This window comes from Bacillus rossius, chromosome 17, assembly GCF_032445375.1.
Source record: "Bacillus rossius redtenbacheri isolate Brsri chromosome 17, Brsri_v3, whole genome shotgun sequence".
Classification (NCBI taxonomy): Eukaryota; Metazoa; Arthropoda; class Insecta; order Phasmatodea; family Bacillidae; genus Bacillus; species Bacillus rossius.
The window spans coordinates 6,482,432-6,626,610 of record NC_086344.1 but is presented as its reverse complement, the minus strand read 5'-3'; the positions used below and the strand labels follow the sequence as shown (position 1 = coordinate 6,626,610).

Genomic DNA, 144,179 nt, shown 5'->3' with positions numbered 1-144,179 from the left:
ATGTGCAACACCAAACATGGACGTGTTGCAACCTGTTGCGACCTGTGATGCTTCTACGCAGACGTCCAAACAGTGTGGCTCGTCGTCGCAGTTCAGGCAGTGAATCTGTCCCAACTAGCACTGAGCCAAAGCCCAGGCGTAGACGTGGTTACAGACGTCATCGACCATGTCTTGTCGGAGTTGTCGACGTCGCAGAAGATGACCAGCTGGAAACATGTGTTCCTGATCCCGTGGCCTGCGAACCAGTTGGATGATACAGTGCGTGCGGCATTAAAGACATTGCTTGTGAAAATGCTTGATTCCTTAACCTAATATGTATTTGTGTAATTTTTATAAATAAATGTGTAAAACTTGAACTCGTGTGTTTTTTATTTCTAAAATTTTTAGGTACCTAATAAAAATTTTTTTAAATACAGACAATATTTTGACTCATGTAGTATACCAGTAGACTGTGGGTAGGCCTATATAAGCGAGGTTCTGACGACTGGACCCTCAGTCCACCTCTGGCCGCGGTGCAGTACGGACCGACTCTCTTCAGTAAGTTTCGTGAGATTTAGTTACTGCTCCAATGTCGAACAGGATAGCGGGGACCTCGATGGTGACACCGCTGATGGAGTCGGAGATCCCGATACCAGCTGCAGAGAGACAATGATACGTGCTGTTCCATCATCTGCATTCCAGACTTCAATTAATGAAGGACGTTCATTGCGTCAGTGCAAATATTGTGGTGCATCATTTACTACCACTTCAAATGCTCGCAGACATGAAAGAAGCAGTTGTTCTAATAATGTTCAAAAAATACAATTTCAGTGGAACAAGTGTAATAATAAATTTGTACGACATGGTAACTTTAAAAGACACCTTATAAACTACAGTATGTATTCGACAATCTCTCGAAAGACATATAAGTGCGACAAATGCGATAGGGTAGGGTGGGGCTATTTGAGTACCCTAACACTAAATTAAAAAAATTTCATCTTAAATCGATTTTAAAAATTTATTTTTGTTAAACATTGTAATTTCACTTATTGAATTACATGTATCTCAGTTATAGAAGTCGTATCTATCAAAATGCATACTACAGAAATAAAAGTCAATCCCATTGTAAAATATGTCAATAATAGAATATGTGGGGCTATTTGGGTTTCGCAAGGGGCTATTTGAGTCGTTAAAATTATATTTAATTCTGGAGTAAATGAGCTGTTAAATAACATAAATTGTGCTTCGAAGTTATCTGTAAGTCCCTTTAGGCAATCTTTCGCGTAGGCTACAAATGTTTCCTACTAAATGTCTAATGTTTAAAAAGGAAACAGAAACATGAGTTTCCATAGGCATTAAATTCATTTCCCACAAACAAACATTTTCTGACCGACAGCTCCAACACAAACTTCATGATACCAGCGAGCACATTGCTGACAAGCTATCCACTCACCTTTCTTCAGCGATTCCAAGGAGTTATAACGTAGGCAGTGGCGTAGCGTGGGTGGGGCGGAGGGGGCGGCCCGCCCCGGGCGGCAGCCCGCGGGGGCGGGTCGCCGGTGAAGCGGGTTGAGATCTGATCTATGATTCATTCATTACATGTGTCAGACACACTATAATGTTCCATTTTTATCTAACATTTTGCGCACCAACTATTTTTTAATATTTATTTAAAAGAAAAACTGCGAAATCACTGACAGAGCTCTTTATAACGTTTGTTTGTTTACATACGAACGGCAACATCGCATCACGCCGCGCCGCCCGGCGCGCGCGAGCCGAGTTGAGCGGCACTCCTTATTATGTTAATTACTCATACAAAATCTTTTGTTTCACGCGTCGGCCCGTGTCGATGCCTCTCTTTCGCACTCATTGAATTTAGTACTACGCATTGTACTGTAAAGTTTGACCTTAACCCAGGGCAAACCAAACAACTTCCGCGAACCGGGACACAGTAAAACTCCTATATTGCCCCGTACCGCGAGCGCAGGTAAACCCAAAAAAATATTAAAACCCAAACTAATAGCAGGCTTAAAAAATACTAATAAGGTTGCGAACAGTGAGAGGAGGCAGCAAGTTAAAAAGACGCAAAATTTATATGACAACATTTAATAAATATATATATATCATAAAATCGTTTCATCACAAATCGGCGCATCCATCATAAAATACCTACCCTATTACTACTTATAAAAAATAGCTATATAATAATACTAAAAAAATACTTTAACAATTCCCCGAAAAAATTATAATTTGATCATATACTTCGGAGCTCCAAAAATTAAATATAATTACCAAAAAGGCATTAAAAATATATAAGAACATATTAATACAAATACAAATACAAATATAGATACGCACCGGGCGTATCACCGCTGTAAATACTCATTAACATAGGCGAAATCTAGCAAAAAATTGACACACCTTAACATGCAAATAAATATACCAAAAATTTAGCAAATTACAAATTATGGGTTTACAAGCCCTTCTCAGTTAAATCATTTTCTAACGGTCGACGCCTTTTTTCTTCTAGGTCTGGCAGGGATTGGGTGAAACACGCTGAACGTAAAATCCCAGTTTCAGTTTTATTAGTCCGTTAATTTAAATCCCAAAAATCCACAAATTATAGTTTCGCACCAGGGGTCTAAAGGGTCAACGGGGCAGTGGCACAATTACCTCAGATCTACTATGAGCTCCGCTAGACTATAAACTTGGCTATATTGTCGATTGAACAAGAATTGGCTGCTAATATTGATTTTGACAAAGTTATTTCTGACTTCGCTGCTCATAAGGCCCGTAGAATCCGCTTGTAAAACCACTCATCCTATTTTAACTTCAATAAAAGGTACCTCATTGCATGTGAAATTTAATTTTAACTAAACACCTATAGAATGGGGGCGGCAAAATGGGTCTCCCGCCCCAGGCGCCGAGATGGCACGCTACGCCACTGAACGTAGGCTACAAAAACTACACGGTGTGTTATCAGTTCCTTCGCAGTGCATTGATACTTCGTTTGGATCATCCTCAGAAGATGAATTTGTAGATATTTCACGTAAATCTTCAGCTGGACAGTGAACACTTCTTGCACTGGAATTTTTCTTTAGTTTCTTGTATGGTTGTCCTTTCAATAGTTTTATTTGCCTCTTTGCTCTACAGTCAGAAATATTATCTTTTGATGTCAAAAGTTGAGATTTTTGTTTTCTGCTTCCTTTTTTTTTGTTACTATTTGTTTTAACTGGCGTTGAGAGAATCTGTGAAAAATCTGGAGACTTTGAAGACAACTGCTTCGTGGTTAAAGTTACAGTAGATATCTCGGAGGAATCACGATCTTTTTGTGTAGAAGCAGATTCTCCAGAAAGTGGAGTCGATGGAATAGAACTCTCTAGCCCAGGTGGTTCTTGCTGTGTGTAGAATAGTGTCGATGGTAAAAATTTCTCTTCAGGGACTATTTCAGGATTGTATGGATGTATTCCTGTACATTGAAAACCTTTTTCTGCAAGAGCTGGCGTTGCAGTTTTGAGCCAGGCCTTTTTGAACAGTTCCCCAAAATTGAACTTGCTGATTTTTCCACCTGGTTGGCTATGGATATACTTCATGGCTTCAGCATGATAGTATGTTTTGAGAGTCTTAAACACAGTTCTGTTCATGGGTTGAAGCACATGAGTTGTGTGTGGGGGCAGACAAAGAAGTTCAATGTCATTTTGTTCACAAAACTCTTAGCATTCGAGGGAGCAGTGAGAAGAATGTCCATCCAACACGAGAAGACATTTTCCGGGAACCCTAAAAACATTAAAATGTTTTAACCAAAAGAGAAATATTTCCTCGTTTATGTACCCAGACTCCGACATTTTAACTACCGTTCCTGATGGCATGTGCTCGTTATACTCTTGTCGGAAACGAACACCCTTAAATATCACCACTGGTGGAATATACTGACCACTTGCACTGCATGCTGCAACTATTGTAACATTTTCCCCACGTTCTAAACTGGTGATAGATGTTACTTCTCTTTTCCCTTTTGGAGCTACAACTTTGACTGGTCTATTGTTCATAGGTAAGCCACTTTCATCAACATTATAAATGTTCTGACGTTTACAGTTGACTCCAATTTTAAGAGTTGCAGTTTGAAGCAAAGAATAAAAGTCATTAACCGCACCTTTATTCGCCCCTGCAGCACGAGCCTTTGAAAGTCCTTCGGGTTTTCTCAACGATAATTCAGGATGTCTTTTCAAAAATGAAAGGAACCAATCTTTCCCTGCGATTCCAGATTCTCCCCATGGATGTTTTATACTATTTGACACAACATACTTGTAAACAGCACGACGCACTCCTTTAGAATCACATCCTAATCCTCGGTTGGATAAGTTTATTAGCCTCAAAACAAGTTCCGTCTCTTGTTCGTCACTTAACACTGTTGGGTGGCCAATTTTTTTCTTTCTTGAAAGATATTCATGGAGGTGATGCTCACTGTACGATTGTCGAAGTCTTTCTGTATACACACTTCTCCTCAAAGTTTCATATGGTATGCTGAAATGAACTGCTGCCGCTCTCACGCTTAAACGGCACTCCAAGACAGCTTTGGATGCTAAATTAAGCTGCTCAATTGTCCACTTAAAATATGCACCAGTCCTTTTGTAAGTGCGAACCATCTGAAAAAAAGTGAGATAAATTACATAATATGGTGTGCAGCAAAACTTTCATATAAATGTAATGTAATATAACAAATATTAGCAAAAACCATCTTTAAATTTAATAAATATATCCTTGGTATCACAACAATCACTTTTGTGTTAACCCAAATAGCCCCATTGTTGACCCAAATAGCCCCAGAAAAACTACTCAAATAGCCCCAATTACTTTAAATAACAAAATTAGCAAAATATTCAATTCATTAAAAATAATTCTTGCTATGAATATACTAAGAGACTCACAAATGCTTCTTCTTTCGTTTGACATATAACACTTACGATAAAGTTTCATGTTGCACTTGGATATCACTATTTCCCCGGGTATTAAATTTAGAGTTTAATATTTCAAGACAGTGATATGATTACCTTGCGCCGTTCACCGCCCGTCCGTACACAAAATATCACATAACATCAGCACACATGTCCGTCTGCTCAGCACAACCTTCTTCTCGCTTCTGAAGTCCAGTCCGTGCCGATGATGCGCGGAGTTATTGCGCAGTAGCCGAAAGTCTTATTTCGACTCAAATAGCCCCACGACCCAAATAGCCCCATCCTACCCTAAGGTTTTTTCGCATTGTAACAGTCTGGATAGTCACAAGATTATGTGCATAGGAAAAGAAACAAGTGCTAGTTTGCTTCCATACCATCAGACATCCTCATTTATTGCTTTACCTGAGGCAATAGTCAACAAAAGAGCAGTAGTCAATTGCCAAATCTTGAAGGATCAGTTTTGTTTTAAATGGAGTATTTTGGCAAGATTTGTCGAGGGAAGTCATCAAAACCGTGTTGATAAGAGGTATTATGCTTTGGAGAATAAGTACAACTTTGATGGTCTGTACTACCCGCCACCATTAAATCAGATAAAAATTTTTGAGAAAAATAACCGTGACATTTCAGTTAATGTGTATGTGCTAAATGAGGATAATAAGGTGTGTCCGATTCAGGTAACCAAACAAGAAAGAAAAAATCATTTCGATTTGTTGCTTCTGACAAAAGAAAACGGTGCTGCACACTACTGCTACATCAAAAACTTCTCCCGACTTTTGAGACCCCAGGTTACAAAACATCAACATAAGGTTTATGTTTGTAGGATGTGCTTTAAGTATTTCGCTAATCGACCTCGAAAATCAGGACTTACAGCTATACAGTGTCTGAACAGCACAAGATTAAATGCGGAAATAAATATTAACCAAGACTTTAGTAATTTGTCTGTGTTTTTTTGTACTTGTAGTAGTGTAGAATTTATGTAATAAATTTTTTAAAAGAACTTGCAATGTTTTTATTTTCTCAAACCTTTCACTTTAGTGGTACTTTTTTTAAAATTAAAGTTGTTTTGTATCGGCCAGGGATCGAACCAAGGACCTTAGTCGATCTAATCAATCAGTATATAGATTACAAATTTATTTAATGAATTTTGAACTTTTTCCCGAATTTCTAGATAAATAATTACGGATTTTCAAGATGGCACCCAAATGACAAGATGTCGGGTGTCACAGCAATAATAATAAATGATTACTGCACTCTAGCAGGTACGAATTAAACTAACATGGTGTCAGCGCACTCTTATCAGACGATACAATGATGATGGCTTCCAGCAGACGAGGACAAGATGGCGGACATTACGTAATGTTACTGGACGATATATATGCTATTAACAAAGTGGTGGGGGTCAGTCTGCCAGCAGCCACTTTGAGGAAAGGACCTGTCGCCATTTTTATTTGTTTGCCCTCACCAGGTTCGAACCGAGGACTCCGAGCTCCATGCCGTAAATGTATGTTATTTAAATATTTTTATTAAAATGTTATTATTTAATTTTTTTATAATTTTAAAAAAAATCATTAATATCGGATAATAAATAAAAAAGTTAAAGATGGTGACCGAAACAAAAATTGCAACTGTGATGTCATAATTCAAAATGGCGGAAAACAAAATGCCAGAATGTTCGAGAAAACAAAATGACGTCATCCAAAATGGCGGATCCAAGATGGCGGTTCCAAAATGGCCGCCGGGGTCAAGGTCAAGGTCACAACTTGTCCTGTTATGCTGTGACCCATTAAGGTGGGTTTACGATTGAAAATTAAGAATTAAGACTTAAGACTTAGTCGTGTACTTACCATATGACTCTATATAACAGGGGCGTAGCCAGGGGGGGGGTTTTAGGGGTTCTAACCCCCCCCTTAGCACCAAATCTTTAATTAATTTCTTACTCATCACTCAAACAAATTTCATATTAAAATTAATAAAATTTTTACCATTACAATATTTAAATTTAAGCACCGAAAACTGCTAAAATAGCACTATTTTACACCTTAAAATCCAAATTTTTCCGGGGGAGGACCCCCGGACCCCCCGCTTTAATACGGGGGGAGGGGGGCCATGCTTCTTAACACCCCCCATACGCAAATCCTGGCTACGCCACTGCTATATAAACTAGTGGAATGGTTTATGATTATCGTGTGTGAATATTGACGGGTCGTGTGCGAACCATATGATGACTTAAGACTTAACAGAAATGGTTATATTTTATATTTTTCGTTAAGACTTAAGGAAGCGACCAATCACAACAAACCGGAACCTTTCAACCAGAAGTTTATGTCTTATTATTCGACCGAGCGAGGCAGTATTTTGGGTTAGAATTCGTATATTTGTCATTTGTAATCATCATCCATTTCGAAAAATAGATATCCCATTTGTCAATAACCTATTTCAAACCTGCTTCTCCGTTTCGAACAATGGCCGACCATGTGTTTCGTGCTGTGATTGGTTAGAATTAACGACTTCTATGTCAATCATAAACTGGAAAATGTAGTTTTGACTTAATCGTGTGCTCGATGTTAAGTTATAATTCTTAAGGAAATCAATCATAAACCCAGCTTTACGCTGATGGCCGCCGTGACGTCACAATCCAATATGGCTGCCGTGACGTCACAATGTAAACAATCCCCGCAATCCACACCCTGAAGCCTGATCTCGGAGGAACTATTATATACTACTTGTAGTGTAGCGGTATTTGCGGGAAAAAAATGTTAAAAATCCGAAAATACTTTTATTATATGCTCTTTCACTTCCTCTTTTCATTAAACCCGGCGGAGATAAGAAATTCGAAATAATTTAGGAGATATCGCCGTTTTTATTTTGCAATACAAGACCTGTGCTATCATTCGACCATTGCCATTTTTTTTTATTTTGCCGTGTGTTCGTGAATGCCTAATGAATAAAATGGTCGATTAGGTCAGGTCAGTCACATTATAAATATGTACTTTCAAACTAAGCGGACATTAAAAATAATGTGAATTAATTATAATGGTTGTTTAGTTTTAAAGTATTTGTAATGTAACTGACCTAACCAAACAAACCGTGACAGAGGATGAACAGTAGGAACTAATGTAATTTTTTTTTTTTTTTTACTTATTACTTGCGCAACAATATACAAAATAACAAATAAAACATTAAAATTGAAACGTTAAAAACTCACCTAAGTTAGAGGCGGGCACAATTCCTTTGCCATTAGTAGAAAATTATGTAGTCGTTCACATATGTCGCGAAAAAAAAATCATACTCGTAAACAAGAAACAATGGTGAACCTGCATGAATTCACAGGTATTGTGATGAAAATTAAAAAATTCAATATCACCTAAAGTATTTGCAATTTCTTATCTCTGCCGTGTTTAAAAGAAAAGAGGAAGTTAAAAAGCATAAAATCAAAGTATTTTCGGAATTTTTAATTTTTTTTTAACAAATATCGCCCAATATTGAAAATTAAAAAATTCTATATCTCCTAAAGTATTTGGAATTTCTTATCTCCACCAGGTTTAATGAAAAGAGGAAGTTAAGGAGCATATAATAAAAGTATTTTCGGATTTTTAACATTTTTTTTTCGCAAATACTGCTACACTACATATTTACCAAATATATTTTAAATTTGTATTGTAGTTTTATCTTGAACCATAGTTAACATAGAATATTATGTACAACACGGTAATGTGTTAATATCTAAAGTGCGCGTGAAGGTATTTCCCGGCGGGCCATCGAACTTCACTCGCCTGCGCGGCGGATTGTCAGCCTGGATCAGCCGCAGTCATGGCCCTGGTCGGGTGGAGTAGAACTGGCAACACTGCGGCTGTGAGCCCTGTACTGCGCATGCGCGGCCCTGTACTGCGCATGCGCGGGTAGAACACACACATTCCTCGGGGAGGGGGGCGGCCGACTGTCTTTGTGTGTCTAAAGCCGGTCAGGAGAGAGGAGAAACACACCCTCCCCGTCTGAAGAGCCTGACTCGAATGAACGCCGCCGATCCATCATACTGCCATCCGGGGCATTTAGTGTGGGTGAGACCAGAAACAGAAGTTTCTATAACTCTCGTGGTGCATTGTAATTCAGGTGCACCCCACACTATTGTTAGAATCACTTGGATCAACGGGTGGTGGTGCGTGTCTTGTGGGATAGGTCTGGCACACGGGCATGTGTGTGCGCTGGCTTGTAGTGTAATGCTACATAAGTTAGTGTACCTGTCGTCGGCGGGGGAGAGAAGCTCCCCACCAGTTGGATCGGCTAACTGGCGTGATGTGGTGTTGTGATGGTAAGCTTTAGAGGCTTGTAGGTGTGCTGAAATGTCAAATGACCTGGCGTGTAGTGTAGAGCTGTTAGAGCCGCTCCAACGAGACCCCTGGAACACAGGACATGCGTGGGTAGTTAGCCCATATGTGCATGGCACAGGTGACTCAGGCCAACACTCGCTCAGGCGTATCATCGTGTGGTCGTGTTGGTGAACGGTAAATAAGTTAACATGGGTTAGTACACTGCTGGCTGCCTTATGGAGCGAACCGTTGCATTCCAAAACAGTTTCGGTCAAAGGAAGGCTAAGCCAGTTGCTGCATAGAGAGCCCAGAGGCTGTTGTCACCTTATTCCTAGAACAAAAGTAGCCATATTATTAGTTATACTTGTACAGGTCGTAAATTGTAATTCAGGCAAAAAGCCTTTGTACATTTATTTATTTATTTTTGTTTTTATTTTAATATTTTTTATTTATATATATTTTTCTATTATTATTTATTTCCTTAACCTAACTGTACAAACCCCCAGGTATGCATGCCTCTCGGCCTGGATCCCCTGTGGGGGTTTAGGGCAGAGCCCCCTACCAGTTTTCCTGCATGGCCCTGCCCTGACAGGGTGCGAAACGTGTGTGTTTGGGAAATGAGGTTGTAAACTCCGCACGCATGTTAGCGCGTCTTTTTTTAGACTACAGCCCCTCCACGCTGAAGTCAGTCTCACACAACCGAAGTGTTTGTGAGCCCTGCTAACCAAACGGGAATGATTGGACTAAAGGCCGGTCCACACGCAACGTTTTCAGCAACGATTTACTTGTGCAGGTCACATCGTTGTAAACAAGACGTAGCGTGTAGACAGGGAAACTGCGCAGTTTTGTGAACTGCGCTGAGGCGGAACACGAAGAAGAAAAACTGTGGCCAAGATCATTTATGTCCGTGCAGTTTAGTCGACCTGCACAGTCTTGTCGTAGTGTGTGGACATTTCCTCCATCTTCTTCGTACACGGGGCTCAGTTCTTCCTCGGTATTTGTGCCGTAACAGTGTAATCTGTTCAACGATAACCGATTTGCGACAGTGTTCACGTGAATTTCTAACAGAGTTCATTGGTCTATACAAGTCCTTTCCGTGTTTGTGGCAGGTCAAATCAAAAGAATATAGCGATAGCGACAAAAAAGTCAAGAGTATGAAGCACTTGTGCAAAAATACAAAGACGTTGACATCGCGGCTAACAGATCTAAATTAACCAAAAAAAAATTACATTAATTCTTTGAGGTCGGTATACCGGAAATAATTGGCCAAGTAAGGAATTCTCGCAACTGATAGGATAAAACTTGGCTGCAAACTGTGTTGTGTGGACACGGCTAAACTGCAAACTTTTGTTTGCACAGTTTTACCTGCGAAGTCAAAACTGTTTACAAAACGTTACGTGTGGACCGGCCTTAGGGGAAGTGATGCGTGCCAGGTGGGAACTAACTAAACATTTAATTTGATAAAATGTATAACTACCATTTGCTCTCTTCACCCTCCTGTGTGGGAGGGGGAAGCAGCTGGCGACGTGTGTCTGGCGCGGTCAAGCCTGCAGGGTGCGTACTTAAAACCACGGCAGCCTCTGGGGTAGGCAACAGTAATCCAGCGAGCACACTGGAGGAAACATGTTGCCTGTGAGTGAAAGACTAATGCGACCGAGGACCCGAAGGGGAAAGAAGCGTATGAGGGCTAGAGGAAACTGTAGCTGTTCCAGTTGGGATTTATGGAACAGATAAGTTGAGCACGCAATACGACGCATGAGCTCGGCAGGCACGAGCGATAATGACGATTGTAGGCCTCGGTTGTCATGAGGGCGGTAGGAACTCCTGGCGCGACCTGCAACTAAAAATAAAACACATATTTACACAGATCTATGACTAAATTTAGTGGCCATTAGCCCGGGTGAGCTAATGCTGGGGCCCATGTACTCAGGCACTGTGGCCGGCATCTCTGAGCCATAGGATGAGGGGTGGAATTGAATTTACGTTGCGAAAAATATTTAATATATGCATATATACATGTATATGCATATGGGTGGTTTAAAAGCACTGGGAGGAGAAAATTATGATGTGAAAACAGTTTTATGACACTAAAAGAATTTGGGTGGTGCATGGCAGTAGCTCTCTGGAACATGTCGCCTTCTCCCGCGCCGACAGGCACTGTGGTCGGCGTCTCTGTGGCGTCCCCCGGGGAGGGGCGGGGAATGTGGAGCACTGCTGCCGAAAAGTAGATGACGGGGTAAGTGGGGGAAAAATTATGTTGCAAAGTATCAATAATTTTGGAAGAAAACTAAAAATGAATGTGGGAGATGTTGCACTGTAGAAGGAGAATCGGCGATTCACGTTGGTTTCTTAAAAAAGTGTGTTGATTTTTAATGTGACTGGATACAGTTTCTTGATGGTTAGTGTTTTAGTGATGTTTTGATATTTCGTGTCTTTATGGGGGGTTTTCGCACAGTACATGTTTCGGCCTTTTGTATTTTCTGGCATCTTCAGGGTTGTAGCATCCCAGGTTGTGTATGAGAGGATTAGTGTGCAATTCGACTGTTTTATAAAAGGATTTGGCTTTTTTGATGTATTGAGAGTGCATGGTAGCTATACGAAGTTCCTTATGGACTAGACTCATGGGGTGATAAAGTGTAACTTGCACTATTCTCCTCAGGGCTTTATTTTGCACAGTTTGTATCTTCTTTAAGTGTGTGGGTGCTGCATAGCTCCATGCTAGGGCTGCATAAGTCATGATTGGTTTTATGCAGGCTGTGTACAGTCTCTTGCCATTTTGTGTGTTTAGGCTGCTCTTGTGGTTTAAGAGGGGGTACAGTGTGGATAGTCTTGCGTTGGCTTGCGCTTGCTTGTTTGTGATGTGGTTCTTCCAGGTGAGGCCCCTGTCCATGAGTACACCCAAGTATTTGACTGAAGTTTTGTATGTGATGTTGTTGTTAAATAGTTGAAGCTGTGGCAGGCTTTCTGGGACTTGTCTGTGTGTAAAAATTATGGCTTCGCATTTGCCTACGTTGATTGACGTCCTCCAGTCCGTGAACTATGCTTCGATCGTGTGGAGGGACTCTTGCAGTCTTCTGACAGCCAAGTGGGGTCTGATGGAGCTGGCATAGAGCATGGTATCATCGGCATAGCAAGCAATGTTGGCTCTGGGGAGGTGTGGGATGTCAGATACATAGATATTAAATAGCATGGGTCCTAGTATACTGCCTTGTGGCACTCCTGTTAGTATTTGTGGCACCAGGGATTTGTGCACGAAAGGAGCGGTGCAGCAAATATGTATCTAATGTTTTGATGTTGGTGTCGGGGATATTTATTACCTGTAGTTTATGTAGCAGACCGTCGCGCCAGACTCGATCAAATGCTTTTTCAATGTCTAGGAAGACTGCTGCAGTGAAGTGACGCCAATAGAATGCTTGTGTGATGTGTTCTGTTATTCTGACTATTTGTTGTGTGGTGGAGTGATAAGCTCTGAAGCCAAACTGGTAGTCCAGGATTACATGGTGGTCTTTTAGATGTTGTTGGATGTGGCGGGCTAGCACTTTCTCCGCGACTTTCGAGAGCGTGTTGAAGAGACTAATGGGCCTGTAGCTGGATGGCAGTTGGGGGATTTTGCCAGGTTTAGGGAGTATGATTATTTTTGCTTATTTCCAGGTGTTCGGCCAGGAGTTTGTTTGTAGGATGCTGTTGATGCAGGATGTTATTGCCTGAAGGACTGGGAGTTGGAGTTGCTTGAGGACTAGGGAAGGGATTTTGTCTGCTCCTGGCGCTTTGTTATTCTTGAGTGATTTTATGATTTTTTTGTACTTCTGTTTCTGTAGTGAGTAGAGGTTCTGTGGAGGATTCGGCTAGTCTCATGTTGGCGATTCGCTCTGTCACTCGGAGTGTGTGATGCGGATTGTTGGGGAGGATGTTGGGTTGGAAAACTAGTTCTTGACTGTCTGCTAGCACCTTCACTTTTTCCTGGGGTGTGTAAGCAAATGTTCTAGAGGGCTGTTGTATGGGAGGAATGATAGTGGGCTTGGTAGTTAAGGTTTTGGTGACTTTCCAGAGAGTTTTGTCGGCTGTGGCTAGTTGTACTATTTTGGAATCCCACTGGACGGCTCGGTGGAGGGCTATATGATTGAGGAATTCGGTGTGTAGATCGTTGTATTCTTTCTTGAGTCCTGGAGTCCTGTTGCGTTGCCATCTACGGTGAGCTTGGTTTTTGGCAGTGAGTAGCATTTGCAGGGGAAGGGGAAGGGCGGCTGAGTCTTTTTTTCTGTTTAGTTGTCGGAACATAGTTTTTAATGGCTTCCGTGAGTGTCCTTGTTAGGTCAACAAAGTACGCATGCATATCAGCAGCTGTTATGGTAGGGACAGGAGTGAGTTGGTGTTCTCAATATGAATTTAATTTTGGTCAGTTAGCTTTTCGGAAGTTAAGGATGGTTTTAGGTTTTGTTGATGGTGCGTGGACATATTCTAGTATTGCTACAAATGGCAGGTGGTCAGAGTGGAGTTCATGGATAACTTCTAATTCATATATAAATTTGGGGTTAAAGTAGAGAGTGAAATAGAGGATGTCAGGATTTTGACGGGGATTTTCAGGATATCTGGTAGGATGGTAGGGAGCGCAGACCATATATCTGTGGAGCTGCTGATGTGCAAACAGTACTCTGCCATTGGTGGTCGTCTGGAAGCAGTTCCACGAAGGATGTTTAGCATTGAGATCGCCTAGGAGAAGGAAGGAGGAGGTATATGTGGCTAGGAATTGCAGGTTTCCTGTTTTAACTGTGCGGCCCGGCGGGGCAGAGGCGTATATAATTGTGCATTACGTGCCTTTGGTTGTGAGGACTACTGCAACTGCTTCTATGAGCCCTAGGTCTGGCAGGTAAACTTCATGGCGGAGTAGGTTTGTGCACACTGCCAAAGAAACTCCCCCCTTGGTTAACCCTGTCAGTTCTGTGTACTACATACCACGGGAGGTGTAGGCTGTCTGTAGATGCTAGGTGTGTTTCTGTGAGGGCTATTATTTGTATTTCGTGTTCCCTGAGAAATTCTTGTAGCTATGTTAGTTTGTGTTTGATGCTTCGTGCGTTCCAGGTGGCAAATTTTGTGAGGGGGACTTATGTGGGGTGTGTTGTCATGAGAAGGGGAGGAAGCTGAGGATATGGCCGTGATGAGATCAACGGCGATATGAATTCAGTGTTCTTGAGTTCCAGAGGTGTCCAACCAGGCTGCGAGTAGATTGCTAAGCTTTTGTGCCACATCCATTAGGATGGGCTGTGCTTCAGCCACTTTCGTAAGAGTGCCATACAGCACCAGGCAATCTCTGTGATTGGCCGCCATTCTGTCCGGCGTTATATCAGTTGGAGGTGTTGGAAGAGGCATGCTCCTTGTTACTATTGTGGCTGGAATGTATGTGGTGCTAGTTGGTAGAAATGTGGGCTCAGCTGGAGCACTGGGTGCACTTTTTGCTGCGTGAAGCTGTGGCGCTGCCTGCATTGGTGCTGCGGGTGCATGCTGTATCAATGTGGTACATTCATGTGCTGCCAGGGAACTCGCAGGGCGTTCCGAGTATTGGAGCAGCCTTCCTGCTTGGGTGAACACCTGGTCAGTAACCCAGGTTTGTCTTGGCTGACAAGGCTGTCTTGGTTGTCCTCTGCGCTGCTGACGAGGCGGACCCGTAGCGTAGCTGTTCTTATTGGTGTGCTGGCATGTCTCCCTTTCGTTGAGGGCGCCAAAGTTCGGGTACTCCTCTCCCAAGGTCGCATACCTATTGTTAGTAGGTGGCGCCCAGGAGTCCCTTTCATTTGGAACAGGGCCTGCCTGAGGTCTCTGGTAGAATGCATTTTTGGTTGGCCTGTTTCGACGGTTTACAGTCTGCCAGCCATCCTCCGCTACAGCATGGCTGTACTGTCTGTGCTGAGGGGGTGGTTGGGAAGCTGCGACCCAGGTGCGTGCCTGGTGTGCATCATACTGTGGCCGCCTGTGTGCCTGCTGTTGGTGTTGTTGTTGGCCATGGGGCGCCACTGCACCTGCTCCCTCTGATATACAGGACAGCCTCTTTTAGCATTGTGCTCCTGCAGACATAGAGCACATTTTGGTGGACGAGGACAGCCTTCTTGTAGTTTGTGCAGCCCTGCACACTGGGGACAGACCGGCCTTGAGTGGCACTGTTTCGATATGTGTCCCATTTGACAGCACATACTGCATTGTAGTGGTGCCTTTGAGTGATGGAAGTCAGCTATTCTTACACGTAGTCCAATGACATGTCGGAGCGAGCTAATGTGTTCCTCACTCCCATGTGGTACATCGAGTTGGAACATGTTCATAGCTAGTCTGGAATTATCGTACATTTGGTGTACCACTAAGACTGGTACACCCTGGGCCAGCAAATCTTGGGTGATTCCGGCCATGCTCGTACCCCCTGGTATGTCCTTCAGAACATACTTCACTGGTTTGTCCTCCGGGGCACTAGTGACAAAGTATTCTGCCTTAAGACCATCGAATGCCTTCAGGGCTTCGCGGTAGTGTGGTACAGATGAAAAGTAATACAGAGTACCCCTATTAGTGTTTTTGGCTGAGAAGCTCAAACCTAGCCTGTTGAACAGGTCATAGACTCACTCGTACGGTATGTCAGCCGTGTGTTGCACAGTTATGGGTGCAGTGCGGAATGCACTCGCATCCTGTTGTGTGACTGCAGCATCAGGCTGTGTCAACTGTGCAGGTGTCGCGCCTCGCGGGGACTGGCTGCGCAGGGCCGCAGGTTTGGTCTGACTGCTCGGGGCAGTGTCAGTCTGTGAGGCTAGCATGTCGCTTGTCGTGCCCGTGACGTGGTTCACCGATTGGATCTCCGTGATTCGGATGTGGTTGTCTCTACTCTTTCGCTTCAAGACCCCCTGGTCGAGCGAAGAGGTTTTGCGGAACTGAACATCTGAGGTACTCGCCATTTTGACAAAATTGACAACAGATTGTCCTACGGGATCTATTACGATTGCCTAACAAACAGAAGGGAGTGGAGCACCCACTGACCTAAGCCCTGAGACTGAGTTAGCCAGGGCCACGGATAGGCAGCGAGATGCTGCGTCTCTGGGTGTCACACACTCATTTCTATTCCTATCTGTAGCATGATGCGGTAGTTCAAAACTGGGAGTGATATGGTACTATGCAACTTCTTGGCGAGGAGCAGTTACCTACATCCTTACCGACCAAGAGCACGATCGAAACTAGAATGGAATGATGTTAGCGCGTCCGGAGCTGTCGGGTGACTGAGCTGGCGCGGGACTGCCAACCAGTTTTGTTTGGAAGTGGTCGCGCTGTGATTGGCCGGCAAGCTACTCGGCCAATCGCGTATCAGTACAGTGTTTGCTCGTTGTGGACAGTTCATGTCAAGCACTCAGGCTAGCAGGTCGGTTTTTACACGAGCTCAGCACTCGAAGGATCAGCCAGGTACCCAAGGAAGGGTATAGGAGGCCAGCCTTCTACCCTTCCCCCGCCGCAGTAAGCAGAGCGTGGACATCAGGGGTGAGCCAGTAGTGCACAGCGGGCCCGCGGGGTGCAACCCCATGGCGCGACACCCCCCCTCCTGGCGGGACTCCTGTGTAACAGCCCGAGCTCGGGCTGCAGCGAGCCTGCCTCGAGACTCGAGTGGATCCAGTGATGAGGCCACAGACGAGGAGTCCCTGAGTAGCTCGGAGTCCGAGAAATCGCATCTGCTTAATGTCACCACCTGGTCCCAGAGTGAGGACGAACAGTCAATACTAAGTGTGGCTCTTGCCGCACCTCTACCAAGCACCAGCCCCGAGTCTGCCACCACCGCCCCTCCCATGGACTTGGCGGTCTCAGCAAATGCAAAAAAGGCTCCCCCCTCTCACCCCAACTCACCCCATCTGTAATCCTTGTGGGAGGTGCAGTTAAGCTCCCCTCAGAGCCAGGGCCTTCAACCCTTAGCCCATCGAATGGACCTGAGAGATCAGTTTAATTCCCACCTGCCAATGCAGCACAATCATTCCCCCTCGGCTCGCTGGGGGAAAGATTATCAGTGACCGGCACCACCAGATCTCCTGGGGGGGTCGGGTAGGGAGCAAGTCCCCCCAGTCGGCCCAGATCTGCCAGGAAATGCCTCTGATGACGATGGAGAGTATATCCTTGTCAAAAGAGGCAAAAACAGAGGGAAAATGACTGTGGGAGAGACAACTAACACACCTCCAGCCCCAAACAAGGTAACCCAGAATACCACCCGGACAAAGCCCAGCATGCGACGTCGCCGGTGGTACGAGATGGTAGTACAGGACTCCTCACTGTACCTGAAACTTGCACAAGTATGCAAGGAGAAGTGTAGAGCAGACTACACTATCGGATACCCCCGGGGCCGAATGCTGCGGTTAAAATTTACGACTGTCCAGGACTTCGAAGAAATAAGAGACTTGGTGCGCAGATAGGACTATGCGGCGCACTGGTACAGCACCGACAGAGAGAAGTCGGTGTGTGTCTGCATCTGCGAGGTCCCACCCTGTGTGAAAGCAAATGAGCTCCTTCAGGCCTTTGTAGACGAAACAATACCAGCCATTAGGTGCGAGCAGATTGCACAGGCGCGCACAGAGGGTGCCTCTAACCTACGGCACATTCTGCCTACTCCAGTCTACATACTGCACCTGGCTCCAGGCACCGATGTGCAGCCTCTGTTCGCCATTCACTGGGTTGGCCATCTGCGGTGCAAAATCGTACCCTACAGTCCGAGGACCCCGCAGATATCCCAGTGCCATAGATGCCAGCACTATGAGCACACCAAAACAATTGCAACTGGCCTGCACGCTGTGTAAAGTGTGCGGGGGCACATGCCACGGTGGCCTGCACCAAAGACCCAATGACACCGCCAAATTGCTGCCTGTGCGATGGTCCTCACACAGCAAATTACAAACAGTGCCCTCGACACCTCGAGCTCCAGAGAGGCACCTCGAGCAGGGTTCAGGCCCGGACCTCGCCGACTCGCGGACAGGGAGCAAGCCAGCAAACTGCAGAGCCCGCGGAACCTGAAGGGGCTGGGGTGAAGGGGCACGGGGAGCGGCAGATGCCGGCCCCCAGGACTCATGGCCCCCCTCAAGGCCACTCAGTGACGGCCAGGCCGAAGCAACATGCCAAGAGGTCCGTTCCTGCACAGACAGGGAAACAAACAATGGTGCTGGCAGGGGCCAGGGGAAGCACAGGGCGCGGGGTACAGAGCGACCACCGCCGAGCTGACAAGCAACTGCCTGCACACCAGCAGAAAGCATCCCCTCCCCCTCCTCCACCCACAACCATAACGGGACCGGTGGAGAATGCCTGTCCCAGGCTGTTGAAACCGCGGCATGCAGCGGCAGCGGGACACAGCGCAGAGCAAAGAGTAGGTAGCCCAAAGCTGCCAACATCACCCTCCCCCACCCCCGCAGCACCCAGCAAGTACTGCTAGGCCTGCTCTGTCTGCTGCTCCGGCACACCAAGACAGTTCCCAAAAGCACGCTGAACACCCACAGCCACCTCACAACCCGGCCACGGCATCCCTGGGAGAGCTGCTTGCATTTCTGCGAGAGATGGACCTCTTGAGGATGCTGCATATCTTTCACCCACACCTGATTGCCATGCGCTCGGTTACAGACCCGATGCAGCGCAAGATGGTGTTCCTGCAGGCCATGTACGAGTACTTGATCTAACTCCATGACAGACATGACTGCCGGGACTGACGAGACATTCAACATACTATACTGGAACTCAAATGGACTGCGACCACAAATGCATGAGTTCAAACAAGTGCTAATAACATATGGAATTTCAATTGCACTTATTAACAAACTGTTCTATCATCCACACAGCGGCTGAGCATTCCTGACTACATAATTTACAGAGATGACTCAGGCCGAGGTACAGCTGTGCTCATAAAGCGTGGACTACAACATTATCCCGTCACATTTACAAACTTACAAACACTAGAAAGCCTCGCGGTTGTGTAACAGGCAGGGGATTTTTTAGTGGCCGCGGCATACAGGTCCCCCAATAAACGATTCTACGAAGATGGCCTTGACATGGTCGCAAGTCACTGCCCTCACTTTTTTATGGCAGGCTATTTAAAATGCAAAATTCATTGATTGGCACTCGCGCATTATCTCTCCAGTCGGCAGGCGACTGGCGACCTATGCAGCTGGAAATACTACTTGGTTCGGGCCCCGGAACTCCCGACGCACTTCCCGTATTCGGGGGGGGGGGGGGGGAGGACGTACTGGGGATGTGGTTCTGACGAATGACACTAGACACCACTTTACTCTGATGTCACTAGACGAACTAGACTCGGACCACAACCCTGTGCTGTGCGAGATGTGGCATAGAGCTGATGTGCAGCCAAGGGCCGAAATAAAATACTCAATGACAAACTGGACAGAAAACACTTACACACTAGAGGACATACTGTTCCCGGACATCAGCCTCGAGACCCCAGACGATGTAGATGTGGCTGTGGAGTGCTTCACACACTCTCCACACAGCCGCACGCGACACGACGACGTGCCTCACCAGGCGCGAGGTCCAGCGAACTCAGTACCCCGACCTGGACTACCGCATTGCGGTGAAGAATGCAGCACGGCGGGAGTACCAGCGCACTCACGCGCTCGCAGCCAAGACGGCCTACAACACAGCTGAGGCGCATAACACAGCGACTCAAAATCAGCCAGTGGGAGCACCATATTCAGGAGGTGGAGCAGACTGACGCCTGATTAAGGAAGCTGGCAAGCACACTGTGTGGCGCTAAGGCACAGCGTGCCATCCCTGCAATCCATGGCTTGCACGGAATGGCATACACGGCCGAAGCGAAGGCAGAAGCTATTGCTGAATCACTCGAGCGGCAGTTCGAGCCTAATGCTGACCCCCAGGATGACGACTTCACGGATGAGGTGGAGCACACTGTGCGCCAATATCTCAGCACAACAGTCGCGCCTGATCTCGAACCCCAAGATCATGTCACAGCTGCCAAAGTTAGGCGTGTAATGCGGGATCTTCCAGCGCAGAGAGCCCCGGGGGGGGGGGGGGGGGAGGGGGCCGAGTTTCCAACCTGATACTAAAGAAACTGCCGTCCTGTGTGGTGGAGTTCTTAATTCGGGTTTTGAACGCGGTACTGCGCACTGGGGTATTCCTGAGTGCCTGGAAGGATGCCCACGTCATTACACTGCCTAAACCAGGCAAGAACCCAATCTTCCCACAAAATCACCACCCCATCAGCTTTCTGAGCTCGCTCAGCAAGCTGGCCGAAAATGTAATTTTGAGTCGCTTGTTAGTGCATGCCACCGCCCTCGGGGTGCTCCCAGACTTTCAATATGGCTTCCAGGAGGCCCATTCCACGACACACCCTCTGGCATGGATCGTCGAGTCGGCCACAGGTGCCTTCAATGCCCGGGAGCATATGATGGCAGTGTTCCTGGATGTTGAAAAGGCATTTGACAGTCTGGTATGAGGGGCTCATATACAAGCTCATTTCACTTCAATTTCTGCCCCATTACACTCTCCTCATGTCCAGCTTTCTGGCTGGCAGGACTTTCCGAGTCAAGGTGGAAGGCAAGTTGTCCAGGCCACAGCCAATCTCCAGTGGAGTGCCGCGAGGGGCGCGGCTAAGCCCCTTCATTTACAGTTTGTACATCGCCGACATACCCACAGTGCTGGACGTGCGAGTCCAGCTCTTCGCTGACGACACAGCGCTGTGGGCCACTGGCCCGGACATCGACCAGGTCCAACAGCACCTGCAGGACTACCTAGGGCTCTTCGAATGGTAGCTTGAGATATGGCGAATTAAGGCCAACGCCGAGAAATCTCAAACCATCATCTTCACTCGTCGCAGGCTGGAACCGCCACTACCTCTGGAGCTATTTGACACACCCAGTCCCCTAGCCCCCACGGCTAAATACCTGGGCCTTAACCTAGATTCCCGCATGACCTGGCAGCACCATGCGGCCAGCAGTGGCAGAGTGCAAGAAGAGAGTGGGAGTACTCTACCCACTACTGAAGGGCCGAGTGCTGCCAGACAGGCTTAAAGTACGGATCTACAAAGCAGTTGTCCTGCCCGCAATGCTTTATGCCGCCGAGGTGTGGGGTTATGCAGCCAGTCACACCATCCAACGACTCCAGGTCGTACAAAACCAAGCCCTACGTCTTATCACTGGCATGGATCGTTTAACACGCATTCGCACTCTTCACAGACTCACAAACATGCATCTCATCTCACAGCTGATCCTCACCAGGAACATCAAATTCTACAACACTGCCAAAGCGCACAGAAATTCTCTAATTTGCGAACTGGGGAGCTACGACCCGGAGGTCGTTAGCTACAAACGCCCACGTCTCACAGAACCCTGAGCGCTCCAATGGGGCTGGCAGGAATCGTGCGCTGGCTGCCCGCAGCTGCCAGCCTCGGGGACATCGCGCGGGAGTGGAACCACGCACCACAGATTCCGGGATCGATCCCGCACTCACACCTGAAAGAGAGAGAAGGGGAGATGCAACACCACCAACCCACAGCTCACTCCACAGCCACTCCACTCCGGGGTTCTTCGCGCTGCGCTGGGTTCTCCGCGCTGCAGGTCAACAGTGTGCGGCCACAGGAGGTCGACCAAAGGCAAACCTAAGAGGACGCAGTCGTTAAAGGGCCTCCAAATGTGTGTGGGGCAGGCAGGCGCAGCGCTCAACATGCTGCGGCTGTACTGGCGCCCGCGCGCGCTCGTAGTGCGACAGCTGCGAGTTTTCTCGGGGGCTCAAAGTTGGTAGTTCAAGGCGAGACAGAAACAGCTGGGGTCACCGGTGCGCGAACCCACGACTCTGGCATTGACTGCAACGAGTGCAGGGTGAGACGGGACAGTGGTGCCGGCTCTCTCTCGTATCGGGAAACCCGACCGCGTGGCTGTGCTAACACATGGCTAGCAGTCTCCTGGAGCGAGCGGAGGGCTCGAGTGACGGCCTCTTGCAGGGAGAGCTCCCAGGGGCCATATTTAGCGGGGCTGTCGCCCTGCGCAGTGTGTCATCTCACTCATGTCCATAAGAAATCGCCCACATCGGTTGCAGATAGCTCAAGGAAAAGAAGTGACTTCTATCTTTATTCATCGCAATGCCCACAGCAGCATATGGGTTCGAGTCTCTACCGCGATCCCGCTAGAGAAACAAATTTTTACACTGCCTTATAAGTAACTCAGTATCATCCTTTTCACAGACATCCACACATAAACTCTATTTCACAACAAGAGGTAGTGGGCGGCACTCCGCAGCCTGGAACACTTCGCGGGCCCTTGGTTCGATGCTGGGTTCTGGCATCCGGACTACGAGGCCCGCAATAGCTATGATGACAATACAGTTTGCGGCACACTGCGTCGCAGTGTTGTCTGACTAAGCAAACAGTCTGAGCAGCAAACAAAACTATTTATCTGTATGTCCCGTAAATTAAAGTATCTAAAAATATAAAAATTAGGAAATTTAGTCACAGAAGTCTCAATTCAACCTAGACAGATGTGGCGTCTTACATGCACCTTATGAAACAAAAATATATGGTCTGGGTGATTTGACATGGAATGACCCCATGTATTTTATCAGTGGCGAGGCGTGAGAGCTTTACATCAGGGGAAGCAACAACTCCGTTCACCCCAAAACATGGCCGGGGGGGGGGGGGGGGTGTCCGGGGGCCCTCCCCCGGGAAAATATGGATTTAAAAGTACAAAAGGGTGCTATTTAAGTAGTTTTCTTAACTGAACATTGACAATTCCACAGGTAGAAAAATTAACATTTTTTTAAATTATAAATTATTTTTTTAAAAATGTTTGACTTACATTATTCTGATAATAAAATACCTACTCTACATTATTTATATACTAATTGGGAGTGTAGTAACATCGATATCTGATACAAAATATATAAACAGACAACACATAGCAAAGTAAGTACTTAAAATAAAAAGAACCTCATAAAAATGTACTTCTTACCTTAAATTTTATATTTCATCTCAATTCTGCGGTTTTTAGTTGCGAAGATATGGATCACATCATCATTGAAAGATGGTCCACGACATAGTGTCTGCAGGTTTTTTTTTTTTCAATGCTGAGTAGTGCAAGGGCAGACAATCTTTCCTGACGCTGGCTGTTCCGCAAGTAGGTGTAGTCTTTAATTCGCTTCAAAGCTGAGAATGATCTCTCAGCTGAAGCACTTGTAGCTGGCATTGTCAAGATAAGCTCAGTGGCGTAGCGTGGGTGGGGCGAAGGGGGCGGCCCGCCCCGGGCGGCAACCCGCGGGGGCGGGTCGCCGGTGAAGCGGGTTGAGATCTGATCTATGATTCATCCATTACATGTGTCAGACACACTATAACGTTCCATTTTTATCTAAAATTTTGCGCACCAACTATTTTTTAATATTTATTTAAAAGAAAAACTGCGAAATCACTGACAGAGCTCTTTATAACGTTTGTTTGTTTACATACGAACGGCAACATCGCATCACGCCGCGCCGCCCGGCGCGCGCGAGCCGAGTTGAGCGGCACTCCTTATTATGTTAATTACTCATACAAAATCTTTTGTTTCACGCGTCGGCCCGTGTCGATGGCTCTCTTTCGCACTCATTGAATTTAGTACTACGCATTGTACTGTAAAGTTTGACCTTAACCCAGAGCAAACCAAACAACTTCCGCAAACTGGGACACAGTAAAACTCCTATATTATTATTATTATTATTATTTATTTATTGTTTACAAAAGTTACAATATTTCTTACATTAGTCTCGCAAAACCTATTCACCTAGGTTTGTCTGCGAGTACGGAGTCACACTCGTACATTAAATCTTATTTTATAATACACTTAAAATTGCTCTAATAGCTGTTTGAACATTGATTATTGTTTAAAAAGTATGGAGTATATTAACATAAATTACATTGAGTTAAGGTACATCTTTTTAAGTTTACGACTGAATTTTGTCCTGCTACTTGAATTTAAAACTTCAATAGGGGATGTTTTGTAAATCTAGTAGTAGTCTAGGAATATTTTTTTGTTTTTTTGTTTTTGGATATCTTGATTATTTATGGTACCTGTCATACAAAAAAAACATAATTTTTCATTTAGCTCAAAAATGGCGCCAAAGATTTTTCTCAAATTTCTCGTCATTTTATCTTTTAATAACATCTATAACATGGCTTACTCAGTCAGTTTTTACCGGGAAACTCTAAAAAAGGTAGCTGCCATACAAAATCAATTTTGTTTGTAAATTTTCCTATAAGCCCGGCAAACCGCGCCGTCACCAAAACCACTTTTGTTTTGTGATAGATAAAATACTTATTTGAAATTCGAACGTGTCCTCCGGCCAATATTCATGGGAATACATAACTTATTTTACAGGTACAAGAAGAAGACGTACCTGCCGTCGCAGTTGGAAGTAGTTCTGGTCCCACCACTGAGCAGGGTCAAGACGAAGTCGACTCATTAAAAGTACCTCAAGCATCTAGTCATAAGCCTGCAGAAAAAGTGAATGTTGCCAAAGAAGACATAATTGAAATCGTGCCTTCTGCTCCTGCCGAAATCAAAGATGTGAATCTCGACGATGTAGGTTGCTGGCCTTCTCCTATGACCGACGAAGTAAGAACGCTTCTAGTATGTCGCGGATCTGACTCAGTACAGCACATCGATTCCAAATTTGCCGATGTTGTTCGCTCAGGGACTTCAACGAAAGGCGGTACCCGAAAACTAACCAAAGAGTGGTTCTACAAACCATTATCTAACGGCGAAAAGGTTCTCCGAACATGGATGGTGTACTCGCCTTTGAAGCAATCCTTGTATTGTTTTTCTTGCAAGCTGTTTGGCAATTCCGGCTCTAACTTCGCATCTGAAGAAGGATTCAACAAATGGTGGAAGCTAAATCCAGAATAGGAGACCATGAAAATAGCCTGGGCCATGGACAGAGCTTCTTGAAATGGAAGGAGTTGGAAGTTCGCCTGAACTGTAAAGCAACCATCAATCAGAAACAACAAGAAGTTTTCGAAAGTGAGGAGAAGAAGTGGAGGGATGTACTGTACAGGTTGCTGAATATTATCCAGTTCTTAGCCAAACAGAATCTGGCCTTCAGAGGACATCAAGAAGACATTCGAGGAGATGATAGTGGCAATCGCGGGAACTTTCTGGAGTTAGTGCACCTCCTAGCTAAATACGACCCTCTTCTAATGGGACACCTGACAAAGATAAAGCTGGGAGCAAGAGTCTCAGTTTCGTATCTATCTCCAGAAACCCAGAATGAATTTATAAACTTACTGGGACAGCAAGTTCGATCCACCATCATCCGTCGTATTCAAGAAGCTAAATATTATTGCGTAATCTTCGACAGCACACCAGTCATCTCCCACAATGACCAAATGAGCCAAGTTCTGCGATACGTACATATCGAAGGAGAAAAAGTCGCCGTGGTAGAATCTTTCATTGACTTCTTCGAACCAAAAGGAAAAAATGCAGAAGATCTCAGCAACGATAAAATCGCGAGGATAACATTCGACGGACTGGACATACAGAATCTGAGAGGACAGGCTTATGACAATGCTGCCACAATGTCAGGGATCCACAATGGAATTTAAGCCCGGATTAAAGCACCGAATCCGAAAGCTATATTCGTTGCATGCACAAACCACTCACTAAACTTGGCTGGGGTACACGCTGCTTCTGAATCAGTGGAGACCGTGACATTTTTTGGAACTCTGGAGAAGCTGTTTGCCTTCTTTTCCGCATCAACTGTTCGATGGAACGCTTTGGTTGCCGTCACAGGTCAAGCATTAAAACGAGTCACTGAAACGCGCTGGAGCGCTAGACATGTAGCTGTCAAGATGCTTAAAAATAAGTTTGAGGTAGTTCTTGAGGTACTGGAACAATTAACAGATTCATCTCAAACTTCCGAAACAAGATCGGGAGCCAGTCTTCTCCTGACAGCCATGCAGTCCTTTAACTTCCTAACTTTTCTTGGCTTTTGGGCTGCAGTGCTACCTGAAGTAGATGACGCACAGATTTACCTGCAGCAACGAGGACTAAGTGTGGATAAGTGTGCTCAGAAACTCTGCGCTTTGAAAACCCTCTTAGTGGAAAGTAGAGACCGTTTCGTGCAAGAAGCAATCGACTTTGCTAAGACTCTCTGCGAAAAACTCGGAATCGAACTGAAAACGAGAAGAATTCGCAGGAAAAAACGCATGCATGGCGATGAATCTTCTGAAGATGCAGCTTTGTCTCACGAACAGGAAATCCGTCGAGAGATTACCGCATCATTCGACAAGATCATTCAAGAAATGACGACTCGATTCCAGCAAATTCAAGAAATATCGGACAAGTTCGGATTTTTTATGCCAGCGAAACTTTTGGACAGCAAGTTCGAGTGTGATCTTTCCCATGTATTAGAAGACATCGACAAGGACGAGTTTCAGATGGAGCGGAAGCGTCTTTATCAGTTTGTTGTTGTTGCCTGTTCTGAATCAGAGGAACATATAAGTGGTAATGGACCACTGGAGCTCCTCCAGTTCATTCAAAAACTGAATCTCGGAATTTCGGTTCCAAATATAGTCATCTTGATTCGTATATATTTGACTTTGACGATTAGTGTTGCAAGTTGTGAGAGAAGTTTTTCGAAGTTGAAGCTAATAAAAAATTACCTCAGATCTACTATGAGCTCCGCTAGACTATCAAACTTGGCTATATTGTCGATTGAACAAGAATTGGCTGCTAATATTGATTTTGACAAAGTTATTTCTGACTTCGCTGCTCATAAGGCCCGTAGAATCCGCTTGTAAAACCGCTCATCCTATTTTAACTTCAATAAAAGGTACCTCATTGCATGTGAAATTTAATTTTAAGTAAGCACCTATAGAATGGGGGCGGCAAAATGGGTCTCCCGCCCCAGGCGCCGAGATGGCACGCTACGCCACTGGGCTGAATATGACAATGAGCCTAAAGCTCACCTTGAGAACTCAACAGTTTTCACAGGTTTATCGAATGACATCCAGAATGATATTCTGTTTTCTCTGTCTGACTTACTGATACGTGAAATACAAAAAGAAATATCGGAGTCACCTTTTGTGGCACTTAGTCCTCGTTGCTGCAGGTAAATCTGTGCGTCATCTACTTCAGGTAGCACTGCAGCCCAAAAACCAAGAAAAGTTAGGAAGTTAAATGACTGCATGGCTGTCAGGAGAAGACTGGCTCCCGATCTTGTTTCGGAAGTTTGAGATGAATCTGTTAATTGTTCCAGTACCTCAAGAACTACCTCAAACTTATTTTTAAGCATCTTGACAGCTACATGTCTAGCGCTCCAGCGCGTTTCAGTGACTCGTTTTACTGCTTGACCTGTGAGGGCAACCAAAGCGTTCCATCGAACAGTTGATGCGGAAAAGAAGGCAAACATCTTCTCCAGAGTTCCAAAAACCGTCACGGAATCCACTGATTCAGAAGCAGCGTGTACCCCAGCCAAGTTTAGTGAGTGGTTTGTGCATGCAACGAATATAGCTTTCGGATTCAGTGCTTTAATCCGGGCTTGAACTCCATTGTGGATCCCTGACATTGTGGCAGCATTGTCATAAGCCTGTCCTCTCAGATTCTGTATGTCCAGTCCATCTGATGTTATCTTCGTGATTATATCGTTGCTGAGATCTTCTGCATTTTTTCCTTTTGGTTCGAAGAAGTCAATGAAAGATTCTACCACTGCGACCTTTTCTCCTTCGATATGTATGTATCGCAGAACTTGGCTCATTTGGTCATTGTGGGAGATGTCTGGTGTACTGTCGAAGATTACGCAATAATATTTAGCTTCTTGAATACGACAGATGATGGTGGATCGAACTTGCTGTCCCAGTAAGTATATAAATTCATTCTGGGTTTCTGGAGATATATACGAAACTGAGACTCTTGCTCCCAGCTTTATCTTTGTCAGGTGTTCCATTAGAAGAGGGTCGTATTTAGCTAGGAGGTGCACTAACTCAAGAAAGTTCCCCGATTGCCACTATCATCTCCTCGAATGTCTTCTCGATGTCCTCTGAAGGCCAGATTCTGTTTGTCTAAGAACTGGATAATATTCAGCAACCTTTACAGTACATCCCTCCACTTCTTCTCCTCACTTTCGAAAACTTCTTGTTGTTTCTGATCGATGGTTGCTTTACAGTTCAGGCGAACTTCCAACTCCTTCCATTTCAAGAAGCTCTGTTCATGGCCCAGGCTATTTTCATGGTCTCCTATTCTTGGATTTAGCTTCCACCATTTGTTGAATCCTTCTTCAGATGCGAAGTAAGAGACGGAATTGCCAAACAGCTTGCAAGAAAAACAATACAAGGATTGCTTCAAAGGCTAGTACACCATCCATGTTCGGAGAACCTTTTCGCAGTTAGATAATGGTTTGTAGAACCACTCTTTGGTTAGTTTTCGGGTACCGCCTTTCGTTGAAGTCCCTGAGCGAACAACATCGGCAAATTTGGAATCGATGTGCTGTACTGAGTCAGATCCGCGACGTACTAGAAGCGTTCTTACTTCGTCGGTCATAGGAGAAGGCCAGCAACCTACATCGTCGAGATTCACATATTTGATTTCGGCAGGAGCAGAAGGCACGATTTCAATTATGTCTTCTTTGGCAACATTCACTTTTTCTGCAGGCTTATGACTAGATGCTTAAGGTACTTTTGATAAGTCGACTTCGTCTTGACCCTGCTCTGTGGTGGGACCAGAACTACTTCCAAATGCGACGGCAGGTACGTCTTCTTCTTGTACCTGTAAAATAAGTTATGTATTCCCATTAATATTGGCCGGAGGACACGTTCGAATTTCAAATAAGTATTTTATCTATCACAAATCAAAAGTGGTTTTGGTGACGGCGCGGTTTGCCGGGCTAATAGGAAAATTTACAAACAAAATTGATTTTGTATGGCAGCTACATTTTTTAGAGTTTCCCGGTAAAAACTGACTGAGTAAGCCATGTTATAGATGTTATTAAAAGATAAAATGACGAGAAATTTGAGAAAAATCTTTGGCGCCATTTTTGAGCTAAATGAAAAATTATGTTTTTTTTTGTATGACAGGTACCATAAATAATCAAGTTATCCAAAAACAAACAAAAAAAATATTTCTAGACTACTACTAGATTTACAAAACATCCCCTATTGAAGTTTTAAATTCAAGTAGCAGGACAAAATTTAGTCGTAAACTTAAAAAGATGTACCTTAACTCAATGTAATTTATGTTAATATACTCCATACTTTTTAAACAATAATCAATGTTCAAACAGCTATTAGAGCAATTTTAAGTGTATTAAAAAAAAAGATTTAATGAACGAGTGTGACTCCGTACTCGCAGACAAAACTAGGTGAATAGGTTTTGCGAGTCTAATGTAAGAAATATTGTAACTTTTGTAAACAATAAATAAATAATAATAATAATAAATAACTGGAGTAATCTAGGCCATGCATGATTCTAGATGGAGGAATCATATACCTACTTACACTGGAATCACTTCCGCTGCTGCAGGATGCCACCGAAGACGTTAACGTGGCTTTAGAACCAGAACTGGAACTAAAATATTTCAGTAATGCACCTTGAGACTTCTTCGCATCTGCTTCTTTCTTAGCCTTTTTTTTTTTTGCGGAATTCCGCACCGCTTTCTTTGACTCTTTTCATTTTCAAAAACTAGTTCAAAGATTGGGTAAAGTTCTAAATGTTTATTTTTAGAAGATTCAACAGTATTTAAAAGATCGAAACACAATCAAAATGACTTTCGTTCCGTATTCGAAACTCTCGCGAAACAAACATACGAGTAAAGCGTGATTGCGTAACGGTACTTCACGATGCACTAAAACAAACAAAGATCAGTACTGTAGCATGTGTGCTACAGCTGGTACCTTTGATAATCTTTATGTTGGCAGAAATGGTTAACGTATTTTACTAATCTTTCGGATGCCCTGGTAATACGAGTTATTTTGGATTTAAGTTTCTTATATGTTGTTTTAAAAAAGAAATTTGTAATTCTTGTTTAGTCTTATTATTTTTAAGTTTAAGGTTTTAAGTTATTAAATTGGTCTGGAAAGTTCGAGGACACTACCGAATATGTTGGTAATCGCTGCGCTAGACGGCGCGCGAGCAGAACAGCTGATTGTGTGACGTCAGGTGAGACGGGCGAGCGGAGTCGCCTGGTAGGCCCAGGCGGGCGCGCACGTGAAGTAAAACGCGGGTTGGCCATGGTGATGGTTCCACATCGAAGTAACTGTATACGAGTGTTCCTTTTTTAATATGAACGGGGTTCATTTATATAATTTAGAACGCTTTGGTACGATGAACGCGAGTGGTTGGTGAGGCGTGTGTGAATATCGCGAGGATTTTCCAAGGATGAATTATGTGCGCCAAAATAAACTCCAAGACAGTATGGCGAAGGATTCGTCATATCCGTACAATTACCTGCAGCTACGGTAACGTATAATGGCAAGGGTTTGCCATTAAAAACACTCGTGAGCAAACGAGTGTATTTGGTGACCGGACATCACGACGTCAAAAAGCAAGTATGTGCCAGCCGTGCCACTGCCCAGTTGACCCCTGGTGCGAAACTATAATTTGTGGATTTTTGGGATTTCAATTAACGGACTAATAAAACTGAAACTGGAATTTTACGTTCAGCGTGTTTCACCCAATCCCTGCCAGACCTAGAAGAAAAAAGGCGTTGACCGTTAGAAAATGACTTAACTGAGAAGGGCTTGTAAACCCATAATTTTTAATTTGCTAAATTTTTGGTATATTTATTTGCATGTTAAGGTGTGTCAATGTTTTGCTAGATTTCGCCTATGTTAATTGGTATTTACAGCTGTGATACGCCCGGTGCGTATCTATATTTGTATTTGTATTTGTATTAATATGTTCTTATATATTTTTAATGCCTTTTTGGTAATTTTATTTAATTTTCGGAGCTCCGAAGTATATGATCAAATTATAATTTTTTGGGGGAATTGTTAAAGTATTTTTTTAGTATTATTATATAGCTATTTTTTTATAAGTAGTAATAGGGTATGTATTTTATTATGGATGCGCCGATTTGTGATGAAATGATTTTATGATATATATATTTATTTAATAAATGTTGTCATATAAATTTTGCGTCATTTTAACTTGCTGCCTCCTCTCACTGTTCGCAACCTTATTAGTATTTTTTAAGCCTGCTATTAGTTTGGGTTTTAATATTTTTTTTGGGTTTACCTGCGCTCGCGGTACGGGGCAATATAGGAGTTTTACTGTGTCCCGGTTTGCGGAAGTTGTTTGGTTTGCCCTGGGTTAAGGTCAAACTTTACAGTACAATGCGTAGTACTAAATTCAATGAGTGCGAAAGAGAGGCATCGACACGGGCCGACGCGTGAAACAAAATATTTTTTATGAGTAATTAACATAATAAGGAGTGCCGCTCAACTCGGCTCGCGCGCGGCGTGATGCGATGTTGTCGTTCCTATGTAAACAAACAAACGTTATAAAGAGCTCTGTCAGTGATTTCGCAGTTTTTCTTTTATATAAATATTAAAAAATAGTTGGTGCGCAAAATTGTAGATAGAATGGAACATTATAGTGTGTCTGACACATGTAATGAATGAATGAATCATAGATCAGATCTCAACCCGCTTCACCGGCGACCCGCCCCCGCGGGTAGCCGCCCGGGGCGGGCCGCCCCCTCCGCCCCACCCACGCTACGCCACTGATTCAGCCAATTCATTAAGAAATTCTATATAATTACCCTTGTTAAGTGACAAAGTAGACTCATCGTGACCACGAAAAGCCAGTTCTTGTTTAGCCAAAAAACAAGTTGCTCTTATCAGATGGCTCACGATCCGTCTTTTTTTCCGCACTTTCTCATTATGCATCTCAATGCCTAGCCGATACTGACTGCTTACCGCGAATTCAATACGTGTTTTACCGAACTGTTTGAGTTCTTTCAAACATATAATGTGGCTGTGGGATAATTTGTGCCGTTTTTCTGCTTTCTGAAGATTATTTAAATCGCAAAAACCGGAAGTACTCCACGCTGAATTTTCTTTTGAAAAGAGTAAGCAAGGCCAACAAAAACGTTTCTCAGTTTCTTGCAGCCACATAACCAGGTTATGTGTTCGTAAGTGCGTGGATGAAAATCAAGGTTAGTAGAGAGAGGTTGTCTCGATCCCATAAGAACAATGTAGACAGCCCGACACTCCGCTCTGACGTCATCTGCAGCCCCGCCGTTCCCAGCCGCAATACTACACCTGCTGACTGACGGCTTTCTCTTATCAGCTCGGCTCGTTTAACATGTCTGATACGCAATACTTATAGTATTTCATTTATGGTTTGTAGATTACTGTTAGTTAAAATCGCTTTGATATACTTTTAAAATGACAACATGCTGTGACTGAAAACAAGGATGAATTATTACTTCAACATATTTTTTTCAGTGACAGTAAAAATTTTCAAAATATCAATGATGAATCCATGAATTTTTAAAAATTAATATAATTAATATGTAACTAGTAAACAAAATGGTTTATTTGTATTCATTTCTCAGCAAGATTATAATATTTAAAATAATTGCATATCAATTTCTTAGTGTTTAATAAAAGTAGCCATAGCTCATTAAAACGTTTTGGGAATGTTTGCAATAGAAATAAACTGAAGTTAGATTTAAAAATAAATTTCTAACATGAATAGACCAGTATTTCGTGCAATCGTTTCATCCTCTTTTGCATCATACTCGAGCGTTTTCTTCACTTTTACTTCGTCAAAGAACAACAATGCATTCGAAGTCTATTAACGAAGAACGTGCTACATTCAAAAATTCAAACATGTTTTACTAGGATACCTTTTCTCATGTCAAATGAAGATGCCCATCGTTGAAGAGTTGAATGTCCAGGCAATGGGAAGTTAAGTTTCTGTTTTAAAAATAAATAACATCGCTTACTGAAATAACGCAAAGTGAAAGCGAGAACTATTTCATAATTGGTCCAGTTTACACTTTTTTTCAACGAAAGTAATAAGTCAATTTGATTTTTTGAAAAAAACACTATGAAAGAATATTCCGCATACGGAACTCTAATGAAGAATGTTTTTTTGTTTGTTTTTTAAGATTTACGTTTTATTTTTTTTATTTTTTCATGACTTCCAAATTTAAAACTGACTTTCTTTCGGCAAGAAACAAATTTTCTTTAAGAATTTGGATTTCCTTCCTAAGCATTTCAACCGAGTCATTGTTAGAACAAGACTTTGAATGCTTTAACTGACTACAAGAACATGTTTCTTCCTCACTTACATTTTCATTTGAATCTACGATTAATTTACATAACATTTTTTTTTTGTTTTGTTTTCCCTGCATTTAACTCAGTCTTCTCGGCGCACACGACTTTCCAATGTTTCTACAGATGTTGTAATTCCAAGTTTTAATGAAGGTACAGCATTTGGTTTAAGACGTCTTTTAGCGCATGTATTTAACAAGTAACAACTCAGCTTTCAAGTCGGGCTCGTAATCATCATCTGTAAAGTGCTCTGAACAAATGTAAGTGCTTTTTGGATTCCACTCACCATCACGTCGGCATTTCTGAACCCACACTTTCAACAGATGATAATCACGTGGGAATCTATGATATTTTATATGATTTGTTTCAGGTAAAGATTGTTTTTACCAAGCTATTTGTACACTCAGCCACTGTACACCGCGTACCTGGCATTGTAATGTTAAATACAACTTTTAACAGCGTTTAGTCTAACAAAACAAATTCACTTTAAATAATTCGTGTTCTTAACATTTTGCCTGCTAGTTATAATTAACGAAGCACCTGTGCACTTATGATATAAGCAACACTAACATTTTATAACACACGCACTCTCAATTAAACTCCTCACAACAATAACTCTCCCTGCATTACGCTGTAGTTTGACACGTTATTACGAGCAGATGTGCTTGTAAACTAAGTAACTGATAGGAGCGGACGGGCTGGCAAGCCGAGCCGGGGCTGCAAGTGACGCGATGCGCAGAACGATGCGCAAGCGATCGAGGCAACCTCTCTCTAATAACCTTGGATGAAAATGCCTAGTAAATGCTTTTACTTTTGTCTCCAGAGCTAACGGAGGTATAGGTCTGCCACTGAGGATTATTTCATTTTTTTGTTCAAAAGTTAAAGCACTAAATTGACTGTTTATTAGTTTCTCTATAATACATTTACAATTATTGATGCACGATTCCTCTGAGTCCAACAAAAAAGCATTACCTGAAAATCCAGGTTGAGAAACCTTACTACTCGCCATTATTCTGACGTGGAAGCTTTCTTCACAGCAGCTTCCAGCCCGTGGTATAGCCCGCCACACTACGCATGCATATTGCAGCTCGTGTATTGAAAGAAAAGTTTACGGTTTATTTATAGACCACCACTATTCACTTTAACAAAACAAAATGTTTAAGCATATTTTAAGATACTCGATACTCATTAATTAACGTTAAAACATACGTATAATGTTTTATCCTTTATATTTCACACGTGGTTCTTATACTGTTTTTGCACAATTGGAAGCTGCAGGCGAGGCCGCTTCCAGGCCAACGGCAACTCCCGCAAGCCCAGTTCGTAGTTCCTTTTATCGCTCCTAAATAGAAGCACCAGTCCAGCTGCGCGCGCAGATACTGGCAAAGGCCAGACAGGCAGCAGCTTCCATTGTTTTAGGTTTAGTATGTACAAAGTGGTCGTTGTTAGTATGGGCGGACTGCTCGTACGGTTAGATTGTGACATGCATCTACACTGCCCATGATTTTTTTTGTTACTTATTACATTTTCTAGATAATATTTTTTGTTGCTTATTACATTTTCTAGATAATATAAAAATTAAATATTTTTATTGTTGTTTACTGGTTAATGGAAGGGAAGCGCCGCTTCCACAGCTTCCAGCATTAGAAATATAATAGTTTATATAAAGACCTTAAAACAACTATATCCAAAGTATTACAAATATCAAAACACTACATCGTTTCATATGCTAGCATCAAAGACACATTTAAATTGCTCGCAGTAAGCGACATTTTATAACTGTTTTCTTACTCTTCACAAATTACCATAGTCTAATACTGTCACAAAATTATGTATATGATATGTGCGGATTTATACAGTTAACTCAAACATGTTAAATGCTGTGTCTCGCGCAAGTTCATTAAATTAGGGGCCTACATAAATTTTCAGGTATGTTGTATACTCGAGTGTTCCACCAAACTAAAGATATTATTGTCAGCTGCTGAAATAATATCCACTAGGTGTTGGTAAAATAATATATTGCAAATACTTAACACCTGTTTAAAATTACACATTACACTCGTGTCCAAGCTAATTTGTCGTGAAGGGGCTAGCTCAAAATAGGCATGGCAAAAGTGCAACAAATTGCCAAACACTTTCTTGTGTTGGTTTCACTGTTTCACAGAAACTCAAAATGTTGATTTGCAACATTCTTTTGTACTAGTTTATGATTTTTTTTTTCCACACAGGCTGTTCAACAAGGAGGAAAACAAAGCTTGCTATCTTCTTTCTTTGGGCCACCTCAGAAGAAGTCACGCGTGGAAGTGAATTCTGAGGATACCTCAGAATCAGTTGAGCAGCCCACTGATTTGGATTGTGGTAAAACACACAATGATATGGTTTTGGAAAGTTATTTTACATCGATTATCAATAATAATGAGAAAGTTGCATCATCTTCAAGCTCTTCTGACCAATATCATATCCAAAAGCCTTATCCAGATGAGGTTAACAATGGCATATTACATTCAGCATTACTTAGCTCTTCGTCTTCTGTTGGAAGTGTTTCCAGTGACATTGGCCACTTTTTTGGAGGAAATATTGATGACTACACTAAGTCCGTTCTGCTAGAAAATCCTTGGCAACCACCAGAATCTTATGTCTTTCCACATTCCACCCGTATTGTCACTGGAAAGCCTGTGCGGAATTTTGTGAGGCGGAGTCATCTGCAAACCTACCAAGAATGGCTGGTTCTATCAGATGTTAAAAAAGGTCTGTTTTGTAAATATTGTCCATGGTTTACAATTAGGAATGAAGGTGGGTACTGCAGAAATGTTCCCCTCAAAACTTTAGTTACAGAACCTCTTACAAATTTTAAAGATTTGATTGGAGCTAAAGGTTACTTGGAACAACATGCAAGCCATCAATACCATATGACTGCAGTTGCCATGGGGAAGAACTTCCTTAACACATATCATAATCCTTGCTCCGTGGTAGTAAGTCTTGTCAACGAACAACATTTGGAAGAGGCTGAGGAAAATCGGAAAAAAACTACTACCGATCGTGAAAACAGTTATACTACTTGGAAGGTAAAATATTCCTTTCCGTGGTCATCGGGATGATGGTCCACTTACTACCGATGCTCCATCTCATAATGAAGGAAATTTTCGGGCAATGCTTCGTTTTCGGGTGGATGCTGGAGATAAACTACTTGAAAATCACATTAAAACTGCTCATTTTAATGCTACATATATCAGCAAAACTGTGCAAAACGAGCTTATCGACTGCTGTGGACTAGACATATTAGATACAATTCTCAAGAGAATAAGATTATATGGGTTTTATGCTATTATATTTGACGAAACCAGTGACATGTCAAATAAATCCCAAGTGAGTCTTGTTCTTCACTATGTACATTTTGGTCAGAACACGGTTGTAAGGGAAGATTTTGTTTCATTTATAGATGCATTTGGTGAGATGTCTGAAACCACAGCTCTCCAAACAAACAACAAATTTTCATTAATTGAGAATGGTACAGAAGATAATTCAACAAACAAACCAGTCACAACGTCCTCTGAAGAACTGTCTCTTACAGTAAAGTCACTAGGCCAAATTATTATCAGGAAAATAAAATCATTGCAGCTTCTTCCCCTCCAGTGTGTAGCAATTGGTACTGATGGCTGCTCTGTCATGTTATCAGAAGACAGAGGTGCAGTAAAGTAAGTGCAGAGTTTGACAACCAATGCTGTGGAAATGCCATGTTACAATCACAAACTTAACAATTCTCTATCTCAGTCTTCAAAGATACATGTGGTCCAAAATGCAGTGGGTATCATGAAAGAAACTATCTCTTTTCTTTTTCAAAACGCAGTAAAACTCTTCTTCAGTTTCTTGGGAAAAAACTAGCTCATTTATCAGATACAATAATAGAAGCTCTCGAGAAGATTTCTAGCTGGAAAGACAAATCTGTAGCTGGAAAAGCAGCATCACTTATAGCTGCTCTATGTGAAAGTAAATTTTTGGTTGTTGTCTTCTGCCTCAGTAATGTTCTGGCCCTTACACTTCCTTTGAGCAAACTTCTTCAAAAAGAAACACTTGACCTTGTACGTGCTTCTAAGAGTATTACAAATGTTATTTTGGTCTTAGAGACTCGTCGTGCGGATTGTGACAATTACTTCAAAGAAATTTATGCCGAGACAGAGAAAATGGCAGAGGAACTTAATGTTGAGCTTCGGAAACCCAAGACTGTTGGGCGACAGGTTCATCGCAGTAGAGTCGCAATCTGTAAAGGATTATTATAGAATTTCAGTATTCATACCACTTCTAGATGGCATATTACAAGATATCAAGACAAGATTTTCTTCTAAAGTCCTTGATATATTTAGACTCCCAGTTCTACTTCTACAGTTGATAGTGAACACAACCTTAGCTGAAATAAACGATTCAATTTGGTTCCTGGTAAACAAGTTTTCTCAATTACTAGAGGGCACCAAAGAAATTCAGCTAATAAAGTTAAAAGGTGAAATTTTTCACGGGCAGCAGACATGGAAAATTGAAAAAGCTCGTGGTGCCGAACTTCCCAAAACAGCTATTGATGCACTAGCTGCTTGTGACAAGGACATATACAACATTATTTATACACTGCTTCAAGTTCTTTGCACGTTTCTAGTCAGCAATGCCAGCGCAGAGAGAACTTTCTCAACGTTACGTCGCACTAAAACGTGGCTCCGAACTACAATGATTGAGAGACGACTTGAGGGTCTCGCTCTTCTCCATATTCATTATGACATACCAGTGGACCCTTTTCACGTGATTGAGCGTTTCTCAAAATCTGGCAAACGCTGTATCTTTCTCTAATTATATATTTTTACTTCAAGATGATTCTTAAATTGTAATATGATGCAAAATAATTTATTTCATATGCTTTTATTCAGCAAATATTTCATGTTGTTCTATGTCATGTCATATTTATACAACAAATATTATTACATTAATATAAAATAATACACAATAAACAGTGTATATTACAATAATTGAAGTGTTTTTATTCAAAACCAGCTCAATCTATTTTTAAAGATTTACGGGAATTACCAAATATATTTTACAGCCAAAAAACATGGTTTAAATTTTATTTTATTTTATTTTATTGGAAACGAGAAAGGTCTCTAAGAATTTAAAATTGCAGTACTTTCAGATTAGCTAGATTATGTAATTAGCCAGTTTTGAAGTAATCCAGTTCAGTGGCGGATCCAGAGGGGGGGCCATGGCGGCATGGCCCCCCCCTGAACCCTGAATAATTTTCTGATTTTTCTCTTAATTCCTAATCATAGTTTTCCAAACTTACAAAAGTTTTACTGCATGCTCTAAATAATATTACATTTATGAATCAGAAATAACGCACAACAAATGTGTTAGTAACAATTTAATTGTAATTAGTTAGTTAGCCAAAGTGTCAGTGTTGTAAGTGTATTGCAAAATGAACACGCTGTAAAGCCCGTCGAAGAAAATATGGTACTATAGCCATCTAGCGGCGGACGAAAGCACCACCTTACAAAAACAGCAATGCCAGCGTTCCTCTGGCATATGATAGTACTACCTACTATGGCTATCGTGTTTACATTTTGAGAGCGCTGTGGGCTGTTGATAATTCGTAAAATGAAAGTAAACCAATGGATTTCTCGTAGTTATTGTTTGCAGATGTGCATTGTTAGTGAATTCTTATAAAGGGCGAACAATGGTGAGTACAGAATATATAAAAATGTATATAATATGCAAATGTGTTCGTGTTTCAAATGCCTACTTTATATTTTTTTTTGTTAGGGATAAAGATAGTGATTTTATTGGCTATGGTTTGCGATTGAAGCACACTTTTTAGTGGATTGGTTCAATAAAAATCAGCTAACATTATAAAGAACGTCCGTAATTCACCTAAAAATAATTACAGTATCATCCTATGCCATGTTCAAATTTTTATTTTCGAAAAATACGCACGAGAAGGGGCAATACTTGGGAACTATTTTGATGCACCTCTAGAGACGTGGTACCTATATACACATATTAATTTCAGTGCTGTTTATTACCAACACACTAAATTGTAGTTAATTACAACAAAAATAATTTTCTTTGTTATGCGAATTCGTCAGTTTTGGTAAAATTTGTTACGTACCTAGATCATATAATACATTAAAATATATACTCATATTTTTATGCGAAATAGAATCTTATGACTGCTGGGAAAATTAAATGTAAGAATTTAAACACAGCCTGACCGCCCTGACCACGATAATTGTGTTCAAACTAAAAACTGTATAATTTACTTTTTTAAACTGTTGTTCCCGTGCATAGTTCTAGAATGAATCAGGAAATGACACTTTATAATTTAGCTTCTTAATAGAATATTCTACATTAAAATTATATATTTGTATCAAAACTTGGAATTATTACACCAGTTTCTAAAATTGTGATGAATATAATTTCTTGCGATCAAGATAGTACAATTATGCAACAAAAAAAGAGATAAGGATTATACGATATTAAACCCAACTCAGATCTCAGACTTCTATATAATTTTGGTAATACTGGCAACAAATAAGGGGAAGTAAGATTCTGAACTTGTATTTTGGAGTACCCGGGTTCAGTACCCCGTTAGGGGCATCTTAATACTTTTTATGTTTTGCCTAAATCACTCCAGGCAAATGCTAAAAACTTTTATTGCTACAGGTCATGGCTGAGTCCATCCACAATTTCCTTGAACTGTGTTGAATTAATTCATCTCTAATAACACTAATGCTCATACAAATAAAAAAAAAGTTTGCTTATTTACAGCTGAAGTTTAATATTATTTTACACTGTAATATTATGAAATAACGTTTTTAATAATCTCTGATAGCATATTAAGCTTGCAGCAGCCTGGCTATACTTGACTCAGGCTTGCACATCTCCGCGCATACCGATTGCTGCAAGCTTGCTATTACTGTGACAAGCTTAAATCAAGGTTGCTACAAAAACTGATTGCCCAGTCTCATTAAGCTTATAGCATTATTGTGGATAAAGCCTTTGTCGTAATGATAAAAGTTAATATTAAATTAATTTGGATGTGACTAGCTTACACAAGTCTAACTAATACTAAGGAACCATTTCATTTCACCCAATTTAAGACTTTATTTTACTTCTTTGCTTGGTTTTACAGGCATTCGAGGAAAGACAAGGATCGGCGAAGAAACGGAGGAAAACAATTAATTCATTTTTCTTGCCAACACTTCCTAAGTCTTCTGTTGCGGATTCATTAGTGCAAACTTCTTTGGCGGCACCACCTCTTAAGCCATCATCATATTCTGAAGTGTATTTATCAGTGCCATTAGGAGTGAATTGTTTAAAGGATGACCCTACTTCTTCTAGCATTATTTCAAACAATCTTCCACTACTTTCGATGGAACTGACACCATTAGTGACGGGCGATTTCACAGATACCTGTAAACTTTCAATAGCAGACCCTACCTTAGTGAATTCTGAAAGTTCTTCAGTACAAGATCTTGGATCTTCAACCTCTAATGAAAATACCAAAGCTGATACATTTTTATCAGAAACAGCTGTCAATGACATTGGAATTTTCATTAGGCAGACTATAGATGACATTCAAAAGAGGGAGTTATTAGCCAATCCTTGGCAAGCTCCTCCAAATTACAAATTTCCACATTCGACACACAACAAGAATGGGAAAGAAGTGAGAATATTTCTGGGCCACAACCACCTCAGTAAATATAACTGGCTAGTTTTCTCCCCATCTAAACAGGGACTTTATTGCAAGTACTGTCCATGGTTTACTGTAGGGAATGTTGCAGGAGGCCAAAAAACAGTAAAACTGCAAAAACTTGTTACGAAACCTCTAACAACATTTTCTAAGTTGCTAGGGCAAAAAGGTGATTTAGAGGAACACAATAATACTAGATACCACAAGGAAGCTGTGCAAGCAGGTAAATATTTTCTCAAAAACTACCATTCGCCTGAAGACAATATTCTCAATAAAGTGAACAAGCAGCACCTACAAGAAATTCAGGATAACAGGCTGAGACTGAAGCCCATTGTGGAGTCCACTATTTTTTTGGGACGACAAAATATTCCATTTCGTGGACATCGAGATGATGGTCAGCTCATGATGTCAGAGTCAGAGACAAATGAAAGCATTTGCAATGAAGGTAATTTCAGGGAGCTCTTGCATTTTCGAGTAGCTGCAGGAGATACAATGCTTGAACATCATTTCAAACATACTTCCTCCAGAGCTACATAAATTAGCAAAACCACTCAAAACAATCTAATTGACTGTTGTGGTAAAGAGATTTCAAGCCAAATTTTGAAAAATGTATTGCAGGCAGGAATTTATTCTATTATATTTGACGAAACTACAGACTTATCACACAAATCTCAGCTTAGTCTGGTTTTGCGGTATGTACACAAGGGTGAGTTAAGAGAAGACTTTATTGGTTTTGTAGATGCTTTCCAAGATCTTGAAAGAGTTCAAGTTAAAGATAGTGGAGACTTATGCAGCGAAAGCAAAACAGTGGAGGATAAATCACATCAAATCACACAAATAAAAACACATATGACTGGCAATAAAGAGCTTTCACTCACAGGAAAAGATTTGGGAGGTATAGTTGTGCGGCTGTTGAAAGGTATGGGTCTTCCTCTACAACAGTGTGTTGGTATTGGCACAGATGGATGCTCAGTAATGCTATCAAAAACAAGAGGGGCAGTCGCTGAAATACAGAAAGAAGCTAAAAATGCTTTAAGAACCCCATGCTTTAATCATGCTCTCAACAACTCTATTTCAAAATGTAGTGAGGTGCCTGCCATAAGAAATTCGATTGGAACTATGAAAGAAACAATTTCGTTTTTTTCTTCTTCTGGGAAAAGAAACATTGTCATTCTACGGAAGTTAGGGGGTCAGTTATCCGGTCTTTGTGAAACAAGATGGGTGGAACGTCATGACGGGGTAGTGCAGTTCTCTGTTGATCTGCCTAAAATAATATCTGCGTTGGACACCATTTGCGAATGGCGTGACCCTTCTACTGCTGGAAAAGCATATGCACTTTCAACAGCACTTTGTGACAGCCAGTTCATAGTATCTATGTCTTCTGTGAGCGACATATTATCCATTACACTTCCACTCAGCAGGCTGCTGCAAAAACCGTCATTCGATCTGGTTGGTGCGTCAGAAGCAATTTCAAACACAATTAGTATTTTGTCATCTCGTAGAGAAGAAGCAGAGCATCATTTCCATCAAGTGTGGTCTAGAATTGAGGCCCTTGTAAATGATCTCGGCACCGAAATAGTTCTTCCCCGTTTTTGTGGTCGCCAGAAAAATCGTTCAAATTACCAGACAGGAGATACAAGCAAAGAAAGTTATTTCAGGCTTGCTATATATGTGCCATTATTGGACTATATTCTAAATGATCTTCAAGGAAGGTTTCCACCTGCCACCCTTGATGTTTTTCATTTATCTTTCCTGACACCAAGTGCAATTAACAGTCAAGTAAAGACCGAATTCCACGACGGAAATATTAATGCCATTACTAAGCTTTTTCTACCTTTTATGGAGGTAGATAAGGACGCTGCACCTATCCTTCTTAAGGGCAAATTTTTTCTGTGGAAAAGGAAATGGAGTGTGGTTTCTGAATCAACTGAGGTTCCACAGAGTGTGATGAAAGCTTTGAATGCCTGTGACAAGGATGTATATCCCTTGATTCATAAGCTGCTTCATATCCTTGCTACTCTTCCAATCAGCAACGCCAGTTCTGAGAGGAGTTTTTCAGCCCTTCGAAGACTGAAAACTTGGCTGCGGTCACGAATGTCAGAAGATCGGCTCACAGGCTTTGCTCTTTTACATGTGCATCGAGACATTCCAGTGAATGTAGACAGTGTTATTGACAGATTTGCGAAAACAGGAAACCGAAGAATTCCTTTTTTGATATAGTTTACATGCAAGTAGCATGAGTATAACTATTAAAGAAAACATGTTTTTGAAGTTAAAGTTACTTTTTTTTAGCATAAAACTCTATCATTGAGTAAGAAATTAACCATTAAATGTTACCTTATTACTGAGATTGTAAATAAAATTATGTCTTTTTGCTATAAAATCTAAGTGGAAAAATTGTACATTTCAAGTGAAATATTTAAATTATGCATTTAACTTTGACTACTTGTCATCAAAATGTAAATAACTGTTAAAAATTCTTCTTTGTTTGTAAAAATTGTAGTGTATATATATATATGTACCTACCTAATTGTTTCATGGTGTAAAAGAACTACAAAAAGAAAGTGAAATAAGAACTACAAAATAATGATTTATATTCCACTGTCAAATACAACAATTAGCTAATTAAGACCATATTAAACTAACTGGTCTGTATTTAAATTATAAATGTACTAAAAATGTCATAGAAAAAATTACTTGGCCCCCCCCTGAACACTACTCTGAATCCGCCCTTGATCCAGTTAGATAACCAATTTTTTTTCATGAATAAGTTGCAATTACTCCCACTTCATTTCCCCATGACTTTGTAAATGCCCCAAGTATTACTTTCTACTTGAGATAAATTGTTCCAGTAATAAAAAATTTTGCTTCCTAATTTTAAGTAATATTTAATTTTTCAAAATTAATTTTTGATTTTTTTTCTTCTGGTTGGTATTATTATATGCCTATGTTATAATCTATAACAATTATTTTATGCCCAGGATTCCATAAGAACAATGTTGTCAATACCGTTCAATGTTCTTCGGGCACCAGTTCCCCCCCCCCCCCCCCAAAAACTGATCACTTGATCCGCCCCTGCCCTGCACACACTTTTTTAATAATGATGCTGCTGTCAGCCAGACATTGTTTGAATTCCAATTTTTTAAGAGAAGGATACAAGTGAAAGTGTGGTTTCATTGTTGGCTATACATTTCTTGGCATTGAATACGAAAATAGGATAATAAATATGCTATGTATTAATAAGTAACTTAAAATCAGTTAAAACAACATAAATAATTTATTATTTAACTACAATGTTATCTCTGAATAAGAATTACCAATATGAGAATACACCAGAATACAGATTACAAAAGAGTACATGACAAAAATAGGCCACCATATAGCTAGAGCACATACAGCCAGATATAACTGTCGAGGAAAATTTGCCTTTTTCTGTCAGAAATACAACTTGTTACTGTTTATGAGCTTAAAATATTTACAAATAAATTTTGTTTTGTGAGTCCAGTGAGACAACGTTCAGCTAAGACTAAGCATAGTAAGAAAACTCAAGACATTGGTACTCAATATGAAGAACCGATTTGTACCTACACTAATGATGTAACACCTACACCCAGAGCAAAAAATTATGTACCGTCTTGCCAGCCAAAGGATAGTGATGTGAATGTATGTAGAGTTAAGTATTGTTATTATACAATGTACATAGATACTATAATTATTAAATTTCAAATCATATTATTCTAATTGGAAACACTTTTGGCATTTTTTTAGAAGCATACTTCTCTTCATTGATTAAGAAGTTGTTTTACATTTTGCCCAATAATGAAGTGAAGTTTTTGTTCAATAATGTAACGTTAATGTGCAGGACAAAACAGGTTATATTTTTAGCTATAAACAGAGCAATTTTTGGTCTGTTGTTTCAAGAAAACAATCAAATCAATTTCAGGATCCATGTAAACATTTAATCAATTTCAAAGATTGTGTTTGTATTCAATCAATTATAGGGTTTTTATTTGGCATGTGTAATTTAAATGAAATTTTTTTATAATTTTAAACTGTAATGATCTTTTACTACTTTATATTAGTTTCAATATTATTGACTTTTCATTTTATTTACTGTGGATTTTGAGTGCCAGCGCATAAGGCCGGGGACCTCAACTGGTTGACACTATACATTTATTTAAACTATTTTTACATTAAAGCTGACAAACACGCACTTAAAAGTACTAAATAACCCATACATTTATACTCGGTAGCAAAAATACAAACAATTTTTTTTTTTAATTTGTGGTATAAATTAGATTCTTTATAAGTTATTTTAACCAAGGTTATCATAAACAAATAATTATTTTTATAATACTGTACAAATAAATACAAAGGTTTAAAAATAAGATACCAACACTTATGTTAAACTGATAGTTCTCCTTGTTCGTCAGGTTTCCTAACAAGTGATGGCCAACTAATATTGGGTATTACTTCTCTTACACGTTGGCAAAACATTGGCTAACATAATACGATCACGAGATACAACACCATTCACTTTGAGAGATTGTTTTTCATAAAAGGCATCTTTCAATTTTTTGACATTACTCCAAAAATTTTAGGATTATTCTTTATGTTTATCGTTTGGGTCTAGTGAATTTTTTCACACTTATTGAGAATTTTAACTTGTTTCTGGTAATGTGAAAAAAGTAAAAAAATACAAGTTGCTTTTTTTTTTTTTTTTTTTTTTTTTTAAGATTTCAAGGCATGGATTAATTCTATTGAAAACCAATGAGAATATTTGAATTTTAGGGATGAATGAGTAAAATATTTTACATAAAACGTTGTTAATTGCTTAAAAAGGTCATTTACATCGAAGGATTTATAAATATTTGACCTACCATGATTTTTATAGAATTGAATAAACCAATATAATAACAATTTTTATAGTTTCTAAAAAAAGATAGTTTGTCATTGGAGGTATAAATAACCATAATGATTATGATATTTAGGGCAGCCTTTGACAAACTTTTCAACTGCTTTACTTACTATACATTGAGTTAAATTGATAAAACATGGATCTAAAAGATTGTTAGATGAAGGAGTGTTATTTCACTGTATTAGTCCCAGGGTTTCGTGAGGGTCGCTGCGGTGCTGATCGGTAACGGACGCCACCACGTGGAAGGCCACTAGGACCCGGCTGAGATCCGTCACAGTGAGGCAAGACTGGACCCTCGGTTACCTCCCGTAGAGCGCGCAGACCTGGCACGCTCATGTCATACCAAGTAGCAGTGGGCTCTCCAGGCGTCCCACACGCCTGCTCACGAGGTACAGGTCGCCACGTGGTTGGTGGAAAAGAAAAAAGAAAACAGCTATAAGTAAGATGTTTAATGCGTGCGCGTACTCCCATACACAGCTTCACGAGGATATGTTTCCAAGACCCAAGGCACTTAGTCGGATCGCAGGAATAAGACCCAAGCACATGGCCGCACAAGCGATTACTTAAGAACGTTAAAAGTCTCGTCAAGAGTTAAAAAAATTATTTACATAAACCGTTCCCCGACCGAGGCAAGCCCCGGGGATAACGTGAAAGTGATTTGAAGTAATTGAGGAAAAACGGAATGAATGGTCAGCGAACGAAGAGTGAAGTCCCCGGGTGCGGAAGGCAGCGTCTTACCTCGGTCGTTGGCGGCGGAGAACTGGCCGCGCGAAGGGCTCCATCGGAACAACATGGCGCCTTCCCGCCTTGCCAGATTACCGTTACGCCCTTCCGATTAAGTGCCTTGCAATCGTACATAAATAAATACAAAAACACTTCTAAAATTAAGACACGCTCTCCCACGGCTCTATTAATATTTAACATACAGTTATTAATTACTTGAATTTAAATACATGCCGACTTCGTTCACGTTCGGGTCCGCTCGGGTCCGCCCGGCAACGTCTTTATCTTACACGCTAAAACTCCAAAATGCGAATAGGTCTTGACTTAATTCACCTGTAACTTTATACACCGACAGTTCCTCTATATTTAACTAGTAGTATAGTAGTAGATATTAGAGATTTGTAAATTAGTAATAAGTCCTAGATACTAAGTAATAGTCATAAAAAATATATATTCCTAAAATAATAATTAAAATACTAAAAATTAAAATAATAAAAATAATATTTATAGTTATTATTTTAGTTTTATCTTAAGCACTGCACGTCCATCCCTGAGTTGGGTGTTTGCATATTTTGTAACGAAATGCCTAGTTTGTAAGTCATTTATCTGTTTTCTGTCTTAGTTTCTTAGTTTTTTGGGTGCTGACTGGCGGCGGAGTGAGTGGTCAGTGCAACCACTCACCACCAGGGGCGCTTGCGTCCCTGGTCACTAAATCCAGTACTGGACAATTAGCAAAGCGGACCACGAGTCCAAGTGCCCAACCCCCGCATGGTAGACTCTTTTCTACTCTGTCCAACACTTCATCCAGACCATCCTCTGTCTCCTGTAAATTCCTACACATAATGCAGCCAATTTGCATCCCGCATGAATGTGCCCAGGGTTTTCCCTGTGTCTATGCAGGTTTTACCTGGGCCCAACCTATCTCTTGTTATAGTCTAGATTTAAGAGTGAGGGGAGTTAGTCATGGCGCCAATCGCTGCCATGGCTGGCCAATCCCCTCCTAGCACATGATGCATGCGACCCTCTCCCTGCATGGCTAATCCCAGCATGACTAGGCGTATAGGCTTCGGCCTGAGACGCACCTAGGTCCCTCCCTAACCCGGACCCCTCCAAAATACACTTAGTTTTAGTTAGGTTAAAGAAAAAAATCACGCTAAAACTTACATGCTAAACAAACAACAGCCCTCCCGCCCGTCAGTGGCCACACAAATAAATGGGGGGGGGGGGGGAATTGGTGCGTGTACTTAGGTGAGAAGTTATACTTCTTTGGCATCATTAAAAAATAGTTTTTAATTGCATGCAAAAATAGTGCGTGGAGTCCCTCCACGCGGAAGAAGTGGAACTTCGTAATGTGGAAATGAAAATAGGAAGGGGTAGAAATTGATTTTTAGTGAAATCATATTGTATCAAATCAAACTAAAAAAATAAAGGAAATAAATTTGTAACGATTCATAGATTGATTTTCAGAAAGAGAGAGACACCTATTGAATGTCTATAAAACTAACTTTTTTATGAGAGCAGATTTTCATGAAATAAATCATGAAATCATTCAACGATAAAAGCTGTTTATTTAATCAAGCGGACGGGTTCGCCCCAAGGAGAAAATTGACGCGGCGAGACCTCGTGGACATAGAGAAATGACACGCACTAATTATTTATGTGTCTATGAAACATTATTTTTTTTCTGCAATTTAAATAATTGTAATATACAAAAAGGGTATTGAAAATTGAAACAAATATGTCGACACTACAAACTGTCAGGATCTTTATTTTTTTCTTGCTCTCTACTTAGTTCCTTACAATAGGAAAACTTAATGTCTTCTTATAATGATTATATTGTATGTCATAAAATTAAGATATCTTTTCTTTCCTTGAGCCGATTTTGATGAAATAAAGCTTATATTTCTTTCTTTGCTACGCTCAAGTTAACTTGAAAACCCCATTAAAATTCGTATAGTAGTTTTGTAGAACACCGCGTACAAACAGACAGTGCTTTCATATCCCCTCCATGGTAGCGTTAAACGTTTAACGCAACCTTGTTGGAAGTCGCATTAGAAGTATAACTTCAATAAAAAGCTTTACAATATAATTATTACAAATTTAGGGGAACGTCGCACTGCCGCTGACGAGGCTTCTGGGGCGCAGGCCTGGTTGACGTGTGTGTGTGTGTGTGTATATATATATATATATACATACACACATAGTGTAAACTCTATATAACGACACTTAACGGACTGAGCATTTTTCGGCGTTACAGAGAGTGGTCGTTAAATGGAGAGAAATAAAAGATATCATTTTACTATTCTATAATAATACGTATTTACTACTATAGTACACATTTTACACACGAACATTAATATTCATACAAATAACAACATTTATTGCGTATAGTCTCTTATCTTCGTCTGATGTTTTTTGCTGCTCTAATATTTTAATTGTATTTTCTTGTTTCTCTTATTTTAATTGTATTTTCTTTGTTTTTCCATGTTGTAGACAAGGTGGAGCGGCTAAATCCAAAGCGTCTTCCAACATCACTGATCCTTTTCTCCCGCCTCTATTAAGCATATTAATAAAACTGTTTCGTCAATACACAAAGATTTTCGTTTACTCGCAATGATTACAGTTCGAAAGTCTGTAAGCAACTGCGATAATGATAACGTGTAACAACATGACAAAAGTCTAGTGACAGAGGTAAACATGTGCAAGTTCATCATATAAAAACAAAAGACAAAATTTCTTAGAATCTCCGGTACGTCAGTCGAAGTAAACACGTGCTAGATAATACAACAACAAAACAGCAAACAAAATAACGTACACAGCTGCAGTTCTTATCAACTTCGGCAACTTAGAAAGTACCGCTTAATGATTTATAATGCCGTATTGTTGTCGTTAAATAGAGTAAGTGTGACTCTATATAGAGTATATTATGGTACATATAGAAAACAAGATAAATCAACCAAAGTCAAGCAATTTCGACGTTTTAAGGAGTTTGTCGTTAAATTGAGTGACGTTATAAAGAGTTTATTCTGTGTGTATATATATATATGTGTGTGTGTGTGTGTATAATAGTAACATTAAAGAGTTTCGATTTTCTATCTATGATTTTTTTTAATATTAGAATAGACTACCAATTTGTTATTTTGCATTACTTTACTAATAGTATTCCATTTTAAAATATTATTTCCAATGTATTTTTAACTTTAAAGGTTATAATTATTTAATTAATTATTACTTAAATTCCCTTATAAAGTAGCACTGTTAGTTTCAGATTATGTGCGACAATATTGAATAACCTAAAATTCAGTTTACGTTAAACTGAAAGTTATGGATACAAGAACATGAGTAGGTATTTTCATTAACCAATATGTAATTATTGAAGGAAAAACTAACAAAAAATTTTATATCACAACAGAATTGAAAAATTAATAATTGCACACTTACCGCAAAACTAATACTTAAATAATTAGTCAACAGAGCTACTAACATTGCAGCCACAGACCAAGCAATGACATTAATCTGCACTATACTGGCTCTTACTTGATTTTTTAATGGTGTTGCAGATTTACTGCACATATATAAGATGGGGATTAGGCTGTTAATATAATTCCGCGTGACGTCAGCAGGCATGGTTTTCCATAGAGGAGTTGGAGAAAGGTGTGCAGGAATATACCTGATTTTTTTTAGTATCATGGCTGTAAATTATATGTTGTGATATGTACCAGCTGTGAGGAGATATTTTGCTAACATAATGTTTAACAATTAAAGGTACTTACAAGAGCAACCATATTAATTTCAGCAGCAGTTCTGAAAGTGGGTTGACTTATACAGATGACAGTTATATTTCAGAGAGCTATACAAATAATGATCTAGAAGACAGTGATCAAGACAATGGAGGCAGATAGTGATGAGGATAAGGATAGAGAAAAGTAAGAGTGCAAGGACACAGAAGAGGAGCGGGATGAGGCCGTAAAAGAGGATTATGAAGATGGAGGAAACCGTAAATTTTGAGATCGAGATATCAAGGATGTGAAGGAAGATTACTTTTATTAGAAAAAGAATTTTGAGAATAGGTAGGGTTAAAATAACAGGGAAGAGGGTTATGACTGGGAAGAGGATTACAATAACAATAAAATGATTTTACATATTTTGACAAAAGTTATGATGCTTGGGAGAATGAAACAAAGATGAGGAACGGTAGTACGAAGATGGGCAGATTAAGGACAAGAATAGAGAAGTAGTAGGAAAATACCGGTTCTGGGACAGGCGCAGGATCCAGGATCCGGCGGCCATCTTGGATGACGTCATCTAATCCGTATGCTAAACCATGCTAATCCGTATGCTAATCTATGCTAATCTATGCTAATCCTTGCCAATCTATGCTAATCCATGCCAATCTATGCCAATCCGTATGCCAATCTATGCTAATCCGTATGCCAATCTATGCCAATTCGTATGCCAATCTATGCTAATCCATATGCCAATCTATGCTAATCCATATGTTAATCCATGCTAATCCATGCTAATCCATCCGCCATTTTGTATTTCTAGAAATTTCCACCAACTTCGAATCGTGACGTCACCGTTGCACTTTTCGTCACGGCCGCCATCTTGGATTCGATTTTTTTTTTTTTTCGAACTTCAACTTTTCGAAATTCGATGTAATCATCAGCCGCCATCTTGTTTCGTCTGCTGGTGGCCGCCATCTTGTTTTCGTCTGCTGGAGGCAGCCATCTTGTGACGTCATATAGTTCTGTTGGTCGCCACCAGATAGCAGCAGGGATTATTTTATTTTTTTCTTTAACTAAAATATTTTCAGTGCCGAGGCTGGGATTCGATCCATGGGACGTGAAAACGTCCAGGATGTCGTGGTTACGAGGCGGACGCCTTGACCACTAGACCACGAGACCAATTGGGAAATGGTGGAATAAATAATCTATATATGCTACGTACTGACAGCAAGTTTATGATAAATGGGGGGAGGGTGTTTTTGCCTTCCTTAATGCATACCTAAGGCGCCACATTTGAAATAAAAATTATTATACAGCCGCCATCTTTAATTCCAGCACAGACTACCAGATGGCGCTAAATTCAAAAAATTAGTTGCCAGAGGCGCCGCCATCTTGGTTCTCAAGTTGGCTGGTAGATGTCGCTAGTATCGCGCGCCAAATTCAAAAATTAGTTGCCAGAGGCGCCGCCATCTTGGTTCTCAAGTTGGCTGGTAGATGTCGCTAGTATCGCGCGCCAAATTCAAAAATTAGTTGCCAGAGGCGCCGCCATCTTGGTTCTCAAGTTGGCTGGTAGATGTCGCTAGTATCGCGCGCCAAATTCAAAAATTAGTTGCCAGAGATGCCGCCATCTTGGTTCTCAAGTTGGCTGGTAGATGTCGCTAGTATCGCGCGCCAAATTCAAAAATTAGTTGCCAGAGGCACCGCCATCTTGGTTCTCAAGTTGACTGGTAGATGGCGCCACCGTCGCCATATTTTAGTTCATACAATCGATACCAGATGACGCCACCATCGCCATCTTTAGTTCCTAGTGTTGCTACCAGAGTGTGCCACCATCGCCATCTTTAATTCTTAAAGTTACCGCCGGAGCGCGCCACCGTCGCCATCTTTAATTCTTAAAGTTACTGCCGGATGGCGCCAAGTGTTATGTAGTCAGTCTAGACAAGTCGGGATAAGTTTGGAACCTGTAGCCATATTATTATTAATTAATAATGTATGTTTATTAAATATGATAGAGTATTTATAAAATATTGGTGTTGTGTAGAGACTCTCTCTTCTTCTCGTAGTGGCGGAAGACATCTCGAAGGTAGTGTTAGAATTTATGTATTAAAGCAATCACTCTAGCTGAGGAGACTAATAACTTATAGTTACAATTCAATAATAGCGGCAATTAAATGTTTTGAAATTAAAGCAAACAACGTAAATGTTAAACACATATTTATTTAAATCTTATTACAAACAGCAAGGGGTAAGAACAATTGATGATTTAAAAGAAGTAAATAACGAGTAATAAAATCACATAATATTCACACACTACACATCATAGTGACAAAGGCAACATTAACTCGAGACCCAATACCTAAATATTAAGCATAACTACAAGTTACATAGAGTATAATAAACTCTGAAATACATATTAAAGAGAAAATTGATATAAATAACATTATACTTTGCTCAATAGTTCCAGAAGTAATGAACGTACAGCTACACGGGCAATCTCAACAGTTCTTTCATCACTAGTGTTTTCTGTGGGACATACTTGAGTGGTGTCTTCACTGATCGGACCTAGATGACTGAGATCTCGGGTTCGACTCTTGCGAGATGTAGGAAGGCGAAGCTGACGCCGGCGTTTAGGCTGGACTGCTACTGATGTAGTAGGTGCTGGCGATGTAGCACCCATCTGGGTACAGGCAGTTGATGTCTGTACTGGCGAAGTCTGGCCACATGCAGATGCTGGTGGTGACCGAATAGCTGGTAGGTTGAATGCATGTGCGAAAACCTCTTCAGGTGTTGCAGGGAGAACTGTATCGTCTCTCATCATATTCACACTACAATGTCCATAGCCCAGGCAGTTGATAACTTCTAGAGGTGTATCTTGAGGTCCTGGGTTTAAAACCTGTTTCACGTGAAACACAGCGTCACAACTCTCCGAAAAATGTTTTAAAACACCGTCGATCCACTCACTATAATCAACAGTGCCTAGCCCAGGCGTTACACTGGAGTATATCCTGTTCGGTTGAAAGTTAGACATCTTGGTTAACTACTTCTGCTGTAGGTCCTTACACCACCACAGTTTCAGCTCGACTGCCATCGCACGAGGCGAGGGTCGTATCACTTGGATACAACATTCCAACACGGTGATCAACCATCCAAGCCCTAAGCATGCTCGCATTGTGTCTTGAGATCGAACCTGGACATGTATTATTGCACGTGTACAATTTATTTAATTCTTTCAATGATGGACAGTCATATTCTGCTTGTACATCTAATATTAGCACATGATGCTTACAATAGTTAGTTAGCCACCGTTTCTGCTCTATTCCTACAACCAATACAGGGCCGGTGAAATGACTTGCCAATATGTTGGGTATTGAAGCATAAGGAAAGAGTCCGTGTTCCCAATGTAAACCATGAAAATTTCTAGTGAGCCAAGCATTTGTTTTTTGATGCTTCCTGGTGAGATATCGCCATTCAAATGGAGGTTGAAAGTTACGTGTTATTACATTTCCTTCTTCATCTGCAATGCTAAGTTCCTTGATAATAAACCCATACTGACTAGAGAAGCCTTGGAGGTTTACACATTTCGTCATGGAGGTCGAGACGAGACTAAGCCGGTAATGTACTGTCAGGTCTTAGATAATGGACGACACAATCTACCTTGTTGCAGGATGTCTCGATTATGTCCGGAGCCTCCTCGTCACAATCACTGGCCCAGTGATGACCGAAGTTGCAGACCTCTAGTTGAAGTAACCATCCTCGGTGACGTAGTGCACACGGCAGAATCCTGGAGTTACTTCCGCGTACTTTGCAGTTGGATCGAACAGCATTTGCTTGAATTTGTAGCAGCAGCTCTATACCCACACGACTATGTGTTGACTGCTGTGTCTAGGGTGTTGACCTCAATTTATACCGCTAGGACCCCCCTCCAGTCCAGTCACGTGTACCGTTGCTTCCGTTGTTGTCCCCCCGCCTTGCTGGCGGCCTCCAACATTCGAACGAGGTGATCAACCATCCAAGCCCTAAGCATGCTCGCATTGTGTCTTGAGATCGGGCCTGGACATCCAAGTTACATAGAGTATAATATACTCTGAAATACATAATAAAGAGAAAATTGATATAAATAACATTATACTTTGCTTAATAGTTCCAGAAGTAATGAACGCACTGCTTGATCAGTGACAGGTGTAACTAAATATTAAATATATTTAATATGTTATTTTCCATTACCTTTCGTGGAATTTATTAATCATTCACTCTACGAAAAACAACTCAAGACAATATACCTGACCAACGAATTAAATACAGTACCGCTATGCCTTACATGAAAGTCTAATTATTCGATAATCTGAATAACCTATAAATCGTTCATGTACAAAGCCACACATACAGGCCAATTGTCTATGGACCATGAGACCGAGTCATGACAATATCAGACGTATAGGCTAGTCATTTCAGAACCGCAGGACCTTCTTCGTCTTTAGATAATTACAGTCATTTAGACCATCATGAAATTTTTATACATACTAAAGGACCAAGCGACCTTGAAAAATATTTTAGTAACACCAAGAGGTATTGAACTAGTAAATATTCAGTCACTACATATTTTACTACGCGCAATCAACAAAACGGAAGCACCATCAACGAAAAGGCAGCACATTTGGAAGCACAGACTACGAAAAGGCAGCACATTTGGAAGCACCGACTACGAAAATGCAGCACATTTGGCAGCACCGACAACGAAAAGGCAGCACATTTGTAAACACCATCAACAAAAAGGAAGCACAATCGGAAGCACATTCATAGAAAAGGAAGCACAATCGGAAGCACAATCACAAAAAGGAAGCACATTTGGAAGCACAATCACAAAAAGGAAGCACATTTGGAAGCACAATCCACAAAAAGGAAGCACATTTGGAAGCACAATCACAAAAAGGAAGCACATTTGGAAGCATAATCCACAAAAAGGAAGCACATTTGGAAGCACATTCAACGAAAAAGGAAGCACATTTGGAAGCACATTCAACGAAAAAGGAAGCACAATCATAGAAACAACGCACAATCGGAAGCACAATCAACAAAAAGGAAGCACATTTTGGAAGCACAATCAAAAGAGGAAGCACATTTTGGAAGCACCATAAAAAAGGCAGCACATTTGGGAAGCACAATCAAAAAAGGAAGCACATTTGGAAGCACCATCAACAAAAGAAGGAAGCACATTTTGGAAGCACCATCAAAAAGGCAGCACATTTGGTAACACAAGTTACGAGAACTAAGTCTTAGTTAGAAATCAGAATGCAAGAAATAAAAACATTTAATTTTTACTTTTAATATTTAATTTATTTCTTAAGATTATACAAATAGAAGTAAAATAAGTCATTATTGTATGTAGCCAGCTTTCCTCAGTTCTTCGAGTATGAAGGATATTTCTTTTATGCACGAATAGTTTCCTGCACAAAGCGAGCCATGTAGAAGTCTTAGCCGGTCAACCAATAAGTTTGGATCTTTCCACGATGTGTAATCAATCTCTTCTACTACCATCTCACTTGCTTGTTTATTATAAATACTTTTAATATCACAATCGTCCCAGTGATCATAATAAGCGTTATCAGATTTATTTATTATAACACGTCGTTTCCATCGTTTCGGTCTCAGGACATCGTTACATTCTTCTATCTTGTCAGCTTTAGGTGCTTCATCACAGTCTATGCTTTTGTTAACAGCCTCAGAGTCACTGTAACAATCACTGTAGAAGGCATCCTCTTCACCCAGATTACCATATGAATTCGATATCGATGATGTCGAAGTGCCATTATCGTCTTCATGCTTCCTTTTTAGGAGTCCATCATCATTTTTACAAAGTAAGAAAGATCTACTTGAATTCGGCTGGAATGTATTCTCACTTTTCACGTTAAAGATTCTTCCATTGTCTTCATTCTTCCATAAATCATCATCGACCTTCAAATTAAGTTTTTCGTCGAGATCGGAAGAGCCACGAACATAATCTCTCTCAAGACAAGGAAAATTATTGTCGTAATGCAGATCACTATTCCTTAGTCTAGTAGCATCGTTGTACTCTGGCTTGTAAGCAGGCTTAACGTTACAAGTTCTGTCATGTCTTTTTAAGCTCTCTCTCCGCGTAAACGACTTGCTACATCGAACGCAACTTATCATATTGCGTAGTGGATTTTTAACACAGTCATTCTTCTGGTGTTGTCTTCCATTCTTACTCAAGATAAATTCTTTGCTGCAAAACTTACACCTGTGTCCTTTCGATACAGCGACAGACACCGAATCAGGATTCATATTAGTTACTGTGACTAATGTTAGATACAAACAGACAGTTTTCCAATTGGAACCATTACTTAAATATAATTTTTTAAATATTTCTTAAGCGAGAGTTATCTCATGCAAAGGTACTTGTTGTAAGTAGTTCTGCTTTTCAACAACAGATGACACCACGTATTGCTTGCAGGTAAATATTATTTATTTCTTTCATGCGGGATGCAGGATTCTCACTAACGATCGCAATACAGGGATGGCATCGCTAGACTCCAAGGAGAAGGTAGTTTGTTCATCCAGTTAGTGTTTCTCAAATTTCTCAGGGTATATATTATTATTTGACTTAATAATGATTTTTTTTTAAAATTCCACCTAATAAAAATAAAATAGAAGCACTCAGAGAAAACCATCAGGAATGATGTCGTTTATAAACATCATAAATTACCATTTTTTTTTTAAATATTCCAAAATTAATCCTGCTTAAGCAAAGAGTTCACAAGCGGGCTTGTGAACTCTTTGCTTAAGCAACATGAGAGTTCTAGCACAAGCGGGCTTGTGAACTCTTTGCTTAAGCAACATGAGAGTTCTAGCACAAGCGGGCTTGTGAACTCTTTGCTTAAGCAACATGAGAGTTCTAGCACAAGCGGGCTTGTGAACTCTTTGCTTAAGCAACATGAGAGTTCTAGCACAAGCGGGCTTGTGAACTCTTTGCTTAAGCAAAATGAGAGTTCTAGCACAAGCAGGCTTGTGAACTCTTTGCTTAAGCAACATGAGAGCTTCCAAATGTGCTTCCTTTTTGTGGATTGTGCTTCCAAATGTGCTTCCTTTTTGTGATTGTGCTTCCAAATGTGCTTCCTTTTTGTGGATTGTGCTTCCAAATGTGCTTCCTTTTTGTGATTGTGCTTCCAAATGTGCTTCCTTTTTGTGATTGTGCTTCCGATTGTGCTTCCTTTTCTATGAATGTGCTTCCGATTGTGCTTCCTTTTTGTTGATGGTGTTTACAAATGTGCTGCCTTTTCGTTGTCGGTGCTGCCAAATGTGCTGCATTTTCGTAGTCGGTGCTTCCAAATGTGCTGCCTTTTCGTAGTCTGTGCTTCCAAATGTGCTGCCTTTTCGTTGATGGTGCTTCCGTTTTGTTGATTGCGCGTAGTAAAATATGTAGTGACTGAATATTTACTAGTTCAATACCTCTTGGTGTTACTAAAATATTTTTCAAGGTCGCTTGGTCCTTTAGTATGTATAAAAATTTCATGATGGTCTAAATGACTGTAATTATCTAAAGACGAAGAAGGTCCTGCGGTTCTGAAATGACTAGCCTATACGTCTGATATTGTCATGACTCGGTCTCATGGTCCATAGACAATTGGCCTGTATGTGTGGCTTTGTACATGAACGATTTATAGGTTATTCAGATTATCGAATAATTAGACTTTCATGTAAGGCATAGCGGTACTGTATTTAATTCGTTGGTCAGGTATATTGTCTTGAGTTGTTTTTCGTAGAGTGAATGATTAATAAATTCCACGAAAGGTAATGGAAAATAACATATTAAATATATTTAATATTTAGTTACACCTGTCACTGATCAAGCAGTGCGTTCATTACTTCTGGAACTATTAAGCAAAGTATAATGTTATTTATATCAATTTTCTCTTTATTATGTATTTCAGAGTATATTATACTCTATGTAACTTGGATGTCCAGGCCCGATCTCAAGACACAATGCGAGCATGCTTAGGGCTTGGATGGTTGATCACCTCGTTCGAATGTTGGAGGCCGCCAGCAAGGCGGGGGGACAACAACGGAAGCAACGGTACACGTGACTGGACTGGAGGGGGGTCCTAGCGGTATAAATTGAGGTCAACACCCTAGACACAGCAGTCAACACATAGTCGTGTGGGTATAGAGCTGCTGCTACAAATTCAAGCAAATGCTGTTCGATCCAACTGCAAAGTACGCGGAAGTAACTCCAGGATTCTGCCGTGTGCACTACGTCACCGAGGATGGTTACTTCAACTAGAGGTCTGCAACTTCGGTCATCACTGGGCCAGTGATTGTGACGAGGAGGCTCCGGACATAATCGAGACATCCTGCAACAAGGTAGATTGTGTCGTCCATTATCTAAGACCTGACAGTACATTACCGGCTTAGTCTCGTCTCGACCTCCATGACGAAATGTGTAAACCTCCAAGGCTTCTCTAGTCAGTATGGGTTTATTATCAAGGAACTTAGCATTGCAGATGAAGAAGGAAATGTAATAACACGTAACTTTCAACCTCCATTTGAATGGCGATATCTCACCAGGAAGCATCAAAAAACAAATGCTTGGCTCACTAGAAATTTTCATGGTTTACATTGGGAACACGGACTCTTTCCTTATGCTTCAATACCCAACATATTGGCAAGTCATTTCACCGGCCCTGTATTGGTTGTAGGAATAGAGCAGAAACGGTGGCTAACTAACTATTGTAAGCATCATGTGCTAATATTAGATGTACAAGCAGAATATGACTGTCCATCATTGAAAGAATTAAATAAATTGTACACGTGCAATAATACATGTCCAGGTTCGATCTCAAGACACAATGCGAGCATGCTTAGGGCTTGGATGGTTGATCACCGTGTTGGAATGTTGTATCCAAGTGATACGACCCTCGCCTCGTGCGATGGCAGTCGAGCTGAAACTGTGGTGGTGTAAGGACCTACAGCAGAAGTAGTTAACCAAGATGTCTAACTTTCAACCGAACAGGATATACTCCAGTGTAACGCCTGGGCTAGGCACTGTTGATTATAGTGAGTGGATCGACGGTGTTTTAAAACATTTTTCGGAGAGTTGTGACGCTGTGTTTCACGTGAAACAGGTTTTAAACCCAGGACCTCAAGATACACCTCTAGAAGTTATCAACTGCCTGGGCTATGGACATTGTAGTGTGAATATGATGAGAGACGATACAGTTCTCCCTGCAACACCTGAAGAGGTTTTCGCACATGCATTCAACCTACCAGCTATTCGGTCACCACCAGCATCTGCATGTGGCCAGACTTCGCCAGTACAGACATCAACTGCCTGTACCCAGATGGGTGCTACATCGCCAGCACCTACTACATCAGTAGCAGTCCAGCCTAAACGCCGGCGTCAGCTTCGCCTTCCTACATCTCGCAAGAGTCGAACCCGAGATCTCAGTCATCTAGGTCCGATCAGTGAAGACACCACTCAAGTATGTCCCACAGAAAACACTAGTGATGAAAGAACTGTTGAGATTGCCCGTGTAGCTGTACGTTCATTACTTCTGGAACTATTGAGCAAAGTATAATGTTATTTATATCAATTTTCTCTTTAATATGTATTTCAGAGTTTATTATACTCTATGTAACTTGTAGTTATGCTTAATATTTAGGTATTGGGTCTCGAGTTAATGTTGCCTTTGTCACTATGATGTGTAGTGTGTGAATATTATGTGATTTTATTACTCGTTATTTACTTCTTTTAAATCATCAATTGTTCTTACCCCTTGCTGTTTGTAATAAGATTTAAATAAATATGTGTTTAACATTTACGTTGTTTGCTTTAATTTCAAAACATTTAATTGCCGCTATTATTGAATTGTAACTATAAGTTATTAGTCTCCTCAGCTAGAGTGATTGCTTTAATACATAAATTCTAACACTACCTTCGAGATGTCTTCCGCCACTACGAGAAGAAGAGAGAGTCTCTACACAACACCAATATTTTATAAATACTCTATCATATTTAATAAACATACATTATTAATTAATAATAATATGGCTACAGGTTCCAAACTTATCCCGACTTGTCTAGACTGACTACATAACACTTGGCGCCATCCGGCAGTAACTTTAAGAATTAAAGATGGCGACGGTGGCGCGCTCCGGCGGTAACTTTAAGAATTAAAGATGGCGATGGTGGCACACTCTGGTAGCAACACTAGGAACTAAAGATGGCGATGGTGGCGTCATCTGGTATCGATTGTATGAACTAAAATATGGCGACGGTGGCGCCATCTACCAGTCAACTTGAGAACCAAGATGGCGGTGCCTCTGGCAACTAATTTTTGAATTTGGCGCGCGATACTAGCGACATCTACCAGCCAACTTGAGAACCAAGATGGCGGCGTCTCTGGCAACTAATTTTTGAATTTGGCGCGCGATACTAGCGACATCTACCAGCCAACTTGAGAACCAAGATGGCGGCGCCTCTGGCAACTAATTTTTTGAATTTAGCGCCATCTGGTAGTCTGTGCTGGAATTAAAGATGGCGGCTGTGTTATAATTTTAATTTCAAATGTGGCGCCTTAGGTATGCATTAAGGAAGGCAAAAACACCCTCCCCCCCCATTTATCATAAACTTGCCGTCAGTACGTAGCATATATAGATTATTTATTCCACCATATCCCAATTGGTCTCGTGGTCTAGTGGTCAAGGCGTCCGCCTCGTAACCACGACATCCTGGACGTTTTCACGTCCCATGGATCGAATCCCAGCCTCGGCACTGAAAATATTTTAGTTAAAGAAAAAGATAAAATAATCCCTGCTGCTATCTGGTGGCGACCAACAGAACTATATGACGTCACAAGATGGCTGCCTCCAGCAGACGAAAACAAGATGGCGGCCACCAGCAGACGAAAACAAGATGGCGGCCACCAGCAGACGAAACAAGATGGCGGCTGATGATTACATCGAATTTCGAAAAGTTGAAGTTCGAAAAAAAAAAACTCGAATACAAGATGGCGGCCGTGACGAAAAGTGCAACGGTGACGTCACGATTCGAAGTTGGTGGAAATTTCTAGAAATACAAAATGGCGGATGGATTAGCATGGATTAGCATGGATTAACATATGGATTAGCATAGATTGGCATATGGATTAGCATAGATGGGCATACGGATTAGCATAGATTGGCATACGAATTGGCATAGATTGGCATACGGATTAGCATAGATTGGCATACGGATTGGCATATATTGGCATGTATTAGCATAGATTGGCAAGGATTAGCATAGATTATCATACGGATTAGCATGGATTAGCATACGGATTAGATGACGTCATCCAAGATGGCCGCCGGATCCTGGATCCTGCGCCTGTCCCAGAACCGGTATTTTCCTACTACTTAGAGAGATGAGAATGAAGGAAGAGGGTGGGCAGAATAAAGACGAGGAGGGCTAGGAAACGAACCAAGAGGGCGAAGGAAGAACCAATTGAGCAAGGAGACAAACGAAAAGAGGGAGGAGATGGATAAGGAAGGATTGGAGAAGGGAAAGATGGCAGAGGAATGGAATTATGAATATGGGGAGAACATGGATTAAAATAGTGAAACAAGAGTGAAGGAAGAGCATGGAAAGGATAAGGGCAGAAGGGCGAAAAGAACAAAGAGAGCGAAGAGACAAACGAAAACGGCGAGATGACGAACAAGGTGGGGTTGGGTAGGGAAGGAGTAAGAGGGTGAGTATGAAGATGGGGACAACCAGCAGTGAGGAGAATGATGTTTTTTCTAACATAATGTTTAACAATTACAGGTACATGCAAGAGCAACCATATTTATAATTCGACCACCAGTTCTGAAAGTGAGCTAACGTATACAGATGACAGATATATTTCAGAAGAGAGCTATACTAATAATGATCTAGAAGGCAGTGATGAAGACAATGAGGCAGATAGTGATGAGGATAAGAATGGAGAAAAGGAAGAGGGCAATGACACAGAAGAGGAACGCTATGAGGTCGTAGAAGAGGATGATGAAGGTGAAGAAAAGGATAAATTTTGGGATCAAGATATCAAGGTTGTAAAGAAGATTACAATTATTGGAAAGAGGATTTTGAGAATAGGTAGGGTTACAATAGCAGGGAAGAGAGTTATGACTGGGAAGAGGATTACAATAACGATAAAATGATGTCACATATTTTGACAAGAATTTTATGCTTGGGAGAATTATGACAAAGATGATGAATGGAAGGACAGTAATAGGAAGAACGACGTGAAGGAAGCAAATGGCCTGGATAAGGACTATGGCGAGTAGATAAAGTGAACGAAGAGCCGAACGAAAAGGGGGAGGAGACTGTCATGGAGCAGACGGAGGAAGGGTGGATGCAGAGGAATGGAAGTATTGGGATGAGGAAGGCAAGGAAAAGAATATGAAGACGAGAGTGAAAGAAGAGGAAGGGAAGTATAAGGTCGAGGAGGGCAAGGAGACGGACGAGGAGGGGAAGGAAATGGACACGGAGGAAAACGAGGAGGAGGAGGTAGAGGAATGGAAATATGAAGATCGGGAGAACCAGCAATGAGGAGAGAGATGTGTTTTCTAACATAATGTTTAACAATTACATATACTTGCAATAGCAACCATATTTATAATTCAAACACCAGTTCTGAAATTGAGTTGAATTATAGAGATGACAGTTATATTTCTGACAGCTATACTATTAATGAATTAGAAGACAATGATGAAGACAAGGGGGCAGATAGTGTTGATGATAATAATGGAGAAAGGAAGAGGGTTAGGACACAGACGAGTAGCTGGATGAGGCCGTAGAAGAGTACGATGAAGGTGAAGGAAAGAATAAATTTTGGAATCAAGATATCAAGGGTGTGAAGAAAGATTACAAATATTGGAAACAGAAATATGAGAATAGGTACGGTTACAATAACTGGGAAGAGGGTTATGACTGGAAAGAGGATTACAATAATGATAAAATTATATCACATTTTTTGACAAGAATTTGATGCTTGGCAGAATTATGACAAAGATGAGGAATGGAAGTACGATAATGAGGAGATTAAGGACAAGAATAGGGAGACGAGAGTGAAGCAAGAAAGTGGCCTGGATAAGGACGAAATCGAGTAGATAAAGTGAACGAAGAGCCGAACGAAAAGGGGGAGGAGACTCATGGAGCAGATGGAGGAAGGGTGGAGACAGAGGAATGGAAGTATTGGGATGAGGAATGCAAGGAAAAGAATATGGAGATGAGAGTGTAAGAAGAGGAAGGGAAGTATAAGGTCGAGGAGGGCAAGGAGACGAACGAAGAGGGGAAGGAGATGGACACGGAGGAAAACGAGGAGGGGAAGGAGGTAGAGGAATGGAAGTATGAAGATGGGGAGAACCAGCAGTGAGGAGAAGGATGTGTTTTCTAACATAATGTTTAACAATTACATGTACTTACAATAGCACCATATTTATAATTCGAACACCAGTTCAGAAAGTGAGTTGACTTATAGAGATGACAGTTATATTTCTGAGAGCTATACTATTAATGAATTAGAAGACAGTGAGGAAGACAAGGGGGCAGAGTGTGATGAGGATAAGGATAAAGATTGAAAGAGGGCAAGGACACAGTAGAGGAGCGGGATGAGGCCGTAGAAGAGTACGATGAAGGTGAAGGAAACCGTAAATTTTGGAATCAAGATATCAAGGATGTGAAGGAAGATTACTTTTATTGGAAAGAGAATTTTGAGAATAGGGAGGGTTACAATAACGGGGAAAAGGGTGATGATTGGGAAGAGGATTACAATAACGATAAACAAGATATCAAGAATTTTGACAAGAATTATGATGCTTGGGAGAATGATGAAAAAGATTAGGAGTAGATGTACGAAGATGGGAAGAACAAGGTACAAGAATATGGAGATGAGAGTGAAGGAACAGGGTGGGTAGGAGAAGGATGAGGAGGGCGAGGAGACGAACCAAGAGATTGTAGAGACAAATGAAGAGGGGGAGGTGACGGTCGAGGAGGGCAAGTAAACGAACAAAAGGCCTAGGAAGAACTAAGAGGGCAAAGAGACGCACCAAGAGGGCAAGGAGACCTTCGAAGAGGGGGTGGAGATGGCCAAGGAATAATTGCAGAGAAATGGAAGAATGATTATGGGGAAAACAAGGTCAAGGAGGGAGAGGAGACCATTCAAGAGGACGATGAGAAATACATAAAGGGGGAGAAGACTGTCAAAGAGGGCATTGGAGGAGGTTGAGGAGGCAGAAAAATGGTAGTAAAAAGATAGGAAGAACAAGGATAAGAATAGGGAGACGAGAGTGAAGGAAAATATTGGGCAGGATAAGGCCGAAGAGTGCGAGTAGACAAAAGAAGAAAGCAAGGAATTGGACTAGGAAGGTATTGAGAAGGGGGAGGAGGCAGGGGAGGGATAAGATAAGAAAGGTAATGAAATATTAATGTTTTCGCATGGCAAGTGGGAAAATGAAGAAGATAAGAAAAAAAAGATGAAGAAATTTTTAAAGATAAGTCTAAAAGTTGAGATTTTAGGAATTAATAAATTTTAAATTTTTTATTCTATAATCAGAAATAATAAATATCCACAAAAATTAATGTTTTTCTTTTAAAAATGTATGCTTGTGTGTGTGATTTTAGTAAAATTTAAATGAGTTATAATTTAATAATCAAATATCCATTTAAGTAGTAAAATTTATTTTTAAAAATCCCACCTAAGATAAACTACAAAATGCATCCTCTCATTCCCCCAACCAATCCTTGGCCGTCACCTCCCTATCTACTCTAGCCTCTACACCCTCTTGATTCGTCTCCTTGCCCTCATTCTTATCCTGCCCACTCTCTTCCTTCACACACGTCTCCCTATTCTTGTTTAGTGCTCTCCCATTCTTCATCCTTTCATTCCTCTTCCTCCTCCCTACTTCCAAACTCTTCTAGTCAGTCTCCTACTCCTCTTCATTCGTTTCCTCATCCTCTTGGTGCATCTCCTCGCCCTCCTCGACCTTATACTAGCCGCTCTCTTCCTTCACTCTCGTATCATTATTCTTGTCCTTGTGCTCCCCATCATCATAATTCCATTCCTCATCTTTGTCATCATTTCCCTAGCATCATAATTCTTGTCAAAATACATTATTTTTATCGTTATTGTAATCATCTTCCCAGTCATAAACATTTTCCCCGTTATTGAAACCCTCCCTATTCTCAAAATTCTCTTTCCAATAAAGGTAATCTTCCTTCACATCCTTGATATCTTGATCCCAAAATTTATGTTTTCCTTTACCTTCATCATCCTCTTCTATGGCTTTATCCCACTCCTCTTATGTGTTTTTGCCCTCTTCCTTTTCTCCATTCTTATTCTCATCACTATATTATTATAGCTTTCAGAAATATAACTGTCATCTCTATAAGTCAACTCACTTTCAGAACTGGTGCTCGAATTATAAATATGGTTGCTATTGTAAGTACATGTAATTTTTAAACATTATGTTAGAAAACACATCTCTCTCCTCACTGCTGGTTCTCCCCATCTTCATACTTCCATTCCTCTACCTCCTTCCCCTCCTCGTTTTTCTTCGTGTCCATCTCCTTCCCCTCTTCGTTCGTCTCCTTGCCCTCCTCGACCTTATACTCCCCTTCCTCTTCTTTCACTCTCATCTTCATTTTCTTTTCCTTGCCTTCCTCATCCCAATACTTCCATTCCTCTGCCTCCACCCTTCCTCCGTCTGCTCCATGACAGTTTCCTCACCCATTTCGTTCGGCTCTTCGTTCACCATATCTACTCGCCATAGTCCTTATACAGGCCACTTTCTCTCCTCACTCTCGTCACCCTATTCTTGTCCTTAATCTCCTCATTTTCGTACTTCCATTCCTCATGTTTGTCATCATTATCCTAAGCATCATAATTCTTGTCAAAAAATGTGATTTAGTTTTATCATTATTTTAATCTTCTGCCCAGTCATAACCCTCTTCCCCGTTATTGTAACCCTACCTATTCTCAAAATTCTCTTTCCATTAAAAATATTTTTTTTTCACATCCTTGATATTGTGATCCCAAAATTTATGTTTTCCTTCACCTTCATCATCCTCTTCTACGGCCTCATTCCGCTCCACTTCTGTTTCCTTGCCCTCTTCCTTTTCTTTATCCTTATCCTCATCACTCTCTGCCCCATTGTCTTCCTAACTGTCTTCAAATTCATTATTAGTATAGCTCTCAGAAATATAACTGTCATCTCTATAAGTCAACTGACTTTCAGAACTGGTGCTCGAATTATAAATATGGTTGCTATTGTAAGTACATGTAATTTTTAAACATTATGTTAGAAAACACATCTCTCTCCTCACTGCTGGTTCTCCCCATTTTCATACTTCCATTCCTCTACCTCCTTCCCCTCCTCGATTCCCACCATGTCTATCTCCTACCCCTCTTCGTTCGTCTCCTTGCCCTCCTCGACCTTATACTTCCCTTCTTCAACTTTCACTCTCGTCTCCATATTCTTTTCCTTGCCCTCCTCATCCCAATACTTCCATTCCTCTGCCTCCACCCTTCCTCCATCTGCACCATGACAGTCTCCTCCACCTTTTCGTTCGGCTCTTCGTTCAATTCATCTACTCGCCGTCGTCCTTATCAAGGCCACTTTCTTCCTTCACTCTCGTCTCCCTATTCTTGTCCTTAATCTCCTCATTTTCGTACTTCCATTCCTCATGTTTGTCATCATTATCCTAAGCATCATAATTCTTGTCAAAAAATGTGATTTAGTTTTATCATTATTTTAATCTTCTGCCCAGTCATAACCCTCTTCCCCGTTATTGTAACCCTACCTATTCTCAAAATTCTCTTTCCATTAAAAATATTTTTTTTTCACATCCTTGATATTGTGATCCCAAAATTTATGTTTTCCTTCACCTTCATCATCCTCTTCTACGGCCTCATTCCGCTCCACTTCTGTTTCCTTGCCCTCTTCCTTTTCTTTATCCTTATCCTCATCACTCTCTGCCCCATTGTCTTCCTAACTGTCTTCTAATTCATTATTAGTATAGCTCTCAGAAATATAACTGTCATCTCTATAAGTCAACTCACTTTCAGAACTGGTGTTCGAATTATAAATATGGTTGGTCTTGTAAGTACCCCTTATTTGTTAAACATTATGTTCGAAAAAACATTTCTCTCCTCACTGCTGGTTCTCCCCATCTTCATACTTCCATTCCTCTACCTCCTTCCCCTCCTCGTTTTTCTTCGTGTCCATCTCCTTCCCCTCTTCGTTCGTCTCCTTGCCCTCCTCGACCTTATACTCCCCTTCCTCTTCTTTCACTCTCATCTTCATTTTCTTTTCCTTGCCTTCCTCATCCCAATACTTCCATTCCTCTGCCTCCACCCTTCCTCCGTCTGCTCCATGAGTCTCCTCCCCCTTTTCGTTCGGCTCTTCGTTCACTTCATCTACTCGCCGTCGTCCTTATCCAGGCCACTTTCTTCCTTCATTCTCGTATCCCTATTCCTGTCCTTAATCTCCCCATTTTCGTACTTCCATTCCTCATCTTTGTCATCATTCTCTTAAGCATCATAATTCTTATCTAAATATGTGTTATCTTGTTTATCGTTATTGTAATCCTCTTCCCAGTCATAACCCTTTTCCCCGTTATTGTAACCCTCACTATTCTCAAAATTTTCTTTCCAATAATTGTAATCTTCCTTCACATCCTTGATAATTTGATCCCAAAATTTATCCTTTTCTTTCTTCACTCTGGTCTCCCTATTCTTGTCCTTAATCTCCCCATTTTCGTACTTCCATTCCTCATCTTTTCGTACTCCCATTCCTCATCTTTCCTTTTCTTCACCTTAATCATCCTCTTCTGCGGTCTCATCACGCATTTACCCTTTGAACTGGATAACCCACATCCTGAGTTTTAAGAGTCTATTGTATTTAATATTTAATAATGGCTTTCATTCATGAAATTCACGTGTATGACATAAACTGTGTATTATTTAGGCACTTAGGATATAATTATGCCAAGGTCGGTGTTTTTGCGAATGTTTTAACTATTAAAATTGAAAAATATAAAAATTAAGAATAATCAGCAGTACTAAGTACAGTGGCAACCAAAACGAAAAAAAAAAAAACTTTTTCCATATACATACATTTATACCTTATTTGTTATTGTGTTGTAAAATTGTTCACTCTCTGCCCTTAATCTTAAAGTGCCGTGTCCCATCTTCTGTGCATTGACCACTTCAGCGTGTGTGAGCATTGCGCAAGTAGCTGTTCTAACAGTGAGCCAGCAACCCCGACAGTAGGTAGCAGTGCATGTGCACCAGCAGTGATTTCAGTAAGAATTGTTTATGTAACTTTTGTTAATGCTTTCTTTTTATTTCTAATAATATTACAGTTCATTTTTTTGATAACTTTTTTAATGTTTTCCATATTGTTTTATAATGTATGTAGAGAATTGTCAGCTTTTATTGATAGCGAAAAATGGTTTCAGAAATGGGATCCAGAAAAGTGGGGGAGAAATAAATCGGTTAAAGGAAAGCGGGAGTGTTCAAGATAGGAAGAAGTAAAAGTGTGAGATAATGGCGGGAAGTGGAACTACAACTTCGTTCCGCCACCTTGCAGTTTTGAATTCATAAAGCCGTAGGAATGGAGTAGCTGGTTCAAAAGGTTTCAGATGTACAGGTTGGTGAGCGGATTAGCGGAAAAGGAGGGCGATGTACAGGTTAGTACATTCATTTATATAATGGGACAGGAAGCAGAGGAGGTTGTCAACTCATTTAACCTCTCAAAGGAAGATGCAAAGTCGTACGAGTTTGAAACTGGAATCTTACTTTATTCCAAGAAGGAACATAATTTTTGAAAGGGCTAGATTTAATCAGCGTTCGCAAATGGTAAACGAAGCAGTCGATACATTTAATACAGCTTTACACACATTAGCAGAACATTGAAGTATAAGACCTTGCGGGAAGAACTGGTGTGGGATATATTTGTTGTCGGCTTAACGAACAAAAAACTGCCAGAGACGTTACAGTTGGATGCTAACCTCACTTTAGAAAGTGCGGTTACAAAGGCCAGACAAACGGAGGCGGTTAGGAAACAACAAGAAGTCTTACAAAAAGCAGGTGTGGAACAAACAGAAGGAAAGAACATTTATACAGTTATGACTAAAAGCAGGATATGAAAACCACAGCCAAAACGGTAAACAGGGCCCTAAAAATACAATGCACAGTTACAATACCTCGACTAGTCGGAAAGAATGTTTTCAGTGTGGAGGTTCTTTTGAAAAAGGCCATGTAGAGATGTGCCCGGCCATAAAGGAAAGATGCAGAGCGTGCGGCCGGATAGGCCATTTCGCAAGAGTATCTCGGGTACCTAAAGATAGGAATCAGCAGGTATCGGAAATCCAGGAAGAGATACATGGAACAGGTCTGTTTTTGGCGAGTGTTGATACCAGGACAGCAGCAAGTCCACCGTGGAGGGCAAGGATCAGAATGGGAGAAGTCGAAGTCACTTTCAAAATAGATACGGGGGCAGATGTCACAGTGTTGCCAGAAGATAACTTTGTCACATTCACAGAAAAGACAGGACAGGTATTGGAAAGGGGCAATAAAAACATGAAGTTATTGGGTCCATGTAGTACTCATCTAGATACGGTAGGGAAATTTAAAACTGACTTGTCTGGGGAAACATAACCCATCAGGAAGTCTATGTTGTTAAAGGAATGAAAGAACCACTTCTGGAACGTCCTGCGGTGTAGGCACTGGAAATTCTTAAGTGGGTGGCGGAGGTAGGATACAAGGAACCCTTCAATCCAAGAGAGAGATACCCATCGTTATTTACGGGTTTAGGACAGATGAAAACACCATATACAATAAAACTGAAAAATGATATAACACCAGTAAGCATAGCTTGCCCCAGAAGGGTTCCTATTTCGTTAAAATCAAAACTGGAACAAGAATTACGCAGGATGGTAAAATTGGGGGTTATATCACCAGTTTGGTTATATCACAGATTGGTGCACAAGAGTGGTGCTATTCCCAAAGCCTAACGGACAAATTAGACTGTGTGTTGACTTAACAGGGCTTAATGAGGGTGTCCAAACAGAACACATGATGATCCCCTCGGTAGATGAATACCTAGCACAGCTCCAAAAGTTGGATGCTCATTCCAGATATTGGCAAGTGCCCTTGGACAAGGAGTCTAGACTTCTCACAACGTTCATCACGCCTGTCGGTAGATATTGTTTTAATAGACTGCCATTCGATATCACTAGTGCCCAGAATTTTACCACCGAGAAATGTCTCGCATCTTGGGGGATTTTCCCGGGGTCATATGTAACATGGATGATGTCCTGGTATTTGGGGAGAATGAACAAGCACATTTTGAAAACCTGGACAGAGTTTTACAGAAGATCAAGGCAGCGGGAATCCCCCTGAATGACAAGTGCCAATTTGCTGTCAGAAGAGTCAAATTTTTGGGTCACATTGTATCCGACCATTAGGGCAGTTCAGAAAATGCCAAACCCCCAGTCGGTTGCTGAAGTGAGACGTCTGTAGAAATGGTTAATTACGTGGGAAAGTTTGTACCGAATTTAGCTAAGGTGAAAGAACCACTCCATCAATTATTAAGACAGGACAATATGTTTGTATGGGGACCACCACAAAAACCATCCTTCCATCAGCTGAAAGAACTTCTGTGCTCAGCGCCACTACTATTACACTATGACCCTAATAAAGATTGCCGAGTTGGGGCGAACGCATCATCACATGGGATTGGAGCGGTGTTAGAACCGGACGAGAATAATGAGTGGTGACCAGTAGCCTACGCATCAAGAGCCCTGTCGGGGACGGAACAAAAACATTCGCAGATCGAAAAAGAAGCACTCGCGTTAACCTCGGCATGTGACAGATTCTACATCCTTGGTAAACATATTCTCCGCCAGACGGATCATCAGCCACTCGTCTCGATATTGGGGAAGAAAAACATTGACGAACTACCCCCAAGGTTGCAGAGGTATAGGATGAGGTTGATGCGTTATTCATATACCATACAGCACGTAGCAGGAAAAAGGTTCTACGCCCCAGATATTTTGTCCCGAGCTACCTTAGAGCACCGGGTGAGAATGAGGGCCAGTCAGTTGGGGAGGTTGAGAAATGGGAGTCCCAATTTATGGCATCGTTTCCGGCATCGGACACCAGAATGGAGGAGGTACGTCAAGCGCAGGCGTCGGACACAACATGCCAAGAACTGATAAAACTGGTTCGAAATGGATGGCCTCGCAAACCCACAGACGTGGCTCTGAACTGTCGGGCATATTGGGCTGTGCAGGGGGAATTGTCTATGGTGAAAGGCATATTGATGAAAGGAGTTACCATGGTGATACCTGGCAAGTTACGCAGGGAAATATTTAAAAGGATCCATGTCGGACATCTGGGGATAAAGAAGTGTATCGAGAGAGCCAAGGCTACAGTGTGGTGGCCTGGGATTACAAGTGACATTAAAGCACTCGTCGCCAGCTGTGTACCATGCATAAGATAAAAACCAAACAGACCAGAACCCCTGATTCCGGCGTCTTTACCACAAGTGCCATGGGAAGTGGTCGGTATGGACCTAGCGAAGAGGAACGGAAAGCATTACCTTATTATTGTTGATTACTACTTCAGATACCCTGAAATATTTGAAATGCCGACCATTACATCTGAAGCCACGATAACAAGATGCAAAGCTGCTTTTTCACGTCAAGGAATCCCGCGAGAAGTAAGGTCAGATTATGGACCCCAGTACGTGTCACAAGCTTTTAAAGATTTTGCAACAGAGTATGGCTTCACACATGTTACCCGCAGCCCATGGTATCCACAAAGTAATGGGGAAGTAGAAGCAGCGGTCAAGAATCTGAAAAATGTCATCAAGCGGTCCTCAGACCCGCATCTAGGTCTGCTGGCATACAGGAACACACCACTCTCAGACCTTCATTATAGTCAGGCACAACTTATCATGGGACAATCACTCCGAGAACCCCTACCAGTGTTGCAATCGAAGTTGTGCCCGAAAACAGTTAGAAGGGAAGACTTCCAAACCATTCATCAAAAAGCAAAACAGCATCAAATGAGAAATGTCGACAAATCACATAGAGTTCAAGAACGTAGTCCAATCTATTCTCAGGACACAGTATGGATTACAGACATAAGTACAGAGGTATGGCACAGTATGTTCATAAGGTTCCACGTTCATATCTCATCTCGGTAGATGGAAGAATACTGAGAAGAAACAGGCACCAACTCAAAGTCATCCACAAGGCAGGGTCAGGGGTAGATCAACAACGCACCAAGGAGAGGGGTAAGATTGGAATGGAGAGTCAGCCCAGAGACAATGAAGAATATCTCCAATGAGAGAACATGGAGGGAGTCTGGGACAAGAATCCAGAGGAACAAGATAACAAGAGAAATCGGTCATCATGCAAAGAGACAAAACAGAACTCAAAAGAGAGGATAGAAGAACCGACGGGAGAAGAGGCGGAGGACATTGAGGAGGAAGAGGAAGGATGGAAAGGGTGGCCAGACACAGGAAAGAGACATAATCAGAAACAAGAGAAGTCACCAGTGCGGACAAGAAGTGGTAGGGAAGTGAGGCCTAAAAACAACTTAATTTGTAACAGTGTCAAATGTGTTAACATTGCCCAAAGAGAGGAAGGTGTGTTGCATGAGGAAGTGAGAAGGTGAAGTTGGTAGTTGTGGAAGAGAGACAGTAAAAGATCGGAGAATGAGGACTTATTGTAAATGTAAAGGGGAGAATGGTGAAACACGTGGTACAATAAATGTATGTAGAGAATTGTCTGCTTTTATTGACAGCAAAACAGGCTACACTCATAAACAAAAAGTAAAGTTAATCTTGTGTTGTACACACTTTATCTACAACGAGGAAGCATGTGTGAGATAGAATAATTGTGGTATGGCTTAAAGAGACTATTACACATAACGTCTAACTGTATCATGTGTGTTTACACTCTCAGATAGGTTTTTACTCTGCACCAATGAGAGAAACAGATCTAGATGCCACACAAGGGGTAACATTATGTCTTGAAGTAGAGTATCCAACTGAGTCCTATTGGCTGTTTATTTCATGATAGGGCACACACACTCATTTTCATTTAAAACATATGTATTCCTGCCGGTCCCCATTGTCAATTGTATGTTTATATGAGCATAAAAGTTCAGTTGCTACCTGGCTTTCACCGCCATCTGTTTTTTGATGACGTTGTAGCAATGCAAGACCCATGCCCTCCCCAACTTTGGAGGGTAATTTGTATCTTTTTTTTTTTTTAGTAATCCAGTAGTATTAGCTGATAAGATGAACCAAAGTAATAGCGACCTTGTTTTTCATACTTGTAATTTGCCATTCTTAATATTCGTATAATTAATTATGATACTGGGGTTTTTTATTCTTAAAAGACATTTATTTTTTTTTACTTGTAACTTTGTTTGCTAGGTTATGGTCAGTGTGTTTTTTTCAGTATTTAATTAATTTTAGATTTGGTTTTTTATCCCTTTTTTATCTTTGGATGTAATTTAAAGCTATAATTATATTTCTGGAACATTGTATATTGTATTGGGATGAGAGACAGATGCACAACTCAGCAATGCCTTTTTATAGACTTTTTTTGTGCTAAGACATTTTGATGAGTTCTATATGCAATTATTATGATGGAAAAAACTTTAGCTGTTTACTCTCACAGGAGGCGGAAAATTATCACGTTCTTTCATTAGCCAATCAGAAAAACCTCTTTGATTTTTCATGTTTCATTTTTTACAGGAAGAGCCGCATTGCGAAGGTTAGGAAATTCATATACTGTTGTGTTCTTGAGATTGCTGTTTCGTGATTGGTCAGTGAGGTCACACACCTGCCTCTTCCATGTGTGGTAGATGCAGCTTCGTAGCCTCAAAGTGAGTTGCTAGTATTACGAAAAATGGAATAGACTTGAAAGCAAATCTGAAAAGTAATAAGTAATATGAAAAACAATATTTCTTTTTAATATTTATATTATTCTTTTGTTAATTAAAAAGAGCTATATCAGTGCCTGTTATGTAGATGACACTAATGCCGCACATCGCAGCCTTCATGGTACTCATATTGCACCTCGTTGTTCGCACACAACCAAGACCTGCCGCGCCCGTCGTAGCCGCGTCCCGCCATAATCACCTTTTGTTTACCACATGTCGCACTGCTGCCAACTTACGAAAGGACACAACACCTCCTCCCTACTAAAAGCTCCCTATCACAGTACAGTAAAACCTTGCCAAATATCTTACTACACTATGCTACACTAGTGGTACAGTACATAGTCCTCCCACTTCTTGGGTCGGTGGCTGATTCTCTGTGGGTACCGTCGTGCTCCAGCCGCCTGGTCGCTCTCCGATGGTTCCGGATCCTGGGCGAGCCGTGCATTGTCGTTCCTAGAGTCACTGGTGCCTTTGTGCTCCCATTCCACGATGGGCTCTCCCAACGCTGGTCCTCCCCTGATGCAGACGCTGGCTGGATCCCTCTCGATGGATTGCTGGATGAGCTGTTCCGCGTAGCTGGTACCGCTGCCAACGGTTTCAATCGTCTTGAATCCGCGAAAGGGGTTTGTGTCGTCCTCGCAGCTTGCGGTGTCTTCTACTGCTGCCTGTTGCCGCCTGTCATGGGTGCTGCGAGTGCCGTGCTCACCCTTGGGCTGCTCTCCCCTAGGTGGAACCTGGACCGCGGCACATTTCTCGATTGCTTCATTGGGCCCTCCCCTCGCAGGCAGGTGCCCATCTGCCTCAGCCGATCCGCTGGGCACCTTGTGCCTGATCTGATCCTTGTGGCGCCTATGCTCTCCTCCGATGTCGTCCTTGACTATAAATATCTGGTGACCCTGTGCGCTTAGTACTGTCCCAGGCAACCACTTGGCGTTCTTGTAGTAAGCCCTGTACCACACTGTGTCCCCTGCCTTGAAGTGTCTGCTATGGCGCTCAGCTGCTGGCTGTACTGAGGGCGACTTGCTGGGGTTCGGTTGAATCAGGTCCAAAGCTGTCCTAAGGGCACGACCCATGAGCAGATCAGCTGGTGTCTTGTGACTTCCAGTGACTGGGGTGGTACGCAGTGCGAACAATGTTCGTGCTAGCCGGGTCTGCCAGTCACCCGTGCCCCCCTTTTTAAGTTTCCCTTTGACCGTCTGGACCATGCGCTCTACCTGCCCATTACTAGAGGGGTGAAAAGGTGTTGTGCACACTAACCGGATACCATTTTTCCTTGCGAACACTCCCAACTCACTTGACACAAACGCGGATCCGTTGTCAGAGACCAAACATTCTGGAATCCCGTGAATGCTGAAAATGTCCCGCAGTTCGCGCACCACACATGCTGATGATGCAGACCTTACTATTCTGACTTCCGGCCACTTGGAGTAGGCATCAACAGCGAGAAGGAAAACCTTGCCCTGGAACGGCCTAAAAAAGTCTATGTGTACTCTGGCCCAAGGTTTGGTTTCTGGTTCCCAACTAGCAGGTACACGTTGGGGTGGATTGGCCCGTGCCTGTTGGCATTGCTGGCAGAGCCCTATCATTCTCTCAATGTCGTCGTCTATCTTCGGCCACCACATGTAGCTGCGTGCTATTGCCTTTGATTTCACCACGCCATTGTGAGCTGCGTGGAGCACTACTAACAGGTCCTGCCTTAGCGCCGAGGGGATAACTACTCTGCTGCCCCAAAGGATGCACCCCTTGTACAGGGACAACTCATCCCGTCGTGTCAAGTACGGGCGGAGCTCATCAGCCACTGCGCCACTCTGTGGCCAGCCGCCACCGCAATACTTCTTGACCGCACCCAGTACTGGATCTGCCTCTGTAAGTGCAGCAATCCTGGCTGCTTCAATTGGGGGATCTGGCAATGCCTCCAACATCAACACGTCTCTCGCAGCGGGCACTTGGACTTCTGTAACCTTCAACGGCAACCTGCTTAAAGCATCCGCATGCGCAATGCTCTGTCCTGGCCGATATGTGATCCTGTAATCGAACATGGACAGTAACTGGCTCCAACGTAGCAACCTTGGCGATAGAAAATCTGGCGTTTGCCTGGTGGGGTCCAGCAACTGCAACAGGGGTTGATGGTCTGTGATAATTGTGAAGGGTCTCGCTGTCACATATTGCCTGAACTTTACCACCCCAAACATTACTGCGAGCGCTTCCTTATCTATTTGTGCGTAGTTACGCTCATGTTTGTGCAATGTGCGCGACCCGAAAGCTATGGCTTTCTCACTCCTATCCTCTTCCATATGAGCCAGAACTGCCCCCACGCCGTACTCTGAAGCATCACATGTCAATGACACAGGCCTCGTTGCATCGTAATGTACTAAGACTGCGTCTGACTGAAGAAGCTCTTTTACAGCGTGGAAAGCTTCTTCATGAACCTCAGTCCACTCCCATTTATGCCCAGCATCCAGGAGACGGTGAAGTGGTTCGGCTATGCTGGCCTTACCCTGAAGGAAACGGTCGTAGAAGTTGAGTAGCCCTAAAAAAGCCTGTAGTTCCCTTTTGCAGGTGGGTGCCGGTGCATGGTGTATAGCATCCACTTTGGCTGTCGTTGGGTGTATGCCAGCACTGTCTACGCTGAACCCCAAAAATTGAACGGATGATGCGGCAAACACGCATTTATTCTCCTTCAATCGTAACCCAGCTGCCTCTAACCGACCCAGGACCTGGTTGACCCGCTGCCAGTGTTGCTCAGCGGTCGCTCCCATGATGAGGATGTCGTCTAACAGCACCGCGACTCCTTCTATCCCTGCTAGTAAGGTTTCCATCAGTCTCTGGAACACCGCCGTGGCACACTTGATGCCGAAGGGCAACCGCCTGACCCGATACAGACCTTTCATGGTGTTTACCGTCAGTAGGTCGGCGGTGTACTCATCCACGGACACCTGCAAGTATGCATCAGCCAAGTCTAATTTAGTAAACATCTTACCACCGGCCAATTTGGAAAAAGCCTCATTTGTAGTTGGTAAAGGGTAAGTCTCGCTTTGGCACACCTGATTCACAGTACACTTGTAATCGCCGCACAATCTGACAGAACCATTTGCTTTGCATACAGCAACAATGGGTGTTGCCCACTTAGAATACGCTACTGGCTCAAACACTCCCTGTTCCACAAGTCTGTCTATCTCTTTGCTTACGGCATCGCGCAGTGCAAATGCCACAGGCCGACACTTACGAAAAATTGGTCTGGCATCTGGCTCAATGTCTATGCTCACTGGGGGCCCTGCATAATGCCCCAGGTCTGCGCTGGCAAACACATTGGGGTGCTGTGCGGCCATGCTTGCTGCTAACGAGTGCATGGTGTGCACCCCTTCCACTGAAATTCCGAGGGGCTCTAGCCAGCTCCGCCCCAGTAGACTCGGTCCACGCCCATCTGCCACTAAGAGTGGTAACTGTACATCTGCAACATTCGTCTGTACACGCACTTCCAGTGCCCCTAATACCCGCAGCTTCTCCTGGGACCAAGTGTGGAGAAGAAGATTCGCGGCCTTAAGCTCTGGTCTGCTCGGCCATAACCTCTCAAATGTTTCGCTACTTATAACGGTAAATCCGGCCCCTGTGTCCACCTCCATTTCTAGGTCTTTACCGTCCACCTGTACCCACATTTTGAATGGCGGGTGATTCCTGGGGGTGCTTGCCTGTAACTGGTAGAGACTGTACAGGCTAGAGTGCTCGCCGGCTGGATCTGGTCCATCCGCTACATGAAAAGCCCCGCTACTAGGGTTTGTTTTGGCCCCTCTTGATGTCCCCTGCACCCTGGAACCGTGTTTCTGTTTCGATATGCATGCCCGTTCAAGGTGTCCCAGCTTGGAACAATAATTACATTTTGAGGAACGGTGTTTGCAATTCTCTGGACTGTGCGATCCATTACAGCGCCAGCAAGCCTGCCGCTCGAGTGTGCGCCTGTGTGGCCCGTCCTCACAAACCAGGTTAGACTTGTTCTGTCCGGTGTGCCGGTCCTTGGAGGTACCTAGGCCTAACCGATTTACTGCTCCCATCAAACCGCTCACTTCCCCTCTTAGATCACTTGCGTTCCGACCCGCTGCTTCGGCCGCAGTCGCCATGTCCAGGGCGGACTGGAAGGTTAAATCGACCTTGCCCAACATTGTGTGCTGCAGTGTCCTGTCGCGCACCCCGCACACCAGGCGGTCCCGTAACACTCTGTTCAAATCTGTGAAGTTACAGTGGGCCGACAGACGCCGTAGCTCGGCCATATACTCTGAGATGGACTCACCCTCCTGTTGATCTCGCTTGTGGAATTTGTAAGTTTCCACGATTTCGCTCGGCTTGGGGTTGAAATGATTGGACAATGCTGCTAAAATGTCCTTAATATCCACTTCACTGGTAGCTTTCGGCAGGCACAACGACGCCACTAAAGTGTACAATTCGGCCCCGCATACCGTAAAAAATATGGCTCTCTGCTCCTCTTTGTCCGTAATCTTATTCACTATAAACAGGTATTTCACCCGTTCCACGTACGTCTGCCAGGCATCCCGGCCCGGAACAAACTCACCAACGAGTTCCACGACGCCATCTAGGTTATGCTGCCGCGGATTATCAACGTGCCCGATGCGACCCGAAAACGCGTGGTTATTCCGACCTCGTCGCCAGTGTTATGTAGATGACACTAATGCCGCACATCGCAGCCTTCATGGTACTCATATTGCACCTCGTTGTTCGCACACAACCAAGACCTGCCGCGCCCGTCGTAGCCGCGTCCCGCCATAATCACCTTTTGTTTACCACATGTCGCACTGCTGCCAACTTACGAAAGGACACAACAGTGCCAAACATTGAAAATTTAATAAAACTAATTTACTGTAAAGCTAAATACTTTTTCATTGGATTGATTAGGCAATACACAATAACACAGTTATTATTATAGATAAGTGTTTATAATTTTTATCTATTAACACCAACATAAAAAATTCTGTTTATAATTAAAAACCGGTTATTTATTTGCTTTTAATGTATTAATTTTTTACTTTACTGTGTTTAAATTGTTTCGAATTTCTGTTTTTTTTTTAATTTCTTTTTAATCTTTAACATTTTCATATATTGATCTTTAAAAATTATGTTATCTAGTTCAACATAATTTTTCAATATAAGGATTGAATTGAGAATTTCCTATATTTTTTCAAGTTGCTTGAAATTTTTTTCCAAAAAAATGGTTCTTGCTATTTCTGGTATACAATTTTTCCCGTAAAGTTTGTGAACATGCTATCGTTTTGATGCATGCCAATAACCTTGGGGTAGCCTTCGCTGTACAAGAAGCCGACCTCCGTAGCGCAGTCGGATGCACACCAGCTTGCGGTGCGAGGGGTTCTGGGTTCGAGTCCCGGGTAAGGCATGGGTGTTAATTTACGTACAGAGATTTGATTGATAAAATATGATAAAGAAAGCTTCGAATAAGGACACATTACCCTATGGCCGTGAGCTTCAGACTGTAGGCCACTATCAAAAGCTGCACAAGAGATGATAATGACCGAATGCACCCAAAGAATTCACTTCGGCCAAATTCGGGATGTTGTTTTTCTGTTGACCCAAAATATAAACATGGCCATCGTCCGCTATCTTGGCAGTTACTAAATACTAATGAAAATACTCAAATTAAAAATTTTAAGGCAAGAAATTGTGCTATATTTGGTAAGATGTTTAATTATTGTCATTAGGATTCCATTTCTGTGTTTGAAAATATTTGGTTATTAAGTTAGGCATTGGAAGATACGTAGTTCCATACATGCAGTCATTGTTGTTACATATTTGCGTCGTATTTACTTTTAAAATACGTGATGCTTATCAGAAAGTGAATGCGTCATTGATAAGTAATGGGGTGACGTATGGCTCGAGCATATGATTTGAGGATTTTCAGGGTTGTTGATATAATCATTATTATTTTATATGATTTGATTTTAGCTCTAATATTTGGGCCTTTTCTATATATTGTACCAGCTGTATGCTGTGGTAGCTATTTACTTCTTGCTCTAAAGAATATTTAAACTTCATAGATCTCAGAGCTGAATTGTTAAATTATGTGATCAGCACAAGGCAAGCTTGTCAACCCCCGAGGGCCCCGCACCAGCCCTTGTATTATTGAAGCAAATGTTTGTCATAAATCTGTAGACTCCTATTCATTTTATAATATGAACATAATTTATACAAAATTTGATAAGAACATCAAAATTTCAGAAAAGACATTAGCAAAAACTTTCTTTAAATTGATGTTCCAGACTGGCTTAAAAACAGTTATAGAGTATATTTTTATTTTCATTATTTTGTGCTCTGAATTATTATAAATAGTATTTTTTGACAGTGTTTGTCATTATATTTTGTTTCTTCAGAGTGCCATTTGTTAAGACCTATTAACTACATAATCAGTACTTGTAAATAGCTTGTTTGTTGCAGGTATGTGAAGAAATTAGAACATTACCCACCTTACATTGAACTACTGGCTATATAAAGAATAATTATATCAATCCTCATTGTAACTGTGGTTTTATTGAGAAAGTTATTTCAATGGCTTTTTAATGAATGCTAGAAATTAATAAAGGTATAATAAAAATGTTTTCTGAAGGAAAAAAAAGTGTGTTTTTAGAACATTATATTTCAACAATATGAAATGTCAATAATATCTCTGATGCTATCAATGAGAAGATCTTATGACTTTACAATTTTATAACATAGGTATCTTCTGAATGCATTGAGAGTTTGTTGTAAAAGAAAGTGTAAGACTTGATGCTGTGAAAAATTAGTGTTTATATGTTCAGTGTGCCCTACATATTTTCCTTCATGCCACATCACATAATTGAATATCTTTATAAACTAACTATTAACATATATATTCATCTAATGTTTCTTTGTGGCATATGGTAGATAAAAAAAATGTCACTTGAGATACATTCACCCACTTTACTACAGATAAACTAAACTGGAAAAAACAGTTAGGAAAGGAACATGGATAGTTCTTGAAAATATTTTTGGGAAGGGCTGTTACGTACCGTTTAAATAACTTAATGGCTGTTTAAGATAAAATAACAAAATGGCAACACAATATGTCAACCTTTAAAAATTACTTTACATGCACACTTTGTTCAAAATGGCTTCAAACAGTTTATCTTTTTGTATGTAATATAATGAAAAAGAAAATACATATAATATTTTCATAAGCCACATGACTGTTGGAACTGTAGTGTATAAGTGTAGGGAAAGTGACTGTGCAGAGAGACTGTAAGGAGGGCCAGGTTGGCAGGACTGTAGAGGGTAGGCAGTAAGGATGATGGCGGACAAGAACTGTGAATGTATGTGGCTAGTGTATGAAAATAAATAAAGAAAATACAAAATTGGCGACGAGGATAAAAACAACCGTTATATAAACGTCAACAAAAAAAATGAGCAGAAACAATGGGGTTGATAGGACACATCGGGGAATTTAATCCTGATAATGAAGATTTCGGGTCATACATAGAACGACTGGAACAATTCTTTCTTGTTAACAACACAAAAGACCCTGATAAAGTGCCGTTGTTCATCACCTTGGTAGGTGCAAAAACGTACGAAATTTTGAAAAATGTGCTTCTTCCGGCGGCTCCGACATCAAAGTCGTTCGTTGAATTAGTGGAAGTGCTGACTCGCCATTTTTCGCCGGCACGGATGATTATCGCTGAACGCTATAAGTTCCACAAACGTGACCAGCAGGCAATGGAATCGGTGTCGCAATACATCATGGAACTTAAGAAGTGTGCAAAGCCATGTGATTTTGGAACGTTTCTGGACGATGCGCTGCGTGATCGCCTTGTTTGTGGGTTAAGTTGTGACATGACACAAAGGAAACTGTTCACTGAGCCGAACCTCAACTTCGAGAAGGCATGTACTATTGCACTCAGCATGGAATTAGCTACTTCACAAACGAAACTACTACAACCGGCAGATGCAGTTAACAAGCTATCAACGAGACGTACAGACGAAAACAACTCACGAGGCATCTATCAACCGAACGTCCATGCCTCAGGCCATGGCAAGGCAACGAGGCAGGTAAAATCGACAGAAAAATCGCGGTGCTCACGTTGTGGTCGGGAACACGCACATGAGCGGTGCCCAGCATTAAATTGGAGTTGTTTCCAGTGTGGAAAAAAAGGGACACGTATCCCGTGTATGTCGGAGTAAACAAGTTCATAAAGTGATCGAAACAGACAGCTCCGGTGACGAATCAGTGGGACCAGTGGTAATTAAACACCTACACAGACAGGTGCGAGGTAAAGGGGCGCAGATGAATGCTGTGAATAATCCGCTCACAGTAGTTGTCCCAGTTGATCACCATAGGTTAGAAATGGAAGTCGATAGTGGGGCAAGTGTGACCATTGTGTCAGTAGCAACATATAAGACTATGTTTCCCAAAGTCAAGTTGCAGCACTGTGACTTGACACTTAAAGTGGTCACTGGAGATTGTTTGAAAGTAGTAGGCAAAATCCAAGTAAATGTGGTAGGCGAAAATGGACAACAGCACAGTTTGCCTCTTGTAGTGACAGCATCGCGCCGTAAAACGGCCCCACTTTTAGGTAGAGACTGGCTAGATAAAATATTACCCCACTGGAGAAAACAGTTGTGTATGGGTGCAGATAAGATCATTAGGGAGGAAGTACTGACACCTTCGAATAACAGTGCCAGTGTAAACAAAACTGTAGGGCTGACAACGAAGTCCTGGGAACAAGAACTACAAGAAAAGTTTCCTGTAATATTTGAAGAGAAGTCGACGAGTGCTATACAACAGTTCCAGGCGCACCTAGTGCTAAAGAAGAATGTAACACCTGTCTTTCACAAGGCCTACTCAGTACCTTATGCATTGAAACAGCAAGTGGAAGACCAACTGAGGGACCTGCAGAAGTTAGGAAAAATTGTGCCAGTGAAACACAGTGAGTGGGCGAGTCCAATTGTAATGGTGAGAAAGAAATCTGGGGCTTTTAGGCTGTGTGTTGATTGCAAGGTGTCATTAAACAAAGTTTTAAATGTAGATTTATATCCACTGCCAAGGCTAGATGATGTTTTTGCAAAGTTGGCTGGAGGACAGATATTTACTGTGCTGGACCTCAGTAATGCCTATTAGCAACTAGAAGTTGGGCAGGAATCTAGGAAATACCTCACAATAAACACACACCTGGGTCTCTTTCAATGGACTCGTCTACCATACGGTGTTGCAAGTGCACCTGCAATCTTCCAGTCTGTAATGGATAGGGTGTTACAAGGGTTGGAGGGGGTGATGTGTTATATTGATGATGTCTTGATTATAGGTAAGTCATATGAAGATTGTAAACATAAGGTAGAACAAGTGTTAGAGCGTATCAGTAGCTTTAACATTAAGGTCAATATGTCAAAGTGCCAGTTCTTTAAGGAATCAGTAGATTATTTAGGGCATAGATTGGACAAAGATGGTGTGCATCCAACCTCTCAGAAGGTTCAGGCGGTGGAAAGGGTAGCGGTGCCTAAAAATGTAGAGCAGCTAAGATCATTTCTAGGAATGATACAATTCTACCACAAATTCTTCCCAATGTTGTCAAGTAAGCTAAAACCCCTCTTATGAGCTGACACAATCAAACAGGGTATGGAATTGGACTGAGGAGTGTCAAACAGCATTTGAGTGGTCCAAACAAGCACTAACATCTGAAACACTGCTAACGCACTTTGATCCGAACCTACCGATAGTAGTGGCTTGTGATGCCTCACCTTACGGAGTAGGAGCGGTCTTGAGTCACCGGGTAAACGGAGAAGAAAAACCAGTAGTCTTTGCTTCCAGCACCTTATCCAAGGCAGAGCAAAACTACTCCCAAATAGATAGAGAGGCATTGGCCATTATATTTGCCGTAAAACGATTTCACAAATATTTGTATGGACAGAAATTTACGTTGCTCACAGACCACCAACCTTTACGAAGGCTTTTGGGTCATGAGCAGGGGATCCCTACATTAGCCAATACTAGATTACAGCGATGGGCGGTCATACTAGCATCATATAACTATGTGATAGAGTATAGAAGGGGGTCTCTGATGGCAAATGCGGATGCTCTGTCCCGTTTGCCAGTGTTGAATGCAGCAGGGGAAGGGGTATATTCGTTCAGTGCAACCTTGACTAGCCCAGTTGATGCGCAGGCATTGGCAGAAGCCACAAAAGTAGACCCAGTACTGTCCAGAGTATTGAATGCAACAAGATCAGGTTGGCCTAATAGCATTGTTGACATAAACATAAAGCCCTATTTTCGTAGGAGGCTGGAGTTAGCCTGTCAAGAGGGATGTTTAACCTGGGGTGATAGAGTTGTTATCCCATTCGGGCTTCAACACGAAGTTTTGAAACTTCTACATGCCGAACACCCAGGTATCGTACGGATGAAAATGCTGGCTCGTTCTATGGTATGGTGGCCCACCTTAGACGATGACATAAAACAAACAGTGGAGAGATGTGAAGCTTGTCAGAGTGTGATGAATGTGAGGAATGATATTCCAACAGTGGCGTGGCCTGACACTTCTGAGGTATGGGAGAGGATCCACGTGGATTTTCTGGAACATGAAGGAGTAACAATACTGATTTTGTGTGATCAGTTTTCCAAATGGATTGAAGCTTGGGTAATGCAGAAAACAACTGCAGGCTGTGTCATTGAAAGGCTACGATCTTGCTTCGCCATTTTTGGAATACCATTGACTCTAGTGTCTGACAATGGGCCACCGTTTAATTCGGGAGAATTTAGTACCTTTTGTCGAGCAAAATGGCATTCGGGAAATGAAAAGTCCACCATACCACCCACAATCTAACGGGTTAGCCGAAAGGGCGGTGCAAACCCTTAAACAAAACTTAAAAAAACAGGTCATCGACAACAAAAAATGCAGCCAAATAGTTGACATGCAACACAGATTGCAAAATTTTCTATTTGCATATCGGAATACTCCATGCTCCGTAACCAAGCAGAGTCCTGCAGAAATCATGTTCAAACATAAACCTCGCACACGGCTTACGATGTTAAAACCACACAGGAAAACGGCGGCAAAGGAGACGAAAAGGCAACTGAGTAGACAGGGATCTCGACATCCAATACCACTCTATGTGTCAGGGTGAAAGGTCTGGGTACAAGGTGTAAAAGCAAAGGGACAAAAATGGTTTCCAGGTCGGGTGGTGAAAATCTTAAGTCCCATGACATACCTAGTGTTGCAGGATAGAGAACAGCGCCGGAGAGTGGTTCATGTAGACCAACTGCGGAAGTCACAATTGACCGAGGAGCGTCATCCTGGGTCTCCGTCAGCTAGAGGCCCGGTTGGCCCTCCCACACTAGACTCGGCAGGGACTTGTGGTACTGGGATAAAACACTCTCCTCCTCACAGTAGTGTGTTAGAGAAGATAGGGAGCAGTGAGAGAAGTGGTAGCAGCTCGCCCACTAGAGAAAGGAGGTCAAGTAGTAGAGATAGCAGTACGCCTTCTTCGCCCTTCCGAGGATGGGGTACTGGTAGCACACCTGCTCCACCTTCCCGAGGATTCTCCCACGAGCTACCACAAAGGGGTGTAGTCAGGCGTTCTGGCAGGATGGTCAAGGCTCCAGATAAGCTTGATTTATAAGTAGGGTATTTGACATGGTAAGGTGTGAGTTCTGCATTGGAGTTGTTGGTATTAGTGTTGTACTGTGTTGTTAAAGTTTTAAGAGAAGATGGAGTGTAGTGTATAAGTGTAGGGAAAGTGACTGTGCAGAGAGACTGTAAGGAGGGCCAGGTTGGCAGGACTGTAGAGGGTAGGCAGTAAGGATGATGGCGGACAAGAACTGTGAATGTATGTGGCTAGTGTATGAAAATAAATAAAGAAAATACAAAAGGAACAGCATGTGGGAAGCTCTCACACCTGAATATTTTGAATTTGTACAACTTTGTAATATTTTGTCTGTGAGGTTAACTACCAAACATTGAACATTAATGCAACATCCTGTGTACAACATAATTTTACAGAAATATTTCAGAATCATTTGAGAGTGATGCTTCTAAATAGAGGATCTTGAAGGCCTAGATATATTGACTTCCCTTGACTTACACCATTAAAATTTCATACACTGGAGGTTTAATCAAAATTTAAGACAATGCTAGCATAGATTCATGGTTGTGCCAAATTAAAATGAGTTTTGCTTGTTATGTGTACTAAGGTATTAGAAAACTGTTAAATTATTTTAGTATTTAACACTATCTTTGATTATTTCTTGTAGCTGCAGAAAAAAAATTTTATAGCCTTTTACAATACTTTTTGCCTTGAACACACAAAATTTTATTTATGCTTAACCTGTAGCATAATAGGAAGTAATAAATTTAGTGGAATTTTTGTGGATTATAAGTGTGGAGATATTTGTTTTTTTTTTATTTATTTTAATATATTATTTATTATTTTATGGATTTTTCTATACACATACACACAAAAGATTACAAACATCACAAGAAAGATTAGTACTGTCACTATCATTTAAATTAACACAAACAACATTTACAAGGACAGTTTATAACACTTTTTTTAGCTTAATCCTTAAAAATATATATTTCAGTGATTTATATTGACGTCGTCCGATATGCCACCGCCCAAACGCCAACATCTGTTCAAACCTCCCGCGTGTGCGTGCGTGTGTGCGTGTGTTGCTAGCCCGGCAAGAGGGCGCTTAGATGCAGTGCGCCGCACCCCTAATATATATTAATAAATATTGTAATCCTTTTCTTTTTGCCCCTAAATAGTGCCATGACGGCTATGTATGTGTCTTTTATTTAACTAATTCATGATGTTTTTTTATTTAATTAGTGCAAGCACGAACAAGGACGCTCCCTAGCGGGCGACTGAGGAACTAGCATGCAACTTCATTTAAACCATTTTTATTCATATAAGTAATTATTACAGACGGTCTGGGCATGGATGTAATGTACTAATTTTTGTAAAAGGATTTATGTATTTTTCAATAGTAACGCCACAGCTAAGTTGTAACGGTAATTGTGTTCGGCGCGAAGGGCGCCATGTTGCCTCCCGCAAGCCATGAGCTCATCCCAGTCTCTTTCTCCAGCCGGCCGAGGGCGGACGTGTCTGCAACTTGAGGCGACCACGTGCGTGGTTCGCCCCCTCACCTAATTAAATTCGTGCCTCGGGCGTTTTATAGCTGTATCAAAGGAGGATTATGTAAGGGCGTGTACCGTGAGTAATAAAAACCAACTAACTGAGTCACGTGTTTTGTGTTCGGGGGCCACATGGGTCCTTAACCTGTTCAGCGGCGTGCGGGACGCCCTGAGAGCCCACTGCGATAATTAGGAGCGTGCCCGACGCTGAGAGCGGGCTTAGTTAGGGACAGGTGTTGCGTAAAAAATCAGGAGGGCTAATATCTCGCCGCACACGGGCCACGTAACGCCCTGAGTTAGAGTTTTTCAGCCGGGTTTACGTGCCCACACACATGGGGGCGCCCATTAATTTCCACCGATATTCCAACCTCAACGCCGGTACGCCCTCAATGTATTACTCTTAGGGGGTTGAACAACTGTAAGCATATGCAAGATGTACCATAGTTTTCTTTAGCTTTTGAAAACGTTCCCAGCAAGTGTGTGTGTGTGTGTGGGTCTAGAGACCATACAACAATAAAACTACATATGTAACATTTTTCTAAAAGCTGTTGAGTGTTATAGATTAAAGTAATGACTACCGTAATTAATATTCAATTATTTTGCCCTGTTAGGCAGGTAACTGGATGAACTTCCTCAACTTAATATGGAACATCATTAGTTTTGGAGTAACAAAATATTTACATTAATACAGTTTGGTAACTATTTCTGTTATAAATAATATTTCTGTATTAATTTAATTACTAATATCAAAAGCTTTGGACAAGTCACATAAAATGCTTAGTGATAAATTATTTCTGTACTTCACATTTAGAATGGAATTTATGAAGTTATTCTATTATTAGCTGCTGACATTTTTTATCTTTTAGAAACCATACAGACGACAGGTAAGCATTTTGAGTGAAATGTAAAATATGAAATTAGTGTTTCATTATTAGCACCATCAAATATTATTGCCATTTAGGTGCATATTAAATAAATTTTTTTATTAATGACAACATCAGTATTTTTCGCATTATAGGTGCTCATCATAGAGAGTCTATGGGTGGTTGGAATTACACCAATAGCAAATGTAAGAACGCAAATCCTCAGAAAAAATACCGGCGAGGTCATTATTTTCTGCATGTTATGAAATAATTTTGATAATCTATCAATCTTCTGTCGCAACAAACCCCACGATATAATCATTTTTCCTAAAACATTTTTTTAAAAGTTTTCTAAATCACTGTTTAATTGTGCCATGCTTACAGACTTATTCAAATTCCCACGCAACATTTACAAAACTTAAACAAAATCCCGACGTTGGCCGAAGTGAACTCTTCGGGTGTGTTCAGGTATTGTCCACCACTCTTGTACATCGTAGGAGGTCGTTACCACAACGCCGAAATACCATAACGCCGAATGTCAAAATTGACCACAAGCTGACAGCTAGAAAACTGCTGTGTACCACAACGCCGAAATAACAATTGAATGAATTTGTGTGTGTTTCTTAAATGTACCTTAACGCCGAAATACCACAATGAAACCTAACCTTACCTAACCTAACCTAACCTAGCGTAATATAACCTAACCTAACCTAGCGTAATATAACCTAACCTGAATTAACCTAGCCTATCCTAGCCTAACCTAATCTAACCTAGTCTAACCTAACCTAGTCTAACCTAACCTAACCTTTGTGGCAGTCCTGCAATGACATTTTTCAGCGTTGTGGTAATTCGGCGTTGTGGTACACAGCAGTTTTATAGCTGTCGGCGTTGTGGTCAATTTGGCATTTCGGCGTTGTGGTGTGTCCCCCATCGTAGGCTACCCATAACCTTGTCCATGCTACATTGTAAACAAAACTGAGCCATATGATAGACAATAACCAGAACTCCGGCCAAACATTCTCAGTCTTCATCCTGGTGACCATCATTCTTGTCATTTTGTATCTGGCATATGTGAATCAGAACTAGAAAACGTGAAGAGTGATTTTTTTCCTTCTATTGGTTGTACAAAATTTAAAATTGCAACATCCGAACTGCCAGTAATAATAAGGTAATTATTTGGTAAATATTTAGATATAGGGGTTTAACGAAAAACTGCCTATAATTTTTTGTTATGTGTGTTCTGATAATAGAAAAAAATAGTGGCTGCATATAATTTTCTGGTGACATTTTTTCAAGAGAGTCCCTGGCCAGAAACGAATCTCATACATTTTTAGTCTGGGGCAAAAACACAACATTCTATTAATTATACATAAGAACAGCAACAAAACGACATAGGATTTTTTTTGAGAGATCGATTTTTGCCAAAATGTAATCCTCTTTTCCCAAAATGATGAAAAATTCAGAAAAAATCATAAGATAACTGTTTATAGCAAACAAACTATGAAATACAATGCAAAAATCCTATGTACTTCTGTAATTTATTGTTCTTATGTATAATAAAAAAAATTTGTTTTTTTTTTTTTTTGTTCTAAGGTAAAAATTATATGAGATTCCTTTCCGGCCGTGGAAAAAGAATGTTACCGGAAAAATGTTGTGCAGCCGTTATTTTTGTCTATCAATCAGTGCGAAAAAAATTATTTTTGTTTAGTTTATTAATAGTTTAATAAAGAACTGCCCACATAATTCTGATTCAATTAATACTTTCACAAATCAAAAATTCCCAAAATATGCTGATTTTTTCCTCACTCCATAGTGACTTAATCCTTTAATATATTCGTTAAATACTACTCACATTTTCCCAAATGAAGTTATATAATTAGAGTTAACAAAATTTTCTTGTTTAATGTTTATAATGATTTGGTTTTCACAGGGTCCAATGTACAACAACAGCTAAGGCGGCATTTAATATTGACTGGCTCTAAGATGAGACCTATATTCGTCCTGGATACAAGAGTGTTAGAATGATCATCATTCTGCCTCATGCGTTCCCTGTAGACAGACAGTGAGCTTAAGTGTTATGGGAGTACAAGCACTGAAAAGTCACATGGCTGGAAAAAAACATAGCATAGCTACAGTGTCACAAACTTCTAACCCCAGCATCCGATTTTACACTCAAAGTACGGTTACCGAGCTAAAGGCTGATCAGAGTGTGACAAGGCACTTGGATGTTGCAACTAAAAATACAGACAATAACAAAGAGAATCAAAGTATCGTATGTGAACATCCATTGTGGAAGGTAGCTTCTTCGAATATGAATCCATTCTTGCTCAAGGACAGTACTACCACAACTGAAATACTCTGGGCCCTAATACCGTAAAAAAATTATTTTTTGATGTCAGCGGCTATTTCACAAAATGTTTCCTGACAGCAAAATCGCATAAGATATGATGCTTCAGCGTAACAAATTAACATATATCATCGTATATGGACTGGGACGTTATTACGAGAAACTGTTGTGAGCAAAGTGGCAGAAAGCGAATATTTTGCAGTATCGTTCGATGAATCATTGAATAAAGATTCCCAAGACGAACAATGGGATTTGAAAGTTCGTTATTGGTGCAATACAAAAAATACTGCAGTATGTCGGTATTTGGGATCAGCGCAGCGTTTCTTAACCGTACGAGAGGTACGGACCTTCTTCCCGCTTTTAAACAAGAACTAGCTGTACTTAATCTCAAAAAAAATTATTCAAGTATCGATGGATGGTGCCAATGTAAATCTTCAGTTTTAAAGCAATTTGAAAAATGATTTACAAGAGTCTCCTAATGATCCGCAGCTGTTGGAGATGGAAAGTTGTGGTGTTCACACTTTTTTTTTTGCAAAATGCATTTAAAGTGGGCATTCAATCAAGAGGATAGAAAATAATTTATTTTGTCAGAGCGGCATACAATCTAATCAAGAATGTAACAGCATGTCTGGCGGACTACATTCGATTTTCGAAATCTCGCGAGTTTCCGTTCAGCTTCAAAATGTTAAAGAGTAGTTCAACGTGCTCCAAACATATTGCCCAATTTGGCGGAATATAGAAAAGGAGTCCGCGATGAGAAAAAGGAGCCAAAATCAGATTCGTATGCTACGGTTGTTCGTAATCGAGACGACAACCTTATCGACGCGAAATTAGCGTTTTTCGAATCGCTTGCTGCTGAGGTTGAACCTTACCTGGCTTTATACCAGAAAGATCAGCTCATTGTGCCTTTCTTATACACGGATATGACCAACCTTTTGAGGATAATTATGGGCAAGTTCGTCAAACAATAGATCCTTCACACAGAGACAATCACAAAAATCGATATTTGCGATAAGGAGAATTTCATTGAAGTAAACCAGATCGATCTTGGTTACGCTACTCGAGATACGATAAGAAAGTCGAAGAACCTGTCTCAAAAGGATGTATTGCTGTTCAGAAGAGACTGCTTGATAATTTTGCAAAAGATGACATCCAAGAGTTTGGAAAAATCACCTGTCAAGTACAAAATCCTAAAGGCTTTGACATTTTGTGATCCGAAAATTATCATACAGCCGGAGACAGTTTCTTTTCAACGGCTGAAAATGGCTCTCGAAAATTTTGTTCAACTGAAAGAATTGGATGGCCGAACTGCAGACAAGATTGAACGAGATTTTCAAGAATTGTTCTCCAATGTTGCTTTAAAGGATAGCTTGGAGACATTTTTGAGGAAAGAAAACAAATTAGATTTTTTTGGATGGAAATGATAACGACGTTCAACGGATCTGACGAATTAAAAAATTTTTACAAAGAATCTTTGTATTGTTTCACGGCAATACGAACTTTGACGAGGTTTCTCCGTCAACAAAGAATATCTAATTCAAAACCAAAAACAACGTTCATTGGTTGCCTTAAACATGTATGGGACGAGCTCAATAGCTTCAGAGGTGTCGAAAATATCAGCATAAATAAAAAAATTATAAACGCCGCAAGGAATGCACAATCAAGTTACATGGAACATCTCAAGAAACAAAAAAAAAGAAAGACAAAGATGAATTGAAAATCGCAGAAAACAGGAAGAGGTCACGAGATTTAATCAAAGAGTTGAATGAAAGAGAGGACGCTTGCGATCGAATACCAGAAAGGTCTCAATAATCTTGATGAGCAGCTAAGTGCAGTTAATCAAAAGTAAAGGGTCAGACTATAAAACTTCAAAGAATTCTGACAATTCCGAAATTTGTCGTTTATAGCTCTGTATATGCAGTAATGTAATTGATTAAACAAAATTACATTTCGTAGAAATGTAGATGTTGATCTCATCTTTTAATATTTTACTGTCATATTTTAAAATGTGTTAATTTTGTTTGTAATAATTTTCAGATTGTTTTATCATATGTAATGGATATAATATAGTATATCGTTCAAGTTATTGTTTTACAAAGTTGCTCATCTTTGATCTTTGGTATTCATCTTAAAGAAAAAGAAAATATTTTTGACGAAAAACAGAGTGCTATTTATTTAACCTTAATCTCCCTGGAATATTTGTATAATTTGTGTGGAAAACCTGGAAAAGTCAGGGAATTTGTGAGACAGTAATGCGTAACAACCATGGTTAGGGCCCTTCAACGTGTAAGAGATGTAATACATGATATTAGTTGGCCATCACTTGTCAGGAAACCTGACAAAAAAGAATTATCAGTTTTTCATAAGTGTTAATTTCTTACTTTTAAACCTTTATATTTATTTGTACAGAAATTAAAAAAACTTTTTGTTTATGGTAGCCTTTGTTAAAATAACTGATCAAGAATTTAATTTTTACTACAAATAAAAAATGAAACATTGTATTTGCTAGAATTTGGGTAAAATTCTGTCTGTATTATTTGCTACTGAGTATAAAAGTATGGATTATTTAGTACTTTTAAATTCTTGTTTTTCAGCTGCAATGTAATAGTAGTTTAAATATATGTATAGTGTCAACCAGTTGAGGTCCACGGACTTTATTGTTGGCGATCAAAATCCACAGTAAATAAAATGAAGAGTTTCAAATATTGATACTAATATAAAGAAGCAAAAGATCATTACAGTTTAAAACTAACAAAAAATTTCAATTGAAATACACATGCCAAAAATAAACCTATAATTGATCGGATACTAACACTATCTTTGAAATTGATTAAATGTGAACATGGACCCTGAAATTTATTTGATTCTTTTCTTGAAACAACAGACCACAAATTGCTCTGTTTATAGATAAAAATATAATCTGTTTTGTCCTGCACATTAACATTACATACATTGTTTAACAAAAAATTCACTCCATTATTGGACCAAATGTAAAACAAATTTTTATGGTGGTAAACATAGCTGTTAACATTCTCTTATATAAGAGAAACTGCTTAATCAATTTAATTTCTAACAGACAATCAATGAAGAGATGTTGGATTGTAAAAAAAAAAAATGCTTAAAGTGTTTCCAATTAGAATAATATGATTTGAAATGTAATGGTTATAATATCTATATACATTGGACAATAATAATACTTACCTCTACATACATTCACATCACTGTCCTTTCGCTGGCAAGACGGTAAATCATTTCTAGCTAAGGTTGTAGGTGTATCATCGTTAATGGACGTACGAATCGGTTCTTCATATTGTATACCGATGTCTTCCATTTTCTTACCATGAGTCTTAGCTGAACTTCTCGTCACTGGAATCAAAAACAAAATTTTTGTCATTTTTTTTTTTGCTGATAAACAGTAACTTAACAGTTACAAAAAAATTTTTATTTCTGACAGCAAAAGGCATATTTTTGTCATGTACTCTTTTGTAATCCGTATTCTGGTGTATTCTCATATTGGTAATCCACATTCAGAGATAACATTGTAGTTAATTAACTAATAATAAATAATATTTTGTTTTAACTCATATGAGATGGCTTACTAATACATAGCATCTTTATTATCCTATTTTCTTATCAATGCCAAGAAATGTATACAATGAAACCACACATTCATTTCTATCTTTCACTTAAAAATTTGGAAATCAAACAGGGTCTGGCTGACAGCAGCATCAGTATTAGAAAAGTATGTGCAGGGATACACAAAACATGCTAATCTGCAAGATTGAGAACCTTTAAACATTCCAACGGGCAAGTAAAAACTATTAAAATGTCAGTATTACTGCAGTACACCCTGTGGTCACACCGTAATATTTTGGTTTTTCAGGAGTAATAATGTTAGTAATAATTAGGTAAATACGTAGCTACTCATATCTGCATTTCTAGGATACTGTTAATGGGAGCATCTGCTTACATGTTAAAATAATACTACATTAGACTCCTTATCTTGGGTAATGACTGGCAAGGGGTCCACGGATAACCGAAAAACATGTTTAATGCAATGTTAAAAAAATAACTGATTTTTAAAAAAATTTTATTGAGACTATCTTGACAAACATTGTTTAAGGTTTTACCAAATGGGTACTAAAGTGTTAGATGTAATTTACAGGTAATGTAGCAGTACATATCTCTAAATCATAGCAGTATCTTTCGTCTGGCTGGTCGATAATTTTAAATTCTTGTTTAATATCAAGTACGTCTCGTTTGCATTTGTTACTAGACATTACTGTCTAAATATTATGATAGAAATAATACAGCTGCACTAAGACTGCTGCTTTGAAACTACACAGTCCAGTTATAGCTCGCGTGTGTAACGGAACAGCCACGATGTTCAGGCACAAACTTGAGCATGGTTGACAAGGGCTGATGGATCACAAGCGCACATGGCTTACAGAGGTGCGTTTATAATATCCTCTAGCAGTTTTGAAGTACATGATGCATATTAACATTTTTCAACTATGTCCACATTATGTCAGCAGCATTTTTTATCTTGAATCAAAGCAAGAAATGCTGTCATATTGATCGATCACAAAAATAAGTCTCAAATATTATTTTGTGTTTATGGTGAAGGGAAGTGATATCACGCACGGTTCACCCACAAACTGAATAACCCACACCCGGATAATCGGGAGTCTACTGTATTAAATGCCTCTTTTTCTCATAAAGTTCACGTATATGACATACACTGGGTATTATTTAGGCCATTAGGAAAATGGTTAATGCCAAGCCCGGTATTTTACATATGTTGTCATTGTTATTTATTTGTTTCTGTGTGTAGTTAATGTTGGCACTTATGGGATACACTTTTGACTGTAACAATTTTAACTATTAAATTTCTAAAATTTTATAATCAAGAATAATCAGCTGAACAAAGTACAGTCCCAACCAAATGAAAACACTATTTTTCCATTGATATACATTTATACATAATTAGTTATTGTGTTGTAAAATTGTTCACACCCTGTCCTTAATCTTGAAGTATAATTTTATTAATGATTTTATTATTATGTTATTTTAATAATTTTTTAGTAGTAATTGATTATTAAGTTATATTTCAGTGTGGGCTATGCTCATAACAAAAAATTAAAATTATAATCGTGGTATACATGCCGTCGTCCGGGGTCTCGGGCTCGAGTCCCGGTGCGGTTCCTAGCGGGAGTGGCTGTTGTGAACGTAATGTGTCTGGGTGGGCGCCAGACTAGGTCTGGTTCTAGTCGATAGGTGGGTCGTGGGGTCGATTGCCCTGCGTGGCCCACTAGGACCGTCGGCGATGTTGCGTGGGTTATGAGGAAATCCCTACTTGGCGGTGGTTGGGAGTCGTAGGGTTAAGTAATCATACGCTGAAGTGAGGCAATAAATGACGTGCGTCATTTATTCAGGCGACTGTGGCCTGGGTGTAACGCCGTTTGTTACACGCCACGTCGTACAACAGGTGACGTCACAAAATACAAAAAACTACACAATTACACTACAATGAGTTTGAAAGTTACTCAATAAAAACGTGGCACAAGTTTACAAAAGAAATGTTACACGAGGGTGCGTTGCACAAGTTTATGAATGTTACGTGGAGTTGCGTTGCACAAGTTTACAAAGAATTGTTGCACGAGGGTGCGTTACAAAGTCACTAAATATTCCGTATTAGCGTGGCACTAGGCGTTTCTGAGCCTGGTTACTCAACGAGGGGTGAGGGTGATTGGAGGCGGCCAATCCCATAAATCTACGTATCGAGGCAGTGCTCGCGTCCACGGTCGTGGAGCGCGGACTGCGGCTAAATTCGCTCAAAAGTTCCCTTACGGGGTGGTGTCAGTGCCGGAGCGACTGATATTAACTAAAGTTCTGTTCCTCGGGAGGCGGCCCGTGCCGTATGCTGAACCTACCCCGCAGACCAAGTGTGGTGCAGGGGGGGTTTAAAGTTATGCGGCCGGATTAAGTCCTGGACCGAAAATTGGACCGGGTACGCACGGAGAGGTTATTAAAAAAGAGGTTTTAAGAAGTGACTATATTTACCAGAAGTGAACTCGGTGTGGACAAAGGATGATGTCTCTCCGTGGGACGTGCGTCCGCCCCGGTCCACGAGTCGCGCTGTACTGGCGTCATGTCATGGCGTCCGGCCGAGGCTCGGTGGCCCTCGCGCCAGGGTTGACCTCATTACGTTAGTTTCTGATATGATATGTTAATAATAGAATTTAAGGGCGTTAAATTCTTACGTTAATTATTAAAGCTGAATCAAGGTCATTCGTCCCTTCTACAAATTGAAGTTATTATATTTAGGAATTATTCCATTTAAATTTTACGTCACACCAGCGACTGTTCGTCTCTTGCTGGATTGCTCTGGTGGGGGTAATAACGTAACACGAGGGATGAATAATTATGTCATATGGTTTCATTGACTAATACAGGCAGAAGGCCGTCAGGGGAACACTCACACACGTATCGACGTATCACACACGTGAGTGCCCGGGCACTCCTACGTCGCACTTTCGTCAACCGACTTTAAATTAATACGTAATACTGTTTAATAATCAGTGTTTGTTTTTATAACGTGGTTGGTTGAAATGACGGTCTGTTTATTTTGGGGGGGCCGGGTTCTACCTTGGTTGCTGGTGGCTCGCCTGACTCGGGTGGGCCATGGCTAGGGGCGCGTTCCGTTAGCGGGGTTGAATACTGGCGGTTGCAGGTCGGGCTTTAGGGTGGCCTTCGGTCGGACGACGTCATACATACTTTATCTACTACAAGGAAGCATGTGTGAAGTAGAAGAATTGTTGTATGCCTTAGAGACTATTATACATAACGTCTAACTGTATCATGTGTGTTTACACTGATAGGCTTTTACTCTGCACCAATGAGAGAAACAGATCTAGATGCCACAAGAGTGACATTATGCCCTGATGTAATAGTATCCCACAAAGTCTTCTTGCCTGTTTATTTCATGGTAGGCCACACACACTAATATCCACTTAAAACATATGTATTCCTGCCGGTCCCCATTGTCAATTGTATGTTTATATTACTATAATGTTCAGTTGCTACATGGCTTTCGCCGCTGTCTGTTCTTTTGCGGATATCGTAGTATCGCAAGACCTCTGCCATCCCCAACTTTGGAGAGTATTTTTGTATCATTATTGTTTTAAGTAATCCAGTAGTATTAGCTGATAAGATGAGCCAAGATCATACTGACCTAGTTTTTCATATTTGTATTTTATCATTCATAACATTCATAAAAATAATTTGGGTATTTGGTTATTTTACTCATAAAAGATGTTTAACTTGTTTTTTATTGGTTGTAACTTTGTTTGCTAGGTTATTGTCTGTGTATAAGCTTTTTTTTTTTAGTATTTTATATGATTTAGATATGGTTTTTATGCTGGGAATTTTATGTTGGGAAACAGGAATATGAGAAAGACAGATGCACAAGTCAGCGTGCTTGTTTTTTACACTTTTTTTTTGTGCTGAGACTTTTTGGTGAGTTCTATATGCAATTGTTATGATGGAAATTTTTTTAGATGTTCTCTCTCACAGGAGACAAGTTAATTATCACTTTCTTTTATCAGCCAATCAGAAAAACCTCCGTGATATTTCGTGTTTTATTTTTTGCAGGAATAGCATTCTTGCGAAGGTTAGGAAATTCATATACTGTTGTGTCCTTGTGAGTGCTGTTTTGTGATTGGTCAGTGAGGTCACACACCTTCCTCTACCCTGTGTGGTAGATGCAGCTTCGTAGCCTCTAAGTGAGTCGTCACCTGGGCATCTACAAGAATATCTGTGTTAACGGTCGGCTCGCCAAATTGAAAATTTGTGAGATGTAGAGTTGAAAAAAATGTCCCTGTGTTCCGGAACCGTGCTGAGGAACATTGTTTTTCCAAATTTTCAATTAGAAGTTATTGACAACAGGTGACATCTAAGGCCCAGTTGGAGCTGTTTTTGTGAATCTGTGGTCACGCTGAGCAGACAAAGGTTGTACCATGAGTCGCAAGCGATTACGGGATTTTCGAGAATTAACTGTGAGTGTAATATCGTGCCCAAGTGATGAACCAATTTGTTTTGAGACTTTTGTGTGTTTGCAAGTTTTAAGTTTTTTTTAGAGTGTAAATGCTGTTGTGTCATAAAATGGATGGCCAAAATAATGTATTAATAGGCCGGTCAGCCACTAAGACTGTACGGTAAGTAATAAAAAACTTGTTTTCCTGCAAGGGTACTTATGTGTGCAGCCTATGTAAAGTTAAGATATCTATGAAAGAGACACGAATTCGTCTAGCAACAAATTTAAAGAAATAGTATAGCCTGGAATGCAGGATTAATACTGTCAGGAAGAAGTCACGAATTTCCTTAACAAAATGGACAGTGTTATCTGTTTAAAAGGTTTTTATTTTCATTCTATATAATATACAGGCAATGTGTTTGTATGTGTGTGCTATATGTGTGTGTGTGTGTATATATCACACTCAGAAGAAGAAAAAACAGACAAACTTATTTTTCCCCATATTTTTTTTAAATATGATTTTTATTTATAAGAGGTTAAAATTAGATTCCTTATAGATTATTTAACAAATATGTTTTATTAATAGTGCTATACAGATTCATTTAAAAAGATAACAATAAGAAAAATAACACTTTTTTAAAACTGATAATAATTCTTTTTCATCAGGTTTTCTGACAAGGGATGACCACCTAATATCGGGTATTACCCCTCTTGAACTGTGAATGGGCCCTGACCCTGACAGGCATAGCGTAAATAACATTTTATACTTACTCCACTGGTACAGTATCCCATTCTTCACAAAGACCAATTTGAAGCTGATTGGAGGAGGTTGACGATGCCTAACCCGTCTCATTAAATTATCCCACAAATTCTCTATCGGATTCATATCTAAGATTGCACAGGCAGAACCAAAACTGTAATTCTCAACTGCTCTAAATATTGGGTGACAGTTCATGCTGTTGTGGCTCGTGAAGAGTTTATTGAGCAAATCGCTCTTCTGGTCATCTCCGCACTCTCTAGACGGTCTCAATGGTACATACCGAAGCGAGACTTGTCTGCAAACACGTCTGTGCTTTTCCAAAGGCAATCAGTTATGATTTGGAGAGGAATAAATTTCTATGCTTGTACTGAATCGATTTTAATTGATAATGATGCTCTGACTGCTCAGAGGTGCATTGAGGAAGTTCTCCTAGAGGCTGTCAACCCATTTGCTTCATTGATTGGTGACCAGTTCATTTTGATGTATAATGCCTGAATATCGCAAGAATTGTCACAGAATACTTGGAGCGCGTGGGAATTACACTTTTGGCTGGCCTGCACGAGCTCCCGATATGAATTTGATAGAGCATTTGTGGGATAATTTAAGGAGACGTGTTAGGCATCGTCAACCTCCTCATAGTGACTTCAATAAGCTTCAAATTGCTCTTCATGAATAATGGGATGCTGTACCAATGGAGTAAGTTCAAAATGTAACTTCTGCTGTGCCTGTCTGGATCAGGGCCCTTCACTGTGCAAGAGGGGTAATACCCGATATTAGGTGGTCATCACTTGTCATGAAACCTGATGAAAAAGAAGAATTATCAGTTTTACAAAAGTGTTAATTTATTAATTTAATTTTTATAATTTATTTATCCAGTAGTTTTTAAAAACTATTTGTTATAGTAGCCTTTGTTAAAATAACTTATAAAGAATATAATTTTTACCACAAAAAAAAATTTATTTACTTGAATTACTGGGAAAAATCAGAGTTACCGTGTTTTTTTGCTGCTGAGTATATACTAATGACTTAATAGTAGTTTGTATCTATGTATAGTTTCAACCAGTTGAGGTCCTAATACTTTATTGTTGGCGCTCAAAATCCACAGTAAATAAAACAAAAAGTCTCAAATTTTGAATTTAATATAAAATACCATAATATCATTAAAATTTAAAACTATAAAATATATTTTCAAAATAAACAAGCGAAACAAAAACTCTTTAATTGATTGGATACCTACACAATCTATAAAAATGAATAAATGTGAACATGGACTCTGGAATTGATTTTATTTGATTGTTTTCTTGAAACAACAGACCATGAAGTTCCTCTGGTTATAGCTAAAAATAAATTTTGTTTCGTGCTGCACATTAACATTAACTTACATTGTTTAACTAAAACTTCACTTCATTATTGGGCCAATTGCAAATTAACTTCTTAATGGTGGTAAACATAGCTGTAAACCTTCTAATACATAAGTAAGAGAAACTGCTTAATCAATTCACTTTTTAATAAGACAATTAATTAAGAGAGACGTTGGCTTGTAAACTACATTGCAAAAGTTATTTGCAATTAGAATAACATGATTTGAAATGCAATGATTATAATATCTAAACATATTGGACAATAATAATACTTACCTCTATATACATTCACATCACTATCTTTTGGCTGGCAAGACGGTACATAATTTTTTGCTCTGGGTGTAGGTGTTACATCGTTAGTGTGGGTACAAATCGGTTCTTCATATTGAGTACCAATGTCTTGAGTTTTCTTACTATGCTTAGTCTTAGCTGAACGCTGTGCCACTGGAATCACAAAACAAAATTTACTTGTAAATATTTTAAGCTGATAAACAGTAACTTAATGATTATGTCATAGTTGTATTTCTGACAGAGAAAGGCAAATTTTCCTCGACAGTTCTATCTGACTGTATGTGCTCCGTCTCTCTGGTGGCCTATGTTTGCCCAGTACTGTTTCGTGATCCGTATTCTGGTATATTATCATACTGATAATCTACATTCAGTGATAAATTTGTGCTTATTTAATTATCAATATTCATGTCTTCTAATTAATTTGAGATTGTGTACTAACACAAAGCATCTTAAAGAGCTGTTTTTATATTTAGTGCCAAGAAATGAACAATGCATGCTGCAACCTTTTTTTATTTGCTTTGTGTGCATTGCATAGAGAAAAGGGAATTTATATTCGTATGCAAAACAACTGGGGTAAAAAATCTTTTTCAGCCTTTAACAGTAAAGAAACTGTACTAGGGTTTTTGTTTCTATGGAGTGCTAACATATTTATATTATGTGACTAATAATTTATATGCTATCTTTAGCTGCTATCATAATCACATTCAAACTCAGTTGAAAATAAAATTGTTCCACCATTTTGAACCCGAGCAGACACCTCAGCCCTCCACAGCTGTCAGCTAAGCAGTTGCAAGTTTGTTAGTAGCAGCATCCAGACACAGTTTCTGTTATTGTTATTTTTATGAAGTTAACTTGATGAAAGTCACTTTTGTGACTGTTTGCATGAATTTTTGTAACTTTATCTGCCTCGTGTAACATTCATGTTAAATTATAATTGCAGAACATATGCATAGTGATTTAAAATTAATATATTTTTTTTCTGTAGATCCATTTTTGACGTGACGTCTAATAAATCTATGCACGCCGGCTGCACGCACGAAAAAGTGTCCCGTTACGCACATTGTTCCGTTACGCAGTGTCCCATTTCGCAATTAGTTGGTTTTTATTACTCACGGTACACGCCCTTACACAATGCTCCGTTGATACAGCTATAAAATGCCCGAGGCACGAATCGAATTAGGTGAGGAGGCGAACCACGCACGTGGTCGCCTCAAGCCGTTACTTAATACACAGATGATAGAAAACTCCGGAGAGTAAATAACTATTAATTAAGCAGTCTCTCCGACCGAGAGGCCCCAAAGATAAAGAAGAAAAACGATTTGAATAAATTAATTAACAGAACTACTTCTCGGTGAAACAACGGTGATGTCCTCGGGGTGTCTGCAGAGACGTCCGCTCTCGGCCGGCTGAAGAAGGAGACTGGGCGGAGATCAGGGCTTGCGGGAGGCAACATGGCACCCTTCGCGCCGAACACAATTACCGTTACAACTTAGCTATGGCGTGCCCCGAGTTACTATTGAAAGATACATAAATCCTTTTACACAAATTAGTACATTACATCCATGCCCAGACCGTCTGTAATAATTACTTGTATGAATAAAAATGGTTTAAATGAAGTTGCATGCTAGTTCCTCCGTCGCCCACTAGGGAGCGTCCTTGTTCGTGCTTGCACTTATTAAATAACAAAACATCATGAATTAGTTAAATAAAAGACACTCACATGCATAGCCGTCGTGACACTATTTTGGGGCGAAAAGAAAAGGGTTACAAAATTATTAATACCAATTAGGGGTGCCGCGCACTGCAGCTAAGCGCCCTCTTGCTGTAGTTTTGTGGCGCGCAGTTTGAATCTCACACGGCTACGTACGCCACGACACAAATGCCGGGTAGGAAAGGTGGTGGGAAAGGGAACGGAGGATGATCAGGCTCGTGGGGCGAAGCCCCGGCTGACGTCAATATATAGTATCTGCAATAAGTGTTAGAGACTTACTCTTTAGCAGGTTGTTGTTAACCTGTTTATACTGGGCACTGGAACAAGTGTCAGATGCACAAATAAAGCTACGAGTTGAAATGCCAGACTAATAAAATGTAAGAAAAAGATGTTAAATAGATGTGAAATACAAAATGATATCCAAATGAAACTAAAAATACATTCGAACGTGTATTGTATTGTTAAAATAGGCCAAATTCCAAATAAAGTTCATAAAATTGCTTGTAAAATCATGTTGGTATTTACTTTTATAAGTACCACATTTCATCATTTATTTTCAGCACACATAATTAATAATGAAAATTTTTTTGGGTTAAAATTTTACTAACCTTAAAAAAAATAACAATTTGAGGGATACAAATGTGCCATTTGGAAACATTATTATTACTATTTCCTTATCCCTACTTTTCCTCACCTTTGAACTGTTTTCACAGATTGTATGTTGTCTTAAATATTTTTTTTCTCCTTTGTTGTGTCATTTTTCTCTGATTATTTATATCAAAAAATCATACTTCTTGCAATTGTCCTTATATTGCGTATCACGAAAATACCACAACATTGGCCTCGCTTCATATTCCTGTACATCACTCCTTGGCTATCCTTTACTTGTCATTGCTCTCACAAAAAATGCTCACGAACTGCCGGACACTTATCTCAAAAGTAGAAAGCCTTTGACCTGAAGCTATAAATATCTGAGATAAAAGTATTGCTACATGATGTGTTTACACTTGACCCCATATTGCATGCAATAGTATCTGATATACTCTGGGATAAGTCAGAGCCATTTACACTTGAGAGTAAAATGGTCTTGACACTTATCGCAGGAGTTCAAGTTTTCTCTCGGACACTTTTACACTGGTAATAATAAAGTGTCAGATAGATATTGCGTGATATAAATGTCCAGTGTAAACCTACCTTTAGGCCTATTCCCAAGTGTCCCTGCAGCGCATTTCACAATTTTGTGCAGTACCACGCTGCCCTGCAGTCTGCATCAGACATAACCATATAAAAGACCACCCAGCTATTGTGTAGCATCCTGTTGTCTTAATGAATGGTTTTGAACTGAGTGTGTGCAGACCATTAGTTTGCATTTTGCTCTGCCATTGAACAGTCAGCTTTTACAGATATTTTGAGAACATTCTTTGTCTCCTCATGCTATGTGGTGGTGTATACCCCATCATCTCTCTCCTGCTCTGCCGTGAGTACGTAGTCTGCTCCACATCTATCACGTAAACTGGTCCGTGGCACCATTTTCCCTATTTCTCAAGCTTGAGCATTCTACCAGTACACTTCCACACATCATTCTCCACTCGCCACTCTGTTTTCCATCAGGTGACAAACATAGCGTGTTTATTTAAGGGTAAATAAAGAGTATTTGACATTCATATGTTTATAAAATTTTCTTAAAATCTTTGGACCGCAATATCATTGGAGAATATAATATACAATGACCTAGACTAGGGATATTGGGAAAATAATTGCAGTAGCGTATCTCATTATTAGCCTGGAGTGATTTCAAGAATCCTCAGAAAACCAAAATCAGGATGACCAGACTGGGATTCCAACCCAGGCCCTTTGTAATGATTATTCAATGATATTCCATTGTGCCACATTGCTCCATGACATTCACACTGTTTTTTGTTAGCAAGCTGAAAATCAAGGGGCAATTTACTTACACACTGTATCTTCCCAAACAACTCTTTGGGCATTACTATTCCTGGTAGTCCTTCTTGAAGACATGGTGTGTTGATATTGTTCAGGAAATTCAGGAGAAGTACTGCTTCAGTTGCACCAATGCAATACAAGCTGCAATTAGAAACATTGTATTCAGGCACACATGATTTAAACACTAATCACCCACCTTCACATCATTAACTGTTGTCCATGGACTTAGAATATAACATTATGCCTGTTATTAATCAGTAAAATAATAAAATAAAGCTATAAATGGAACCGAATACTTAACATGATATTTAAATGTTCTATGATCAGGCTTGTGACTGAAAAAGTCACATTTCTCTAATTATTACTATGCTGTGTTAAAAGTTAACATTTTTTTTACTGTACAGCCAAAATTATATAAAAATTGTCTTAAAAAATCTAGTAATTTTGATGCTTATGTTCAAGTATTCTCCGTTCACTCTTACCTGAGTTTTGGAATAAACAAAGCCTCTTGTAAACAAACATTTTCATTGGCTGCCGGCCGCCGCGCACATTATTCGTGCGCAAGAAATAGTCCCTTGGTTACGTACCATTTGTAAGTATTTTTACACTGTCTTTTTTATAACAATTGTTGATATATAGCATTATAGCGATTCATCATTAATTTCCAATACAGTTTAATGTGTCAGCAAGTATGTACTTACAATTATGTTAGCAGACGCCGTGTGTACGGTGGCATAGACAAAAGGTACTGTACAGTGTACAGTTGATGCCCGGCGCAACAGTTGCATTTCGGATTCGCGCGCGCACGGTTTGTTATGGTTGACGTCGGACCGAGTTTTGTAAAACACAGAACGGGAAAGCCTTTAAAAAGTGCACAGAAAACTATTGTGTTGAATGTTTTTAAAACATTTTCAGACAAATATCCGGATTGTCGTGTGAACGATATCGCGAATTTAACTGCAGAATTTAGGCGTGTTTCGAAGAGCAGTGTGCTTCGTGCAAGGAAAGAATTACAGGACACCGGGACATTAACATCTTCCGGGAAGAAAAGGAAACTTGAGTATCCTGTTATAAAAACTTGTGATGATTTTGTGAAGACGGTTATTAGGCGTAAAGTGCATAGTTTTTGCTTCGCAAATGAACCACCTACGCTGAACAAAGTGCTACGGTGCTTCCTGTTATATTACGTCTCCGTTATTTTATTAGCACCGACTGTACTGAAGTGTGTGTGTTGCAACTAGTGCTTGGCGCGCCAGATGAATTCAGCCTATCACTTGCTTACACGGCGCAGTGATACGGCGGTGTTTGTTTATTTCAGAACTCAGCTAAGAGTGAACGGAGAATAGGAACAGTAAAGAATCTGTGGGTTCATTGACCTTTGGGAAGGAATCCAGAGTCCTATGCATTCTTGGGCAAATGTTAAATGTTCATTGACTGCTGACCTGCAAGATATCTTAACTGCATTGCCTGTGATTCAGGACTTCAGTTGAGGGTTTCTCATAAGCACTGAGTCCTCCACATAAACGGTTTGCCAATAGCAGGAGTAGAGATGTTAGTTTTCCTGAAAAGTATTATTGGGGAAATTTTCCAGTAATAAGACACCTTTCTCTTCCTCCCTCCCCCCCCCCCACAAACTTGATCCACCATGTCACTTGTGTTAATAATCATAACACATTAGCCATCATGGAGAAGTTAGGATGAGTCTGTCACTGTCTGGTTATGCTCACAATATATCACTAGCCTTGTATGGATTGCAGATAAAGATAATCAGTCCACCAATAAGATGATGCCTTTGTTCATCCCAGGGCACTATAAAGACCAGGTATTAAAGGCCGGTATGTTTGGGGTCGCACGAGAAGGTCGCTGACTCCCGGTTAGCACAGCAGCTCGTCGCAGTAAAATAAACTTGTCACTCTGAAGTAACCTACAAAATAAACTCCACTAAATTTTTGGGTTCTTTTCCTTAAAGTAGATAGCCTCCAATGGCTCAGTTTTAACACTGTGGTCGCTCTAATATGCAGTAAAACAATTTTACATCGCAAAGCTTTTTTATATTTATCTAGGGATGTTTGTTTCGCCAATTACTGAAGTAGGTAATGTAAGCATATGAAATATGCAGAAAGGGTCAAATATTTGTATGTTTACTAAAAGTTGATATATAAAAGCCATTCACTCATAATCGTCTTGTATGAATTTATGTTTTAGGGTTTCCACACGCTCTTACACATGGCACAATGGAACGTCTCTATCGGCCAACGCAGTCATACACTGTGGTGAAATTAACTTGTCATTGTACAGAAACTAATAAACCATATAAAAACAAATTTTTATGATCAGTTTCTTAAGGTATATAGTCTTCAAATCGTTAAACAATTAATATTCCAGCTTTTTTAATACGATGACAAAATTAGAAAGAAAACAACACCAGTGTTTAAAGATTTATCTTAAATAAGGCAGACCATTTTTCATCACCACAGTTTTTTCCCCTTAATTTACCCTAAGAAAGTAATGTGAGCACATGAAATATACAAAAAAGGATTAATGTTAAAAAATTATTCAACAAGTGTTATGTTATAAGCAATAACAAATAATAGGGGTATTTACAGCATCAAAATGGCAAGAAATACATGTATTTCTGACTTCTTAAAATAATAATTTTAAGTATTGATCAGTAATTTGATCACTATATAACAGTTCGTTATATACAAAAATAAACAGATGTTCCACCAATTTTAGTTTTGGTTTTATTTTTTCACAATAGAATGCACTGACGATTCCAAACACTTCAAAAAGAGGTTGCTCACTCATTCCACATACATATGCCCGTCGAAAAAATGCTCGTAGTTCGCGTGATGAGAATTAACGAAAAAAATAGCGTCCTTCAGTAATGTTTTTACTAGTACACGAAATTAGTGCGGCCTTAAACATGGCCGCACCCAGCGAAAACGAATTTCGCTACGAGCCGAATGCCGACGAAGGTGGCCGCAATTTCTAATTTAGTACTGTTCGAAAGAAAATAAAACAAATTAGGTTGACTTAACACTCGGCCTGGCTCTGACCACCAACGTTAAATTATCCATTAGCAAATTACTTCATAATTTGGTGAGAAGCCACCGAACGCGACCTACTTGTGCAGCGTTCGACGGACGACTGGTGAAGTCCTGCCACACTCTCCTCCACGCAGGGAGTAGACGTCACATGACCTCACTGACCAATCACATGCACGCTTCATTCACTCTTACAGATACAAGCCAATCAGAGAACAAATTACAATACATGAAAAACCCTGTACACATAGAACTCTGGGCTTCCCCTGATCTATCTCTTTTCAATTTCACCTCGAAATCGGGGACTCCCATTCTCGTTCTCTCTCCCACACCGTGAGACAGCAGTTATCGCTCAGTTCCCACGCAGTGGGGGAATTCCTGTCTTTATCTATCTCTGAGGGGAATTACTGTTTCTTTCTCACTTGCACTTATAGGCCTCTTATGCCTCTCTCTTTCTACACATCACCCCAGACACCATCCCTTGTTCTATAATCATGTTGCAACACGTTAATTAAAATTAAGAACAATAATCATAATACGAATTACTTTACAAAATTAAACTTATTGAGAAAAACCTGTGAAAGTAGGCCTAAATAGATAAAAATTTTCTAGTACAACGGCTCATTTGTGAATAATTACATAAAAAATAGTAATGATTAAAAATGTCTAATAAAATACAAAATACCTTCTTAAAACACAAAGCAAGTGCAAACATCAACCCTAAAATACATGAAAACGGTAAAATATAATTAGAAAGATTTTTTTAAGAAATATTTACATGCATAAAAAATAGTTTAAAAGAAAATTATTTATTTAGGAGGGCAGGGTCTTGCAATGTTACATAACCCCCCCAACTTTTCAATTAAATTAACACTACATTTAATTGAAAAGTTACAAAAGTGAAAAACTAATCTGTACAACATAAATACAAAAACATCCTTAGAAATAAATGCATCCAGTCATTACTACCTTTGTTTATATAGAAATTACAAAATGTTGTTACTTAAAAATTGCAATAACATCAATTCCTTTGTTAAAAAGCCAAAAATTTGAAAACATATCTCTTACTACAAAGTGTCAACAACTCTTAACAAATGGTCATCTCCCTCTCGTCAGTGCATAATACAAATAACTTTGAAACTGGTTTCTCTATAAGCTTCAAGCAGACACCCCCTGGTCAACGAAGAATCTTCAATAACAACAAAAAACTCTGTACAACTTACTTTTACAACTGTGGAAACCTCAACACCAGCTGCAATAAACTCCATAACTACCTCAACGACGACGACATATACAAAAACTTCAGGAATTACGTCTCCATGACCACCTTGACGACGATAAAAACTTCTCAATGACGATAAAAACTTCCACCCTCAACGACAACGATAAATAACCTCAAAACAAATTATCTCCTTTAAAACCCTTTAAAAACCAGTTACCATTATTCTCTGCTGCTCATGGAAAAACTCCTCAAATCTCATGGAACAACCACTTTAACCCACAAACTCACCAATATCTCCAATTTTTATATCTGCACTAACAAAAACTTGACAGCACTATCACTTCAAAACTGTTGACACAAAATTTTCCTACATTCCATCCAAAAAACAACTTCTAACATTCTAAGTATCTCCACAATACCTCTATCATAACTTCAACCACTGGACATCACTTATTTCAAATTTATAACTAGTCTGCTCAGCACTGATAACCCATGAACTATAACTTCTAAACTGATGCGTCAACTTCCTACGACACAGAAATTCCTAGTAAACTTCCAGTGTGGCAACAAATACAACTGTAAAAAAACATTAAATTAAGTATGTAAAACTTTAAAAACTTTTATATAACACACTACATCATCACTTATCATATTCAAACTTTCTTATTAACATGTTACACAACCTTATAATATTTACACCAAAATACACCCAAACTTAATTCTGTTATCAACACACTGCATTTCCTTTTGACCTTATTCACTTACATCTCCTTGTATCATTAACTATAATATAAAAAATACACAAAAACATCATTATCACACATAAAAAATACCCACAGTTCTTTTCTCCAACTTCCTCTTCTCATACCTTCCTAACTCCTGAACTAGCCGAAAGGTAAGGGGCGCCCATCTACAACCCTTTTAGCTGCTAGTCAGCTCGGCTAACCTATTATACATAACAAATACACACAGTCCTTCCAACTCTCTTCATCTTTCATTCCTAACTCCCGAGCTAGCCGAAAGGTAAGGGGCGCTCAATTACAACCCTTTTAGCTGCTAGTCAGCTCAGCTAACCTTTTTACGAAACTACACAAAAAGTACATAAAGTTTTTCCAACTTCCTCTATCATTCCTTCCTAACGCCTGAGCTAGCCGAAAGGTAAGGGGCGCTCAATTACAACCCTTTTAGCTGCTAGTCAGCTCGGCTAACCTATTACCAAATTACACACAAAAAAATACACAAAGTTCTTCCAACCTCCTCTATCCTCATTCCTAGCTCCTGAGCTAGCCGAAAGGTAAGGGACGCCCAACTACAACCCTTTTAGCTGCTAGTCAGCTCAGCTAACCTTGTTAAGAAATTAAAAACAAAAAATTATACAAAGCTATACACAAATATACACTGCACTTGTCATTACACATCAAGTTTTATGCTTTACATACTTTACTTAAATTTCCATAACAAGTTGACAATTCTATAGTCATGGCATGACAAATACTTCATTAAGATACAGTCGTATGCTTCTATTCTTCAAAAACAAATTACATGAACCAATGCCCTTCCTTAGGTTTCAAACCATATCTCCCCTTTCAGCAACAACAGCACATAAAATTAACCTTGATGAGGGGTGGGAGCAACCAAGGAGAAGGGACGCACCCTTGCAAAAAAAACATCGGACTCCATGCCGGAAACATATTTAAAATTAACCTCCTGGCCCCCCAGCTGTCTCACAAACCACATTACACAAAAAAAACATCTGCTGCTTATTTAGGACAATACAAAAAATTCACCTAAACTCTGGCCATCATGAACACACAACTGCTTCTGCAGCTTCAAAACTCGACGACTGTTATTCATTAACATTTAGTATTACATTTCATACCTTTAATATAGGATGTTGTCACCCTGTCATTCAATCCAAAACAAACATTTATCATTACCAATATGAGGCATTTTCAATTAAAATATTTAACCATTTCAAAAATATATCATTTTCCAAAAAAAAATAACTGATAATAAATTTCAGTTAACCTCTTCCCATGACACAACATTAAACAAACCAAACATTACCAAGTGCAATGAAATTCTCACAATGTAAAGCATTTCTTCACATAATATTTAGTAAATGTATACTCAAAAAGAATCTATACCATTATTATTATTATTTCAAAACAACAGAAAATATTCACATTAACATAGATATTTATCTTCTTTCTCTTTAAGAATCTGGTAAAAATTTGCTGTCATAAATCTTATTTGTAAATTCCTATATTATACTATAACTATTCTTCAAAAAAAATACAAAAACTCTACAAAATACAAAACATAATTAAAAAGTATACAATTCAAAAAATAAAAAATCTGAAAAACATAAAAAAAAAAATGGCAAAATTTGCAAAAAATTTAAAAAACATCAAAAACCACAAAACTGGATTTGACTACACCCCTCCATCTAGGCAGTGGGCCAAACAAGTCTACACACACTGTTTCCTGAGGTTGCATTACCCCTGTACATTTACTATTCATTTCTTCTGTCTTTGCACATACCAAAAAAACTGCTTACTATCTTGGCTATAGTTCTGTACACATGTTTCCACACAAAAAACCTCTGACCATGTTGCACAGTTTTTCTCACATGGATCAGTGCGAAAATTTTAGTTTTTAACCTATTCAGTACACACAACCCACATCTTGGTACATTACTGCTTACACTTGGAAAAAATCTCCCTTTTAACATTTCTCCGCAATCTGTAAAATTCAATTTCTACTTCTTTCATCTGTTTACACAAAATCCTGTTCACATGTCCATTAACTTGTCGCCCTACCGGTCCCTGCTACGATGTTGCCGTCGCTGAGGGCGCCAACTAGCCTAAGTTTAGACCCTGTGGGCCAGTTCACAGGTAGAGCGGAGATCCTCGGGGTCGTGACGTCGCCACGTGGCTGGCAGGGAGCTGGATCGGTAGAGGTGGTGGTCCGGTGAGGGTAGAGCTGCTCAGTTCCCGGCGGAACTGTTCACTTGCGGGCGCGACACACAACTTGCCTGGTCCAGGTCTGAAGCTCGACTGACTGCGTTCCGCATCGCTGCGCGTCACCCGGTGCCCGCTTCCCGCAAAAACGTCCCAAGCGCAGCAGGACTCCTCAAGCCGCGAACTACCCCCCCCCCCCCCCCACCACCACCCTGGTGAGGCGACGAGGGAACATAACGACCTGTGCGAGCGAAGGGAGCACTTGGAACGATGTCAAACTCTTATTTTACAAAATGTTTTCTCTACATTATCCGAACATTCCCTGTTTACTGCTTCATGAAATTTTTCAAATGTGTTTTCAATGTTTATTTTATCATTTACATCATGCCCAACAAATTCGATATTTTCTTTTGAAACTATTACTTTCATTTCACAAGTTCCTAAATTAGTTTGTTCCCTTTCCACTTGCATTTCTGCCATATTATTTGCACACCCATCTACTTTGTTAGTAAACTTCGCACTCTCTTGTGAATTTACCTCAATTTTGTTGATGATTTCATTTTGTTGTTGATTTCTTTCTGTCCCTGAGCAAGTTCATTCTGTCCCTGTTTCATTTCCTGTTTTAATTCCTGTTTTAACTCCTGTTGTTCCTGTCTTATTTCCTGTTTTAACTCCTGTTGTCCCTGTTCAATTTTCTGGTTCATTTCCTGTTGTCCCAGTTTCATTTCCTGTCTCATTGACAACAAGATCTGTAGCATTAGATCTGACCCCCCCATAACCTCAACTGGGCTATTAATCGTCATAATGAGATATCCAAAGTACAAAAATTTTAACACAAATATTATTTGAATGCTCAAAAAAAATGAAAAACAATGCACACAATTAATTTAGTTACATTTTTCGACTTGCTATTTTCGGCGATTCAACCCGCGATGTGACGATCTCGATGTCTGGCAATGAGGTCCTGAAGTCCCGCGCTGAGACAGGCCTGAAGTCCCATGGTGCCTTGGGTCGCTCTGTCCCTCGATGTATGTACCGCTTTCCGCCGTTTCTCTGGAACACTTCACTCGCTGAAACAGCCCGTCGTCTCTTGCCGCATTCGCCGCTCAGCTATGCAGATAGTTCTGGATACACTTCGCCGTTTTCTTCTATACTGTTCATATTAGTCGTAAATTTTTTTGTCTTTAAAGGTTATCGTAGTCACGAACTGTTTTAAGAATGTTTATATCTTCTCCTTCGCTGCCGAAAAGTCCATCTTAATCTCAGGGTCGTGTCCAAATTCAAGCCGCGCGGCCGGGCGCCAAATATAACGGTTCGTTATATACAAAAATAAACAGATGTTTCGCCAATTTTGGTTTTTGTTTTATTTTTTCACAATAGAATGCACTGACGATTCCAAACACTTCAAAAAGAGGTTGCTCACTCATTCCACATACATATGCCCGTCGAAAAAATGCTCGTAGTTCGCGTGATGAGAATTAACGAAAAAAATAGCGTCCTTCAGTAATGTTTTTACTAGTACACGAAATAAGTGCGGCCTTAAACATGGCCGCACCCAGCGAAAACGAATTTCGCTACGAGCCGAATGCCGACGAAGGTGGCCGCAATTTCTAATTTAGTACTGTTCGAAAGAAAATAAAACAAATTAGGTTGACTTAACACTCGGCCTGGCTCTGACCACCAACGTTAAATTATCCATTAGCAAATTACTTCATAATTTGGTGAGAAGCCACCGAACGCGACCTACTTGTGCAGCGTTCGACGGACGACTGGTGAAGTCCTGCCACACTCTCCTCCACGCAGGGAGTAGACGTCACATGACCTCACTGACCAATCACATGCACGCTTCATTCACTCTTACAGATACAAGCCAATCAGAGAACAAATTACAATACATGAAAAACCCTGTACACATAGAACTCTGGGCTTCCCCTGATCTATCTCTTTTCAATTTCACCTCGAAATCGGGGACTCCCATTCTCGTTCTCTCTCCCACACCGTGAGACAGCAGTTATCGCTCAGTTCCCACGCAGTGGGGGAATTCCTGTCTTTATCTATCTCTGAGGGGAATTACTGTTTCTTTCTCACTTGCACTTATAGGCCTCTTATGCCTCTCTCTTTCTACACATCACCCCAGACACCATCCCTTGTTCTATAATCATGTTGCAACACGTTAATTAAAATTAAGAACAATAATCATAATACGAATTACTTTACAAAATTAAACTTATTGAGAAAAACCTGTGAAAGTAGGCCTAAACAGATAAAAATTTTCTAGTACAACGGCTCATTTGTGAATAATTACATAAAAAATAGTAATGATTAAAAATGTCTAATAAAATACAAAATACCTTCTTAAAACACAAAGCAAGTGCAAACATCAACCCTAAAATACATGAAACGGTAAAATATAATTTGAAAGATTTTTTTAAGAAATATTTACATGCATAAAAAATAGTTTAAAAGAAAATTATTTATTTAGGAGGGCAGGGTCTTGCAATGTTACAACTAACCTGTTCAAATAAATAATATTAAAGAATATAAAAATGCCATATTTTATGAGTTCTCACATTTATTAATGAATGTTAGATATTTAATACGTACCTGTTTTAAAACATTGCAAAAAAAATTTTTATTTCAAAGTTATTATTAATACCAAAAATTATTATTACAATAATGGAATGAAATGAAATTCCAGTATTGTAAAATTTGAGATACTAATGAATAACTTTTGAAATTTTTTTTTATCACTTTCACCTTACTAGTGACATTACAATAGTCATTTAAGGAATGAAATGTCATTTTACCAAAACTTTTCAAATGACAGTCATTGGTATGTAGAACTCTCTTTTTAGAGGACAGAAGGAACTAAATGAAACTGTGTGAGAAATAAATAAACTTTGCTAAAAAAAAAATAAGTTTATTTGTTAAAACAATAACCTCCTGTTTTTAACAGTGATACCTACTATAAGAAAAGCCTTGCGAACATATATGAGACCCTAAGGAAAATTTTATTTTTATTAATTATAAAACACTTTTGCTGCAGTAATGTACATTTGTAATTTTCAGCATAGGGTTATTAGCACTGTTACTAAGAATTTGTACATTGCAGGTCTGAACATATAAAAAAGTTTTAAATATCTGTAAGTAAAAATTAATAATTTCTTATACAGCAGTAAAACTGCCAGTATTTGAACTTTCAATATCTCATTGTTGAATCTGACCTGACCATTTCACCAATAATTGCTTCTGTACAATTTTTGATTTTAAATGCCACTGTGTTGCTGACTCTATGTATAAACATATAATTAGGCACAGTGACTTATAGAAATTGTAGTAATGTAGAACATGATGGTTGGTACTGTAATACCCCAAGTGTCTTAAAGAATAATTGAATAATAAGGTTAAAAGATTTGGAAGCTTTGATAACTGGGGCCCTCAATTAATAACTATAAAAGTCAACAACAGAGGCGACACTAGGAGTAAACAAAGAAAATTTAGAGACTCCCTACGAATACTTGGGAGTAAAAGGATCGTTATTATATATTAAATAAATAAAAACAACTGTTACGTCTATAGACTTCCTTATTTTATTAAACACTGTTCTTTTTTTTTATAGATTAAATTTTCCTTAGTAAAGTCTGTTTTTCATTGATAAGTGATCTTATTTACATAATTCACAATTACACTTATTATATGATATTCCTTAACGTTATTTACGATAGGGCCGGCCCTGAATGTATAACAAAAATTACAATATTTAAAAACAAGAATGAAATTAACATTGGTAACTTTAAGAGTTGTACTTATAGTCCTTGCAAAACATAATATAAATTTCTTCTCCTGGAACTGCTTTTTACTGTCCGCTGTCTTAACTGGGTTACACTATTTCTGAGTTCGTGAATAAAAAGATAGAATTATGCGGGTATCACCCGGGGCTGTAGGTAGACGGTGATCAAGGTAGTAGGCCTAATGATGTTGGATTCTGCGCAGGAACCGACTCCAGAGGTTCTGGCAGAGGATTTTGGTTGCCCCAAACTTGGAACCCTGTCTGAAACAAAAGTCCAAATTCCAAAGAATTAGACCTGTTTCCAGACAGTATACTTAAATGGCGCAAAAGGCCAATTGAGGGAAATTAAAGGGGGGGGGGGGGGGGATGACGTCAAGACTTACCAAAACAGGGTGTTGGTCCTGGCGCTCAGGAGAGGGCGTCTCGTCTCCGCAAACTCGAACCACGATTCGCGGTAGCCACGGAAGTCATCATGACTAATTAAAAAAAATAATTTATATAAAAATACTAAGTTTCTCTACTTTCAACTAAACTACTGACTGGTTAATAATTTTAGCTAGGGACTCCATCCCTTTAGTCTGAGAAGACTACATAATATACGATGTCGATGATTCGCAGAAGATCGCAGATACAAACGGTACCAGTCAGTCAGGAGGCGCGCACCGAAGTAAGTTCAGAGCGGGATATCACCAGAATATCATAAGCGCGGGGTCTCTAGAGAATGGGAGGGGCGTTAGGCTCTGAGCCGAAAATTACCGAGCCCACCCGAAGGTGTCCGGCATAAAAAAAATAGATCTTACTGGAGTGACTGCGCGACTGAGGCGCTATCTTTTGGTGGCGAGAGGAAGTACTAATAAATCGACTTGTGACCGACGAGAGTGTCAAGCTAGGGGGTAATGGAGTAACCAGTGGTGCCACCTAGCGGCCTGAGACATAAGGAGGGGGAAGGTTGTCGTTACCTCCGCGCGAGCGCGGTAGTGTCGGCGCTGCCGACACCTCACAAGTGGCATTAGTTACCACAGCCGTCGCTAGGTGTCGTTAAGGTGCAGAATCGTAACTGCGGCTGTCAAGCCTGAGATGGCCTTGACTTCGGTTAACGTACCCGAGCGGTCGTCGCTCCTAGCCACTTCTGAGAAGAGAGGGTGGGTGAGCAGGCGGGGGGGTGGCTTCAAAAAACGCATGGTCTGTGGGACACAAGGCCCACGGGATCCTCCTGTCGTGTCTTGCTGCTAGTGAACCTTATACCGATTCGTGACAGAGTTAGCAGGGCTCAGCACTGCTTCACAAGCTGCTCTTAGCAAAAGGTAGTCACGCGAAGAAATAAAGTTACCGGCCCCGACGTGCCTGGAGGCGGGAGAAATATTAGCCAGAATGCTAGCCTAGCATGAGGCTGGGAAAGAAAATCAGCTCGCCTCTGAGAACAGAGGCTGAGGGCCTGGCCGTAAAGAAAATAAGATGTGAGAAAAAAAAAAAATAATATCTCCAAAAATATTTAATATTACAAAATTTTAAATAAAACGTGCCTAAATCCCTAACACACGGCACATACTCCCCCGCGTTAAAGCGGAGCTTAGGGGAAAGCAAAAACAAAAACCAAAAACTTCAGTAGGACGAGTTACCAGGTTCGCCTGTATCCTACTACTTACATGCTAAAACACAAAAAAAATATTAAACACGCTTATGAACTAATGTGCACATTCTTAATGACTAAAATGATTAAATTCCTTAACTTAATTAAAATTATTAACTTAAGTGGCCACTTAAACTAACACCTTATATTAAGTTTTCTTACAAACTAGTACCATGGATTTTTATTGTTATTTAATGTTACTACCTAGGTTTTATATCCTTCAGTTAAACTCCTTATTGAGTCTTAAGTATATATATTTATATCTGGCATGCCAAGGCTTAGAGAAAGTAATCGCTCCTATTTTAAATTCGGATGCGCCTTCTTAAGGTGGGAGATGTGCGCTCGTGTCACATACTCTCCGGAACTGGGGTCGGCTAGACCCACAGTCACTGGGGTTAGAAACCGTTGGATCTGTAATGGTCCAGTCCAGCGATACGATAACTTGGCCGATCGCTTATCGATGGCCTTACTCTGCGGGTGTGCTTTGCACATTACCGTGTCACCTACCCTGTAGGGGTTAGGGGAGCGGTACTTATTGTGCCTTCTCTGACTTGTTTGGTGAGCCAAATTTAAATTCCTACGCGCCTTTCTCCAAATCTCCGCGATGTCCTTGGAATCATCCGGTAGTAGGTCTTCGAGAGACCAAAGATTGGAAAGGGGTGTGTTGGGCTTATAAGTAAACATAATCTCAAATGGGGTGGATTTGTGTCCTTCATGTCGGGCATAATTAAATGCCATCTGTAACCACACCAAATCACTGTCCCATTTTTCCTGCGCATTCGCGTGGAACGCTATGAGCGCCGAATGAAGATTTCTATTAAATCTCTCCGCGTGCGAGGGTTTAGGGTAGTATGGCGATGTCGTCACATGCTGTATACCATGCGAGAAACACATGTTCTTGAAAGTTCTGGATGTAAACTGTGTTCCGTTGTCGGATACAATTATGTTCGGTAATCCTGAAATTTTAAAAATGTGATTTTGTAATGCACGCACAGTGGTGTCAGCTGTAGCCTTACGGAGTGGAATAAGCCAAACGAACTTAGAAAAGGCATCTATGCCCACAAGAAGCATAGAGTGTCCGGATTTGGATCGAGGAAATGGCCCTACAAAATCAATAAAAAGTTTTTGCATAGGTCTTTCGGCTACTTCTGAGGCAAGAAAACCGTACTGTGTATTTTGTGCAGGTTTACTTAGTGCACATAGCTTACATAACTTAACTCGCTGTGTAATGTCCCGGTGCATTCCTTCCCAAATAAAATGGCGTCGGATACCTTGAATGGTTTTATAAATACCTAAATGGGCACCGAGAGGTGAACTATGGTAATATGTGAAAATCATATCACGCAGATTTTGTGGAAGAACAATTTTAAGGTGCCTTGACTGTTGTGTACGTTTTTGTAGGAGACCTTTAGCTAACTTATAAAATTTCGGAGCTGTACCCGCTTTAACTTGTTCAATTATTTTTGCCAAATATGGGTCGGGTTGTTGATGTGTTTGTATGTCCTGAAAAGCTAAGGGGAAATCGGTTAGGAGTGCCTGACACGAAATCTGAGGTTCCTCCTGAGATATTGTTTCGGAGGGGTTCTCGAACATTCGAGAAAGTGTGTCAGCCACAATGTTTTGAGTACCGCGAATATGTTGAATATTAAATTTGAGAGAAGAAATTTTGGTGATCCACCTTCCAAGTTTTCCTAATTGTTTAGGGTGAGCTAACAGCCAAGCGAGTGCCTGATTATCAGTTTCCAATAGAAATTCCCTATGTTCCAGAAACTGTCGGAATTTATCAATACCAAAAACTACTGCTAAACATTCCAACTCATACACTGAAGATGCTTTCCTTTCCTGAAAAGTTAATGTATGTGAGGCGAAGGCAATGGGTTGCCTGGCACCATCTATTTCCTGAGACAATACCGCCCCTATAGCAACACTTGAGGCGTCTGTTTGTAAAATAAAGGGTTTACTAAAATCTGCCATGCGCAGAACAGGTGGATTCGCTATAGCTTCTTTCAAGAAATTAAATGCCTTGTCTTGTTCAGGACCCCAAATATATTGTGTATTTTTCTTACGTAATGCATTCAAAGGTGCCGCATGCTCGGCAAAATTTGGTATGTATTTGGCATAAAAATTAGCCATGCCAATAAAACGAGCTATGCCCTTTGTGTCTGTAGGTGGTTTGAATTCTCTGATCGCCTGTGTTCGTTCTGGATCAATTGTAACACCTTTGTGTGATACCAAATGTCCAAGAAAAGATATTTCGGAAGCAGCAAATTTTACCTTTTTTGTATTTACAGTGAGGCCTGCCTTGCGCAGTCTTTCAAGGACAAGAGTCAGATGCTGGATGTGTTCCTCAAAACTTTCTGAATAAATTACAAGATCATCCAAATAATTGTAAACAAATTTAAACTTAAAATCTCCTACTACTTGTTCAAGAAGTCGTGTGAGTACTTGAGCACCTGTGGCCAAGCCAAAAGGTACCACATTATACTGGTAAAGATTCCAAGGTACGCAAAATGCGGTAATAGGTTTTGAGTCTTGCGTGAGTGGGATCTGATGGTACGCCGAATTGAGATCGAACACACTGAAATACCTGGCCTTACTAAACCAATGAAAGGCTGAGTTCAAATCTGGGAGGGGTGTTTGCGGTATTTTAATCTGTTTGTTCAGTTTTCGATAATCAGTGACGAAACGTTGTTCCGTGCCCTTGGGCACTAGAAATGCAGGTGAACTGAAAGGAGAATTAGAAGGTTCTATTACCTTATTATCTAACATTTTCTGTACGTGTTTTCTCATAATTTCCATTTTAAGACCTAAAAGTTGATAAGGGTGACTTTTGACTGGCGTGGTATCAGTCAATTCAATTTGATATTCAATTAGGTTAGTTCGACCTAATTTCTTAGTTAGCACATCTGAAAATTCATTACACAAATCTCGAATAGCAACTTGTTTACTGGGCTCGAGATGATCCAGGGACAAAGACTTTCTCTCGTCAGTGTTGGTAGAAACATTAGTAATTTGTCCTGACATTTTATTTTCAGGTTCCACGAATGATATGACAAGATTTTTATTAAATTTAAATACAAAACTTCCTGCTTGTAGATCAATCAAAATACCTGTTTTTGCGATGAAGTCGGAGCCTAGAATAAGCTGCGTGGCTAAGTTTTCTGCCACAAGAAAAGGGAAATTCCAAGTGAATAATTCTATCCTGATTTTCACTATAGCCACTTTGGATATACTAATTGGTTCGTCCGCTGCAGTAAAACAGCGCACATCCGTGACTTCTGTTTTCAGAACCTGCTTGTTCTTCTGTAATTCCCTAAACAAATCGCCTGAAATAAAACTACGAGTAGCTCCTGTATCAATCAGACCAATAATTTGATTTTTGCCAAACATCGCTTTAGTGTATGGTAATACAGTTCGGACGTGACCGAAAATGTTGTGACACTTACGTTTTCCTTGGTTAGTCAGGCTAACACATGTTTTGCAAATTCTTGTGAATTTCTCAGAATTTTCTTTATGATTAATTTGCTGTGTTATAATCTTCTGTTTGTGTTTTCTGTCTTTTTCTGTGTATTTCTTTCGTTTATTTTTCTTGTGTTTTTGTTTTCCTGTGTTATGCCTTTTTTGATTTTTGTTTTGTTTTTGTGATTCGTTAGTATGCACATTATGCACTGAAAAATTCCTCTCGGATGAAGTTTTAGGTGGACCAGGTAGAAATTTGCCTGGCCACCGCCTTACGCGTTTTTTGCCTTGTTGAAATTTGGTTTGAAATTTTTGTGGTTACATTGCTCAATGTAATGTCCTGTTTGCTTGCAATAATAACAGAAAGGTGTTTGTTGTTGTATGTTCTTGTTTGAACTATACTTATTATTTCTGTAGTAGTTTGTTTTCTGTTGTGGGTGGCTATTTTGTTGTTTCGTGTATGGAAAACTATTTGCAGTTTCTGCCTGAGAATCATGCTTATCCACGGACTTCGCTGACCTGTTTCTCTGAGTGTCTGCATATTCGTAACTCATGGCCTGTATACAGAGTTGATCTAGTTCTACAAAACTCCGTGGCCTAGCCTGGAAAACAGCGCGTGAGCGCTCTGCCTGATTTAGTCCGTCTACTATGCAACTAACTATTTCGCTCTCTGATACGCCCAATCTGAGAACCGCCGCGGCTTCTCTGATTGATGCTACATAGTGCGGCAATGCTTCATTACTTCGCTGTAGCCTGTTGTACCATTCCAAACGGTAATTTGTCAAAAGTCTGGCAGGTATAAACAAATTCAAAATTCCTTCGTGGTATTTGTCAAAAGAGTAACTATTTTCTATTGCTTGACTCGTTCTTTCACTCAGTGGTGGTTGGGTGTAGGGAAAAACTATCTCCAACAACTCTTTGTCAGGAATGCCCCCTTTCTGTCTGATTTTAAGTAAGTGCCTTATAAATTCGATTAATTTATCTGGGTCAAGACCACTTGTTTCGGGAAAACCAACAAGTAATCTCTCGACTGGATGGGCAATTTTCCCATAACAGCTATACTCAGCCGCCCTTGGCGTAACTGGTAATGTTGTTTCTGGTTGATTCTGCGTTGATGGCGGAGGTGGGGGTGAAGGATGTGCAATTTGCGCGGTGGGGATGGTAGGGATTGGAGTTCCTTGCCCGGATGTCAATAAAGAATGAAACTGGGAATATGGATTAAAATATGGCTGGTTTGTGGCGAATGGGAAAAACAAATTTTGTTGTGTTAAAGGATGTGGATTTGCAGGCAAGTTACCGGAAAATGTGACACTGGTGATGGGAGCTGTAGAAGCATGCATGCCTGAGGGAATTTGAGTGGTGGCTGCTGGGATGGGAGGGGTTGAAACTGCGAAGAATGATTGAGATGTTGATGAAATGGGCGGAACCTGCCTTGTTTGGCACAAAGATACTTGTGTGTCGGGTTGCTTTGGGGTTTCCTGAGGAAATTCCGGATTTTCACTCTCTGCATTTCCTAGTGTTTCCATTCCTAGGTTTTCTGCCTGGGCAATGTTGGCCCGGAGGTCCTGTTGAGTTTCTAATTGGGCTGCCCTAGCTTTCAATTTAATTTGGAAGGCGTTTGTCTGTTGCAGACAACGATTTAGCTCTGTTCGATAAACACCATTGAGCACATCTGCGGAAAGTACCACAAGATTTTCCAGTCGTCTGGTGACATGCTCTAATCGCATAATGTGTCGCTTTACATTGGGCAAATTCTCTTCCACATCTGAATAACTTACGAAAGCAGCTATGTCGTAAAATTTGGAGCAAGCTATGTTGAATTCCTCGAGTATTTCTAAATTTAGATTATGTACTGAGGTAGGTAACTTATCACGAACTGCGGCTCGAAGCCTTTTTCGCAGCTCTTGCGCATATCCCGTAGTTGGTAAATTACGCAACTGCAACTCGTAACTTAGTTCATCTACTAGTAATAGCTCCGGAGTAATCATCCTGTCTGGATTCATAGTATTACACAAAACAAAACAATACCCTCTTAAAATTATCTCTTAAACTTTAAACTTAGGTATACACTTAAATCTAGCTTATGATTAAAACAATTGCTTAATTGCGTGGGAAGTATGTGCCTTCATAATTTATTATTATTATTATTACGCGCGTCGGGAAATGAACAGTGTACTCGGGTGTAACAAGCTGTCAGGTTAGCTTGCACAACAGGGTACCTACAAGGAACGTCACGTCAGCCGGCAAGACTGACCTTGGCGCGCAGCGCCTTTAACAAGGGGTGTGGGGGGGGGGGGGTATCTTGTCCAGCGGACACGTCTCTGTTGATAAGCCACGCGCGCGGCCCGAGTTGCGTGGGCGGGCAGCCAGCCAGCTGCTCACAGTGCGCGCTCAAATGTAAACACACAAAACTTATGATAATTTTAAAATTCAAGGGTCAATTTAGCTACTACGTGTATCAGCGGACAGTTCACAAATTACTTACTACAAAAAGATTCTAAGTGACAAAAAAATTATAAAAAAAATTTTTTATTCAATTTTTTTTTTAATTTTAATTTTAGGTATGACCTTTCAAATTAGGTATGCCTATAGATGTAACCATGCTCTGCTACCATTTTGTAATACCCCAAGTGTCTTAAAGAATAAATGAATAATAAGGTTAAAAGATTTGGAAGCTTTGATAACTGGGGCCCTCAATTAATAACCATAAAAGTCAACAACAGAGGCGACACTAGGAGTAAACAAAGAAAATTTAGAGACTCCCTACGAATACTTGGGAGTAAAAGAATCGTTATTATATATTAAATAAATAAAAACAACAGTTACGTCTATAGACTTCCTTATTTTATTAATCACTGTTCTTTTTTTTTATAGATTAAATTTTCCTTAGTAAAGTCTGTTTTTCATTGATAAGTGATCTTATTTACATAACTCACAATTACACTTATTATATGATATTCCTTAACGTTATTTACGATAGGGCCGGCCCTGAATGTATAACAAAAATTACAATATTTAAAAACAAGAATGAAATTAACATTGGTAACTTTAAAGATTGTACATATAGTCCTTGCAAAACATAATATAAATTTCTTCTCCTGGAACTGCTTTTTACTGTCCGCTGTCTTAACTGGGTTACACTATTTCTGAGTTCGTGAATAAAAAGATAGAATTATGCGGGTATCACCCGGGGCTGTAGGTAGACAGTGATCAAGGTAGTAGGCCTAATGATGTTGGATTCTGCGCAGGAACCGACTCCAGAGGTTCTGGCAGAGGATTTTGGTTGCCCCAAACTTGGAACCCTGTCTGAAACAAAAGTCCAAATTCCAAAGAATTAGACCTGTTTCCAGACAGTATACTTAAATGGCGCAAAAGGCCAATAGAGGGAAATTAAAGGGGAGGGGATGACGTCAAGACTTACCAAAACAGGGTGTTGGTCCTGGCGCTCAGGAGAGGGCGTCTCGTCTCCGCAAACTCGAACCACGATTCGCGGTAGCCACGGAAGTCATCATGACTAATTAAAAAAAATAATTTATACAAAAATACTAAGTTTCTCTATTTTCAACTAAACTACTGACTGGTTAATAATTTTAGCTAGGGACTCCATCCCTTTAGTCTGAGAAGACTACATAATATACGATGTCGATGATTCGCAGAAGATCGCAGATACAAACGGTACCAGTCAGTCAGGAGGCGCGCACCGAAGTAAGTTCAGAGCGGGATATCACCAGAATATCATAAGCGCGGGGTCTCTAGAGAATGGGAGGGGCGTTAGGCTCTGAGCCGAAAATTACCGAGCCCACCCGAAGGTGTCCGGCATAAAAAAAAAAAATCTTACTGGAGTGACTGCGCGACTGAGGCGCTATCTTTTGGTGGCGAGAGGAAGTACTAATAAATCGACTTGTGACCGACGAGAGTGTCAAGCTAGGGGGTAATGGAGTAACCAGTGGTGCCACCTAGCGGCCTGAGACATAAGGAGGGGGAAGGTTGTCGTTACCTCCGCGCGAGCGCGGTAGTGTCGGCGCTGCCGACACCTCACAAGTGGCATTAGTTACCACAGCCGTCGCTAGGTGTCGTTAAGGTGCAGAATCGTAACTGCGGCTGTCAAGCCTGAGATGGCCTTGACTTCGGTTAACGTACCCGAGCGGTCGTCGCTCCTAGCCACTTCTGAGAAGAGAGGGTGGGTGAGCAGGCGGGGGGGTGGCTTCAAAAAACGCATGGTCTGTGGGACACAAGGCCCACGGGATCCTCCTGTCGTGTCTTGCTGCTAGTGAACCTTATACCGATTCGTGACAGAGTTAGCAGGGCTCAGCACTGCTTCACAAGCTGCTCTTAGCAAAAGGTAGTCACGCGAAGAAATAAAGTTACCGGCCCCGACGTGCCTGGAGGCGGGAGAAATATTAGCCAGAATGCTAGCCTAGCATGAGGCTGGGAAAGAAAATCAGCTCGCCTCTGAGAACAGAGGCTGAGGGCCTGGCCGTAAAGAAAATAAGATGAGAGAAAAAAAAAAAATAATATCTCCAAAAATATTTAATATTACAAAATTTTAAATAAAACGTGCCTAAATCCCTAATACACGGCACAGTACACCTGGGGGTGTACGAGAGGAGACAGTGTAAGATCGGTAATGGTGAATTAAAGTAGTGTGCCTGAGTTCCCGTGTTTCAATTATGTAACATACATCAACACATGGCGCAGTCGGTACGAAGAGAACTACGGGAAACACAGGGTTCGAAACTACTGTCGTGATGTATTGGAACATTTCATTTGTGCCAGATATCGTCACTGAGTAACGAAGAAACGACCCTCGCAGCTGACTTGTATCAAGACAGAAACAAAACATGGCGGCAGCAAGCACGTTCAATGTTCCTGAGAAATTGTCACTACGTGGAAACATCAGTGAGAACTGGAAAAAATTTCGACAAGCATTTGAAATTTATCTGGAGGCATCTGATCTCGTTTCGCAAGGAGAATCGCGTAAGATTGTGATATTTTCGAATATTATTGGCGAGGAAGCCCTGGATGTTTACAACACACTAACGTTCACCGATGAAGAGAACAAAAACAAGACGTTGGCTATTGTTCTCGGCAAATTCCACACCTACTGCAACCCAAAAAAGAACATCCTACACGAGCGATTCATGTTTCATAACCGCAATCAAAGCAAGGGTGAAAACTTTGATGGCTTTTTAACTGACTTAAAAATCATATTGCAAGACTGTGAATTCACGAATGCTGACGAAATGTTACGTGATCGGATTGTCTTTGACACCCAAGATAAACCAACACAAGAAAAAAATCTCAAAAGAGGGGATGTCAGTTTAGAAGACACAATTCAACAATTTCGGACTGCTGAAATAACTGCTGCTCAGGCAAGCCAGGTGATGAACTCAAACCAAGGGATGCCAGATAACATCACGTTGATGAAGCCAAATATAAGCCAAGCAAGTTTCCACGTCCTAGTAGAAACCGAACCATACAACGACTGGCAGTGGACATTGAGTGCAAGTGGTGTGGTTATTGTCACCCTAGAGACTTTTCAAAATGCCCAGCACGAGGGAAATCAAGTTCACTCTGCGGTGTAATGAACCATTTTGCGAAAGTGTGTCGTAATACTCGTTCACGAGAAACAAAATCACAACCAGTAACTGAGGTTAAACAAACAACAGATCCTGGACATAGCTTCGATTTTGAGGATTATTACTGTGATCACGTCACAAAAAAACCTGCATGCAACAGTGCTCAGGTAAAGTGTTGGACTGAAACATTCCTTGTTGACAATGTCTCTGTCACATTTAAACTGGACTCAGAGGCATGTGTCAACATCCTGCCCCTCAAGATATTTTCCCAGTTGTCTCGTGCAGGAACCACAGTGAAGTTACGACATGAGAACATGTCCCTGGCAGCCTACAACAACTCTACGATTAAAGTGGTAGGTAGCTGTGAATTGAACTTGCGTCGGGGCACCATCATTTCAGAAGAAACATTTGTCATAGTGGATGAAGACTCTGTGGCAATTTTGGGAATCAGTACCTGTGCACGGCTCGGCATTCTACAAAAAAATGTGGTCAGTGAGGTACATCTCAAATCCAAAGAAAGCATTGTGACAGCATATGAAGATGTTTTCTCTGGCGTCGGTAAGTTTGCACGTGATTATACCATAAAGTTGAAAGAGAATTCTGTACCTGTTTCAAATCCACCAAACAGACTTCCCCTTACAATCAGAGCCAAGTTACAAGCCAAGCTAGATAGATTATCTCAGTTAGACGTGATTGCAAAATGTAGCACACCCACTGAGTGGGTGAACAGGCTGGCAATCGTCGAGAAACCAGATGGTTCCCTGCGACTCTGCCTAGATCCCCAGGATTTAAATGAAGCCATTGTGAAGGAATATTTTGAAAAACCCACAGTGAAAGATATAATTGCTAAGCTAGGCAACTCCAAATACTTTAGTGTGTTGGATCTGAAAGATTCATTCTGGCATATACCTCTAGACAAACAGAGTTCAACATACTGTACATTTTCGACAGTATTTGGCTGCTATTACTTCAAAAGGTTGCCATTCGGGTTGAACATATCGTCGGAGGTATTTCAAAAATACAACACAGAAATATTTGGAGACATACAAGGGGTCATGATCTATGTCGATGATCTGCTCATTTATGCAGACAATGAGGATGCTTACGATAAAATACTCATTGAAGTGCTGGACAGAGCGCGGAGATGCAATGTAAAGTTCAATGTACAGAAGTTCCAACACAAGGTTGCTCAAGTTAAATATGTGGGACACACCTTCACTGGCAGTGGCGTTATCCCAGACAATGAAAAAATTTCAGCAATTGTCAATTATGATATCCCAACATGTAAATCAGACCTCCAGCGTTTCTTAGGTCTTATAAACTATCTGAGAGACTTCATTCCCCACTTCACGGAAGTCACTGGCCCACTGAGAAGTCTGTTGCGAAATAATAGTGAGTTTGTGTGGAACCCCAGCATACATGGTACATGTCTTAATAAGCTAAAGAAAATATTAACATCTGAACCCTTCCTACAGACATATGATGACACAAAAGACATTGTGATTCAGACCGACAGCAGCAAGGAAGGTATAGGCTGTGTTCTTCTACAGGACGGCAGGCCGGTCTGTTATGCATCAAAATGTCTCTCGCCCACTGAAGTTAGTTACGGCCAGATTGACAAGGAATTTATTGCCATTCTCTTTGCTTGCAAGAAATTCCATCAGTATATTTACGGGCGCAAAGTGGTAATACAGACAGATCATCAACCGTTAATATCAATCATGCAGAAAGAAATCCACACAATTCCATCGAGAAGACTGCAGAGCATTAAGCTTAAACTAGGGTTGTACAAAGTCAAGCTAGTATATGTGCCGGGCTCGAAAATGCATGTCGCAGATGCTCTCAGTAGGGCATGCTCCAAAGCAGCAATTGATGATGTAGATGTGTCCCTGGGAGATGTAGTACACTCAGTCAACATGTCAAAAGACAAAAAGGCTCTGTTTCAACAAGAAACAAAGAATGATGGATTACTCAGTATGTTGTCCACACTGTTTCATAACGGGTCGCCGAATTCCAAAACCAAGGTACCTGAACTGGCAAGATTCTATTTCAAATTCAGACATGAGATTGTAGTTGAAGATGGGTTGGTATTTCTGGGTGAAAGAATCATAGTCCCTGTAGCCCTAAAAAACAGGTGTTAAATAATGTCCATCAATCTCATTTTGGTATGGCAAAAACCAAAGCCAGGGCAAAAACCTTATTTTATTGGACAGGCATGGACACGGACATAGAGAATTTTGTAGCAGGATGTAGCTTGTGTGAAAAATTCAGCACAAAAAATCCTAAGGAACCGATGATACTACAAGAACCCTAGACACTGCCCGTTCACAAGGTAGCATGTGACATCCTTGAGTTGGACTCACAATCATACTTAGTTTTGTGTGATTACTACTCCAAATGGATTGAACTGCTTCCGTTGCAATCCAAGGATGCAGCCAACATTATACGAGTGCTGAAAACTGTCATTTCTACACATGGAATACCAAGCATAATGATTGCAGACAACATGCCCTTTGATTCTACACACATGAGACAATTCAGTGACAGTTATGGCTTTGTTATCCAAACATCAAGCCCATACTATCCCAGAAGCAATGGGTTAGCCGAACGAGCAGTAGGGCTCTGCAAGAACATGCTAAAAAAATGTAAAGACCAACAGCTTGACATCCACGATATGTTGCTGGAATTTCTTAACAGCCCGGTGTTGGGATCGCCCTACAGTCCTGCCCAACTTCTGTTTAGCAGGAGAACTAAAACCAAGTTACCCATTTGTGACACTCTGTTGCAACCCAGTATCGTACATAATTTCAGTAACATACAAGAACAAAAGGACAGGCAAAACAAAGGTTATTATGATAAAAATGCTAAACACAGGCATGTTGTATTTCAGAAAGATGACAATGTGGTTTATTTGGACAAAGGTGTCTGGAGACCTGCCCGAATCGTCGCAGAGGGTGGAAGCCCGAGGTCATGGATGATCAAGGATGAACATGGGAGCTCAAGAGAAGGAACACCTATCATCTGAAGAAGTCCACAGTCACACGAGAACAGAACCGAGAAGAGCCAACAAGTGGAAACAAGGCAAGTGCAAACAAGGATGTGACTCTCACCAACAAACAACGTTACTGGTCTGCTGAACGCAGAATGGTGTTCACAGAAAAGCCCACTCAAACTGAGAGACTCAAGGGTCCGATTGAAGAGGGCTTCAGAGGGTTTGAGACAGAAGACAATCCAAGTGTACCAGATTGCCGTCCAAAGAGGATCCAGAAAACACCTCACTACCTTAAGGACTATGTTCAGAAATAAGAGTTATTGTCATCTTTAGTTTTAAGTAGTTTTGTATTTGTGTTTGTATAAGGAGGGAGATGTAGTAATGTAGAACATGATGGTTGGTACACCTGGGGGTGTACGAGAGGAGACAGTGTAAGATCGGTAATGGTGAATTAAAGTAGTGTGCCTGAGTTCCCGTGTTTCAATTATGTAACATACATCAACACAGAAATACCTGAAAATTTTATAGTAATATAACAATTGAAAAAACTATGGTAAATTTTTTGAGACAGAAGTTCTGAAAGCCATTGCCATTGAGCTATGTGCAAGAGCATGTGGACACTGTAAAACATAAAAACATACAAGACAATTGTGAAGAAACAACTATATATAATCAAAGTTTAGTAAATTTAGTTTTAATATTTGATACTTACTGCACATATTGTACGCTCACCTGACCTATTTAAAAAATTTGGAATACAAAATATCCATCAATAAATAAAGTTGAAAAATTCACCTTACAAACCTCAGAAACGCTTTGCAATGTATTATTATTTTGCTGCCGTATTATAGCAACTAAATTGTTACAAACTAAACCATTGCAGGATAACCAGTGCACCTTAAGGAACAGAACCTTAAAGTTTTATGTAGTTTGGTTGTTTTATTCACAATGACGAGTTTATTTCACCACTGTGGACGATTGCGCTAGCCAGAAGTTGGCACCACTTCTCCTGCGAGACCAAAGATGGTGGCCGTTAATACTCAGTCTTTATAGTTGGCTTAGTTCATCCAGAACAATCAGTAACAGTAGATATCATGCTTTCACAAGAATTTTAATATATTATGGCTTGGCTTGTGGGTTTTAGCAATACAAAAATTGAATAATTTATCTCCAATGTAGGCAACTACCATAGTATTAGGAAGAAAGGAGGTAAGGGCATGCGCATCTTCTATCCCCCAGCTCCCAGGCCTCTGATGTCACCTGGCGGCCAGGCCATGTGCCTGGAGGGGCGGGCGCTGCACGTGTTTACCAGGAAGTTGTTTGCCACTCTTGGTACGCCATTGTCTGTGATTGACCTCGTGAATTGTTTAGGAGACAGCAGCAGTTTTAAATATACTTATATATAATATTATTTGTATTAGTTTATTATAAGTTATCATTCAATTCACATATATGCAAGACTTTATTTAGAAACCATGTCATACTGCTCTGTCTTTGGGTGCAACAATAGCAGTAGGCGAAATAAAAGTGTGAAATACTTTCGTTTTCCTACTTGCTCTGAAATTCAGAAGTTATGGATAAACTGCTGTCGAAGGGCAGATGTAATTAATGTCAAAACCGGTAAGTCATATTATAATACACCACTTTTAATATTGTTTACACGAGAATTAAATCGTTTCTATGTTGTCAATAATCTATGTACGTGTTTTGTTCATTTTCAGCACGAGTATGTTCCGCTCATTTTAGCGAAGAGTGCTTCTACAAAAGCTTACGAGAGAAACTGCTAAATTACTCACCGGTGAAAACTCGAAAATTAAAGAAGGACGCAGTGCCTAACTTGAAGCTTCCAAACGTTACCTGCACTGTACAGTTAAATAGAACTGAAAGACAGAATATCAGAACAAGGAAGAACTTAGTAAGGGAAATTCTACTACATGCAAACAGAACAACAGAGTGAGTAGTAATTAAAATCTGTATACTAGCATTAATTTGTCGTAGTAGTAACATTAATTCAACATGCAGAGCGATTTTTAATGATGAAGAACACATTTTATATATGTCTAAAACATGTTTATGGGTATTTTTTGCTGGCTTGCGTTCTGTTTTTATTTAACAAATAATATTTCCGAGAATATTAATTTTTATTTTATTTTTTACATGCTTTTATATCATCGTGATAATTTAATTATTTAATATTCACTCGTATTAATTCTGTGAAACCCAAAAATGAATTACTCTGCTAAATTTAACCGCCTATAATTACGTATTTATTTATCGTTGCTGTATATTTTATTCTCGTGAAAATTCCCTTACAAAGTGAATTAACTTTTGAATTAGGCTTATATATGACCTTAAAATTCTGAAATATAAATGTTTAGAATTGTCCCATATTGTATTGTAGGTCTATATACTGTTGAGATAATGTTAGTCCTATTTCAATTACTGCAAAGTGATTATTAAAGTATAATATAAGTTTTGAAAACTAATATATATAATATAGCATTAATGAATTTCAATAGCTCTTATATGTTTGTAAATAAAATTAAATACAATTAAATTTCATTTGTCAACGCTTGGTTTTTACAGGCTGAGTCCGAACACCGAAGAGCATGAATCACTGCCGCCTGTCTCTACTGCCTGCCAAGACTCGCCTCCTGTTCGTTCCGAGGATGATGTTCGAAAACTTCACGATAGGATTCGAGAACTGGAATCACAGGTAAAAGAAACTTTGATTAAAAATAAAGAATTAGAAAAAGAGAAGACATCTCTGAAGGAAGAAATGGAAGCAATTAAAACACTGCACACTGATTCTAATATTAAAGTGCAGGAAGTGTTAGGGAGATTTTTCACTCCGGGACAGATTTGTTTGATTTTACAGAATAAGAAACGAAGGATTTGTTGGTCTGCAGACGATATTGCTGCTGCCATTTCTTTGAAGAGTGTAAGTGCGAAAGCATATCGATACCTTAGAAACAAGCTTAATTTTCCATTACCTGATTTAAGTACTCTACGGAAGTGGGCTTCGCAGTTAGATTGTAACACGGGCATTTTATACGATGTTGTGGCTTTGATGAAATGCAAGAGCAGGGAACTTGGAGATTTTGATAAAGTCACTGTCATTTCTTTCGATGAGATGAAAATTAGTAATCAGATATGTATGGACAGGAAAGAGCAACAGATTCTAGGTCCTTACAATTACGTACAAGTTGTAATGGCTCGTGGCCTCTTGAGTAACTGGAAACAACCTATTTACTATAATTTTGACGAACCCATGTCTGAAACAACACTGAAGAAAGTGATCGTGTGTTTAGAAGAAAGCGGTTACAAAGTTTGCGCGGCAGTAAGCGACATGGGAGGAGGTAATCTAGCTGTTTGGAAGCAACTCAGCATATCTCCTATCAACACATCATTTAAAAACCCTCATGATAGCACCAGGATAGTTTATGTTTTTCATGATGCGCCACATTTATTAAAACTAGCACGAAATCATTTCATTGATAAAGGCTACGTCCTTCAGTCAGAAGTTATTGATAAAACATCTATTGAAAAGCTACTGTGCAAATTAGACCGAAACTGACCCAAAATCATCTTGATGTCCAAGGGAGTGGAAGGCAGAAAGTCAAAATTGCTGCACAATTATTTTCAAACACGGTTTCGTATTCACTGAAGTATGCATATGCTAATAACCTTATTGAACCTGACGCTAGTGTGATCTCAACATCAAATTTTCTCAAATTATTTAATGACTGGTTTGACATTTTTAATTCTTCTGTTCCACAAACTGCATACGGGAAAGGTTTGGTTCATCAGGATAAGATTTTATGTGAAATGACAAACACAATCGAACTGCTGAGAGTTAAAGGCGGGAAACATAAATTGCCTTTTCAGAAGGGAATTCAGATAAACAATCAATCTTTGAAAGATTTATTCGCCTACTTAAATAAGTCACTGAACGTTCGGTACATCACGACTGTTAAACTTAATCAAGATGTATTAGAATGCTTTTTTTCATATATCAGAGGAATGGGCCATCAAAATACACATCCATCACCAGTAGAGTTTAAATACAGGCTAAGAAACTATGTATTTGGTAAGCATTCTGCTGCAGTTTTTTCTGAGAAACAAAATACCAACGAGAGACCTGAAGAATCGTGCTTGCTTGAGGTCGCATCTCATGTTTGCGAAGGAGAAAAATATGTGGGTGAACGTAACAACTTATTACTTCAAAGAGAATTTGACGTAGCATCAAAGCTGCAAATGGAAACTTTAGCTGCAAGTGACTGTGTAGAGGAATTTCCTTTCGAACACAATGAACATTCTGAATTGACGGAACATTCGATAAGGAACGAAGGATTAAAATACATTGCAGGCTATGTTGCTCACCGCTTCAGAAATGCACATCCTGAGCTCGGCTCTGTGAAATTGACAAAGGGAAATTCTTTTATTGCTACACAATCTGCGGGAGGCTTAGTGAATCCCGAAAATTAATTTCTTGAAAAAATTTCTGTCGCAGAAAAATGTTTCAACGCTTTTCATGGTCCACTATTTTCCACTGATAAAAATATATTTGAACTTTTGACAGGTGTAATTATGAAAGAAATAGGGAATACCTTACCTTTTAAAGTTGTTCACTGCTTCGTAAGGACAAGGACGTATATATGCATCAAGCATTTGAATATAAAAAACAAAAATGAAAAGGACAAGAAGAGGAAAGAAATAATCAAAATGAAAAAAATTATTAACTAATTTTGTTGAAAACGGTACACTACTGTCACATAGGCTGTCAAGGTTTCTACGGAGTTGAACATAAACTTTATGTTTTGTGTAGTAAAAATTTTTGAATGCATTATCTTGTTCCATGAGTATGCACATGTCGAAAATAATAAATATTTTTGTTAATTTTTTATGTTTCCCAGGTATTGTTGTGTTCAAATAAAAAAAATTGTGTTTCGTAAATGTATACTTCTTTCATAACTTTTTTGTTTACTATAAAGTTCTACTTTGGTAAGTAATTTTTGTAACACGTTTGACTGGCCTACATGTTAATGCAAGTTCTAACTACTTCAGAAACACTCATATATATAATTGCATTAATTAAGTAAAAAATGTATTTGTGATCGTTCGCAACGTTGTCGGCCGGTTCAACATTGTACATACCGCTGTCACCAATGAGGTAAAATAAACCACAGTAGCTGGCTGAATAGGGGCCGAGCGTGTTAGCCGAGCGGAGAGACAAGCCAGGTGGCCGCCAGATGACGTCATGCGCAGTAGCCGTCGAAACTCGTCAGCCGCTTGCCTGCCCCCTGGGCAACTACTACCCTGATGATGGCAAAAAAGTTGAAAGAAACATCGGAAATAGTTTTTTCATACTTGACTCTGTTAAACTCACAAGCCAAGCCAATTCAATCAAGAATAGCCCTAATCTCAGCATTTGCCTTGATATGATAGTGGTCAGCTCGTCTAATATCATTGATAATGTGGGTTAGGTTCCACATCAGCCATGGGTTTATTTAAAATTATATTATATGTTCTTTAATCCTACATTATTTAGTTCTGCATACTTCATAATCCGGCACCAATTGATGTTGCTTGTGTTCATATTTAAGCATTTCTTGACAGAGGAAATGTGATATCAGACACTTATTTAAAATAGTATCACTCACATGTGTTTTTTCTTGCCATTGAACAACTTATTACAACTTGTTTTATATAAAATTTTACTATATATTAATTTTTCTTTGGTATTCCTGTTAAAACTATATTCGTGTTTGATGATCCGGCAAAATTGTTGATCGGAAATGGCAATGGTCCTGAACATGCCAGATTAAAGAGCCTTTACTGTATTTATTTTATAAGATATTCCATTCTCAATGTTTAAGCATAATTGGGGAAATATAAACTGTCTGAGTTCCAAAAAAAATAAGTTTTTTTCTAATATTACATTTTTATTTTACATCTCCTAACAAACCACAGAAGGGCATATATAAGGTATTGTTGTCGCAAAATACTAACCATAAGCACCAAGTGACAAGAAAGTTTAAGCCGAATGTTTGTGTGAAACCTATTTTCAGAAGCTTCTAATAAAAAACTTTTATCCATTGTTTTGGAAATAGAAATTTATATAAGTAGGTTGACATCCCCTGAATAAAACAGTACCCACACAGAGGTAAATACCATCTTTAATTGAAGCCAAAAGTAAAGCATTAACAAGGAATCACACCTGGCTTTTAGAAAGCAGCCAGTGCTTTATCCATTTTCACTGGCTAATTGCTAGATCATATGTTTTATTAGTGAAACATAAAATAATTTTGTAGTGACAAGTCTTCCAAGCAAAATTTTACTACAGACCAAGTAAAAGATCAGTTTTTTGGTGTGTATGTTGTTTTTGTTATCAAGCAGCAGTTGGCAAAACTGCACCGGAAGCGGGAACAGTAGTGTGCTGTTATGTTTACATGATGTAGAAGAGTTGTGTAGTAAAAAGTTGCAATGTTATATCCAGTCTATCCTTATGAAAATCTAACAGGTTATGGGCCCAGGACATGCGCAAAAATGGGCATAAATCGGGAATAATGTTTTGTGAATAGAAGTGAAGAAACTCACGAGGGCATGTGACGCACGAGATCGTTAATCGTGAACATGCGGGAGTGCGGTTATGTACAACATGTGTGCGCGAAAAACTAATAACAAATAGAGTTATTATTTACACCAGTGTTCTGTAGTTTTTCTCTCTTCGGCATACATCTAGCATACGTTTGTTGCGTCATGATGCATCGAAATAGTTTGCAAACTCGCAGCGCAAATATGCCGATTGTAAACAAACTAAACGGCATAGATGACTATAACGACTGGAAATTTGGCATGAAAATGTTGTTAATGCGTGAAAAGTTATGGACATATGCAACTGGGGAAGCATATGAAACAACACAAAAACCTGACCAGGATAAAGAAATGGAGGCCCTTTCTTTGATCTGCTTACATGTGGAACCCCACCTGTACCCATATGTAAGAAATGCTGAAAAACCCAAAGATGCATGGAATGAGCTAGCAAAAGTTTTTGAAGACAAAGGTTTGGAGCGACGAATTGGCTTAATAGATCATCTATTGGACCAGAGATTAGAAAACCATTGTGGCATGCAAGATTATATCACTGCAATCTTAGGTACAGCTCAGAAGTTACAAGACACAGGAAAGGGTCTGGACGATGAATTGGTTGCTGTAGTGATGCTTCGGGGACTCCCTGAGGAATTCAGACCATTAAGAATGGCTTTAGAAAATTCAGGGATTGAGGCTACTTCAGAGTTGGTTCGCATGAAACTGCTTCAAGAGGACCTCAGAAGAAGCAGTGGCCACGGAGGTAATGCAGAAGCAGTCCTTGTATCCAAGAAAAAAGAAAAATTTACAGCAAAGGGTGCCAGAAGTAAAATTCACAGTTATGGGTGCAACAGATTTGGCCACATAAAAATGAACTGTCCAAATCAGGCCAACTATGTGAAGGATGACAACAGCACTGCACCACCATTCAGGTCAGAGGTACCTCTTCTGTTTACAGTGCTGGGGGTGAGTACAGTGGAGAATGCATGGTATATAGATTCTGGAGCAACAGGTCACATGACTAATAAGAAGACATGGTTAAGCAATTTTAAACAAAAGGATAATCTGGAAATATCTGTAGCAAACAACGAAAGGGTTCATGTTCTCGGCACTGGTGATATTGCAATTAGTATAAATAACACAAAAAGAATAATCCAAGATGCTATGCTTGTACCGCAGTTATCCACAAATCTGTTATCTGTATCAAAGATGGTAGAGAAGGACCTGATTGTAGTTTTTTCGCAAAAGGGGTGTGAAATATACCACAGTAACAATTGTAAGATCCAAGGGAATGTCGAATTAAGTGCTACAAATGTGGGAGGGCTATACAGACTAGATGAGTGTATCCCTATGGCCCAAAAATATGAATCTAAATGCCAAAATGCAATGGTAATTGTATCCGAAACACATGAAATATGGTATCGTAGACTGGGTCACCTCAATCGAAAAGGTATGCGTAAACTAAAAAATTGTTTGGCAACTGGTATCAAGATCTCTGGGGGAGGAGTTGAGCCATGTATACCTTGTATTGAAGGTAAACAGTGCAGAAAACCATTCCGAAGTAACCTAGCTAGAAAAAGCTCTCAGAAACTTGAGTTAATTCATAGTGACCTATGTGGCCCCATGAGTGAGGAGTCCTACAGTAGAGCAAAATACATGCTGATATTTGTTGACGATTTCTCTCGGAAAATATTTGTATATTTCCTAAAAAAACAAATCCCAAGTGAAGGATAAATTTGTGGAGTTTAAGCTGCAAGTTGAGAAGGAAACTGGGCTCCAAATCAAGATACTAAGAACTGACAATGGACGAGAATATACAAACAACAATTTGACTAATTTTCTGAAAGAAAATGGAATCAGACATCAGACCACAGTTCCATATTCGCCAGAGCAGAATGGGGTGGCAGAACGTGCCAACAGATCACTTTGTGAAAAGGCTCGTAGCATGATGCAGAATGCCAACTGCCCCAAGGAACTTTGGGCTGAAGCTTGCAACACAGCGGTATATCTGAAAAACCGATCACCTCATGCTTCAGTGATTAGCTCCATACCAGAAGAGTTGTGGACAGGGAAGAAAGTGGACCTTAGTCACCTGCGTGTGTTTGGATGCAGAACATATATGCACGTGCCCAAGGAGAAGCGAACAAAGTGGGATGCCAAAAGCAGAGAACTGGTTTTTATTGGCTACTGTGAATATTCAAAAGGATACCGCCTTCTTGACCCTGGGAAGCCATCACGGGTGATAAAAGCGAGAGATGTTGAATTCCTAGAGCATTCAAGTTACTATGGAAGGAAAGACAATACCATGGACCATCAGGATGAAACCAGCACATCTGAATTCATCCCACTGCAAACAAATAAAAGCAGCATCCCTATCGTGAAAAATGATAAAGTTTATGAGCATAAGCTTGAAACAGGGGACTCATCTGATGCAGATAGTGACTTCCTAGGCTGGGATAACCCTGCAGAAACAGAAAATGTGCAAGAAAATTCATCAAACCTAGAGAATGAATGTCCAAAAGAAATGGAACCAAGACATACTGTTCGATACAGGCAAAAGAAACATTTTCCAGATCACATCTGGTATCAGGCAATGTCGAGCAAGAAAGAGAATATACCTGAACCCAGGAATGTAGAAGAAGCTTTGAATGGAGAATTCAGGAAAGAATGGCTAGCTGCTATGAATAATGAACTCAAGTCGTTACTGGATAACAACGCATGGGAATTAGTGAACAAACCTGACAACCAAAAGGTCATCGGATGTAAGTGGGTATTTAAAGTGAAGAGGGAACCTGACGGAACTACAAACAGATTCAAGACACGCCTGGTAGCAAAAGGATACAATCAGCAACATGGAATTGACTATGATGAGACATTTGCACCAGTAGTCAGATATGCTACGATCAGGATGTTGCTTGGAGTAACGGCACAACTTGACCTTGAAATTGACCATCTTGTATCGACGGCTTTTCTGAATGGTGAGCTAGAGGAAAAAGTATACATGTCCCAACCAGAATATTTTGTGTCACAAGGAAATGAAAACAAAGTTTGTCTTTTAAGGAAAGCCGTGTACGGGTTGAAACAAGCAGCTATGGCGTGGAACAAGAAAATTCATGAAGTACTCCTTGGTTTAGGCTTGAAACAAAGCTTGCATGAACCATGTATGTATTACAGGACATCAAACAAGAACTATTTAATTGTTGCTTTGTATGTCGGTGACTTCCTTATCTTGTCTTCAAACAAATCTGAAAAGGATAACCTAAAATCAGAACTGATGACCACTTTCAAGATGAAAGATCTGGGTGATGTGAAGCACTGCCTTGGGATGAATGTCAGCAGGGATAGAAGCACGGGGACTATTCAAATAAGTCAAAAACACTACATTAGGGAACTTTTGAAAAAATTTGGAATGGAGGAGTGCAAGCCAGCAGGAACTCCAATGGAGAAGGACCTGACACTCCTAACAGGTGGTGTCAACTTGAAACTTTTCAGAACTTAAAAGGATGTCTGATGTATCTAGCAGTCTGCACAAGGCCAGACATTTCCCACTCAATCAGTGTATTAAGCCAATTTAATAACTGCTACTCAAAGGAACACTGGAAGTGTGCAAAGCGGGTGCTCAGGTATCTGAAGGGAACCATCAACTACTGTTTGAAGTATTCCAACACCACTGAACATCTAACAGGATTTGTTGATGCAGACTGGGCTGGTGATGCGAATGACAGAAGATCCTACACCGGTTATGCATTCAAGCTTGGAAATGCAGCAATATCATGGGAAAGCAGAAAGCAGAGAACTGTGGCACTCTCTAGCACCGAAGCAGAATATATGGGGCTGTCTGATGCAACAAAAGAAGCCATATATCTACAAAGCCTAATGGGAGAACTCTTTGGTGAAGTACATTGTGTGAAACTATTTAATGACAATCAGTCAGCTCATAAGCTTTGTATAAATCCAGTGTACCACAGTCGAACTAAACACATTGACGTGAGATACCATTTCATCAGGGAAGCTGTTGAAAACAAGAAGGTTGAAGTAATATATCTGCCAAGCAACAACATGACTGTGGATGTGCTAACAAAAGCGCTGCATAAACCTCATCACGAGAACTGTGTGTGTGGACTGGGACTTGACGTCATCAAGTAATTTTTTTTTGTGTGTCTGCTGCTTGATTATGGGGAAGTGTTGTTTTTGTTATCAAGCAGCAGTTGGCAAAACTGCACCGGAAGCGGGAACAGTAGTGTGCTGTTATGTTTACATGATGTAGAAGAGTTGTGTAGTAAAAAGTTGCAATGTTATATCCAGTCTATCCTTATGAAAATCTAACAGTGTACATGAAGTTTATTTTTTTTTTTTTGCTACTTGCAGTATCATTGAAGAATATTTTATGCAAATAAAAAGGTATAAAATCCCAATGAAATAGAGCAAATAAAACCTCCCCAGTTGTAAATATAATGCATATATTGAGCTGTGCCCAATTAACTTAACGTGAGCTACAATGAATATTGAATGTTTTTTGCGCAATGATCTGCAACATGCGGGAATGGAAAGATAAGTGAAATAACCTCGTGAGACTGTGGTAGCCAGGTCATTATTAGTGTGGTGTAGAGAGGGACAATGTAGAGCAGAGAAACCATTGTCTCATGTGTGGACCTGCCTTCAAGACTGCCAATAAACAGTGACTGCAGTTTTTCAATTCAATTTTTTTTAATGTAATGGACATAAAAACTAAGAGTAGTGACAATATGACCTGTACAAATAATCATTGTTAGCTAGCAAATTATGTTAAATAAATTGCTGTGCTCTCTGTTCTGTTTTTGACAGGACTTCAAATACTCCTGATCATGCGCAGCTTCATCTGTGCCAGATTACAGAAAGTACTTAACCAAAAAATGCAGAAATAAAGAGCAGCTCCGGTAGTTAAAATAATTAATCATACACTAAACTATTTTGAAAGTAATTAAAATATAAAAATTTGGTTACATAGCTTTTGTAACAGAAAAATATTCTACTGCACAATGGATACAGAGTTAGTTATGCATAGGCTTACCATAACTTCTCCGAGCCAAACGGGACAGCGGATTGACCCGGGGGGGGGGGGAGGGGGAAAGAAGGGGGGGGGGGGACAGCCCCTGGGAAAAATTATGTTAAAAATTAAACCTTGAAATTCCCATAAAGATAAACACATTTTTCGGACAACTTTTTTGTATTATGTTTTACATTAAAATTATTTACATTAAATTAGTATTCATATGTTAATAAAACAAAAAAAAGTTATTTCCCCATTCCAAACAGTTCAGACAGACTTGAAAGTAATTCTTTTAACATTTACTTTTTACTTCTAAATAGTTCATAAAAGTCTGAGCAATAGGGATGCAAATTTACTTTGCGTGTCAAAAAAAAAATCCCTGTCGTCTCCCCAAAGCGTTGTTCACTAATGAAAATTTTTCTTACTACAATAATTGCCGATGTACCTGGCAAACAAAACATATATTCTAAAACCCTGCCAAGATTTGGAAAGTTGACCCCTTGAACAGAGAAGTGATTAAAGAGCTGCGCATATTGGCTGGTAGTTCTGTTCAACCTGTTTCCATTTTTTTAATACAATTTTTTCGGTGTTACTTACCGCTGACCGGGACACGGACAAAACCGGCCTGGACACCGGGACAACAGCTTCAAACCGGGACTGTCCCTGTCAAACCGGGACGTATGGCAAGCCTAGTTATGCATCTATATACCTACATTAAAAAATTTTGGGGGAAGGATGATAGTTTATTTATTTTTATTTTTTTCAAAATTAGATGCAGACATTAATATTCATTTATTTTTGAATTTCAATTTTAAATATTTCATCAAGAAGTAGCAAAATTATTATTTAAGGGGGTGTGGATAGTTTTTCATAAACAGTTGTAAATAGTAATTTTACCCTTATTTTTAACATCAAATATGTAATAATTTTATCACGTAGTACCAAAATTCTTCTTTAAATGTTAGGAAAGTATTTGGGATGGTTTTTTTGAAATTTTATTTGGACAGGGGTAAGGTAATGGGTTTTTTTAAAAAATCAGATATAGCCAGTAGTTTTCCTGTTATTTCAAACATCAAGTTAGGAGGATGGGGTAACGGCAGTCAGTGGGTAATACTGGTCATCGTAATACCTGGGAGATAGAGCACACAGGTTTAATTCTGACAGGTGCTGCCTTTACTTCAGAAAAACATAAACTACATCAGAGGCAATGTCTTCTAGACTGTCTTTGCTGTTCTATTAGCGTGCAAAGTGTGTATTATTATTATCTGATGTAAGTAACACAATAATAGTGCAGCAGTAAGTTCGCAGTTTGTTTTATGTTTCATTAATGTACATTGTATGAAATATCACTAAACTAACTAGTATTAAATAGGTACAAATTTTTTATATTTAAAAGTGTGGACTTCAGGTTGACTTCTTTGTGAAAGCATGCATTTCGGGTAATGACAGGCGGAGTGGGGTTATCACGGTTGCTTTAAAAGTGACTGGCATTACCCCATTGCTTTCAAACCAATATTAGTTAGGTAATAGAGATATTTATTGTTATTGATGTCACCCAAATATATTTGAAAAACCAAGGAGAAATGGACATCCGAGTCCCTAGAAAATTCTTCATGCTGGTGGTGAAGATAGCATGTCACTGAGTAGTGCTGCAAAAATTATATTACTTTTCTGTTTAACACACCGCAAGCACAACATTTTAGAGGTGAATTTCATGCATTTAAGTCAGGACAAAAATATGACCTTCTCTAGGTTAAAAAAGTATACTTTCACGAACATGTAAATTATTTGTAAAGTATTTTATGTTTTGTCTACAGTGCAATTGCGCCATGTTTTATTTAAAAATGACAGAGTATGAATAAATTAACCACTATTTTAGTGGTTATATTTACCGGCACAGTCAGAGAGGAACTATTCCTAGCATGATCATCACATTTTGCTAACTTCACTAATGCAAGTGTAGAAAAGAACAATGATCTTGATTTTTGAAAACCACACATCACAATGCATTCAAAATACATTTTAATTTAGTAAGGGACATAGTGTTGTGTTTTCACCTTGTTTAAATGGACATCAACTCATTACACTGTACGACTATCACATATTTATTCAAAATCGCTCTACTCATTATGTTACATTCACTCTCCACCATTACATCACGATCCACTTGCCGCTCTACCACTTCCTTTCATAGATACCAACTCTCATAGATGCCAACATCACATATCACAACACCTTCCCTTTTATAGCAAATACATCCACACTCTTGACATATTACTACAATCCAGAAACAGAGCAAAAGTTAAAACGTCATCAGTTTGGGGAATCATATTATTTGGTACTCACTAGTCTTTGTATCTTGCTGGCACTTTCACCTCACGTCCACTTTTTGTACGTCTCGACACATTGACCTTTTCCTTACCACTCATCAGTGCTGGTGGGCACTCTCCCTGCCGCACTCTTGACCCTGCTCCCTGCGACTCTCCTCCTGCCTCGTCTTCTGCTGGGAACCCCCGGAACTCATCATCAGAGTCCAGGCTGGACCTTCTCCTATGCAACTCAGGAGCAAGGCTGGATGGTCTCAAGTGATGGGAGTTCCTCCGCACGTGCTGGCCATCCTGATCACGGACAACGTATGATCTCGGAGTCGAAGACTTGTGTACAATTTCTGCTGGTTCCCACTGATTGTTTCTATTTAACAAGACCCTATCTTGGTGCTCGAACTCGGTTGCCTTTCTTGCCCGTTGATCATACCACTGTTTGATCTTCGCTTGCCTGTTACGTAGTTCTTCTGCTACCTTTCCCTGAACTTCCGGTTGTAGT

The 144,179-nt window shown here is 40.1% G+C and overlaps 1 long non-coding RNA gene across 1 annotated transcript; it reads right to left on the bottom strand.

Annotated features, from left to right (window-relative positions):
* Positions 1-44,481: 44,481 nt before the first annotated feature.
* LOC134540553 (uncharacterized) lies at positions 44,482-104,027 on the bottom strand. The gene is made up of 4 exons (XR_010076458.1): positions 103,805-104,027; positions 101,385-101,552; positions 94,154-94,318; positions 44,482-46,519 (listed from the first exon to the last, which is right to left on the bottom strand). It is a non-coding gene; the product is annotated as an uncharacterized LOC134540553 (long non-coding RNA).
* Between the last annotated feature and the right edge of the window lie 40,152 nt (positions 104,028-144,179).